The following is a 144,179-nucleotide window of genomic DNA, read 5'->3' on the forward strand; positions in this document are numbered from 1 at the left end:
GGCAAGGTTTCATGACTAACTCCCCTTAATACTTTCCCTAAAAATCATTCACTAACTTCCCCTAAAAATATTAAGAATATGTTCTTAATATCACTAAAAAGCCACTCCATCTCATTTCATCAATTACCTAAGTAAAACCCCATTTTACTTAGGAGAATAGCCATATTTCTCATATAAAACCACTTTTCCCTTTTAGCCTAAGTTTTTAACCATATAACTTAGCGCTTTCCTCTTCAAAATTCATATTAACTTTAATTTATATTATTTAAATCCCGCTTTATAACCCTTCCCCGTATTATGTAAATATAATAAAATCCCCAAATATTAATATTTCCCGCCTCGGTCAAATACGACCATAGTTACATTTCAACAGAGATTGATGAATTTGTTTGAAGTTCATTGAGAACCCTCCCCGCACGCATCATGGAATTAATTAACCTTTGGTTAATTAATAACCAACCAGCCCCGAACCAATTAAACTGCGCCCAATATGATTTATTAACGTTAATTGTATTGGGCCCGTAGAGTTAACTTCCCGCCATCTCCATGCACCGTCCGCCGTTAGATTTGTACCCGTCCATCCAACGGTTGTTAACCATTTTGCGACCACCATAGCCATCGAGCGTTAATGCGCGATCGGCCGGTGGTTTTGCCACCGTACCAAAGACACGCGTTGCCCATCCGAGGAGATCGCTCGCCCTCCGCCCGAAACTGCCCAGCCCCAAAAGCGGTGTGGGAAAAACCGCTTACCTCCGCCCCCGCTGACGTCACTACCACGTCACCTGCCTCGTACTTCAACTGACGTCATCCGTCTTTCAAGTCAAAAATTTCCCGCCAAAACCACATTTTCTCAAATAAAGGGAAAAAAGTCATTTTTTGATATGTTTCTCCGCGAACAGCGCTCCGGGCATGATATCTACCGAGTTCGCAGTTCATTCTCGACTGCCTCCAGACTAGAAAAGGCTCCATTGACGAGCTCGCGGCCATTCAAAAACTACAGCATGCGGTTTTCCTCTATAAAAATAGGTACCTGTGAATTTTCTCAATACATGGCTATGAGCGCATCAATACCAGGACTTCTCAGAAATCTTTGCAGGAAGTTAGCATACCAACCACAGAAAGAGCTAAGTGTTATGAATCAAAAGATGCAGAACAACCTTCAGTGCCCCAAAAACAATTGTTTTTCCGTAGTTACACCATTACCCTTGGAAAAGGAAATTTTGGGCGGAATTCCAGGCAGCGGTGTGGAGGGGTTAGTTCAGCATTAAAGAGCATCAAAACAAGTCAAAGAGTATCAGTTCAAGCATTAAAGTGTACCAGATCAGCAATAAAGAGTGTCAGAGCAAAACTAAAAGCAGAAGATCAGAATTAAAGAGTACATTTAAGATAGGCAGTCAGCGTAGAGCTACTACAGAAAACAGCTGCAAGCCGAACCCTAAAGGCCTGCCTCCAGCACAAACATCAGTTGTTTCTATTTCACTTGTAAATTATTTTAGGTTAAACCTAGATATTATCTCACAACTGTTATGAGATATTTGTTGTACATATTTTGTTATATAAATACCCCCTCCATTAGAGTATTGGGGTGGTGTGTGGTGTGTGTGGATTTCCTAGATTATGTTGTAATACTGAAATTTTGGAATAAAGAGTTATTGGAAACATTTGTTGTCTGGCCTACTGGATAAAGAATTGAAGCAGAGGACTTGTCACAGAATTCTTGAATCAACCTTCGGATCAATAAGTCCCCTATATCTTGTGTTTTACAGTTTTCTTAGTTTATTATATCATCTGTGTTTCATAATCTGAATGGTAAAGAAAAGGTTAATTTCAGAATTTTCTTGACTGCACTTTGTTTTTAGTCTTTATTATTCTATGTGTTTTCTTTAGAATTAGAATAAACAGAGAACTCTTAATTGATCTTGTTTCCTGATTCCTTCATGTTGATTATTTGGTAAAGAATTCTTAACTGCTCTTTGTCAATAATCATCCACTTTCCCTCTTTCAATATGTTGAAGGATTCCTAATTTCCCTTCATCCATTTGAGCCCATTCCATTTGTTCTCAGCTCTTTATTTTGTTCCCTGTTTGACTACCTTGCTCTGTGAATCCATCCTCTGTTAAGAAACCAAATCCAGAAAACCATCTTCTTTGACTCCATCATGCCCAATGGACTGAACTACTCAGTTTTACCTCTCTATTCTATTGAATCTCACCACCCAAACTCAAACAAAACCCTTGAACTTCATAACTAGCCTAATACCTTTAAAAACAAAGCTAAATCATAAAGAGAGAGCCCTCTCTGGATACAAATTGGCTAGATTTTGTATCTAAAAGATTGGTCTGTGGTTACCTCGGCATCCTTCCCTTTCTTTCAACTTTGGGGAAAACCTGAGTGATAACAGTTGTGATGGCCTTGACAATCCATATTAAAGTGTCCATATTCATTTCACTTAAAGCATTTAACCTTGGACATATATTTCTTCTTGGACTTCTCGAACTTTCCCTTCTTCAACTGCTTGACTTGAGCTAGAAAGTCTTGAGACTGCTCATCTGATCCAATGCCATCTTTTACCTTGATCCTAGATTCTTCCAAAATGAATTGAGCCCACAACTCATCAAAATGAGTTGAATATTTCTTAGAGTAGATGCTTGTTACAAAGCTACTCCATTCTGGTGGCAATGCATTTAATGCACAATTGGTCATTTTTTAATCATAAATTGTCTCTCCAAGTCCCTACAAGTGATATCTTAATAAAATGATCTTCATTAGAAAGGATGTCATGTCCCAATCCTTTGATTTATTCATATTGTATAGTTTATTTTGCAAAGACATCTCTTTTCCTAACGCACTCACAGAGTACAAGTTCACTAACTTATCATACATAACCTTGGAAGTTTTCAACTTTTTAACAAATGGAATAAGAGGATCTTTAATGGATCCAACTATGATCCTTTGTGCCCTTACTTCCCTTTTCTTGTACTTTGCTAGTACTTGAGTCTTGTCTTTTCTCGATTCAATAATTTCACTAGTTACATGTTCCATTAACTCATGTTCTATAAGTGCTAGGTCAATCCTTTTCTTCCATGCTAGGAAATTTGATGCTCCAACGAGCTTATTGCTTTCTTTGTAGAAAGAACCCATATGACCTGTAGATTTAGACATAGAGTAATAATATGATACTTACTTGATAACCACAATTCTCCTTTTCCTTGATGTTGTCTCCAACCTTTATTGATGCCTTCAACATCTTTGAAGAGACTTCAATAATGTCCTTGAAATATTTTTCCTTGGATTCTTCCAACAACAACTTTCAAGAGTGATGAATGATACTGTAGAAATTCCTTGTAGATTCAAACTGCAGATTGTAATATGTTAAAACAATTGACTTGAATCTACCCTACTCGACTCATCAGTGGAAACAATAAATGATCAATGAAATCATGATGCATAAAAGTGAAAGAATTCAATCATACATAACGCAAAAAAATTATGGGGAAAGCCATAACTAAAAATCTCGACTATCTGTATATTGCATTAATCAGTAAATATGAGAATATTACAATGCTTTTCTCAAGCCTGAGCAACTTCACATCTCTACGAACCACTATCATCCCGTTGGATGGAAGGTACACCCGATAGTTGTGAGGTGTATTAATGTACCCCAAAAATATACCCAACTCGGCTGTTGGCTCTAGCTTTTTCCGTGCATACTTGGTGACATGACAATAGACCGATGAACCAAAGATCCTAAAGTGTGCCACATCCGTTTTTTTACCTGAAAGAGATTCTTCTGGTGTACTCATCCCGAAAATTGGACGAGGGCTTCTGTTATGAAAATAAACAACTATGTTGCATACTTCAACCCACAAGTGCAACGGTAGGCCCTGATCATGTAACATCTCCCATTACGCTCCCACAATAGAATCATTTTTTCTTTCTCAAAGCCATTGATACCATATAAATTGATCTTGTTCTAAGAAAATGGATGCAACATTTACCTTTTTTAATGTTATCACTTGGTGTTTATCAAAGTATTGCTCCATCTAGAATATCCATGTTACAGGATCATTACCATTAAACTTTCTCATATTGATATTTGAAATGAAGTAGTTCCTTGGTGCTAACTTGAAGCCTTGATGATTATGGTTCCATGATTCAATATATTTTCTCTCTAATTGGGATAAAATATTCCCCATGTATGATTGAGTTTCAACACAATCATTCTCTTTATTTTCATGATTTCCTTGGATCTCCATATTCCCTTTAGGAAGCCTTTCCAAGAAGATATTTTGAATCCATGGAATTTATATTTTCTTCCATATTTTGTTTAATATCTTTTGCTAATCATTTAACTTGTTACGACTCCAATCCTACTTTCAACTATACTTGTGCCAACTAGCTCTCCAACTTGGATACTTGGTACTAGACATCTTCTATTTCTTCATGAGTCATCAATGAGTTTTCTGGAGGTTTAAATGGTGAAATAACTTTTGAAGCACCATTAGGAGCCACGTGCAAAAACAATAATTCTCTTTTTTTCCCTCTTTATAAAAAATCTTGAATCACCAAAAATAGACGTTTCAATAAAAAGTTATGCGCCTTTTTGGATCCAAAATTTAGCTTTTATCACTCTGATATGTCTTCTCCACAATTCCATAGGTCTGACCAAAATTTGATGTGCAAAATGAAAGTTATGGTAACTTTCCCAAAACTTGTTGATTTTTGGCCTCTTCCCATGAGAAAACTTGTATAACATGTAGTGTATCCAAATTTTTAAACATTATTTTGCAATTTTTACCTAAGGTACATAACTATGTTTCCTCAGAGCCCGAAAAATTCACGATCTAGAACTTCTGTAGGAGGAAGCTACAACAAAACTCCCAAGATCACTCATCTGAAATTGATTTTAGTACTATTCATGAAGCCTAACTTCCACAAGGTTAATCTCTGAACCTATAGTGAATTTGAATCTATTTTTTTTTACGAAATGTATCCTAAGAGCTCTTCTTAGTATCTCAAAAAATTTGCACTCTAAAGTGTCTCAGAAGAAAAGTTATAGTGAATATTCCAAGATCACTTATTTGAAATTGATTTCAGTTCCATTTACAAATTCTAACTTCCATAGGGTGTATGTCTAAAAGTATAGTGAATTAGAATTAGAAATTTTGAGTAGATGTAACTTTGAGGTCTTTCCTCAATCATCTCAATTTCACGATATAAAACATCACCAAAAAAAGGTTATAGTTAAATTGCTATGAAGACTCATTTGAAATAACAAAACCTTAGGTTTGTATGCTATGATACCAAATGTTATGAATAACACACCTTAAAGTGATAAGAATATGATAATTACCCTTCACTTCAAGGAGTATATTTCCTTTTACAATGAATACAATGTATAAGACAAGATGAGATGATCCTAAGACTAGGTCTCCTTGGTAAATATATAGGAGACAAAGGGTACAATTACAATGACAATATAACAATATAAATGTAATAACTAAGTATCTATGGCCTAATAAGGGGTTTTACAGTTAATTTGGGGGATTAACATACTAGGTAGAAAAATACTAATAGATTGGAAAGAGACTATAAGACTTACTTAATTGTAATGAGAATTCCTATTTGTATCTAAACTCAGTCACTTATGCTAACTTGTGACTGGAGGCTAATGATTTTCTTTCAAAGGTGCATATCAAGGATAATCAATGGTCACTTTATCGACCAATTCCTCTATAATATTCAAAAATTGGCTTGTTCCTTGTCATTCCTCATCCATACCTCTTAATTGCTTCCTTTGAACCCATATATTCCTGTGACTTAGATGTTTACAATGAAATACTTAGGTGCTTATAATGGTGGCATCACCCACATTTGAAGGGTATAACTTCATAATATAAGGTTATATGAAATAAATCTACATGTCTTATTATGTCCATGGTCTCCACTAATCCTATACTAATATTTAAACCCACAAGAATTTGAGGCATTCCAAAACACCTTAAGTCACAAAGAGACAAATTGGCTTCATAGTATATGTCGAGGGTGTTCCATGTTTCCTCAAACACTTCTTCTCACCAAAAGATCAGAGGGAACTTGGAAATTAACCCAAATAGGGAGGATAGCCACCTGAGTAGATTGAACATCAAAGTCCATATGCCATTTTTTAAGAGAAAGATTTTATGAACCCTAGTTCCATCAATTGTGAAGATTTTTTCAACCTCTCCCATAGTCTTGAAAATCCAAACCTTCCTTATTTTTACCAATGTCATTGTTCATGCGGTGAAATTGAAAATAGGCTTGAAGTTAGATTTGGTCCAACCCTTCAACAATTCACTTCTCATCCTTTTACCTAGAATCTTCCCTACAAGCACTAATCCCTCAATTCCATTATGTCATTAAGCCTGATATTATCTATGAAATTTAGGGTGACAAGATCCTATGATTATTTAATACATTTATGATATTTGTGTTTCCCCACACCATCTAATTTTGTGATCTTAAACCCTCTATATTAGGGATTAAGGATCCACTCAAATGTTTTAGCTCCAAGAATTCTCCAATAAGCCCTAACTTAGTTAAAACTTTACTTCTTCTGATTGTGCTATAATAAGGAATTTTGAATTCTTTACATGAATCAACTAGAGGAAAAGTGACATCAAAACCATCATGTGGTCAAGTTAAACCCATAACCTCACCTATCTCCGGATTAAATTATGAGGATCTCTGAAATATATTCCAACATGCTTCACATGTAGTGTACCTAGCTTGGATTGAAGAACCTTGAAAGATATGTTGACGAATCCTATCACTCCTTCTGTTGATGGTGCCATGACCCTAGTACCATGGTCGGTTAGAGCATGTTCTTATTTATTTATGATGGCCATTGTTTCTTCCTCCAATGGGTGTGTCCCCAAGTGATAGGTTATCCTAAAAAATTTTGTGCCTCTAAGTGTGCTAGACGATGAACTAGTCCATATATATTGACCTTCCAATGAATCATCTTTATTTTCCAATATTGCATCCTCCATGATTGACATAGATTCCATGTGTGTAAAATTTTGACTCCCTTGACATTGACACTATTCACCCTACATAAACCCTAGAACTCATGCATTGTGATTTACTGTTGTAGGCAAGACAACTCATTACGAATTACCTAGAAACAGGCAAAGCTTGGATCTTATGTGTGATGTCATGGAAGATGATTAAGCTCCCCAAAATTGGTTTCCCTCCAACATCACACATTCATTTATACAAACAAAGCCTTTTTTCTTCAAATTCCCATCCAGAAAACTTTCTCCCCACATTCAATAGAAAATAATCACAATTTGACCACCCTACTCAATATAGAGTGTTCAATTTTATCTCCATTTCGAGAGTTGATCTTTTGCATACATTTTTTACTATGTATTTGCATCAAAACACGGGGCTACCACTAGACAAGTTGTATTACACTTCCATAACACCATGGCAATGTAATCATAACATATTTAAAGAGTTATCTATAACATTCCCTCAAAATTTTTAGAAAATTCAAACAATCCCAACTTCAACTCCAATACTAAGCCTATGCAAACTTCATATCAACCTTAGAGGATGAATATATCTTTAAAATGATCACATTTATAATGAATTATAGGTGATTGTATTCGCCTTAGTTAAGAATCATTCAAGTGGTATAATATGTGGTCATTTTTTATGGAGTAAGAGGGTTGGAAGATCTAGACCAAAGAACCCTCTCCACAGAAACATAGGGTAAGATCCATTAAAGGAGGTCATAAAAAATGGTTTCATTCCTTTAATTATGGAATACATTTTACATTTATATCAACATCACAAATTAATATTCATATGCAATAGTTGGTGACATTTCAAATGTATGTAGATTTTGCATCGTTGTACTATCTAAATTATTTGAGTGTTGTAGATTTTGCGTCCTTGTACTATCTAATTTTTTTGAGAGTTGTTAATTAACATATTAGATTCATAATTTAATGCATAACATAAAAAGATGAGTCAATTGTCAAATGTTGTCAATTGATTAATACCATGCACATGATGAGAGATTAACCAATGATAAGGGCTTGAAGAAATATCCATGTCCATTTAAAGATTGATGTGGCTGAAGCATGAAAAAAAAAAACTTCATCAATGTATGATAAGATATGGGCATAGTGGTATAATCTCATAGGTTGAAAACAATTATACAAAAATGATATAATTGCATAGAATGAGAGATGAAGAGGAAATAATATTAGACAAGGAACATAAATTTGATAAAATGTTGAATTGTCTCAAGGCTGATTGGAACAAGTTGATGGAGAATGCTTTAAAACCCAAGTATGGTACTTGCAAGTTAAGGCATTTGATAATAATCCTTTAAATTTTTATTGTGTAAGAAGTGTTGGACAAACTACAATGTATATGGGTTATTAGCAATGTTATGTTGGCCATTACCACACGCATCTAAATTGTCAACAAAATAAATTCATGATCGGGGATATTTTACCTATGGGTGTCAATATATCAAGTTTGGAAAAAGGGCCAAGATTAACAATTATAAGGTTGGGCCTAATATTAAAAAGAACGAGTTTACATATATTATATCCTTCAAAATTTGATAGTTTTAGGGAAGGGGTTGTTGAAGTCCTTTGTTTATTGGAGAGGGAATTTTCACATATAATATTTAATATGTATATGAATCTTTTATTACATATAGAGTATGAAATAGAACATGGTGACCCAATAAGAGTGAGATGGATTTATATCCTATAGAACAATATATTAAGGTTTTGAAAAAAATATTATGTCGAGGATATTCAATGCAAGAGGCCATGGGATATTGCACATAATATATGAAGGATTTTACAAAATTCAATCGGCATGTATGGGATGATGATGAAGCTAAGAGAGTTGCAAGAGAAGTAAGAAATAAATGGGTGCCATTTCGTGTGATTGCTTGAAGAAAGAAAGATGATACATGTTTCTATAAGTGGTGTAGGAGAGAATATTCTTTATATGATAATTCATTTATCCAATTGCATTTACATATTTATATTTTTATTCTTAATATCTTGTTTTTTCTTATTCTATGTAACAAATACGAAGAAAAGAATCAAACAAGGATGCACTATCCTCATAATTGTAGACATCATGATTTGATTGGAGGTAATTCTTTTCCAAAATTTGATGAGTGGATTGTTGATGCAATTAATGATGTAGAAGAAGGTCAAAATATAACAATGAAGGAAAATGAGCTTTCACAATTAACTAGGTTGTCGGGCCATCGAGATACACACACATCTCCCATCTGATTTGGGTCCAATCCAGTTAAAAAATTGTTAACTAACGAAACCCAACTTCCATCAACTCATGTTCATGTTAATCAAGCCACTAGGAGAATTGAACGTTGTTACTTGTACCTTGCGACCAATCCAGTGCCCTCCACCCTTGAGCCCCCTTATGGATAGCTCTCAGTCACAGTCTCCCACCAGTTCATGTGGCCAAGGCTTGGAGCTAAAAGCTCAAATCCTCAAATTTCAAATTCAATCCCTGATTTTTCCAAGGAAAAGTAGGACTATAGAGAGAATTTCCTAGTTTGTCCCAAGGAGTAAAAGAGGCTTTGATAGGGCACTGAACTACCCAAAAGTATTTTGAAGCTACAAAGGTATTCACCAACCATGAAGACATAAAAACCCTTCATGCCACTGCAATACACTAGGCCCTTCTTCCAAGGAGTCAAAGAGGTCATTGTTTACGATTTTCTCTCATATGAGGCCTTTAAGCCTTCTTATCCTAAAAAGGGGTACCTTTCAGCTGAATAACAATCAATTAGGGATAAATCATGGCTATTCAATCCCATAAGTGGCCTAATAAAGGCAAAACACAATCACTAAAAGGCCACAAAATCCTGCTTCAAGTCCTTCAACAAACTTTCTACCAGTTCAATAGTTCTCATGTGAACTCTTCAACACACCTAACATCGGATGTTTTATGGAGACTCTATCTTCTGGGTCCTTAATCCACAATCGAGGTTGTACTAATGCATTTTCATCCACATCATTAGTAGGACCCTCTAATCATAAACACAATTCATAGATTCTCTAGTCTATTCAAAGTAGACCAAACTCTCTTCATTGAGACTCATTAAGAGTCCTTTCACAACCAACCATCCATCATGGCTATCCAAGCCACTAAGGGGGATATCCCCACTTGTCTTCTCAACCACAACAACTTACTTGAAAAAATTCCCCATAAAACCATAAATATTAATATTAACCAGGATTAAAGATCTATTAGTCCCATGGTTCATTATGAAAACACATCAAAAGAGCACATTATGATTAATAGGCAGGCATGTGAATGTTACACAACCATCGTAAACAAATTTACCATCTCATTTCATAAACCCGTGTCACATATTTATGATAGGTAACATATTTTAATGATTACTTCTACGTACAACATTTTGTAATAAATGATTTAACAATGAGAAGCCAAGCACAATTACCAGGCATGTGAATGTTACACAACCATCGTAAACAAATTTACCATCTCATTTCATAAACCCATGTCACATATTTATGATAGGTAACATATTTTAATGATTACTTCTGCGTACAACATTTTGTAATAAATGATTTTACAATGAGAAGCCAAGCACAATTACCCATTGTTTCATCTTATCATTAAAAATACATTCAAAAATCCAGCGTATCAATAATCATGAAAGACTAAACAACAATTTCATTATTAACACTTATCTACTTTACTCAAGCTTGCTGCAAATGGAAGTAAGGGGGAGTCACTCTCCACCCAACCATAGGCTCAACTAAATTGCAATCTTTCTTGTAGCTAGCCACCTCAAGCTAGACCTAATGTCTTGAGAGGAAGTCTCACCCAAGGTTCAACAAGATTTAAATCAAGGTAGAGAACATTAAATCTACTCTACTTCGAACACAAGGATTCAAAATGCCACCTTTTAACCACTATACCAAGGCATGTTATCTTTCATCGTGTGGCCACTATGGGCCTACAAAGCTCAAAGGGAGCCCTTCACTAAGCCAATAGTCTCTTAGTACTTACCTTTCTTAGTATTTTTTGTTCATAATTTCAACAATCTTTCTTAGAAATTGGCCACAGCAGGCATGCATAACACAAAGGGAGCCCTTCACTAATCCAAGTCCCTTGGTGCTTCCCTTTCTTAGTGATTTTTGTGCATATATTTGACAAGAAATTTTTTTGTGCATAGCTTCAACAAGTTACTTTTGTGCCTAGCTTCAACAAGCATTCTCGAAAATCCATCTAGCCCTCTAGCTTAGGCTAAAGGCTTCAATACTAACTCCCACCACGAATCAGGTAGTCCACAACTCCAAACAAGTTGTTGCGACCTAGAAGAATTTTTCTCTCACTTTCTACTTAAAGTCATAATCTTAAAATCCACATGCAGTTTTGGTTCACTCCACTAAGTTATAAGTTTTCACATACATGATCACATTCCACTTATCATTGTCCTCACCCCAAACTGTCTCTATTGTGCGCACACATAACTACCATTTTACTTGTCCAACCCCATGCATTCTATAAGCATGTGATTTCAAGTCCCCTCCTTAGGTTACATCGTCAATATGAATCCTCCAAAATGTGTGTAGTCCATACCTCATGAGCAATTCGGTACCACTCCCATTCCTTATAAATGCTAGTAGTTTGTTAGTTAACCTACAATGTGAAAACATATAATTTAGGTATGATGGGAAACTTTCCAATCCCCCTCACAACTTCCCTCTCGACCATTAAGATCCTTGTTTGTTGCTTTCTCCTTCACTATTTAGTACTATATATAAATAAAATAAATATTACAATTTACTTTCCCATACAAGCTTCATTAAAATAATTAATTACAATTACAATATCCGTGGGGTAATAAACATTGGAGGTGTTACATCAACATTCATGTAGCTCTTGATCAAAGCATCTTTACAATGTCACTCATCCCCTTGGTTATTGTTAGTGGTTGATGATCACTTTCATCCCCTTCACATCAAATGATATTATAGCAATGGCTTTCAAGAATTCACGATGCTTGCATCCCTCCTTGTACTAGTGCTTTGATCCTAGAATCCCACATTTGCATCACTATGACTTTACATCCATGGTCCACAATGTTTTTGTAGTTCATTGCCTCCTCTTAATCCCCTAATTAGACCTAGTTGTGTCTCCTTGTTCTATCAATGGGCGTTCTCCAACTCAACCTATTTTGTATGCTTTGTCAAAGGAAGTCTTTAGTTTATTCATCGGCTAGCTCCTCTACTCATATCAAAACGTCAGTTTGTTGCATTTTTCAACTTTCTCTACACCTCATGCCAATTTCTAAGGGTTCCTCAATCCTTATTGTTGAAAGATGATGTCATTGATGTCAAAAGTTGTCCAAGAAAAAGAGAATTTAATACCCTTTCTCTGAATGCATTTTTACTCCACTCACTTAGCTCACATGGAAGCATGACATAGATGGTTGGAAATCTTATTCCAAGACCTTTCCAATGGTATATGGCACTTCTTCTAACTCCTCACGATTGAGGAGAAATTATTTTTTTAAGTTTATATATTATTTCCCTAAAACTTGGGTCGACTTAAATAAATAATTTGAAGAGTCACAACTTTTCAAAGAGATGTACCCCTTCACTCCAAAGAGCTCTCTATATAGGTCGACATTTAGATACTTTTCTCAAGTAATAATTCGAATCTATTAAAGGAAGCACAAGAAAGAATGGTTTATAAGGTTCATGGATCGTGAACTAGAAGTCAAAAATAGTTTATTTGAAGTGATTTTCTTGAGAAACTTTTTTGCCAATGTTTATTAGGCTTGTTTTTAGACTGCTTTGAGGACTGTCTTGTGGGGCTTATTTCTTGAGAGGAGAACATTATCATTAGAGCAACTTGAGTTGGAGTCTTTCATCACTATGTTGCAGGCTAAGTTGTTTCTCTTGAAGGGCTTGGTTTTTAGGAGGAAGGAAGATCCATATTGGAGGTGAAAGAGGAGGGGACACTAGAACAAAACCAGCGATTAGCATCCCTTTTTACTTCTTTTTTTTGCATCTAGAGCCCATTTTTGGTGCTATTTGCATCCATTTATCAAATATGGTGCAAAACTTGACACAAAATTTGCATCAAGTTTTGCACCAAATCTTACACCAAGTTTAGCACCAGGTATTGCGATAGGTTTTGCACCACGTTTTGCACCAAATTTTATGCCAAGTTTTGTGTCATCCTTTGCACCAGGTTTTGTTCCAGGTTTTGCATCAATTTTGGCATCTATTTTTGTTTGACATACTTTTGCATCCTCATTTGCATCCACTTTTTGCACCTACACTTGCATCAACTTTTGCATCCTTTTTTTCATCCTTTTTTAAATCATTTTTTGCATCCATTTTTTCATCCATTTGTGCATCACTTTTGCGCCAAGTTTTACATCGAGTTTTGTGTCTAGTTTTGCATATAATTTTGCATCTACTTTTGTTGCATCCACTTTTCCATCTTGTTTGGCATCCATATTTACATCCTCTTTTGCATCTATTATTGTACCCACTATTGCATCTAATATTTTTGTGCCACAATTGGCGCCTAGTTTGGCACCTCATTTTGCACCCACTTTTGATTATAATTTTGCATCCACGTTTGCATCCTCATTTGCATCTAGGTTTTCATCAACTACTACATCTATTTTTGCATCCCTTTTTGTATCCAATTTTGGACCAGGATTTGCATCGGGTTTTGTGTCTCGTTTTGCATCTACTTTTGCATCGACTTCTATTGCATCCACTTTTGCATACAATTTTGCATCCACTGTTGCACCCATTTTAAATTTCACTTTTTGCATCCCTTTTTACATCTTCATTTGCATCATACTTTGATTCTTTTTTTTCATCTATCATTACATCCACTTTTGTTATGCCATAATTTGCACCATGTTTTGCACTCACTATTGTATCCACGTTTGCTTCCAATTTTGCATCCATGTTCACATCCTCTTTTGCATCAAATATTGCATCTATTTTTGCATCCACTTTTGTGTCAGGTTTATGCATTGGGTTTTGCATCTTGTTTTGTATCTACTTTTGCATCTACTTCCATTGTATCCATTTTTCTCATCCAATTTTGTTTTGCCTGTTGCATCAATGTTTGCTTCCACTTTTACATCCATTTTTGCATCTTATTTTGCATATTTTTTGTCTATTGTTACATCCACTTTTGTTGCACCATATCTTGTGCCTACCATTGCAACCACATTTGCTTCCACGTTTGCATCCACATTTGCATCCTCTTTTGTGTTCAAGTTTGCATCAGATATTGTGTATGTTTTTGCATCCCCTATTGTATCCACTTTTGTTTCATCCATTTTTGCATCTACTTTTGTGTCCGTTGTTGCATCCACATTTGTTTCACCACAATTTGTGCCAAGTTTTACACCTACCATTGGACCCATGTTTGCTTCCACTTTTGCCTTCATGTTTGCATCCAAGTTTGCATTGACAACTGCATCTACTTTTTCATCCACTTTTGTGTTAGGTTTTTCATGTTGTTGTGCATCTACTTATGTTGTATCCACTTTTCATCCAATTTTACTTCTATTGTTGCCCCTATTTCTATGTTCGCTTTTGCATCCCTTTTCCAACACTCATCATATTTTCTGCATTGATGATATTCCTTATGGCATTGACAATTATGAACAATTGATGACAATGTCAATAATATTGACAATGATGAAAATGAAGATGATGGCGATGACATGAATTGTGATTATGATGATAAAGACGATAGTGGTTACAATGACATTAATGATGATGATGGCAATGATTATGATGATGACGATGCTAATGACCTTGGCGAATCTTCCCAATTTTAGATGTTGTCATTGCCATATTCATAAGCATTATCTTTGGTGTCATCATCATCATTTTCATCTAGGTCATCATCAAAAACAATAATGGCATGAATGATGATGATGATTACAACAATGTTGATAGAAATTACATTAATGATGATGATGGGGATGATAAAAATGACAATGACGATGATAATGGTGGTGATGATGATGATCATCGATCATCTCTCAAAAATAGAGTTGTTATTTCTCTTACGTATATCAATGTGTCCTAAACAACCCTTTTCTAGCACTGATCACATTTTTTGGGTTGATGATATTTCTTACAACGTCTATAATTATAAACAATTGCAAACAATGTCCATAATGATGATGATGATGGAGCTGATGATGATGGCATGAATGGTGATTATGATGATAATGTAATGATGGCAATAACGATGACAAGGATGATGGTGATGATGATGACAATGATTATGATAATGAGAATGAACAATTACTAGTTTCACTACCATCTTCTGGATACATATTACTATCATACTTTTTAAATTTTCTGTCTCTCTTGAGGTATCTTACTATAATGGTGTTGTCAACACTAGAAAGATATCTTGTTGTAATGGTGGTTCTAATGTTAGCACTAGCAAAGTTTTTGTTAAATTTTGGTTAAAAAAAATTGATTTATGCAATTATTTTGACAATCTATGTAAAAAAGTAAATAACATCCAATTATTTTGACTGTAGTCCCATTGATTATCATGAATTCACCAGTCTGAAGACCATCTTCTACATACATATTATTATTAAACTTTTTGCATTATATCCCTCTTATATCTTGTTGTAATGGCAGTATTAGCACTAAAAAAATATCTTGTTGTAAAGGTGATGTTAGTATTAGCACTAAAAAAATCACTAAATTTTGGTAAAAAAAAGTTTATCATTTATTTATTTTTAATTTGGGAAATTTTTGTTTTTATTTTTTTTGTTTTTAATTCTATTTTTATGCAGTAATATTTTTTTTGGTTGAATTTTGGTAGTAACTAGTTTTTGGTCGAATCATATGTATTAACCATGTTCTTTATGCTACAAGTCTAATTGTTGGGACAAAATTGCTCTTTCAAATAAGTTGCAAAAGCTATTTTACATCCATTGTTGCACCCATGTTTACACCCACTTTTACATCCCTTTTTGCATCCTATTTTTCATCTTCATTTGCTTCTTTTTTTGCATCTATCATTACATCTACTTTTGTTGTGACAAAATTTTTTCCATGTTTTGCACATACTGTTGTACCCACGTTTGCTTCCAATTTTGCATCCATCTTCACATCCTCTTTTGCATAAAATATTTCATCTATTTTTGCATCCACTTTTGTGTTGGGTTTTGCATCTCATTTTGTATCTTCTTTTGCATGTACTTCCATTTCATCCATATTTTGCATCCAATTTTGTTTCTCATGTTGCACCTGTGTTTGCATCCACTTTTACATCCCTTATAGCATCTTGTCTTGCATCTAAGTTTGCATATTTTTTTGTGTCTATTATTACATCCACCCTTTTTGTTCTATTATTTGTGCCATATCTTATGCCTATCATTGCAACCCACATTTTCTTCCACTATTGCATCCATATTTGCATCCTCTTTTGTGTCCAAGTTTGCATCAAATATTGTTTATGTTTTTTGCATCCCATTTCGAATTTACTTTTACATCCACTTTTGATTTGTCTAGTTTTGCAACTAATTTTGTGTTCACTATTGCACCCATGTTTGGCCCATGTTTACATCCCTTTTTTCATCCAAGTTTTCCTCCTTTTTGCATTCAAGTTTGTGTCCCTTTTTTTTTTACATTCATTGGAGTATCCACATTTGTTTCACCACAATTCATGCTAAGTTTTATGCCTACTATTGTGCCCATGTTTTCTTCCACTTTTTCATCCATGTTTGAGTCCTATTTTGTGTTCAAGTTTGTATGAACTATTGCATCTACTTTTTCATCCACTTTTGTTCAATTTTTCTGTCTTGTTCTGCATCTACTTATGTTGTGTCCACTCTTCATCCAAATTTACGTCTATTTTTACCCCCATTTTTTTGTTTACTTTTGCATCCATTTTCCAACACACATCATATCTTTTGCATTGATTATATTTCTTATGACATTGAAAATTATGAACAACTGATGACAATGTCAATAATTATAACGATGATGATAATGAAGATGATGACGATGACATGAATTGCGATTGTTATGATAATGACAATGATGATAAAGACGATGGGAGTTACAATGACAATGATGATGATGCTAATGACCTTGGCCATTCCTCCCAATTTTTAAATGTTATCATGGTAAAAATCATAATAATTATCTTTGGCGTCATCTTCCAAGTCATCATCATCTGATCATCATTATCATTATTTTCATCTTGGTCATAATCAAGAACAATAATGGCATGAATGATGATTATGATGTTCATGATGAAGATGACAAAAATTATGATAAAACTTATATTAGTTATGATGATGGGGATGATGACAATTATAATGACGATGATAATGGTAGTGATGTTGATGATCATCAATCATTTCTAAAAAATAAAGTGGTTATTTTTCTTTCATATATCATGTGTCCTAAGGTTGGTGATATTTCTTATGATACCTATAATTATGAACAATTGACGACAATATACAAAATCATGATGATGATCATGATCATGAAGAAGACATGAATGGTGATTATGATGATAATGAAATGATGAGAATAATGATCACATTGATGGTGGTGATGATGGCAATAATGAAGATGATGACCCTCCCTCTAAACTAGCGAGGTACTCATAATGAGACAAAAAAGTACTCTCAAGTTGAAATATTCATATAAGAAGGGATCTAGATTGATAAGCATCAATGATGATTTACATCATCATAGCCAAAATTTTCAAAATAGTAAGGCCTTGACTAACAAGTTTATCTCTCCATTAGATCAGAGCACAATGTTGGGAGGCATAAATTTGGACACCACTGCCTTTCAAGGCACTTACCCCACCAAGATGTTTACCAGGTATGTCCTCACATGATCATTTCCTAATCCACTATCATAATATTTGACACCAGAAAATGTCAATCCTCATGACTATTCTTATCTTGGATTAATGTACTTGACTTATGGCGATTAGTCCTAGTCAATGTCCAAATTCTCAAAGAATATTGGTCCCAGATGTTTATCCAATCCACCATTATCCCTACTAGTGCCTTTACTAGGCTTACGATTGTTAATCCTAGCCATAGTACATGACACATGGATAACATGGTGTCTACCCTCACTCCCTCTCAACCAGGGAGGAAACATCCACAAGCATAAGATTTTCTCAAGAATACCCATCATTTTCGTAGAGAATAACATCATTAATTTGTTTTCATCACATGACGACTTTATGATTAAGCATTCATAGATTTGTGGCAAAATATTTCCCCTTTTGTATTTGTGATGGAATACAATAAAAAAGTGAAAGCCAAAATCATTAAACATACACTATATTGATTTATCTAAGTCTAAACTCTAAGGTTGAAGTGAAAATTCATGTAAATCTTATATCTATGAGTTGTGCCAAACTTATGAAAACCTTATTCCCTAAGTCCTATATATAAGAAAATGAAAAAGAAAGAAAAATAAGGGCCAATAAATGGTAACTCATGTATTCACTCCCTCTTTGGAAAATATATGAATATATACACTCCTAGTCACACTTGATCACATGTATGTGATGGTTAAATCATGAATTCTTCTTTTCTCCTTGCATTTTCACTTCATCATTTAAGCACCTAATTGAGGATCTAAGGAATGTTTGTTTCCTAAGGCTTTCATGTCTACTCTTGGTTTACTTATGTCACACTACTGTCAATTTATGTGACAGAGTGAAATACATAAGTTTGTGGAGTTATTATAGAGGTGTATTGAGTTCGTAACCACACACACATGTATTACATCTCATTGATCCACATGTGTGGGTTGGAGACTCATTTCTTGACAACTTTAATGGAGACTACTTTGTGGCTTTAATGGTATAGCTTACAAAATATCTTGTTAAACATTTCGATTCATTCTTTCTTTTCCTCGAGACACTTATAATATTGAAGTCACTCCCAACAATCCATGGAGATGGGGAGTATAAATTACTTGTGCTAGAAATAGAATTGAGAAATAGAGGTTTTCCATTTGCGATATTGGAGTCATAGACATTGGATACATGGTAGTAGTCCTCAATGTCAATTAACTAAAATTGTATTGTCATAATGCGAAAAGAGGTAAACATATTGGTAACCTTGATGTCTTAATCATTTCAAATAATAACCATTCCACCCAAGTATCTCTAAGCATCAATCACTACTACTTGGAAATTCCTCCCACATTTTCTAATTATATGAGGTTGAACCTCACTTAATATTTTTGCTTCTTATATCAACATTATTTATGGGTGCTTTGCATACCATTTTTCTTTTAGGAGTTTGTTTTCGCTTACTATTGACGCCCCTCATTTTCTAAGACTATTTTCATCAAAAATTTACATAAAAAGAAAGTATAAAGTGACTAAAAAGAAACATGTCTCAAGATTTAAGTGCTTGGACAATTCCACTTCATGACTCCTATATTTTCTTAACCTGGGACCAAATGGTGAACTTGATGGCCTTAAGGAAAATTGATCAATGAAAATCTAAAAAAAAGGTGATTTTTTACTTTATCACATACAATTTAATATACTAAAAAAAATATCCATAACAATTTCATCAATCAATGAATCATTAAAAAAAATATCCAAAACAATTTCATCAAGCAAAGAATAATTGCATTATAAAATACAATCTATAAACATTTTGGGAAAGTTTTGCTAAAACATGCTTAAAAATCAGCATATTTAATATTAATATTTAACAATAATATGGACAATAGCACATTTTGATAAATTAAATAACATATTATCAAGCCTAAAAAATGTCACTAACTGAAAACTACAAAGCATGCAACTAATGGAAGTGACCACTCAAGGCCACCACAAGACAATTAATCTATTAAGACCAAGATTAATGGGGACAAAGATCTATAAAGGACAAAGGAAAACCTATTTTAACTTTATTGTTTTATTAGCCTGGTTCAAGATGAACATTTCAAGATATCATGAAGAACATAATTAGTTTTATTGCATTAAGAAAACCCAAGCACATTCTATAACTTAGCAAGAAAGAGATGTATAACACCCATCTCAACAACACGACACATGACATTAAGTTACTTTACTATATATAATTTAAACTCCTATCATAAAATCACAAATTTAGCATGAATCGAATGTTTAAAATCCATTTTTATAAAAACAAAATATAATTTTTCTTATAGAAAAATATACCAAAAACTAAATATATTTTTCTAGAAAAAAAAAATACTAAAACTAAATATATATTTAAAAAAAAAAAACTAAAACATAAGCAAACTAGAATTTGAATTTGACATTCTTGGTCACTTTCGGAAACATATGGTGGAATGTAATCTCTTTATCCTCATCTTTAGCTTTTTCCTAAAAAATAAAAGCATACAAAAGTGGGAAAGAGCCATAAAGCATGGGGAAGCTTTTTCCTAAGCACAAAAGCATCTAAAAAGTGGAAAATTCCTTTTTTATATGAGGAAACATTATTCACCCAAAAGATTTTTCCCAAATTGAACTAATGAGGAATTTTGGAAATCTTCATAGCCTCCACTTTCCTATATATTAGAGGCTTGGCCATTGAAAAAATGATGGGAATTTTGTATTGTCACGCTCTTGAGATCTGTCTTGAGAGGGAGAGTTTTGGAGCTATGAGTTGGGGGAGGTGATGTTGCAACTATATCTGATTGTTGTAACTTTCCTCCAACTCCTTTATTCATATAGATCAGTTGTTCTTCCTTCCATGTGTTTCTATTCATTCTTTACTTCTTCTATTTAACTAATGTATGCATGGGTTTTTGGTTTATATTTATTTATTCAATCATATTTATATGTTTTTTATAGTTTTGATTATTAAGATATTATGTTTTGAAGGTTGCTTTATTCTCTCTCTTATGTGTAGGACCAAGCTTTGGAGCTAGCTAGGAGCGCTTCTTGGCTATACGAAAAACTCCAAGAAGCCCTGCATGCGAGGACTCACAAGAATTCATTCTCTTTTTCTTAATCTATACTCTACATCTTGATCTACTAAGAATCCTAAGCCTTAGAACAACCTTTCTCTTAATTAGTTTGTCCTAGGTTTCTGAGATAAACTGAGAGGGTTTTGTTTTCATCTAACCATGCATTAAATCCTACAGCAAAATGATATTTAGAAAATTTAATATATTTCACTATGTAAATGAACTTAGTAAAATGAACCCATAGAGGTGGTCATAAATGGAAATAAAAGTAAAACTCTAAACAAGAAGCCAAAAGTGGATTTAACCATGGATGAAAAATTGGGAGTAGAATTGGATGTTAAACTAGCCATCAAAACAATACGCAAACAATGACACAAAAAGGTTTTTAAAGTAAAATTAAAAAAGGGTGCAACACTAGACACAAAGAAGGGAACAAAATAGGGCATATGAAAGGATACCGAATTGGGTGCAAACAAGGATGCAAAAATGGACACCAAAATGAGGATGCAAAGAATGGTGTAAAATTAGGATGCAAAAAGGATGTAAGAAAAGACACAAAACAAGATGCAAAATGGAACTAAAAAATGGTAAAACCAAGGATGTCAAAGATGATGCATAACTAGATGAAAATTCCAACTAAAATCTAGGTGCAAAATGAGATGCAAATGTGGACACAAAATGTGGCAGAAAAAAGGATGCAAATTTGGAAGCCAAAAAGGATGAAAAACTAGATACCAAAAAGGATGCAAATTTGGACATAAAAAATGGTGCAAAATTGGACACAAAAGAAGAAAAAATGGTGCAAAAATGGGCATAAAAATGGCTCAATTTTGGATGTAAATTGAGATGCAACATTGGATGTAAAATGATGCAACAAATCATTCACAACTTGGTGCAAAAACAAATGCAAAAGTAGATGAAAAAATGGCTCAAAAGTGAACGTAACAATAGACACAAAATGGGATGCAAAGGTGGATGCAATATATGGTTCAACATAGGATGCAAATTTAGATGCTCAAAAGGATGAAAAATTGGATGCAAGAAATGGTGTTAAAAATGATGCTAAATTGGATGCAACAAATGATGCAAAATTAAATGCAAAATATGGTGCAAAATAGGATGCAAAAAAGGGAGATAAATAAAATGCAAAAGTGGATGCAAAAAATGGTGCAAAAATGCATGCGAAATTTGGCACTAAATCAGATTCAACATATGGTGCAAAATTGGATGGAAAAGATGGTGTAAAAAAAGGCAGAAAAATTGGCACAAAAATAGATGTAAAAATAAGTACAAAATTAGAAGCAAAAGATGGCATAAGACCAGATGCAAAAATTGGCACAAATTGGATGTAAAAAAAGGCGCTAAATAAGATGTCAAAGATGGTGTAAAAATCGATGCAAATTATGACACAAAAATAGAAGCAAAGAATTCCACAAAAGAGGAAGTAAAAAATGATGCAAAAATAGATGCAAAAAAAGGCACAAAACTAGAAGCAAAACCTGTTGTAAAACCAAATGAAAATCTTGGTGCAAAATATGATGTAGAAAATGATGGAAAATTTGGCATAAAAAAGATGCAAAATTTGGTGCAAAAAAGGACGCTTTAAAAATTGTACAATAGAGCCAGATTTAGCGTCAGGTTGCTCATCCCAATTGAGAAAAAAATGCACTAGAATCTGGTGCTAAATCTGGCGCAAATTGCCTGTTTTGTTGTAGTGGGACGAGCCCTCTTTAGGACTGGCCACAAGCTGTTACAAGCATGCACCTTGGATAGTAGACAACTACACCCATATTTGGAGCAAATCGAGCCCTTTTAAGGACATTTTCAGTTATTGGAAGAAGGTCGCATCACTTGGATTGAGGGCACCTATCTTAAAGGTCTTTTGGATTATGTTTTCGTTGATTATTAAGGTATGATCTATAATAGCACTATACAACATATACTGGTGTAGCTTTTTCTCCTGTGCAATGTATGTGAGAGGGCCAATACCCTTTGTACAGGAGTCCTTATTTCTCTTTATGAAAGCAAGGGTGGCAGGGTGGAGCAAGGAAAGGGAGTTGTAGTTTCCTTCAGGTTGAAGCCTGTGAATTAAGGGGTTGGTGCCTCCTTCTAGTAAGTGTTGGTAAACTAGGGGGTTGTTGCCTCCTTTAAGTTGGTACTTGTAAACATTGAAACCATTTAAGATAAATTTTCTGTATAAATAAATGCATGGTTGATAAATATTATTTGCATGTTGCCTTTGAAGTTTTAAACAATTGTTAAAAGTGTCAAACACTGATCCACCCACCGCTCAGTATTGGTAATATTTTCAACATTTATTCCCATCAAATCCTTCTCTATCAAGACCAACTCATTCTTAGGGGTCTGATTTAAAGTCTTCAATAACTTATCGCCCATTATCATTATCAATGTATGACCTTGTATCTAGCAAGGATTTTCCTTATAAATTTCTAACTAGATGGTTCCTCCCGTGTTTAATCTCAACCCATTATTGCATCATGAGATTTCTATACATCTACAATACAATTTTTCCACATCTAATTGCAAAACTTGAATATATATGGCCCTATCGAGTAGTTGATCAAAGCCAACAAAGCGAGTTTCCCTCTCAATGACTCTCCACATGTTCTAACTCTACTTTAAAGTGGGACTAAATTTATTATAATCTTTTTTTCCCCGAGGAAACATTGTTTCTCACATGTGTAAATGAAAACAATATTCATTTTCAAACATACTATGATCTGACTCTTCTATCCATGATCCATATTATAATTTTCTTTGACAATTTCTTAAGCACACAAACGCTCACCTTGTTTTTAAAGAGTAGTGTGTGCATCAAAGTATATATTTATATACGTATGTATCACATCATCATCATTTGCTTGGTAGGGGCCTTCATCATCTCTTCAAGGGATTTCCTTCTTGTATGACCATCTCTCTCTCTCTCTCTCTCTCTAGCATACGGGTAAAAAACATGTGATGTATTTTAACCATACAGAATGCTCCTAACCTTACACATTAGAAGGCAAGTATTATCACCCTAGTTTCTGTCACCTGCGACATTTAAGTGGTCAGATTGGAAAACATCACAAGTCTATGTAACTCACATAATGCAACCAAATACATGATCTATAAGATATTCATACACCACCAAGCAAAGTCAAACCTTACGTTGGCCATTTCCGATATCATATGACTTATCCCCTTATACTCAACACTACCATTCATTTCTTCAAACCTCTAATAGTCGCACAACTCCTATAAATCCACATCTTTAGCATTTACACAACTCATAAATGACCACGAACACCTTAAAGCAATGGGGTTATTGCAATCAAGCCTACTTACTTCTCCCATCTCACTAACACTTGATCCTTTGGTCCACCGTTTGGTCTAATCAAGGACATGGGTACCCATGACTAAAGGAGAAGTATTCACATGTGAACTATTTCATGTTGGAGCCCCAATTTTGCTTATAAACTGAAGCCATGGTGAAGAAAAAATCAAAAGTGACATTACATTAGAGAAATTGAAAGAAATGTTACCCTCATATTTTTCATTTTTGCCCCAAAAGTGATCATTCACAAGAGTAGTCACTATAAGTATATTCTCTAATAATCAAAGAGACAATGTGGTAACAAGGTGACAAAATTTGGCCTTTGTGTTGAACCCCCACTATGATTAGTTTAAAATGAAACATGTATGCCTATCCTAATCTAAAATTAATTATGTATACTTATCCTAATCTCTTTGACTTGGGCAGTGTTTTAACCTAGGTGTACTTAATGATAAATGTCACACTTTTTCTACACTTGGAAACATGCTTACAAGATCCATTTTGTATACTTTAGAAACTCATATTCAAATGCACATAATTCTGTACGTATGCTTTAAATTTTATTTTTGTTCTCACCCAACTTGATACTAAAATTACCTGACATTTTCCAATGGCTAATTTCATTAGTCCTCATTCACCCTGATGGTTCAAAATAAACATTTTCATAACTTGATTATGATTGTGTGTTCCCTTTCAAATTTTTTGGGTGCTTATGTCAAATAGAAGAGTATCCCTTGATAAACAATAATAATGAATTGATGTATTATCACTAGACCTTTTTAAAATAATAATGATTTAAATATCCTAAAGGAGCATCACTAAACAAATTTGTGCGATAACCTATAGAACTTTGTTGTGTCATTATATACATATTGGTTAGATCATTTTACTAGATTTTTATGGTATTGTGTTAACCTAACTTTTCAAAGTAATTCATGACGCTCATGATGCGTAAGCAAACATAAATTTTGTCCTTTCTCAACATTAAAGACTAAAAAAAAATCATATTTGCATACAAAAATTATTTTAAGTACCTTAACATGTATAAGGTCACAATGGACTAGAGATTTTATGGCTTGAAATGAAGATCACATGTTTCAAAATTCATTGGTTTTCTCAAAATCATGAAGATGTGAGAATGGAAGCCCTCAATTCTAGTGCCACTCACATGGGTTCTTCTAATTTAAGGTGTTTTTCTAATGCAAAAAGGTGCGAATATGCATAATTATAATGTCATCAATTTAAGGGTTATTGAGCTAACCCTAAAGTTTGTGTCTAGTATTATTTGTCATCAATTTAGGACATAATTGACCTATGTCCTAAAAATACGAATTCTCTTGAAGACTTGCAATGTGGTCATTTTATCATTTTACACCAGCCTCCTTAAATAAAATTTGATTTTTGTCATTAATACTATTTCAATAAAAAAAATTAGTCATTAACTATTTCAAAGCATTTTTTATTGGCAACTCTAGGATTATCATGTTGACACTTAATCATGGGGATTGGGTGAACATTTGTAAATAATGTAAATAATAAACAATGGAAAAGGAAAAGTCATTGGGAGGTGAAACCCAAGAATCACTCCCTCATGTATATAACTATGAACAATCTAAATGAATAAACACAGTTGATTTGAGGAGTTACCTCCTAGCCTAACATGGTATCAAAGCCAACTCCATTTTTAGCTTCCCTCTCTACCCTTGTAACTCCCTCCTGCCTATGTTCTGCCTATTTTTCAGAATTGACACCTCTGCCATACTCCCGAGGCCTGAACCCACCTTACCTACACTGTCATATGTGTTTTCTATTCCACCATCGAGTGTCGAGTCTCCAATCTCATAAACCATTCTTATTGAACCACCCTGCTGTTGTTGTTCACTTCTTGGCACTGCTTTCTTCGCTTCCACCGTCGATTATGCCTTCATAGTGGCTTCGAAAAGTCTCTGTCGATAACATTGGGGTCTGTAAAGACCACAAAGCCGAAGCCGCGAGTAGTCCCAGTGTTTCGATCCCACATTATCACGCTATCCACGACCTCGTCGTAGCGCTTGAAGTAGTCCCAGAGGGTGTCCTTCGTCGTCTAACTCCACGCACAGTGCTCGGCCTCCAGCAAGCCTCCATACCATAGTGGAGGGTGGCGTAATGGAATGGTATCCATTGGATTCCATTGGAGTGGCATGAGAAAGGTGACGGTATGTTGCCTCTGCATTAAATATTTTTGAAGACTGCATTTTATAACTGTGGTAGTGTTGTTCCTTGGTATATGCATTTTATAAATGTGGTAGAGTGGTAATGGTAATAGTGCTCTGCGTTAACTCATGCACAGTCGGCTCATACAAATCCGCTCTCCGCTACCTCCATACAACCCCTCCATAAATCTGCTCTCCATTGTCTCCACACAGCCCCTCCTCCATAAATCTGCTCTTCGTTGTCTCCATACACCCCCTCATCCATATGTGTTAACCATACGTTGTCTCCATATGCATTAACCATATATTGTCCATTTAAGTAGCATTGTCTCATGTATTTTTAAGTAATGTTGTCCTTCAAATATACCTTTGCCATATATATATCAGAATTAGATTTGTACCATCAGGAGTAAAAATTTGCAGCAAACGCATTTTTTTTACAATACACAGATTTTTCAATGAATTATGTTGGGTTGTGTTATATTCTTTCTACGACCCTATATTACGTGGGCGGACCTACCTAGGGTTTTGTGCATGGATTTCACATGGTTTTGGGCGCGATGGTTTTCGGTCCATGGTATTTTGTAGATCCGGTCAAGAGAACTACGATTATGTTCTAATCCAGGGTTAATGAATTGGGGTTTATGGATGCTTTGACATGTATATATATGTATTGTAACATTGAAAAGAACATAATGAAAAATCACTCTGGTAGTCCCGGTTTTGGGATCCAGGGGAAAATCTCTGTGTATATTTGTTTTGTGTTATGCTCTCGCCATTGTTTAATTTCTGTTTTTAGAATTCGTATGCAAGTAATTTCTGTACGGGGTTAAAACCTACACATTCATTGATATCTATTGCGGGAGCGGTTCTCACCGGGAAGGAGAACTATCCAAAATGGTCGTGGAAGATCAAACACACTCTCATTTTTAATGAGTTGTGGAAATGAGTTTGTCTTGGAGGAGACAAAGAACCAGAACTATGAACTCATGATTTGGACACATGAACTATGACAACATGCTAGATTTGGACACACGAACTATGACAACCTTCGCTTGTTGAAGAAAAATGGTGTTACTGGTTTGCCTACAATTCCTAGGAAACTTAAGCAATGTGATGCTTGCATTTTAGGAAAGCATAGCAAACAGTGTTTTCATTATTCACATTCCAGAGCACATAGAAAACTTGAACTCATTCATTCAGAGTTATGCAGTCCAATACATGTTCCTTCTGCAAACGGAAATAAATATATGATGAAATTTATTGATGACCACACCAGAATGTGTTGTATTTATTTATCGAACAAATCCGATGCCTTTCAAACATTCAAGAACTTCCATACATGGATTGAAAATGATGCACAATCTCATATTGGCTCTATTCACATTGATAATGGAAAAGAATACACTGCAAATGAATTTGAAAACTATCTTCGCCAACATGGGATCAAACAACTGTGCCTTATAATCCCCAACAGAACGGAATAGTTGAAAGAATGAATAATACAATCTTAAATATGGTTCATTCCATGATGTTTTTCAAAAATATAAAAATTGATGTTTTGCATTGATGCAATTCTGTGTTGTATATGTAAAGAATAGATGTCCATCTAATGCTATTAGAAACAAGACTCATGAAATGTGGTATGGCCACATTCCTTTGGTAAAGCATCTTAGGGTCTTTGGTTCCCCTGCTATGCCTACCAAAAGTACATAGAAACAAACTTGGTGCAAAAAGTCATAAGTGTATCTTCTTGGGGTATTCAAACACCTCCAAAGCATACAGTCTCTATGATGAAGTTAATAAAAAGTTTGTTGTATCTAGAGATCGTAATCTTTCTTGAATCTTCCAAAGCTGAGGGTCTTTGGTTCACCTGCTATGCCTTGATACCAAAAGTACATGAAACAAACTTGGTGCAAAAAGTCATAAGTGTATCTTCTTGGGGTATTCAAACACTTCCAAAGCATACAATCCCTATGATGAAGTTAATAAAAAGTTTGTTGTATCTAGAGATCGTAATCTTTCTTGAATCTTCCAAAGCTAACAATGTTGTTGAGCGGCAACATGATCACTTGGATAGATTTGCCAATGCAAAATCATTTCAAGAATTTGATAATCAAATTCCACATCTTGAAGGGGGATTCCTATACTGGATCAATCTATGGAATCTTCTTCTGAAGCGCTCTCTCCCCCACACGAAACTCCAACCACTGATGATACTTTAAGTGATATGATTGACAGAATTGGGAGACTCAATCTCGATTGAGATCCAACTCAATCAACTGAGTAGCCTATACCATCTCAAAAAGGTCCCCCAAAGTGGCTAACAAAGACACTTGAAAGTGTTTATCCTGATGAAGTTGGTATGACAGGAACAAGAAATTCAACTAGGCAAAATGGAGGTGATGTAGATGATACTGATTCACCTGTTGATATGGATGTCTCTTATGATTGTGAACTGAATTTGTTTACAGGTGTTGAACCAACTTCCTTCAAAGAAGCCGCTTCTCATGATGAATGGAATGAAGTGATGCAAAAAGAGTATGATGCCTTGATAAACGATGTTCATTACTATCTTGGTATTGAAGTAACTCAACATCTGAAGTCTATATTCCTTTCTCAAAAAAAGTTCATAGGAGATCTGTTGAACATGTTTGTCATGGCTGAGTGCAATTCTCTAACTACTCCAATGGAACAAAACTTAAAGCTCACATCTGCTGAAGAAAGAGAATTTGAGAATGCAACAAAGTATAGATAGCGTGTAAGAATTCTCAACTACCTAACTACTACCATGCCAGTGATTTCTTTTGTTGTTAGAATCCTCTCCAGGTTTATGCAAAAGCCCTGAGAGGGACATTAGTCTGCTGCAAAAAAAGTTCTGAAGTACTTGAAAGGAACTCATGACTTTGGATTCAAGTATACACAAGTGGGCGACTTCAGCTTGATTGGATACTCTGATTTAGACTTCGATGGAGACAAAGAAACTAGAGTATCTACTTTTGGTTATGCTGAGTCTTGGATCAGGGGATGTCTAATGGAGATCATACAAACAATCAGTTCCAGTAGATTCCACAACGGAGGCAGAATATGTGGCAGCAGCTGACGCAACAAAAGAAATTGTGTAGCTCATGAAAATTTTGGAAGATTTGTTCATAAAACAAGTACATTCAACTTCACTCATGATTGACAACACCTCTGCAATAAAGTTTGACAAGAACCCAAAGTTTCATGATCGAACGAAGCACATCAATATAAAATACCATCTAATTCGACATCATGTTAAGGCCAAGACAATCCGTCTATCCCATTGTTCCACTGATGAGCAGATTGCCGACATATTCACCAAAGCGCTTGGAAGAGAAAAGTTTGAAAAATTCAGAATGATGCTTGGACTCACCAACATCCTTACAAATTAGGGGGGGAATGTTGACACCCAATCATGGGAATTGGGTGAACATTTGCAAATAATGTAAATAATAAATAATGGAAAAGGAAGTCATCGGGAAGTGAAACCCAAGAATCACTCCCTCATGTATATAACTATGAACAATCTAAATGAATAAACATAGTTGATTTGAGGAGTTACCTCTTGCCCTGACAATCACCTACTATACATTAATTTAGCAATTCAGAAATCGTTCAGCTAGACTTCTACTGCCTCACTTAGTGATTAAGCATGTGCCTCGCGACAATATTGGAAGTACTCTAATTCCCTCCACACCCTTCAAGCCATACCAAGTAAAACCAACTCAAAATGACGCAATAATCAATGAAAAATTAAAACCTCTTTACCTTTCCCAAAATTAAACTTCTCTAAAAACTAAAAATTCCAAAGATCAACAAATGAAAAATTAAAACCTCTTTACCCTTCCCAAAATTAAACTTCTCAAAAAACTAAAAATTCCAAAGCTCAACAAATTCTAATGAGATAAAATTAAACTTCTCAAAAAACTAAAAATTCCAAAGATCAACAAATTCTAATGAGATGAATAATTCCTTAGTCCTCCCTTTTATTAACCTCTCATCACCAACTTCTTCTCATCTCATTTATTACTTTACTTTTTTATTAATTTTTACATCCCCCAAACTAACTTACATTTAAAGACTCAAACCTTTCTACCAAATCCACTATGGAATCTTGATTATGATTTTTCTTTTGACTACATTTTCATTTCCTCTCTTAAATTTCTTATTAAAAACTTTAATTAATGTGCAACAAAGTCCACCTATAAAATCTTGATTGTGATTTTTCTTTTAACAACATTTTCATTTCCTCTCTTAGATTTCTTATTAAGAGCTTAAATTAATTAACATGTATAGACAATCATAGGTCCAAGGAAATTGTTTGCCAAAGTGTTTCTCCATTCGCCTTGTCTTTCGTATTAACACATTTAATTGCTGTCATTCACCTTATCGTCCAACTAGCATCCATTCCATAACCTGTCACACACTTCTTTAACCATTAAAGGTACATGATGACTCCAACACCATCATTGAATACTCTAAGAACAATGTCTAACATATTCCCTTTGCTCTTTTGTACAATTGTAAATGAAAAATTACATGCTTTAAACGGCTAAAAGTGGTAAGAATATTTCCATACAGCCAATATTCCTTTGATCACCATTCTCTTTAGTACCAGCCCACCATACATCCATACGAATGATCTACCAGGTACACTCACAAGCATCATATCAAGTAGCACTATCTTAACAATTAAAACAAAGGAAAAACATAAAATTATATATTTATTTAAGATTCATGATCACGTCGCTGAACAGCTTGAAGGTTTTCCGTGTTTATTTGTCAATGGTATATGGTAGGCAACGAACAATAGTGCTTTCAAATTTAGCAATGTTTCAGTGGACATTACAGTGGGTATAAGAATGATCCAAAAAGAAAAAAGACAAGGAATTTGGTTTCCACCATGTATAGATATGGCATTCTGTGGGGATATCTCGACGGTGCAGCACAGGGTCTTCCTCCGCATTCTACGAGGTCAGAGTTGTTTTATATAAAAACAAATCTCATTACTTACATATCAGATATGCTCCTGGGCACACCACAAATAACAGTGCTGAATTCATTGCTCTGAGAACTCTTATCTCAATAGCCACTCTCAAAAATATTACCAAGTTGCACATCCTTGGAGATTCCAGGTTGGTCATGGATTCAGCCAATAGGAAAATTGAAGTGGACAGAGTATTTCTACAATCTCTTTTGCAAGACATACAAGAGGCAATGCTTCTGTTTGAATGGTCCTCTTTCTCAGAGATCTCAACTCCAAAGCAGATGCTCTTTCAAACGAGGCACTGGACCTTCCTGTAGGCTCTTCCGAGATCATTGAGCACCTGGATGGAGAGGAGCATGAGTCAAAGGATTTTCAATTATGAACACTAGCCTGGTTTTTGGTTTTTCTCTGTTGAAATTTCTATATGGAATGCAATATAGTTGAGTTGCCATGGTGTTGTGATGAAGTTTTGGAAAGAACTGGTGAAAGGGATCCATTTGCTTGGATCACAACATGACTGCTTTTTTATTTTTGTGAAAGATGGGTATGAGCCAGTATTAGTCTGCTACAGGACGCAACATATATATTCATCACGAATGAATATAAAGGGTTTTTTCTTAGGAAGACAATTATTTATTCAAGAGTAAGAAGTATCACTACCTCAATGAGGACTGCGATCCACCAAAAAATCAATATCATCGAACCATTATACGTTTGCATTTAACTTTGCCAACTAGAGCACATTCAAAATAAAAAATCATCATTAAAGCATAATGAATTCTCCAAGTATATCAAGTGCATTCAACCTCAATGAACAAATGGTTGATAACAAATCATAATTATTGTCATGGATCGTATTGCTCCCCTAATTCTCACGGTTTGCTAAATGTCTCAAGGCTAATCATTATCCCACATTCTACAAATCCATGCATGTTTTTTGCTAGAATTATTTTTTCTCCTCTTACTTTCTATAATTTGTTCTCACACCAATGCCCATGATGCCTATTTATGTTCATTATGTCTCTCACCTACAAAATAGCTCTTCCATATCCTTATAACCAAAGCTATGATACCATTAAAATATACCCACATTTGCAAACCAATATTTCAGAGTGTGTAGGAACGCTTTGTACTGTTTCATATGGTTTTGATCTCTCTACAGTAACATCATTTTACTTAGCCCGTCTAGATCTCATTGACAATACATAAGTGCATTGTCAACACCAACGACCGTTTACAGGTCATGTAGGCCTATACATAGATCCATGGTCCCCTTCCTTTAAACACTTACACACTTAAAACTTCAGCCTTGATGTACTTCAAAGTTCCAAAACTGCATCAATAGTTTTGGGCATCTCAATCACTTGAGCCCCAGCAAACATGAGGTGAGTTGTGTGTAGTAGTGAACTTCCCAAATCACAGTTTTGAAGCAAAATTTAAATTACAAAGTAGCCTTCTAATGTAAATCATGCTTTTAGTATGATAAATTCACAGCCTTTTGTCAAAAACACCATCCTTTGATGAAAGTGGCAAGGTTCCAAGGAGGTTGAATTCGAAATCAAAAAGGGATCTGACATGAAAAGCTCCGAAGAGAACACTTCCAAAGCTACTAACACTTTTATAACCTATAATGGCCTCCACTCCTAGTATCCCACAAGGGGTCATGACACATGTAAGTGTGGTGTTAAACTTGTAACCCTAATTATTTTAATATAAAATTTAAAAAAAAAAAGAATGAACTTTGTAAATTAAAATATTGCATAGGAAAAAAACCAGAGATTGATGTTTGTAATTCATAAGCCGAGTATGTTAAACACCAACATTCACGAGAGATGGAACTTCAAGAACCAATCAACTTTTATTATTCCTCTAGTCTATATTTTTTATTATATAGAATAACTTAACCTTCATATTCGAGTTTTATCAAGCAATTCCTTCAAATCAGACTTGCCACAGTAGAAAAAAATTAGATTGAGCCACTGAAGTTGGATGAGCCTTTGATGTTTAGATAAAAATCCGAACATTTAACACAAAAGGAAACAATACTCACCTTGCACATGCTGACTAGAACAAAATTTAGCAAATATTAGAACAGGATTGGTTACTCACTACCATATAAATAAGATGGCAGAAAAAGAAACTACCGCACCATCTCAACGTTCAATGACTGTCCACATGCTATTTTGTACAAAAATTATAAAGAGAGACTAAACTTCAACATTCTTCAGAAACAGCAATTAGGCCGAAACTCGTGTTGTAAAATGTTATACAAAATTGAAAAGAGAGGGCACATAATATAACAAAATAGAATTCTAACCCACTAAAATTGTTATTTTCAGTAATACTTCCCAGTAAAATGGGAAGGTTGCACAGATGCTGGCCCCGAATGCTGGATAGGCTCTCCAGTGAAAGGATCAAATTTGAAAGGTTGACCAGTGAAGGGATCAAACTTGATTGGAGGCCGCCTTTCTGTAACACTTGCTTCTGGTAAGCCAGTCCCCAGGTTAAAACCAGTGCTTGCTGGAGCTCTATAAGATGAGAGACTATGAACATCATCTACCCTAGGTGGCATCCTTTCCAAAAGAGAATCTGCAGTCAATAGTGGCGGCACTTGCGAAAAGCTGCCCAATGATGTAGCTGCGGCAAAAGGATCATGCCTGCATCATAAATTTAGAAGAATTAAATTAATGAACAACCTAAATAAGATATATTACAAAGTTTTGTACAAAATGAAGTGTAACAAACTTGAGAACAGACGGCTACGAGACACTAGTTATAAACATGTTATCCAATTTAACACAAAATTCTGTATTTATTGTTAGAGTTACAAAAATAAAACACCAAAAGTACACATGTCCATACAAAAAACATTTAAAGCCAAACAGGTTAAGAAAGGAAAAAAATGGAACCAAATCATGATTCAGCATAGTAATTTTCTTTCATTTTACTGTGTCTCACTGTTATTCAGGAGGGAGAGCATGTTCACAGAATAGTTACTGATGACACATATCCACGCAGCAAAACAACACATTAATTTCCGACAGAATTTCAGACATAGAAGTAATTGTATTGAAGAACGCGTGTAGAATACTTTCTACACAGGTTCTCCAAACACACTAATTGCTTAAGGTCCTAGCTTACAATTAAAAAGTGTGAAGGCCTTACTACAGCCTACACTATGATCAATCTGAAATAAATAATATAGCCAAGTCTACTCAAGATTCATACAACAGCAATCGCATGATTATCTATACATATTTCACAGCGATAATCATGCATGAGTTACCATATAAGAATGCTAAAACCTGCCCACTCTTTGATTTTAAGGTCGTCGAGTCCCACCTGCGTAACCAACAAAAAGAATGCAAAAACCTAGTAGTCAAAAGTCAATGCCTGCCAGTTCAGACTGGGATGGAGATTTCTGATCCACACCAGAACCTTAGATCACATGGGTCTGCAGATTTCCAGTCCATATTCGAACTGGCAACAACCAGACCCAGACACCACTCCGGTAAGAGAAAATAATAATAATAATAATAATACTTAATGTTAAAATGCCAAGCTTCTAATATTGATTCTTAAAAACTTCAAAAAAAATACAAGGTAAATGAACCCCAAGGGTTAGCACAATCAGTTGAAACATCTGTGTAAGGCATGTAGCCAATGGTGAGGCCATAGGTCATAGATTTAAATCCAGTGGAATCCCTTGGGGTTATCAGCTGCTCTTGCAGCTGCCAATTGACACCATTCTCCCTGTGTATTCCAGGGAAGGAGGAACCCCACAAAGTGTTCTTAAGAATTATTTAAATAAATAAATAAAAATAACAACATGTCAAGTATGAGCAACGGTAAATATCAACATAAATATTAACATTACAAGTTAAAGTGCAACCCCCACTTCAGGATGCCTGGTGATAGAATCAGACCCACTAGACCTCAAATGGAGAAGCTAGAATTTGGGGAGTAATGGTTTATTTTTACATTGGACATGAATATGCTAGAAATTGAATAATTTATGTAATTTTTTTATTCAACCAATTTTTATACACGGTTTTCTGCTGTTTTGGATAACAATTCATGATTTTCGTAATTTTGGTTCCAAGTGTGACTACTTTACCTGAAACATGAAAAAGCACTATGACATACAAATGGGTTTATAGCGCAAGTGTTAGATGTGTTTCCATATGTTCATATACAGACTTATTTAAAAGGAAATTAAAGAAACTAATTAATATATCTGCCTTCAGAAATCTCACCGGAGTAAAGCCGATCCAGCAAGAGGACGAGATGCAACTAGAGGATCTAGTAAAGATGAATTGTTTGTTCCAGTTATCCCAAGTAACCCAGAATCTCCAGATGGAAGATCTGAACCCCGTACATGATTTAGTATTGGAATTCTCCCGCTTGCTAAGCTGTCTACCTTATACTGCAAATCAACTGTGGGTCACTAAATGATCTGACAACATTAGAAAAAACAAGAAAAACAAATTTCCTCTGAATGCATGAATTTTCCTATCCTGATTTCTAGAAATTCTTCTCCATGGTTGTTAAGAGAATTATCGTGATATGTTACACAGCTACATCCAGAAATACTCTGACAAGACTTACAATGACTCATAACAACTTATCATCAGCAAGACACATCACATTACTCGTAATTCTTCAAATTGCTGAAAGAATTGCTGTAAATGACACATCACATATAGGCTGAATAACGAAAAGCATGGAGTTAAGAGAATTACCCTTGCAATCAAACCAGCAAGATATGCACCCTTGTTTCTCCCATCTGCAAAGTTGTTTGCTGCAAACTGCACATGTGGAGATTATGCATTTAGTAACAAATTATAAAGACAAAATGCACAAATTTGGAAGACCAAATTAGTAAGATAGTGGAGAATAGGAACCAAAAAACAATGATGACTCAGTGGACTAGACCTGCTCAAGGATAGCTACAGCTGTCACTTCAGGAAGCTCCCGCAGACTTGTAAGGCATTGAATGTCAATCTGCAAAGTAAAAAACAGATATTTAAATAATAAAAAACATTTTAAAAAATAACAAAAACATAAATTTGAGGGAAAAAAAGGTTCAATTAGGACATAAGATCGAATCATTGATACATGTTTTTGAAGACTCAAACAGAGTCTCAGAGCTTGTCATCTCAACCAATATGATCAGAACATATTTTCAAACATTCTAAGGAAGATATCATGAACACTAATACTATTCGTATCAATAAGCAGTATATTCACTCCCACGTGATAGATTTAGCATGTGCATTTGCACATACAGAGTAACAAAAACAGAGTCTGAGGTAGGCAACTCATCAGGATAAAACACTGCATTAACTTAAGCAATCTTATCATAAAAGGTGGTCTCCAAAGTTGCACAATACTTATTAAATCATCAAGTCCTCACAAAGTTCCCAACATTCACTACCCGCACATCATTCTCAACATCAGGGAATTAGACCCTAGGCACCATTCTGCGACACTACCAGTCACTATATTCAAAGGTTGTGTGGTAACATACATTTACATTCCTGCCATTCTGGAAGCGTCCAGAAAATGTGGAAAGGCACTGAATAAATCTGGCAAATCTTTACAGTTTTTCCTATGTCATCGTTGTTTTAGTATGAGAGTTTGGATTCCCTCCTCTCCAGAATCCATCTCAGATAAGTATTGGTGAATGAAAATATATTAGAAAAGGTTGCAGGTTTATGTTGGATTCCCTCATTGCAAGTTTACATTTACAACTACCTTGATTTCTGGCCGTAGTATATGAAGTGAAAAACTTCTGATATACAGAAAATATATATATATTTTATTAATAATGAATAGACAGATGATGATTGTTTACAATGGGATTCCTGGCTTATATACTGCCATAGGCACCCTTTGGGAAAGGGCATGATCTTATGATCATGCCCTTTCGTCTAATTAAACCTAAAATTAACTAATTTTTTACATAACCTTGCCTTCCTCTCGAAAGAATGCTTTGTCCTCAAAGCATAAGTAACGACGACGTTGTTGAAGAATGATTCATTCTCCCAAGAAGCATCTTCTTCAGGTAAGTTCTTCAACTTGATCAGATATTCCAAGATGATCAAAGTCCCACACTTTAAAAGGTCTTGGATTAATCTCTCAATTTCCATTTTTTGGAGATGTGGATATTGGTATGGCTTGATGTTGACGGGGTCTAACCCTGCCTTAACTTCTATTGTTTGCTCACTTTCCCTATTAGGCGGCATCTTCATAGGTAGGTCTTGAAATACTTTTTCATGCTTCCGAATTAGATCTTGTATCTCTGATGACTCTTCTCTGGTCATATTTGCAGATAACAATTCTAATTGGTGACATTGTACTGCATACGCAGGTGCTCCTTTTCGACTCAGTTCCATCATCTGAGATGATGATACAACTTGATTTTCTGGTGCTTGGAATCCGTGTAGTTTGTACTTCTGACCTCCCCATTTGAATTTTATAAATTGTACTTGATGGTTGGCGGCATAAGTACCTAAAGTTCGTAGCCATTGGATACCACTACATCTACTCTTCCTAGCAGTACCGCGAAGAACGGAGACTCTAAATTAAAGTCTTGAATCTGCAAATTGACCTTATGGCATTTCCCCACCTTTTCAATCTTCTTACCGTTAGCTACCATCACTTTCATGTTTGGTAAGGGAAATGAAAAAATATTGAGTCTCTTTGCCACGGTTGAATCTAAAAAATTGTGTGTGCTTCCAGAGTCGATGAGAACCACTACATTGTTCTTTATGTGTCCTTTTAACTTTAAGGTCTGAGGTTATGATATACCTGTCATGGCTGATAATGACACTTGCGGAATACTCCTGTCATCTAATTCTGGTGAGAATTCTGGGGCATCTTCTATTTCTTCTATGTCAGAACCTTCACTGTTTGAATCATTGGTTGCTTCATAATTATATAGGTTCTTTAGTTCTTTTCCTTTAGCACATCTATGTTTGGGGTCCCACTTCTCACCACAGCGTTTACATTTACCCTCTTTTATCCTTTGCATTTCCACATTAGATTTTTCATCTTCACGACAATGTGGTGGAAATATCTTGTATTTTTTGCATTCGCATACTGAGGTGTCCTTCGTCTTGAATATTTTTTTTCGGATTTTGACCAAAATATTTGTTCGAATTTCATTTCGATTGTTTTTGCTTTTCGTCTTGCTACTTCAATTGATGAAATGTCATGCATCTCAAGTTCTACTTGTAAATGGGTTTTGAGTCCTGAGACGTATGATTGAATCAGACGAGATTCCAATAACCCAGGTACTCGTGTTACTAAGGTCTCCCTTTCTTGAGTGTATTCGTCCACACTTCCTTTTTGTCGTAACTTGATGAGTTTTGAAAAGAACTCTTCTATTACACCTTGGAATCTTTTAAAGAATGCATCTGTACATTTCCTCCAGCTAATGACGTGTGTTGTCTTTTTCCACCACATATACCAGTTATATGCTTCCCCTTCCATTTTCATGGATGCATGCCTGAGCTTTTCATCATCGTCATTGATGTCATATATCTCAAAGTATTCTTCTGCTTTATTTATCCATGCAATATTTTTGTTTTCGTTTCCATCGAATTTAGGCATCTCGACTTTTGCCCTTCGCTGGTATGTTGCTAATGGTTGAGCGAAAAAAGGATGTTGATTGGTAAAGGTATCCCAAAGTTGCTTGTTTGTAAAGGCTGTGTTACTTGCTTCTTGGTGGGGTGTCGTCGATTTTTTTGGCGATTCAACCTTTTCATGAGAGTCTGTTGACTTTGTTGAATCTGATGAAACGTGTTCTTGATTCTCTTCATTTTCTTTTAGTAGTTGTTCGGGTGTACAATTCGTCTTTTTACACAGAATTTTCAGCATTGTTAAGACCTCTCTGATGTCTGCTTCTGTTTGGACATGTTGATTTTCCATCTTTATTTCTATTCGATTTGTCGTATCCTGAAGATTTTTTATTTGGTCAGTCTGTCCCTCAAGCTTGATCTTGAATTCATCTAATCTTTTACTGACCTCATCGTGGTTGCTATTTATCTTATGCTCCGAGTCCAACAATTTTTTTTGGAAATCCGCCATTGTCATTGTCGACATCGAGCGGGTTTGCGGGGGCATGTATTTATCTGCCAGCTTAATTTTTATTTTTTTAAAATAATTAAATTAAATTAATTAATTTAATTATATAACATAAGTTTTTTTTAATTAAATTAACTTATATATATATATATATATATATATATATATATATATAAAATTTAATTAATTAAAATAAATTTAATTAATTGAATTATATATATATATATATATATATATATATATATATATGTCACGTTATATCTAGTTCAAGTCTTTGTTGACCGTCACGTCCACTAGTGGGGTCACCTTCGGCAGCAAATGACACTTACAGCAAACCAATTAATATAATCGTGGTGGCAGAGCTCCCGCAGAGGTTATTCCACGCAACTACAGGTCACCCTCACTGAACCACCACAGAGATTTATTCCGCGCAGTCACAGGTCCACCACACGAAACCACCGCAGTTGGTTTGTATGAGGTTTTGGTCACCCATAAACCAAGTGTGACCCGCAGAACTGAGACCGTGTACAAAAAGAATGACAAACAGCGAAAGTTTGAATAGGAATGAGGGCAAGGACGTGGGTACGGACAGCGTTGGGTTGGACGGGTTTGTGTGGAGAATTGTATGGCAGAAGAAAAATTGGCATGAGCTATAGAGATGGACTATGAGCACAGCGGAAGTGGGGGATAACTAACCCGCTCTGATACCAATGAAGTGAAAAACTTCTGATATACAAAAAAGATATATATATATATATATATATAAATATTTTATTAATAATGAATAGACAAATGATGATCGTTTACAATGGGATTCCTGGCTTATAACCGCCATAGGCACCCTTTGGAAAGGGCATGATCTTATGATCGTGCCCTTTCATCTAATTAAACCTAAAATTAACTAATTTTTTACATAACAGTATATCACTTGTCTACACAGGATAAATGGTTTTTTTTACCAGAAAAACCCCATCCTAAGATAACTTTCATCTCTCTCCTTCCCTGTCCTAAGATAACTTTAACACCAAACTCATCCACCTAGTTCTCATCCTTCCATCACTCTGACACCACCCATGCCATTATTCATATAGACACTTATCTTCTAGACCATTTCTTGCAGTCCCTTTAGAGGAATTCAATAATCTTGGCATTCTTCCTAATACTTCAATACAGTCCCAGTCAGACTGACGTATATATTGTTTTGGGCTTTTTGAAGTTCATGTGTTTTTGATCCATAAACTGCTGTGGATATTCCACTGGACAACGTGTCACAACAGATATGATAAAATTATACTTAAAATCTGAAATCTATACTATGAGAGTTAATTTCTCCTTAGATTTCTAGATTGTTAATTAAATAAAATATGCAGAAAATTGAGAACAGCAAAATAAAACTCACAAACCATAATAAACACAAGATATGACCTGGGAAACCCTTCCGATAGAAAACCCAGCTGGAAGGTACGCCTACTCTGCTCTCTCTCTCTCTGAATGCAAATGTATGCAAGTACCGAAGAATTCTTATATGACAAGTCATATTGGTAAGCCATCTAATAAGCTATCTTTTCAGCTTATATTAGTGCATCTTATCTTATCAGATAACATTGTCACATAGCAAGGCCTTGACTAACAACTCTAACTCTCCACTAGATTAGAGCACAATGTTGGGGAGACAATGATTTATAGACACCTTCATCATTGCATCTCAAGGCACATACCCCATCTGGATCTTCACGAGGTATGTCCTTTTAGGACCATTCTCTTCTTGGATTAACACATCCTCAAGGAATCTCCTCTTCGACTACTCTTGCCTATTGGATGCCATACCTCATCCTCAAAGAGTATCAATCTTGGTCTCAGATGCTTACCCAAAAAATAATGTGCCTATCTCTCCCTCTCAACTAGGGAGGATCTACTCATTCCTTTACATGAAAGGAATATACCCAAGTTCCCTCTTAACTAGGGACTTGTTCCCAAAAACAACTATCGATTCTATTGTGGAGATCATGGTACTATCAACTGTTTGTAGGGCTCTTCCTTTTTGCATCATCATGTCATGAATAAACTTCAACTTCTTTATCATGGAGTCAACTTCTCCCATAACTTCTTCGTAGGGCTTCGGCCATCTTTCTAATCACTTTCCTTCAACGAAACATAGTGGTGAAGTAACTACTACTAGTCATGTCATATCTTTCTTATCATCGGAAAGTGACCTTCTTTGTCATCATTTGGCTATCCTTCACACTGCTACCTCTTCCAAGTTATTTTCAGAATCACCCATCCAAATTTATGTGTACTAGTTGTAGGTGAATTTCTACAACCTCCTATTGGTAGCCCTATTCCAATTCAACCAAATGTTTTCTTTCAAAAATTAAAAGTGAACATCAAAACAAAATTACCTCTTTATGATGGCCCTTTGTCAAATCATCTTCTTCTGCAACATCAACATCCTTGCAAATTGTACGAATTTAACTCCAAGGCATTTGCTACCAAAGATTTCCTACTTCATCATACTTATCAAGGTCTTCATAACTTCCTTTATGAAGATGTCATAGCCAATCCTTCTTAACATTAGATGTTGATTTATCATCTTATCTGAGCAGCTATAGACACGTCTTCACAGACTCTCTTTTCAACTTCTTCACATGCTGCTTTCTCGGGATCTCGATACATAGCTCCTCTTGCATAGGACAACTGTTGTTCACCACCTCATATTCTTCATGAGGTCATATGATGTTGATTCTATCATGTCATAATGTAGAAGAGTTCAAAGCATATTACTTTTATGTCTTTCTGTATCATTCAGAAGGAAAAGTTCCTTCTTCAATCATGCCCATGAGATAGAGCATTCTATCCATTCTTTCTGCAATTAAGTGATGACATGATTTTATCTATCTATTAAAAGTTACCAAATATATGCATACCTTTTCCTTCATGTGATCATCTAGATTTCCTTTCCCTTGCTTGAAGATGGAAAAATAATTCAACTAAAATGGCATGCTGCAGTTCTCTGTCATCATACCTTCATCCTTTCAAACTATGGATTCCACACTAGGTGGAATGTAGATTGTCTATGTATCATTTGATTTTTCAAGTAGTGATGAGCCTTTTTAACAAAGATTCTTGTGGAGGACCTTGATGATCTTTTTTCTGCAAATAATTCATTCTAATGATGATGAGTTGGATGAGATTTTATCTTCTAATCTTGCTAGATGACATGCTTCAACCATGCAAATTGCTAATTTTGTTATCCTTTTATGCTTCTAATGTGATGTCATCCCAATACTTCTAAAATGCATCCTACCATTAATGCTTGTTTTGAAAATAAATTTAATGTATGAGAGACCTTTAATAGTAGAGGTCCTTCACTTCTTTGTTTTCTTCTCTTCCAGTTCTTCTACTTCTTCAGTCACATGAGCTTCACTTCTTTCTTTCCTTTTCTTGTTTCCCTCCTTGAGTTTAGGGCAAGTCCTCTTGTAGTGCCCATAATGTAGAAGAGTTCAAGGCATATTGCTTTTATGTCTTTCTGTATCATTCAGAAGGAAAAGTTCCTTCTTCAATCATGCTCATGGGATAGAGCATTCTATCCATTCTATCTGCAATTAAGTGATGACATGATTTTATCTATCTATTAAAAGTTACCAAATATATGCATACCTTTTCCTTCATGTGATCATCTAGATTTCCTTTCCCTTGCTTGAAGATGGAAAAATACTTCAACTAAATTGTCATGCTGCACTTCTCTATCATCATACCTTCATCCTTTCAAACTATGGATTCCAACCTAGGTGGAATGTAGACTGTCTATGTATCATTTGCCTCTTCAAGTAGTGATGAACCTTTTTAACAAAGATTCTTGTGGAGGATATTGATGATCTTTTTTCTGCAAATACTTCATTCTAATGATGATGAGTTGGATGAGATCTTATCTTCCAATCTTGCTAGATGACATGCTTCAACCATGCAAATTGCTAATTTTGTAATCCTTTTATGCTTCTAATGTGATGGCGTCGCAATACTTCTAAAATGCATCCTACCATTAATGCTTGTTTTGAAAATAAATTAATGTATGAGAGACCTTTAATAGTAGAGGTCCTTCACTTCTTTGTTTTCTTCTCTTCCATTTCTTCTACTTCTTCAGTCATTTGAGCTTCACTTCTTTCTTTCCTTTTCTTGTTTCCCTTCTTGAGTTTAGGGCAATTCCTCTGTAGTGCCCATATTCATTGCATTCATAACACTGAATCTTAGACATGTCAACTTTCTTTTGAAATCTCTTTTAAGGCTCCAACTTCCCAAACTTTCCTTTCTTCCTTGACATAGCTGCAAGTGCTTGAGTTTGCTCACTAAATTCAACGTCATTCTTTGCTTTTAATCTGGTTGCTTCAATCATACATAATGCCCATAGATCACTGAACAGTATAGCTTCCTTCTTTGCATAGATGCTTGATACCAAGTTGCCCCATTCATTCGGTAGTGCATTGAGTACACAAGTGATCATTTCTGGATCTGACATTGTTTCTCCTAGCTCTTGTAGTTGATCTTTAATTTGAGATATCTTCATAAGATAGGAAGCTACCCTTTCCTCCCTTGATATTTTCATTTTGCATAATTCGGATTTTAAGGATATTATTACCCCAGTTGTAATTATCGAGTATTCTACCAATTTCAAAGGGAATGAGATAATCCTTGATAGATTCAATGATGATTGTTTGAGCCCTTATTTCTCCTTTCATATATTTTGATAATGCTTGAGATTGTTCTTGAGGGGGCTCTGTGATGGAGCCCTTGAGAATCAAACCTATTATTTTCTTCCATGCAAGGCATTTTGATGTCCCAACAAGTTTATTGTTCTCCTTGCTGGAAATAGTCATTTGATTAGTAGGTTGAGACATGAATATAAAGTACTTACTTGATAAATGAAGGTTCCTCCTTGAAGATGATGTCTTCCACGAGAGTGTGAGATTTAGAATGAAGGAGGGATGACAATGCTTCTTCCTCAAGATGAGGAGAGATTTTCTTTTCCTTCAAAATTGCTTGAGGTTTGCCCTTTTCTTCAATACGAGGAAGATTACTTTGATTAATTTGATGATGATGAAGTGCTCTTCTTGCTTCCTTTGGATGATGATATGGAATGTGGGAGGCTTCCCAAGAAGTCCTCCTTTCTTTGAGATGGAGGTAGGGTCCTTGTGATGTGATGACTAGATCTTCTTGATGCTCTTCCTCTTATATTCGGCTCTTATGTATCCTTTTTCAATTGAGTGATCTTCAAGCTGCCTTTCTTTGTCACCTTAGCTCTGATACCATGTTGAGAAATCTAGGGAAACTAGATTAGGTGTGATTTTTCTTAACATTGATAGTTGCTTGTGATATTTTTTTTTACTTTAACTTGATGTACTTATAATTTGCTTCTTCTTATCTTGATTATTATGGTGTTCTTCTCATCAAACAACTACCAAAACATGATGATCAATAGAACAAATGGACACAAAATGTAGGTTGTTGGCCAGGGCCAAAACCTCTCCTAGAGAGGAAAACCCACAAATATTCTTCTTCTCTTATAGAATCTTCAAATGACAAATTCCAAGACCTTTAGACCCTAGACCAAGACCCCCCAAGACCAAGTCAACCTTCTTTTTAGATGAGCTTCTCCTTCACAAAGTCAACCCAAGTCAAACTTCTTCAAAACTATTGCAACTTCACTTTTGATCTCACATTCGGACCTACAACTTATGATCGCAGATTTTGGCCTTACTACAAAAACCCTAATTCACATGTGGGGGTGAAAAGACGGCAGAATAATGTCTCTTTTTTTCGCATGATTTGCTTTCTTCTTCTAGGTAATGAGGCTTTCAAAATTGATCCAAATTTCGGCTTCTTTTAGTAGATCCGCAATTTGGTCTTGTAGCAACAAAATGTGCCCTAATGCCTTCACACATGGAAGAATGTGGCTCAAAATCATACTTCAAACTTCGATTTTTCTTCCATTTAATTCTCCTCTTCTTTGTTGGCTTTAGAATTGTTTTCTTATCTCTTGATTGAGCTTCATGGATAATCTTGAAGTGAGTTCGAGTGACATCTATATATATATATATATATATATATATAGTTGTTCATGGAGGAAGAATACCCCTAAACAGGGTCGACTTCTTCTCTTGTAGGCCGACTTTATCTTGGAGTGGCATATTGACACGTTTGACTCAAAAATAATTCTTTTGACTTGATACAAGATGCCCAATGGGATCTATTACATATAACATTGACACTTTTGACTCAACTCTCTGACTAACCCTAGAAGCACACAATGGGTGCGTTGACCTAAAACAAATTGGCATGAAACCCCATGCTTTATAAAAGGACAATAATAATTTTCTCTCTTTTACATCAAATATAAAAAAATCAATAGAACATAGAATATTATGAAGACCAAACATAGTGACACATTCCAACACCAAAGTGGTATAGGGATATAAAACAACGTTGAAGAAAATCTATAGGAATGTGAGAATTGCAATGGAAGTACGAGACGAATTTGGGGCATTTGTAGAATCCACTAGTAAGTCATTAGATTCCTTAGTCATGGATGATCAAGGGCATATGAATCCTATTACTTGGTGGGGCTTCCATGGTAGGGATAGTCCCCATCCTCTCAACTCTAGCCATGAGGTTGTCATCGCAAGTTGCCAATTCATTATAGGCTAAGAGGAAATGGAGTACATCTAGCTTCATCCATTCAGTGAAGAAAAACAAACTAGGAGCAACGAAGGTTTAGGATCATGTCTATGATCATTCCAATATCCACCTATCACATTCTAGTCTAAAGTATAAGAAAGGTTAGAGCAAGACACAACTCACAGAGCCTAATATATTTGACTTAAACATGGCATTTAATCTATGTTACCAAATTTGTGGGTCAAGGTAGTTGGGTCTGCAGAGCCCCGGATCAGATACAGTTTCAGATCTGCCAAGATTTGCTCAATTCACTTTAAGAGTCGTTTTTGAAGATTAGACACTTCATAGTAAGCAATGACTACGAAATCAAATGTGTTCTACTGTGGTTTGATCGAAGAGTCTGCAAAGGAAGGTGTGTCAGTTGGACCAGTTGGGTAATAACATGTGCAGACTTGTTAATAAATGTGTGTCGAAACATTTCATGTTAAAGACCCGCTTTCAAAGAATGGACCATTCCTTGTAAGCAAGACTTGCAAAAATGTGACTTGACCGAAGAGTCTTAAAAGGAAAAGGAAGTCGTGTCGGCCACACAACAACATATGCAGACGTATTAATAAATGTGTGTCAGGACTTCAAACATTATTGAATATCCCATTGTTGAATCGCACGATTATTTATTAAATCGCATGATTATTTAGTAGTCAACCAGGCCTAATATAAACTAATTATGCTACGAATTTTAAATTGCCAACGCCCAAGCATTTAGTCTTGGATGGTTTATATTAATTCCTGAATCCAATTCGCTTCATAAAGGAATCTAAATAGTTTGTGTCCTTTTAATTTATGTTTATAATAGTTGACATTATGTTTTACATTAATTATAAAATATTTAATATTTAATACTTGAATAATATATTAAATTTTAAGTTTATTAATGCAATATATTAATTGTTTTATCATAAGTATTACATTTTACAAATATATATAAACTATATATTATAAAATTTATAATTTTATTTTTTAAAATATAAAAATATATATATTATTTGTGCTTATTGTCTCCTTAGCATATCCAAATCCTGCGTTTTCAAAACATTGGCAGATTTGTATCTGTATTTGTATCTGAATCGTGGTAACTTAGCATATAACACTACGACTCACCTCAACCTACTTGAGTATGTTGCACCACCAATTCCTACTTCTACAGCAACATCCAACATTCCTGAACCCCCGTCATCTATTCATAATGGGGATGTGGACCGATTTCAAGATTCGTAGTTACACCTACTCCACATTATCGTATTGATAGAGTGACCTCATTTTTGTATTTACTATTATCCTTTTTCTATGAGGCAAGATGCATCATCTCAGTGTTGATATTTATATATTATGTAACAATTTATCTTACGTGTTGCGATTCATGAATGGTTTTGATTATGAATTACAATATTATTTTCAACATTTAAAAAATATTATTATATATTTTCGTATTTGACATATCCTCATCATATCCAGACCTTAGCTTTTAAAAAATATAGTAGATCCATATATGTATCCTAGGAACATTGCTAATGTTCAAGAACTAAAAACATTTCATATAGATTCCTAAAACTAGTTGACTTGAAACCGTAAGTCTTTCCCTTTTTATTTTATTTTTTCAAGTAAAACTACAAAGATAGAATTAGTAACCACCTTTCCAAAATGGTCACCAAAGAAATGTGTTGAACTACTAGCACATTCACTCTAAAGCTTGTGCAAGAAGTTTTTGCTTGAGCTATATTTCTCAACACTCCCTCTTAAAAAGAAAAGAAGAAAAGAATTATGCGCCAATTTAAGTTATCTCTAAATGCTTCAAACTTCCCTTTTGCAAAGGGATAATTTGTGGGAATATAATGGAGCTTCATTCGTCCCTTCTTAACCATGTCTCATATTAATAAATATCTTACCTCTATGTGCTTGGACCTATCATGAAACATTAGATTCTCATAAAGTTTCATACAACTTTGATTATCACTTACATGACTATAGGATCCAACTTCTAATCAAACAATTCTGCAACTAACTTGCAAAGCTAGATGGACTCAAATTTGGCAGTACTAATTATCATGTATTATGCCTCTACTAAGCTAAGTACCATGACAATATACTTCTTGTTGAGGCATGATATCATCATTGTTCCGAATCTAAAGCAAAACACTAAGATGCTCTTCCTATTTGCTACAATTCCTACCCAATCTAAGTCTAAATACCCCTACAACCATAGTTTTAAAAATTGGAACAAGGTTTTGGACCGGGCCACCTATCAAATCAGGGTGCGAACCAAATTCAACAAACCATAATTGAAAATAAATTCATAAAATAATTATATTTTAATAAAAAATCTATTTTTAAGATTCCAAACCATTAAAGACACCATACAAAGTCTACTCATTTATATACCATTAAGTGTGCATATATCAAACTCATAGCAATACATATTAGCAACAAAGTACATAATCAGTGAGCCTCTAAATGGCCTCTAGAGTTAAAATACAATGCTACAAGCTACTAGGCCACTGGCCTACTACAAATCACTAATCAAACCCATCACCAAATTCACGACTACTAGACATGGCATCACCACCAGGAGCCACTTGAAGATCATCTAGCTTACAGCCTGAGGATTCCTCAAACTCCTCTTCAACCTCAATAGTAGTGGTAGCAAAACTAGGCCTAGTAGAATTAGAAAAACCCTTGGTTTCCATAGCAACAACTCCAAAAAATAATTCACCACACACATCATTGTACGAACTGCACCAGTTTGGAGCGATTAGGTACCAAACCAGTCAATTTGGTACCTAATTGGTACAAACCAAACCCCAAACTAGATAGTTCTGTCGATTCATTGGTTAAAGGTTGTTGATCAATGAGTTTAACCAGTGAACGATTCAAAAAGACTGGTTTTTAAAACTTGCTCGCAACTTCACTTCACAATCTCTAAGATATCTCAAACAGTACTCCACTATGCCTCTCAAGTATCTGCGCACATGTTTTGTGCTACCCAATGCTCCTACCTCGGTTCCACCATTAGATGACTCGAGGTGTTCACTGCAAAACATATATCCAGTCTAGTGTTGACCAAATACATAAAAAAAACTATCAACTACCTATACAACATGGGATCCATTGGTGTGACCTTTAACAAATTAGTGACCGCTAGTGTGGACTTTTAATATATTGTTTTTTCCTTTTTAATTTTTCTTTTTTATCTTTTCATTTTTTAAGCCTTTATAGGCAAAAATTTGGGTGAGGGGCATCCAGAACCCCCCTCCCCCCCTTCCTATGAGGATGCCTCAAAGCACGCCTTTTCTAAGAGGGATGCCCAAAACCATCCCTTTTCTAAGGGCACTTAGAAGTCCTCCTTTTAGGGAAACGCGTCCCCCACACAAAGCAATCATTTCCCCAAAGAGGGGGTTGAGGGGGGTCTTTCCCCAATCCCATAAATGTGTGAAACATCGATGTGTGTCCCCCCACCCTGGAGAACACATACTCATAGAACACTACAATTTGGAGAGTAGATTCATAAAATAGTTGTTTGTATTAGACCCACTAAATCATAAGAGTGTCAACAAAGGTTAAAGGAACAATCAAGATTTTTACCATAGTAAAGGTTGTATGGAATGGTGCTAGAGGATTTCAAGTTCATCACCACATTCATAAAGGTGATGCCAAATGGTGCTAGAGGATTTCAAGTTCAATGCCACCATCAAGGATTTACTATCAGAGCTTTGTGTCAGTTCCAATTGTTGTAAGTTTGTGGGTTTTGGCCACCACCGAAGTCATTGCAAATAAACCATTACCCACCATGTGGTTCATCTCAAGTCAAACGCAATGTTAAGAGGTTAATAGGTGTCTAACTAATCGTCATAATGTGAAGATCCACCTATAAACTTCAAGATTTTTTTGAATTGCAAATCCCAAAACTAGCAATACAGTTAAAGAGCATAATGAAAAAGAGAATGAAAAAGTAATCCAAATTTTCTAGTGTTGTGGGTAGGTCATCCTAAGAGAATCTAGATGCTAAACAACCAATAAAAAAGTGATAATGGAAAATGAATGCAGATCATGAAAAAAGGATGTCACTAATAATGAGACATTAGAAAAAAATCCAAATGAGAGATTTTCAAGAGAGAAATTTGTGAATGTTTGAAAAAATTACATGGAAATAATACTTTTGGGTCTAAATTTACCAAAACAAAAGTAGTTAACTTATAGTAGGGTCTACTATTTATGACCATGAATAGTGAATACATATTTTTTTGAAACATTAAATATAGCTAGTTTATCGCATATATTGTTGGATGAAAACAAAAAACTTTGTGCTAACAATTTTAAATCATGGAAACTAGATAAGATTGTCATATTTGAATTCAAAAGTTGGGACAAACTTGTATTGGGAAAAGAAATTCCAAGTGAAATATATGTAGATGTCCAAGAAAGGTACGAGTAGAATAATCAAGAGGTTGTGTTGCTCATCAATAACAAATGAGATGCTTCTAGGTCTTGATCAGACAATCCTACAAGTAATGTATGAAGCCAATGGCCTCACAACTAGTAGTACTAGACTCCATGTATTTTGCCTCTACTAAGTTAAGAGTCATAGAGGTTTGTTTCCTATTGAACCATGACGCCAATGCCTAACCCCAAGCTAATGCAACATCCTAAAGTGCTCTTCTTATCCATTGCACTACCTACCTAATCAAAGTAAGATTAATCCTACAACTACACCTCACCATCTTCAAGATATCTCCAATAATGCTCCATTATGCCCCTCAAATACCTAAGCAAGTGTTTTATTGCTACCCAATGCTCTTGCATTGACTCCATTTCGAATTGATTCAAAGTGTTCACTAAAAAACATACATATGTCATGGCGTTGACCAAATACCTAGCGTTGCTCTAGTATTGAATCTATTATTGTTACCATCTTCATATCAGTGCCCATGAGTGTGACTTGTTACCACAAAATCTAACAGGCCTTGGGGAATGAAACCCTACAAGACAAAAATCTAGAGTAAGTGCTAATAATGGGGCAATGGCCCACTGTCATCACAACGAAGCCCCCCTGCTTTTCACGAATTTTCATTAATGGGACGAGTCTCTATAGGAAGGAGATCACTTAAAACATATATGTTAGGTTTAAGGCACAAAATGATCAAGCTAGAGCTCATTTGAAAGAGAGGCTCAATAATGATTCAAGACTTCCAAGAAGCAAAACACTCTCAAAGAACATCTCTAGAAAATAAAGATCAAGACCTAGGGTTTTAAGATTTTCAGTTAAAACAAGTATTCACAAGGTCAAGACCAAAAAGAAAGGATCTCTTGCTATGATAATTAGTTATTCCAAGGCTCATGAAACCCCTCAAGGGAGTCTTCAAGTTGAGGGAGAGGAAACTAGGGTTTCCCTCCTAGGGCAACACCCAGGGCAAGAGATTTTATGGATGAAATTTGAGTGGATGCCTACCAAAATGATAGATCATATAGTCAAGAACTACCTCTTGATGTTTATTTCTCAAACCACCAAAAACCCTCTTCCCTATAATTTCGCTCCAAGCCCTAGTTTTTCTCCCTAACCTTAAAAGGACCGAATTTGAGAAGAAAAATTTATGGTGAAAATTTCAAGTTGATCACCAAGTGATAGGACTAGTGCCTTGTCCTATAGGCGCGTGGAGTCTAGAATGTTTAAGATAATTCGAATTCCTTCTAAAGAGGTCAAAATTTGATGCCCTAGCTATCAAAATTTCAACAATTATAAACTTAATGGAATAATGGATTTTGATGGAGAATAACAATAAGTACTCCACTAGGAACATTCATTACATGTTACAATGAGTAATGCATACAACATTCATCTAGATATTTTTTAATAAATTGATCTTCAAAAAAATAGGGCACAAAATTTCAACCTAGAATCAATACTTCCATACATTAGACATTCAAGAAAAGATATCTAGCAAAAGATTCCACTTAAAAGATAACATACAATATATCCTCCCATTAAACCAAAAAATAGCTCCAAAGAATGTCAAAATCAGCTTCCAAATATTAAAATGCATCCAAGTATCTCGAAAATCACCCACAAGAAGAAAGTTTGAATTCTTTAAGAGCTCTTAAATGCACAAGTTTGATGATGATTGATCACAATGAAGTGATCTCAAATATATGAGTCCCACTAAATCAAATTAGGACAAGAAGCCCCTCCTAAGTCAAAAGGTAATGTGAAGAAACACTCTAGCTCACAGGCTGACCTAGTAACCAAAGTGCAAACAAGATAAATTACCCACAAAGAGGTTGAAATGTTGATGTCATCCATGGGTAGGCCACTTGAGGGCATCAGTTGAGCCCCTCTAGTGCCAAACTGAGTGAAGAGCACTCCAAAAATCATGATCAAGGGGTTGGCCCTTAGATCTCAATGCAAATCATCGTGTGGACCGCAGTTTTGTGTTTGGGACACAAAAATGGGTCTCATGGGTCTCCTGGTGATAGAATAGCTTCATTCTGCGGCAACGTTGAGGGATCTAACAATGGTGCTAGCCCTCCCATGTCTCAAGCAGTGAGACAAACCTCAGCTGGGCCTCGTATCAACTATCAAAACATGTGTACACTGCTAAGTCGTTTGGGGCATGTTGGTTCAAGTGCATCATCTCATAAATGATGTGGGGCAAAGTGCAAATTGCTAGAGGTGTTGTAGGTGCCCATGAAATGGAATGATGCTTTGCAAGTGGTAGGAGTCCCATGGCTCTCAATGCTTCAACTGTAGGGTGTCATAATGCTCCGCTAATGGAATTGGGCCCAAGTTAAGTTACCCATCCCATGATGAAAACCATCTTCCAATTGTTGAAGAATCTAGGGCAATTAGGTTAATAAGATTCTTTTCGCCATGATAACTATTTGTGAGGTAATATTAACTTTTTCTTATTAGCACAATCTTCTCTTGTTATTAGTAAAGTATGTATTCTTAGTTCATCAAATAGTTACCAAAACAAAAAAGACAAGAACACAAGATGTTGGCTTTCTGCCAAGGCCAAAACCTATCACTCTTTGAGAGGAAAACCCGTACAAAATTCTTCTTATAGAGATTCCAATTGACGAATACCAAGACCATGACCCTTGACCTATTTAGCCACTCCAAGACCAAGACACCAATCCTCTTCTTTGTCACTGTTGAGATCATCATCATTGTTGCAACACTGAGGCCATCACTACTGCACCACCGAGATCATTACTGCTGCAACACTAAGGCCATCAATGAGATCATTAAACCGGCAACACTGTTGCACCTTCATTAAGATCATTGATGCTCTTTCACAAAGACCATTGATGCTCCTTCACTGAGACCATTGTTGCTCCTTCACTATAACAAGAGATCTCTATACTGAGATATGTATATATACATATGAGAGTTGCACTTAGATCTTCATTAAGATCATGACTTTGTAATGACATCCTCATCAAGATCATGACTGAGATCATGATTCCCATTATGCCAAGATCATGACTGCGTCTAGAATGAATGTCAAGACAGAGTGTGTCACTATGGGATCACCGAGATCCTCATCATCCGAGACTGTGACTGTGTCTAGAGAGTATGCCGAGAGTGTATTACTGAGAGATCACCTAGATCCTCTTCATCACACATATGTCGAGACTGTGACTGTGTCTTAGTATGTCGAGATAGTGTTCATTAAGACTATGAGGAGGCTGAGACATCATCTACTATGATACCCATCCGAAAAACACAGAGATGCTCGTCCATCTGAAACAATGAACTATTGTACTCATCCAAAATTTCAGAGGATCCGAGTTCTAAACCTGTCCTTTTGCAAGGACCCTAGCAGGGTATTTATAGTAGTTGATCCTCCATAAATTAGCCGACATGATCCAACGAAGAGGTGTGTCTTTTAATTGTAAGTTGACATGAAGGTTTTATCTTTACTTAAAGCCGACATGACAAAGAGGATTATGATTGTCATTTGGAGGGCTATTGTAGACCTAGACATAGACTCGTATACATTAAACATAGGCTCAAGACGAGCTCTTCATACATGATATTAATTCTAGACTCTAAATGACAAATCCTATTATTCTAAAATCTCTTTCTCATGAAACCCATGAAGCAAGTTTACAATAATAATTTTGTTCTCTTTATTACATCATTTACATTAGTCATAATTACATGTCATTAAGACAATCAAACCTAGTTACACTTTCTTCAACACCAACCACACACAATGTCCAGCGTTGTATCTTCACCACTAGGTACAATTATCATTAATGCGTCTAAGTGGACCAAGATTGCTACTCGAGGAAAAATTGATGCTTCATATAGGGCTTCCTTTCCAAATTTGGGGCTTTGATCGCATAATAGTGTTACCTCCCTAGGTAAGAGTGGCTAATGGACTACTATCCTATTAGGTGTTCCCAGCCCCTAAGGGAAAAGATAGGTCCCTGGTATATCCCTCAATCAATAGGTGCCATGTAAATAATGATGGAACGAAGGGGAAAAGGGGTCTCAAGGCCATATGCCACAGTCAAAGGGAAGGTTACTTGGGAGCAGGAGCGGGAGTGACATTTTTAGAAGTTGTTGGTTTGGGAGCGAAATGGGGAGCGAATTTTTATATAATATATATTTTTTTATATTTTGATGCATATATGTCAACAAAAGCATGTAGAATGATGAATTAGAGATAAAAGCATAAAAACATAGATTGAACCATATACCATCAATCATCTAGAAGTTATAATCTTCATCAACCACGTCCACGAGTTAGTAACATACAACATATTGAGTCTCATGATTCATCAATATTAAAGTTTCAACCTTTCAAAATTCAATATATAACATTTATCATCATTGAACACCAAAGTTGTACTTGTAAGCCAAGTGTGACCATTACATCAAAGAATATCTAACATGAAATGAAATGTTATAAAATGAAATGAAATGAAACAACTTTCAACTTTCATGAAGCATCATATTCATAAGTCATTACCAATGAGTTATAATTGCCAACTTCAAAGTTCAAACTTAAATTATCATATATTGTTTACAAAAAATATCATAATAAATATGAAAGAGTCAACAGTTATAGAAACTACTAGAAACTCGAAAAGACAAGTAAATCTATTATCTATAGCTTCCTCTTGCCGCCATGAGAAATGTCTAAATTCTGAGCAAGTCGTGGTACTAGTGCTCTTCTAGGAGTCTCCTCCCACATAGTTGCACGACCAAAACCAGAAGGCACATGCCCTCCACATGAGGATGTAGATGGAGGCAACGGCAGCAAAGGAACAATAGTTGGAACTCTAGCACTGGTACTACTACTAAATGGTGGGGGTGGCATGGTTGTTGTTGCTTCATCATCATCTCTCAAAAGTTCTGCTTCCAATTCTTCAAGATGTATAGTGCCATCCTCCAAATTATCATCATCTGGGTGGTTTTCCCAATTCTTATATGTTGGATCGTCATAAGCCCAATCACAATACTGACTCAACAACCTCAAGTTGTAGTGCACATAAGCCAAGCTTTCTACCTGGTTTTCATTGAGTCTGTTTCTTCTCCCATTATGTATGAAGTTGTAGGTGCTCCAACACCTCTCTGCAGAAGAAGTATTTACAACCCGTGAGAGAACTTTTTTTGCCAATTTTGGCAAAAGTCCCATGCCGCCATATGCTTCCCACCACGTGAGAGCATCAAATTTGTCTCTATCTTCCATTACATGCAAAGAACCAAACAAACTAGTGCAACTAAATATCTTCCTAATTCAAGAAGCAAATTAACACACTCCTTGTCAGGTACCAACTTGTCTAATGCTTCAATATATCCTTTAGATACCTCCGGATCTGTATGGGGTTTGATCCTAAACCCACCCCCATGTGCAGGTTGTCCCAACCAAGATGGAGAGCAGTATTTTTGCATAAGGATATATGCTAAGGCATGTAGTGGAACATTAACTTTATTCCACCGTGCACACACACAATTGCGAATCATTGTATACAAGTTGGGATCATTTTCTTGAACAATATCTTTTATTTGTCCCAACATGCTATCCATCTGCTCATACACCTCCCCAATCATTGGTTTATCTGTATCTGCAAAACGAATCATGCTATAAATGGGCTTTGGTGATTTCAATCCTTCCCTCACACATGCCCAAAACAGACCATCAAGAGCAGTCTCCTCCACCTGTTCAAAACCTTGCTTGTCAACTGCATTTGTAGCCCTGTCCTTCAATACCTACTAGTGTTGACTTGATACCATGCTAGCCAATGAGTCTCTTACCTTCAAAAGGCGCCTGAAGGTGAGGTAATAGCTAGCAAATCTAGTCTTCGCAATCTTCAACAGCTCCAAGCATGAGTGACTGCAGAAAAGCCCATGGGTATTGCTATGATTTGTAATAAATTTTATCATTTGTTTGCCTCTCTTGTACAGATCGTCAATCCATTTGTATTGTTGGTTCTTATTCTTCATAATATCATGCATCAAAAGGTTCATTGTGTGAACCAAACACTCAGACAAAAATATGTTGGGGTATTTATCCTCAATAATTGCTCCCGCTACCTTACAATCAGCAACATTATCAGTGATGACTTGGATGACATTATATGGCCCAATAGGTTCAATTGTTTCAAGTAATAGTTTTGCAATGTTGATGTTGGTCTTTAACTTCTCTAAGTAATCATATGCTAAAGGGAAGATGGCACCACTAACAGACACAACAAGAACACTTATCAATGGCTTTCCTTTTACATTTGCCCATCCATCAAATACAATGGACACCCCATGCTTAGTCCAAGAATTTGTCATTTTACTCAAAGAATGTGATATTTTTGCTTTTTCTTGATCAAGTCCAATGGTTCTAGCTTTGTCATACCCAGGGCTCTTGTATCCTTTGGGGACATCATTTGTGGCATAAACCATTTCATGCCAAAAAGGTGAGCGAAGAACATTGAATGGTATCCCACATGCATAGAGAAACTAATAAAGTTTTGAATCCACTTGACCTTCACTTCGTTTTTGTGACCTACCAAGTCTTTCAAATCTATGTGCAAAGTCATAATGTCCCTAAAAATATCTCAAAAATTATTCGATTTCAATAAGACTACAACCCTCACCCTCCTCTCACTATTGATCCCTCCCCATGATAGATTTATATTTGCAAATCCCTAATAGTCTCAATTAGAGAAATAACTTCGACCCCATGTAGAATTTTCTAAGCCTAGGTGACTGATGTCTTTATGGTCTCAATTAAACAACTGTTAAATTTAATCAATGCAAAAATAAATTATAGATCATAACATCACTCACACAATAGTTGGTAAGTATCAATAGACTAAAATCAATTTCTCACATACCTAGGTAATCACTCCTTCAAAAATCAATTGTTCATTCCTTCAAAAGTCTCATAAGGAAACTTCCACAAATTGCCCACAATAAAAAAGCACTACACGGTTAGCAACAATCGCCCTGAATTTGAGCCACTAAAAGAGTATGATTGTTATACAAATATATGGTTTATTGTACAATCTATTCTTACAGATTGTATGTACACATGTATAGTCTGTGTAAGACTACAAGGATCTATACTATAGCCTCTAAAAAGTACTCTAGATTCCCCTATGGTTGAATCACCAAGCATTTAGCCATAATGCCTAGGCCAAAGATATGTCAGATGAAACAATGCTCAGAAAATGAAGCCCTTGATGATATTCTTGTTGAAACAAGTCAAAACAGAAAGACAAGGCAAATAGCAGGTATATTATGCACTTCAAACATAATCCATAAGTAGACACTCTAGGAGGCTGAAGATGAACTGGAAAAGAGCCTTAGGGAGGCTGAAGATGAACTGGAAAAGAAAAGCCTTAGGGAGGGTGATGATGAAGTGGAAAAAAAGAGCCTCAGGGAGGGTGAAGATTATGGTTCTTCCTTGGAGAGGAAAACACAAAATTTTGATGTGTTTGACCACCAAGATGTGGAAATTAGTTTGATGAAAACGACAAGTTATATGTCAATGGTATAAAGATCAACTATTCTATGCACATTGGATCTCATCCAACTTGTGCGTCCATGGTTAGACATAAAGGATGGTGAAATCAATTGTACTTTACTCAAAAGATTGTGTGAAGTCAATTGTATTTCCTTAACCTTGTCAAACATAGTTCACTTGCAAATGCTATTTCAATGATCTTACCTTGTGGACTACAAAAATTTTGCTTGTCCAACTACTATAATTTTGTAGCATGAATGTTCATGGTAAAATGACCACTATGGTGCAATGTTTGAGATAATGGTCATATTTGGAACGTAGATATATTATAGCTCATTAATAAAGTGATGGGGCATTTAATGTAGTGGTTAATAGTTAGGTGCTTAGGAGATGGTAGTTACATAACATAATTCTCCTCTCTCCTACTATGTAATGAGACACTGCATAAACAAATCAAGAGATCCACTCTTTCGCATTCTTATTTGTGTGTGCATTCTTATTTGTGTGTGCATGTCCACACTTGTGTGTGTAAAACTCATAGGTGATAAGATGTCACTGACAACATACAATCTCACATAATGGCAGAAAACTAATCCCTAATACCTTTAGCTCCAACTCAAGAGGAGAATTGAAGTTAATGTGTGAACTCAAGGATCAATCAAAATATTTGTCAACCTGATGGAATCCTTGTACCTCAATCATATGATGTGTTCTCAACTTTTTAGCATTAATACAGCTTGTTTATGCTAGTTTGATCAGGGTTAGGGAATCAATAAGTTCAACATTTTGGTGTGTTTACTTTAATTTTAGGTGTTTGTTTTGAATCAATTTGCAGAGCATCTTTTAGAGCTTTTTGCATTCTTAATTTCTTACCAAATTTGGAGAAACTAGCCAAAAAAATTAGAAATTAAAAAGGAATTAAATAAAAAAATTAAACAAATAAAAAAATGGCATTAATACAAATTGGCCAAACTATTTGGTTCCAATTAGTTCGATACAATGGGTCAGCTAGTGGCAGTTAATTAAGAGTAACAAAGACTGCCACAGCATTAGAGGATCCATGGATCGCATAATTTTTCACCAAACACGTCTTCCAAGCTAGGCATGGAACTCCACATCCATATAAAAATTGTGAAAAGGGACAATCTAGCATTAGAAGGAGTCATCCGAGAAACCAAAACACCCACATCGTAGCACTGACTTTCAAAGTTTTAGACAGAAGACCAAATAACAAAGCAGAACTCGAAGCCCGCTGATAGGTATAGAATAACCCTTCATTTTGGGGTTTTAGGTCATCTTGAAAGGAATTACGAGACTGTCAGTGGCCATCTTAGTTTTCTGCATATAATAAAATTTTGTTCATTCACAATTTGATGTAAAAATGCTCTATATTACTACCTCAATACTTTGCCTTTTTGAGTATTTGTGAGTTTTTGATATATTTGGCACAGGTTATATCAGGGCTACGTCCAATCCTTAATCCTTCACAAATACAGATCCATAAAAATCCATGTCTGTTGGACTGGGGGTATCAGGTTTTAGAGGAGATGAGAGATATCCTGACAAATCTGGCAAGCAATGATAACACTGAACTGCAAATGACTCTGCCGTAAGCAATTCGCAGAAAGGAAGTAACAAATTATGCAGATAAAAACTATCACTTACATCATATCGAGTAGCAAGACCTTGGCGAAATATCTGGAGCAAGCGATCTGTAACAGCAGTAGGCAATGATAGAACAGCTACTTCATATGGATCTACCACAGTTGGAACCTTGAATGCAACATCAATGTTAACATTAGACACATATAGCAAGCTCTAAGCTCATACAGACAACACTGATTCACAACTCCAAAGCCTGGTAACCAGCAAATTATTAAAGACATAGCAAGTCTCACATTAAAATTAGAGTTTCCATATATGGTTCACACCTCCAAGGGTCGGTAACAATAAAGAGGATTAAACAAAAATGACTAGAGGGAAGCAAATTTTCACACAGCAACATGATTCACACCTCCAATGCTTTGGAAGATGTAACATCTGCAGATGTCTTTGCCTGACCATCAGATTTATTAGCCACAACCTTCTGAAATTCCTCGCGATTGCGCTTCCTAGACTTAACTGCAGGCTTTGCAACTGTGACCTGATATTGAAAACCATCACTGACAAGTTATGTATCTTCAAAATAATCATCAATGACGAATAACCATCCCAGTAAACAAAACACATCTCTAGTCACATGTTGAAGTCATTCCTGCTGAATAATCCATAAGTCACATAGTAAAATTATTTATGTTGAATAATCCAAAAATGTTTCTCATAATTTATGTTGAATAATCCAAAAATGCCTCTCATAGAACTCAGAATCCATTTCTATGAATAATCATTTCTTTCCTTTAAAGTAACAGCATTGGAATCATATACTAGATTGGATCCACGTAAATTTTGGATCTATAAATAACGTAGGGGGATCAAATCCATCAAGTGCAAACATTTTCAAGGGCATAAAGACTTGAAGCTTGCACATTGAGGGACTTGATCCCTTTTGGTGCTTGATAATCGACTTGAGCTGTGGAATGCCCCTCTCAACAGAGAAATAGTGTACTTCATTGGTCATGTTAACATTCTACAACCTGTAGCTTGAATGTTGGGCCTTTATCTGGTCCTTCAATTGTTTTGCCATCCAGCTCTTTTATTGCCTTATCCAGTTCCTGTCTCAGAAGATACAAATACCAGTCAGTCATAAGTTAAAAGTATATAACGATTAAAAAAAGAAATAAAACAGCTAAATTGTCTGCTTTGTTTAGTTAAATAATCAGGGTCACCTAGTCCACCTTTTTTTCACTTGACTATGAACAAAATTCAGAACATGTTGTTAAAATGTGCAACTAGTGCCAAATTCCACTTTGGACAGCTCATTTGAAGAAGATGATTATTGAATTGAATTCCTCTTTCCGAGAGGACCAAAATAGACCTAAGGATCACTGAATTTGGACAAGGAGAAATATGATTTTGAAAGTCGTCCGACTCGTGCAATTAATTGGTCAAGGTTGGCTTGGGGTTAATTAGACAAATTTAACCAAGGTCGGCCGACTCATGTGCAATTGGTCAAGGTCAGCTTGGGGTTAATTAGACAAATTTAACCCCTCCATCACATATAAATAGAAAAGACTTCCAACCTCATTTGGCACATTAACAACACATCCTTCCTTCTCTCTCCTACATTAATTGGTTCATACAGATTGCAGGGCAGCCTATTTACTCCACACGTGTGAAGGTTTGACTGAGTATTTCTGTTCTCTATATTGACCAAATTGCAGCCAGTGTTGAACGGACCTTGTTTGACCTCATTTGACTGCAGTTTTGGTGGGCTTCTCTCTGTTTCAGCAGGCCGCATTTATTGTACAGAAATCGAAGAAATCTGGGCATGTTGACCTGTGTTGACCGCAGGGCTGACTTCCAGTTTGACTGAGTTTGACTGTCTCTTTGCTGACAGTTTTGGATGCTGGTTAATCTCCAAGGAAGGCCAAGTTAGTTTGACCTTGACCGAGCTCAAGGAGGACATTTTTACTGCCACATTGACCACCGTTGACTTTCTGTTTAGGTCTGTTTATCTACTGTTGATTGAGAGGGGAATTGCAGATTTTGATTGGGCTACTTATTTGACTAAGGGCGGTGGTATTGGATCATCTATCATTGTAATCTATTGGATATTCTCTCTCTGCTGAACACTTGATATTTGATAATAAGGATTGATCAAGGGTTTTTCCCAGGCTTGAGCCAAATTCTTGTGTTCACTTGTCTTGGTTTGTCTTCTGCAGTTTATTGTTTATGTTGCAAACATAGAACATACCATTGTTATCTAAAATTTACATGGTATCAGAGCCCGGGTGAGAACAAGCCCAAGCAAGAGAGAAAATGTTGGACAAAGATTATTGGACAAGTCTCCATGGCCTCTACATCTTCCTTCAAGACTAAGGAGAAGCTCAATGACAAATCTGACTATCATGCATGGAAAATGACTTTGGACCTGACTTTAGAAGAGCATGAAGTATTGGACTATGTCCAAGGGAGAGTGGTGGAGCCTCCTTCGAATGCACCTACTGATGCTAGAACAAAATACAAAAAAGGTGAGGTCAAAGCTAAGAAAATTATAATTAACCCCATTCAAAAGCATTTGGTTGCCTATATTTTTTATTTGGGAACTTCTAAGGAAATGCATGATAAGTTGGTTGGGATGTTCAAAGTGAACAATGCAAGTCAAATTCTCTTTCTCAAGAACAAGTTGAAGAATATCAAGATGGATCAATGTGGAAAAAGTCGAAGTCGGGATTAATTCGGCAAGGGTCCAAAAGTTGAAAAACTCGTCAAAGTCGGGAGTTTTTTGAAAAAGTCGGCAAAATTTAAAAAAAAAACACAAAATTATTCATTTTTATTTTATTTTTTTTAACATCTAGAGTATCTACAACATCAAATAAATGCATTTCCACATAAACATGTAAAGAAAGCTAATGTATAATATGTATATGAAGTCTAATGCTACATCACATATCAAAATAGTGAATCAACTCCTGAATTTTGGGTCCTGTCTGAGTCTCAACTCTCAAGAGTCAAAATATCAACAAAAAATATAATAAATGTATATCATGAGTCATCTAAAATTCATCAAGTAATTAGTCACTGAGATCCTCTTCCCCTTTTAATTTTTGTTTCCGCTAATTGTATTAAGAAATAAGTCATGCATTTATTCAGTAGATTGTAATCTGCTTGGGTAATAAGGTGCAAGGTGGTAGGTCCAGTGAAAATTAACAGTGAGTATCACAGTAGATGTGAAAATTAACGCTTGGTGACTCCAAGCTGCTTATTTTCTGAGAAAACAGTAGATGTCAGATTACTAACCTAGCCTTGGCATCTATTATTCAAAAACTCTTGGAGGTAAAATCCACTTTTGATACATAACCTTTGCCCACATTTACAGGGAGTTCACCACTAAAGAAAATTCCCTTTCAAAACGTGCTCTCATTGCAGGAAGGATCTTTGTTGTCACAAGATTTCACAGGTACTTTGTTCCTGTCTGAAAAATGGGTTCTGTTTTGAGGCACTGGTTTTGTTTTTTTGGACAGGCTGTTGCTATTTGATCTTCATGACCTCCTCTTTGTTGTTTCTTCTAGAAGCATTCAACAATTGTAACAATGTTTTTGATGGTGTGGGGTTCTTTCTATGGAAGACTGTTGTACGCCTGTCCTTTTGGTACTTTTGTAATCTTTTGAAGGGGCAGTGGCTGTTAGGATCTGGATCACTGAAAGCCTGGAGGCTTAGCCAATGTATACTTTGCTTTCTAACTAGAAATATGAAGTATAAAGATTTGTTTTTCCTTGGAAAACAAAAACATATCTTAACCTCAAAACTAACAGATTACAAATGAGACTGCTATGCTCGCAAAAAGTATTGAGACAAACAATACAATGCAATAACTTGAAAATGCATGGATGGAAGCTTCAATTTACAGTTTTTTCACCTTTGCGGCCTCTTTATCCGTGGCCTGGAAAGGGAGGCAGACTTTTTGGGTCGACTCCCGATTAAATCAGGAGTATAAGGAAAAAATCGAGATTTTTTCCTTTGTGAAAAAGTCGCCAAAAAGTCGGGGGATTAAATCGTTTAGTTCAAAAAATTGCGTTTTTAGAATTAAATCGGGATTTTTTCCAGACGTTTTCCACACTGAGATGGATAAAGGGGAGTCTATCCAATCCTACTTCATAAGAATAACTCAAATCAAGAATGACCTACTATCTATTGGAGAAGTCATTGTCGATAGGGAGCTCACTCTCATTGTTCTTGGATGTCTTTCAAGACCATGGGATATATTTGTCACCGCCATTCTCAACAATGACAGGATACCTAGTTTTGATGAGTTATTAGTTAGATGCAGTCAAGAGGAGACAAGAATGATGGAGAGAGATAAATCCAACAATGGAAATGAACCTATTGCTTTCTCTGCACATGCGAAGAGGAAGAATGATGTTGGTCCAAGGAGACAGGGTCAAGGATCTAAGAAGGGATTCAAAGGAAGAGGCAAAGGAAGATGCTACAATTGCAACAGGTTCGGCCACTATGTTATAGAGTGTCCTCACAAGAAAAATCCTCCAAGGGATGACAATAACAACAACAAGAATTTCATAAGCAATGGCAATCAAAGGAACAACAAGTACAACAACAAAGGAAAGAGGAATGCTCCCGCTGCCCGAGAAGGAAATAGTCGACCTTCCAATAGGACAAGAAATGCCAAGTATGATGAAAATAATGTTATATAAACAAGATGAGTTTTATCTTATTTCTACTCTATCTATTGCCTCTCTTCCATATACTTTGGATCATTGGTTAAATTGATAGTGGAGCCTCAAGGCATTTCACTCAAATCAAGAATGACATGCTATCTATTGGAGAAGTTATTGCCGACAAAGGAGCTCACTCTCATTGTTCTTAGATGTCTTTAAAGACCATGGGATATATTTGTCACCGCCATTCTCAACAATGACAGGATCCCTGGTTTTGATGAGTTATTAGTTAGATGCAGTCAACAGGAGACAAGAATGATGGAGAGAGATAAATCCAACAATGGAAATGAACCTGGTGATTTCTCCTCACGTGCGAAGAGGAAGAATGATGTGGGTCCAAGGAGACAGGGTCAATGATCTAAGAAGGGATTCAAAGGAAGAGGCAAAGGAACATGCTACAATTGCAACAGTTTCAGCCACTATGTTATAGAGTGTCCTCACAAGAAAAATCCTCCAAGGGATGACAATAACAACAACAAGAATTTCAAAAGCAATGGCAATCAAAGGAACAACAAGTACAACAACAAAGGAAAGAGGAATGCTCCCGCTGCCCGATGTAAAAATTTCTGTTTTCCCACCCCGGTTTTCAGTTTCTCCTTATTTCTCCCATGTAGTTAAATGCCCATTCCCATAACCATACATTTAACAGACTGAAAAAAAAAAAAAAATTGCTGAAAACACAAATTCTGGAAATTTTTCAGAATGCTGGAAATTGCAGAATTAAAAATCAGCGATTAAAAACAGCCATTAAAACACTGATATTTTTGGTCAACTTGACCCTGGAAAAACCCCCTACAACTCTTGGGGAAAACCAGTTTGAGAGCTCTTCTTTATTTCTGAAAATTGTCTTTTTACAGTGAGAATTATTCAGCAAAAAATCAGCAAGCAAATTTACAACTTATCTCCTTTCTCGTGCCTCACAGCAATCTGGAAATTACAGCAAACAGGACAGCAATAAATGCTGTACGACCTCCGTTTTGTGTGCAGAAAAATCAGCAAACTGCTCCTCGATTTTTGTGCAAAAATCTGTCTTTCACTATGTGTTGAATCAGCTGTACAAATCTGCTCAACTGCTGCCTTGGAATGTGTGCCAAGCTGCTGTCTCCTTCTCCTTCCTGCTCAGAAATCTCTCTTGCTCTCTTGCTCTCCTTCTCCCAATCTGCTCATGAAAGAATGAATGACCTTTTCCTCCTTTTCCTCCTTTAATATAACTCCAAGTGACTTTTGGGTGATCTCTAAATCCAATGGCTGAAATAGATTTAGATCAATGGTTGAGATTAAATGCTTATTTAAATCTCACTTTCTATTTTTTAATTCACCCCACTTTAATAAAGACCCACTTAGTCATTTATTTCCAAAGTCACTTTTCCTTTCTAATTTTTCATTGACTTTATAAAAGTCACTTTAAAATTAGACTTAATAACTTTATCACTTAAAGTCACTTTTAAATTAGATTTAACTTTATAAAATTATAAAGTCACTTTAGGAGAAAAATTAAATTCTTTTGGACACTTTTCCCTAGGCCAAAGATCAAAGCCTAAGGGAACCACCTGTCCTCCGGTACCAAATTTCAACACTCCCTCTTACCGAGGAAGGTGTTCCTCACCACACCCATCTTGTCTCTGAAGTAGACATGCTTGCCCCGTGGTAAGGCTTTGGTAAGGATATCTGCAACCTGCTCATCAGTGGAAATATACTCAAGCTTCACAACTCCCTTCTGAACATAGTCTCTGATGAAATGATATCTGATCCCGATATGCTTTGACTTGTCATGAAATACTGGATTCTCCGTGAGTTTAATGCAACTCTGATTATCACAGTAAATCGCTGAAGGTCTCAACGGCTGACCAAATAAGCCAAACAACATCTTGCGAAGCCAGATAGCCTCACAACTAGCTAGACTGGCTGCCATATACTCTGCTTCCGCTGAACTCAGTGCTACTGACTGCTGCTTCCGGCTGAACCATGACACTACTGCTGAACCCAACCCAAAACAACACCCTGAAGTGCTCTTCCTATCAGAAGCACAACCTGCCCAATCAGAATCAGTGTATCCTGCCAATCTCACTCCATCTCCCTGCCTGTAGTCCAGACCATAATCCACTGTCCCCTGCAAGTACCGCAAAATGTGTTTTGCAGCCACCCAGTGAACCTTCCTAGGCTCACACATAAACTGACTCATCGTGTTGACTGCAAAACAGATATCTGGTCTAGTGTTGACCAAATACATCAAGGAACCAATCAGCTGCCTGTACAATGTGGGATCCACCAACTCGGAATCCGAAGCATGAAGCTTCTTCCAGTTGGTGATCATCGGTGTCGACATGGGTCTACAATCCTCCATGTGGAATCTGCTAAGGATGTCCACAATATACTTCCCCTGCCCCAGGAAGAAATGCCCCTCCTCCTGCCACACCTCCAAACCCAAAAAGTAATGCATCAAGCCGATGTCCTTCATCTCAAACTCCGCCGCAAGATCTCTCTTGCAGTGCTCTATGAGTCTCTCTGCACCTGTAATGATCAAGTCATCCACATACAGCACCAGAATGAGAGGCTCCTCACCAATCACAATAAAGTAAAGGTTTGGATCTGCCTCACTCTTTGTGAAACCCATCCCCTGCAAGTATGCATCTATCCTGGAGTACCAAGCTCTGGGAGCTTGCTTCAGGCCATAAAGGGCCTTCTTCAATCTGCACACATGGGACTCCTTCCCATGCACCTCAAAGCCCTGTGGCTGCTCAATGTACACCTCCTCCTGTATGAAGCCATTGAGAAATGCGGTCTTCACATCCATCTGGTGGATCTTCCAACCCATCTCTACTGCTATCGATATAATGGAGCGGATCGAAGTATATCGAGCCACGGGAGCGAAGGTCTCCTCATAATCAACTCCCTCTACCTGGGAGAACCCTCTAGCCACAAACCTCGCTTTGAATTTCTCAATGCTGCCATCTGCAGCATGCTTTACCTTGTAAAGCCATCTGGAAGTAACCACGGATTTGCCCTCAGGCCTCGGCACCACCTCCCAAACATCATTCTTCATGATAGAAGAATACTCCTCCTGCATGGCCTCTCTCCAGACCTGCTGGCTAGCTGCCTCCTCATAGCTAGAAGGCTCAGAGTCAAGGATGCTGGTAACCATCGCCATATAACTACAAAACCTCTCAGGTGGTCTACTCTCTCTGACCGGCCTCTTCGGCTCAGCAACAGATGTGGCATCTCTCAAGGTGTCCTGAAGCCACTTGGGCTTCCTCTTCCCTGAGCGCACTTCTTCCACCGGAGAATGAAACTCCTCCTCATCATCATCAGTAGCCTGAACTCCTGACTGTCTGTCTGCTGTCCTCCTGCCTGCACCTGAACCTGTAGAAGCTGAGGTACCGTGTGAACTGTCCATCAGTGGACTCCCTAGTGAACTGCTCTGTGAACTGCTCTGCATGCTGCCCGGAGCACCACCCCTCTGGCTCGATGAGCCACTGTTCACTGACGGACCTGACATCCTCATAGATGTACCTCCGGATCCTCCTGATCCCTGCCCACTGGATCCCTGCGACTGACTCAACTGCTGCTGAGGGTCTGGCTGATCCAGATACTCTAACTCCCGTGACCTCCTAAAGGCCCTGTCCTCCTCGAACTTCACATCCCGTCTGACAACAACTCTCCTCTGTGCAGGAATGTAAATCCGAAAGGCCTTTGAGGTCTCACTGTAGCCCACAAAGATACCCTTCTCTGCGGTGGGCTCTAGTTTGGTCCTCTCCTCCTTGGGTATATAGGAGTATGTAATGCATCCAAAGATATGAAGATGACCAAGATCAGGTTTCTTCCCAGAGAAAGCCTCCTCCGGAGTCATGTGCCCCAAGGCACGATGCGGACTCCTGTTCTGCAAGTAAACAGCTGTGTTGCAGGCCTCTGCCCACAAGAACAATGGCAACCCCTGATCATGTATCATGGCTTTGGCAGCCTCTATGATGGATCTGTTCTTCCTCTCCGCAACCCCGTTCTGCTGGGGGTTGTAAGGAACAGTGAACTCCCTCCTAATGCCTGCCTCCGCACAATAGTCAACAAACTCTCCAAGGGTGTACTCTCCTCCATTGTCCGACCTCAAGGACTTGATCTTTCGACCTGTCTGAGTCTCCACAAGAGCTCTGAACTCCTGAAACCGCTTGAAGACCTCACTCTTGGTCTTCAAAAAATAAATCCAGGTCCTCCTGGAGTGATCATCAATGAATAAAACATAGTACTCATATCCACTCAAGGAAACATGAGACATCCGACCGCTCACATCGGAATGAATCAAATCAAGTATCCCCGTCGCTCTGCTGTCACTGCTGGGAAAAGGGGATTTGGCAAACTTGCCCATCGCACAACCTCTGCAAGTATCAAAGTGATCAGTACTGAAATCTGGCACACCTGTAGTGATCTCCCGCAATGTCCTCAAGGCTCCATGATACATATGTCCCATCCTGCGGTGCCAAATCTCACACAGCTCAAAACTGCTAGCTCTGCTGTCGGTACTACTGCTCAATGCCAAAAGGGGCTGAAATGCAAACTTGTACACCTTTGCATGGCGTACACCTATCACTCTAGCTGAATCAGCTGGAGCGCCCCTGGGATACATCAACACCTGTCCTCCCCTGAACAGTACGTCATATCCTCTGTCCTCCAAAGCTGAGACGGATATGAGGTTCTTCCTCATCCCTGGCACATAAAGAACCTCTGACACCTTCAAGGGAGGTTTGGACTCCCTCTGAAATGTCACTGTCCCCACCCCGACTGCTCTAACAACTCTGTCATCACCGAGTACTACCTCAATATCAGTGCCACTCTCTGAAAGCTCTGAGAAGTACTCACGGACTCCTGTCATGTGACGTGAAGCCCCACTGTCCACATACCAGATACCTGTAGATGCTCCGCTAATCGAGGGAAAAGCATGCTCCCTCTGAACCTGTGTGGCAGGTGATCCTGCACTAGAGGACTCACATGTAGTGAACGCAAACTCTCGGTCAAAACGACCAGCAAAGTCCTCAATCTCTGCTGAAGCTGCCACGTCCTGGTTCTTCCCCTTCTTCTTCTTCTTCTCCGGACACACAACTGCATAGTGTCCCATCTTTTGACAATTCCAACACTTCACCTTGGAATAGTCCTTCTGTGTGTTCCCCGGTTTACCTTTACCTTTGCCTTTGCCCCCACCACTGCTTGTGGAAGCCTGCTTCTTCCCTTTGCCTTTCTTGCCTCCTGCCACCAGTGCTACGTCCTCATCCTGCTCAACTGGCTTGGCTGCCCCAAGCTGACCTTTCCTGATCTCTGTCTGAATACAATCATCCCAAAACCTCTCCCATGTGGGAAGGGTCTCACGTGCACAAACCCCATCAGCAAAGTTCAACCATGAACGGGGGAGGCCATTCACTGCAATACGCACCAACTCAGTGGATGGAATGGCCTCTCCAATCGCTGCCAACTCATCTCTCACATTGGTAATCTTTGTGAGATATCCAGCTGCACTATCATTCCCCATCTTAATGTTCTTCAGCTTCTCCTTCAGGACCATCTTCCGGTTCTCATTGGTACTCTGGTAGAGATTGGACAATGCTGTCCACATCTCATGGGCATTGCTCTTTCCTCTCACATGAGGAATGCAATGGTCTTTGATTCCGTCTAGAATCAGCCTCTTACCCTTATTGTTCTTCTTTTTATACTCAGCCAACTGAGTAACATCAGTGGGCACAACAACAGGGTTCTGTGCGGTATGCCCCATGATATCCCAGACTTCTGCCTCCTCAAAGATACTCTGCATTCTCTCCTTCCAAACGCTGTAATTTATATGCCCATCCAGCCTATCCTCCACCCTCAATCCCAATGACATCCTGCTGTCCTAAAACTGAAAAATAGCACTGCTGTAGTAAAGATAAAACTGTTGTTTATGAAAAAATCAGCTTGCTGGAATTTTCTGAGTGAAAAATCAGCAACTGTAATTTTTCCTTTTGCTGTCCCAAACTGCCCTTCAGCACTCAAGCTTTGATACCATGTAAAAATTTCTGTTTTCCCACCTCGGTTTTCAGTTTCTCCTTATTTCTCCCATGTAGTTAAATGCCCATTCCCATAACCATACATTTAACAAACTGAAAAAAATAAATATTGCTGAAAACACAAATTCTGGAAATTTTTCAGAATGCTGGAAATTGCAGAATTAAAAATCAGCAATTAAAAACAGCCATTAAAACACATTAAAACACTGATATTTTTGGTCAACTTGACCCTGGAAAAACCCCCTACAACTCTTGGGGAAAACCAGTTTGAGAGCTCTTCTTTATTTCTGAAAATTGTCTTTTTACAGTGAGAATTATTCAGCAAAAAATCAGCAAGCAAATTTACAACTTATCTCATTTCCCGTGCCTCACAGCAATCTGGAAATTACAGCAAACAGGACAGCAATAAATGTTGTACGACCTCCGTTTTGTGTGCAGAAAAATCAGCAAACTGCTCCTCGATTTTTGTGCAAAAATCTGCCTTTCACTATGTGCTGAATCAGCTGTACAAATCTGCTCAACTGCTGCCTTGGAATGTGTGCCAAGCTGCTGTCTCCTTCTCCTTCCTGCTCAGAAATCTCTCTTGCTCTCTTGCTCTCCTTCTCCCAATCTGCTCATGAAAGAATGAATGACCTTTTCCTCCTTTTCCTCCTTTAATATAACTCCAAGTGACTTTTGGGTGATCTCTAAATCCAATGGCTGAAATAGATTTAGATCAATGGTTGAGATTAAATGCTTATTTAAATCTCACTTTCTATTTTTTAATTCACCCCACTTTAATAAAGACCCACTTAGTCATTTATTTCCAAAGTCACTTTTCCTTTCTAATTTTTCATTGACTTTATAAAAGTCACTTTAAAATTAGACTTAATAACTTTATCACTTAGTCACTTTTAAATTAGATTTAACTTTATAAAATTATAAAGTCACTTTAGGAGAAAAATTAAATTCTTTTGGACACTTTTCCCTAGGCCAAAGATCAAAGCCTAAGGGAACCACCTGTCCTCCGGTACCAAATTTCAACACCCGAGAAGGAAATAGTCAACCTTCCAATAGGACAAGAAATGCCAAGTATGATGAAAATAATGTTGTATATAAACAAGATGAGTTTTATCTTATTTCTACTCTATCTATTGCCTCTCTTCCATATACTTTGGATCATTGGTTAAATTGATAGTGGAGTCTCAAGGCATTTCACTGGATACAAGGAGGCCCTCTCAAATTTAGTTGAGAAAAAAACTAATCTAAAGATTATACTTGGAGATAATGCCACCTACCCCGTGAAAGGGATAGGAATTATCACTCTTCACTTGAATAATGGTCAAACCGTGTTGTATGTGCCTGACTTGAAGAAGAACATGGTGTCTATTTCTACAATGGAAGACAAAGGCTTCGAGGTAGCATTCATTGATGGAAGGTACGAATTTAGTATAGAAACCATAAAGATGCTTTTACTCTTGGATTTACAGTTGATGGTCTCTATCAAGTGGGTGCTTTTACTCTTCGATTTACAGTTGATGGTCTCTATCAAATTGGTGGAAGTCCTTTGGGAGCTTTGGCAAGTGATGCTTCTCTTCAATATGAGCTATGGCACTAGAGATTTTCCCACAGGGATGCCCAAGTTTAATATGAACCATGAAGGAATCTGTCAAGGTTGTGCGGTTGGAAACATACAAAGAGACCATTCCCTTCTAATGAAAGCAAGACAACTAATATTCCTCAATTGATCCATTCTAACTTGTCTAGTGCCTTACCCATAACTTCATTACAAGGGTGCACATTATGCAATCTTTGTGGATGACTTCTCACGCAAAATGTTGATTTTTAATGTACCTAGGACAAGTGGTTTCCCATGGGTTAGTATCTACCTAGGGAAAAGTGTCCAAAATAATTATTTTCCTACGCGTGACTTTATAAAGTCAATGTTAAATTACAAAGTGAAAAGTGACTTTAGACATCCCTTGATCTAAATGAATCTGAGCCATTAGATCTTAGGGTTGCCCAAAAGTCATTTAGGGGAACAAAAGGGGGAAAGAAAAGAAAGACTACATTCATTCTTCATGAGCAAATTGGAGAAAGGAAGCTAAGCGCTGGAAAAAAATCTAAAGGAGAAATTTGTTGTAGCAAGATGAAGGAGTGATTTCTAGGAAAAGATGGGCACGGAAATCAAGGCATAGAAGACCGCAAAAGGTACAGTACGAACAACATTGAATGTTGTGAGCTGCACACCGTTTGAGAGAAGTTTTTGAAAAAAAAGTCTGTACAGTACAGTCGTATTCGTACAGTACATATTTGCAGGTTCAAGTGGCACAAAAATCAAGGAAACATGGGCACGGTTTTCAAGGAGTTTTGGTCTGAAGAGATAAGTTGTATTTTGCTGTTTTGTTTTGTCTACAAATGTATTTTTCCTGAACTTGAAAGATAAATAAATTTGAAGAGCTCTCTAACAGGTTTTCCCTAGAGAAGATTGAAGAGGTTTTGCCTGGGTCTAAGTTGACCAAAAATCCGTGTGTATTTTCATGTGTGTTGCTAGTTTGGTTATGTCCATATTTATTTTCAGCATGTGTTGACAGTCCCATGTGTTTTAATCTGAAAATTTCATTTCCATAATTCTATATGTTGAATGTATGTTTATGGGAAAGGGCATTTAACTAAATGGGAGTGATAAGGTAAATTAAAACCGGGTTGGGATTGCAGGAAACTTTTTTTAGTCATCAAATTTCAACACAAAACATGGATTTATTTATTGAAAAGAAAGGATAAAGTGTTCAAATGGGTTCGTTCTTTCAAAGCATTGGTAGAGAATCAAACAGGAAAGAAGATCAAGACGTTGAGGACTGACAATGGAACCAAATGTGAATCCAATGAATTCAATGACTTTTGCAAAGAGGCTAGCATTATGAGCGAAACAAATTTTCCTTACACTCCAAAGCAGAATGATTATATTAAAAACAAAAATCAGACAATCATGGAAACCACCCATGCCATGATTTATGGTCAAGGTCTACCGAAATTCTTGTGGGGAGAAGCTACCAATGTTGTTGTATATCTTCAAAATAGGAGCCCTCATCATCCCTTGGATCTCAAAACACATGAGAATGTCTTCACTAGTAAGAAACCGGATGTTTCTCATTTTAGAATCTTTGGTTGTCCTGTGTATTTTTATGTCCCTAAAGAGAAAAGGAACAAGTTGGAAGCTTTTGGGAAGAGAGGTATATTCGTTGGATACAGTGAAAATTCAAAGGCATATAGAATTTATGTACTGATCAAAGAGATGTAGAAGTAGAGATGTTACCTTTGATGAAGACATTGCCCTCAGAAAAGCCAAAGATATTTCCATCTCAAGGAAGAATGATGATGATGTTGTCGAAAAACAAGAAGAACCTCCAACAATGAGCCTATGCCCAATGTTGATGGCCAAATGGATCCTCTTGATCCACCTTCTAGTGATCCCTCTTCCTCAAGGAAAAGACCACTATGGCTCAAGGATACACTTCAAGATGATGAAAAGCATACTGCTCCAAGAGGGGCATTTTGAAAAAGTAAGAAGCCTAACAAGTATCAAGGGAACTTGGTTGCCATGAATACTATTATTCAAGTTGAACCTTGCATGTTCAAAGAAGTCGTAAAGCACCAAGTATGGAAAGATGCGATGAATGAGGAATATGAACCAAACATGAAGAATAATGTCTGGGGAGTGGTGCCTAGACACAAGGACAAGTTTGTAGTCACTTCTAAATGGATCTACAAAATAAAACATGGAGTTGATGGAAGTGCTTCAAAGTATAAGGCAAGGTTTGTAGCCCGTGGCTTCTCTCAAAAGGAAGGAGTGGAGTCTGGACTACGAGAAAATATTTGCACCAGTTGCTCGATATACCACTTTCTGATCTAAAAATGCTCTCGGTACAAATTAAGGGAGGAGCCTAAATCAAATGGACGTCAAGATTGCCTTCTTGCATGGCACTTAAGGAGGAAGTCTATTTGAAACAATGCAAAGGTTTGAAGTACAAGATCGAAGGTCTTATGTATGAAGGTTGAAGAAAGTTCTCTATGGATTGAAGCAAGTCCATATGGCTTGGTATGAGAGGATTGATAGCTATCTGATCAAGTTGGGATTTACAAGGAGCTATGTTGATCCAAACCTATACTTTAAGGTTGAAAAGGACATGCCACTTATTTTGGTCCTTTATGTTGATGATCTCTTTTTGACTGATGCTGACCCTCTCATTTATCAATGCAAGAGGGAGTTGACTTCCAAATTCAAAATGAAGGACCTAGGATTGATACATTACTTCCTAGGCTTGGAGGTCTGGCAAAAGCCAGGCGAGATTTTCCTTTCTCAAGGAAAATACATTGTGAGGTTGTTAGAAAGATGTGAGATGGTGGAATTCAAGTTTGTTTCTACTCTGATGGAACAAAACTTCAAGAAGCTATGAGAAAGTGTTGTTGGTCCCGAATTGGCATATCCTTCTAAATATAAACAACTTGTGGAGGCCTTGATGTTCTCAGTAAACTCTCGACCGGACATATGCTTTGTTGTAAATACTAAATACTTTGAGTCAATTTATGGTTGAGCCTCGTCACATACATTGGGTTGTTGCAAAGAATCTCTTAAAGATATCTTCGTGGCACTACCAGCGATGGACTAAGATACAGTGTCGAGAATTTGAGGCTACATGGATATTCTGATGCTAATTGACTAGCAATGTGGTGGATAGAAAGATCACCTCATGATGTTGATTCAATTTGGGATCTGCTTCAATTTCTTGGATGAGTAGGAAGCAAAAAACAGTTTCTCTAAGCACCACCGAAGTCATATATATTGCAGCTAGTATGGCCTGTTGTGAAGCTATTTGGTTGAAGAAGCTCTTCAATGATCTATTTGAGTGTGTGTTGGATACCATTGTTATTTATTGCGACAACCAAAGTGGGATTCGCCTTTCAGAGAATCTCGTGTTCCATGACCGCTCCAAGCATATTGATATCAGCCACCACTTTATCCGAGATATGGTACAATAGGGAGCAATAAGGTTCCAACACATTGGAACTGATGAACAGGTTGTTGACATCCTCACAAAGCCCTTGGAGAAGGCCAAGTTATTAGCCTTCCGAGAGAGACTTGGAGTCTTGGAGGGACCCTCCCATGAGGGTCCCATTTGAGTTGGACATTGAGCTATGAGAGCTCTTGGGGGCCTGGGGTACTTCTTGGAGCTATGTGCGACCATAGGGCGAGTGGTTCACCTTCCCCTATAGCCTATAGGTATGTTGTGTACAAAGTGAGTGGTTCAACTTCCCCTATGATACCCTATGATGATATATGTGAGCATAGAGTGAGTGGTTCACCTTCCCACTATGATTGATGATATATGCATAGGATGAGTTGTTCACCTTCTCCTGCGGATGCCCCAACATACATCCTACCCTTGCAGTTTAGGACTCTTGAAAAGTACCTCTCATTTGGCCAATGAGTTGGGAAAAGTGGTTAGGGACCATAAGCATTACAAATGGACGCATCGTGTACCGTCGTACTCCCTATGAATGATGTTCAACAACTTGATCGCTCGGGATCAAGTCTAATTGGAGTTCTACCCCTAGTTATGTGGACTGACTTTTGTCAGTGGACAGTGGTAAAGTCTTGTGACTCACCCTTGATCGATCCTTCTTATTATCTATATCAAGCTTCAACGGAGATGACACGAGATGCAAAGATAGTACATGATGACTAGGATGGCATGATGATGGATGGATATTGGTAGGTGGAATTCTCCCTAGTTGAGAGGGAGTGTTAAAATGTGCAACTAGGAACAAATTCCACTTTGGACACCTCCTTTGAAGAAGATGATTATTGGATTGATTTCCTATCTCCGAGAGAACCAAAATGAGCGCACTAGTGTGCAATTGATCAAGGTCGACTTGGGGTTAATTAGACAAATTGAACCCCTCTCCATCAATATATAAATAGAAGAAACCTCCAACCTCATTTGGCACATTCACAACACATCCTTCCTTCTCTCTCCTACATTGATTGGATCATACAGATTGCAGGACACACTATTTATTCCACACGTGCGAAGGTTTGACTTTGTAATTCGGTTCTCTACATTGACCAGGCTGCTTCCAGCTTTGACCAGTGTTGACCAGGCCTTGTTTGACCTCATTTGACTGTGATTTTGGTGAGCTTCTCTCTGTTTCAGCGGGCCGCATTTATTGGTACAGGAATCAAGGAAATCTGGGCAGGTTGACCTGTTTTGACCGCAGGGCTGACTTCCAGTTTGAACGAGTTTTGACTGTCTCTTTGCTGACTCTTTTGGATGCTGGTTAATCTTCAAGGAAGGCCAAGTTAGTTTGACCTTGACAAGGCTCGAGGACATTTTTACTTCTGCGTTGACCTCTGTTAACTTTCTGGTTAGGGCTGTTTGTCTGCCGTCGACTGAGCAGAATTGCAGATTTTGATTGGGCTACTTATTTGACTAAGGAAAGTGGTATTGGATCATCTATCATTTTTACTCTATTGGATATTCTCTCTCTGCTGAACATTTGATATTTGATAATAAGAAGGATTGATCAAGGGTTTTCCCCTTCTTGGGGTTTTTCCCTAGCTTGAGCCAAATTCTTGTGGTCTCTTGTCTTGGCTTATATCTGCAGTTTATTGTTTATGTTATATCCAGTGTTTTTAAAACCGGAACCGGTGACCGGACCGGTCCACCTAATGAACCGGTTTACCGACCGGAACCGGTCTAACCGGGACTGGTTTGGTCTAAACGAACCGGTTTTTAAAAAATACATTAAATAATTAATTTTTAATGAAACAAAACTATTTTTAAGATGTAAAACCATGATTCCAAGCCAATAGAGACAAAATATGCAAAGTTTGCTCATTTATATACCAACAGCTCAACTATAACTCTGCTACAACAACATCAAGCATGAAACCCTAGCACCTCAATAGTTCTGCTGAAGGTACATATCATCATGTGCACTAAGCCAAACAAACACACACTGGAGACTGATACAGACCATCAACAAACTCTGTCTTTTCCCAACAATTGTATGTCACTGTCAAAACTTAGTTGCAGGCCTCAGCTGCACTTTGTCCAACCACACGATCCACCCAGCTTAGCAGTCTTAGTCGTATCTTGCAACTTTGATCAATGAGATGATATTTCCATTGCCATAGACTTCAAATCTGATCAACATATGAAAACCCTAGTAGATTCTTGACAGTGATTAGGTATTCAACAATAAGAAACTTCTACTCATTAATAACATCAAGCAGTGTAACAACTAGCCCATCAATTCAACATCATCATTAGAATCTAACGAGCATATTCTGTCTTAACAAGCTTGCCAATAAACTCAATAATACATGTCACTGTGATCATCTTAGCTAACATCCATAAATGGCTGGCACAGTAATATGGCATCAATGAAGGTTAATACACAAACCCTTGCAATATTAGAAACTCTGCATACTTAGTCATGTTAACTACCAGCCAAGGATCATAGATAGAAAATTAGCTTGATGTTTAGACTCAGACCATTGCTGGAATCATAGATGTTACTGATGAAAGTATCCTGAAGATATCAATCAATATTGATTATCAATGCTGATACATATGCCCTTCTACTTCACTCCTAGAGGTGAATCTGATCAAGGAACTTGTCCTACAGTGACCAACTATTTATATCACAGATCTGAAGGGAATTTGCTGCAGCTTTTTGGTCACAAGTTTGGGCTTGTCAAAACATCCAGAGGATTCATCAATGTTGCACTTCATGACCTCACCCACAAGTACAATTTCAATATGATTTTTAAATGATCTCAGGAGTATTGTACCTCAAACTTCAAGGATCACAAATTCTTCTTCAATGATGCCATGGAATTTTGCTTCAGTTTAGTTTCTAGAAAGGACTGAATATGTCTAACAAGGACAATCCACCACAATGTACTGTTGTTCCTTGCAAAAATTAACCATTGTTTGATCTTGATTCACTGCAAACATTTCAGAGAATTTGCAATTGGTGTGGAGGCTTGAAGTGAGCTTGATCTAGGTCTGATCACAAGCTTCTGAGAAGTGGGCACCTTTCTCAAGGAGCTAGTAGTTATTTTAGCAAGAAGAAGAGATGGTTTTACTCTTTGTTTTCCCATAGTAGAAACCACCTGCAAGCATTTCCATATGTTGGAGACATAAGAAACAATGCTGTCCATAAACCGGCCGGTTTGCTACAAACCGGCCGGTTCCGCCCTAAACCGGCCGGTTTTGACCGGTTAGGGCCTGTTTTTGGGCACATAAGGTAATAAACCGGGTTTGTTAGGCCGGTTCGGACCGGCCAGGCCTCCAACCGGCCGGTTAGACCGGTTACCGGTTTTTGTGGCCGGTTTTTAAAACTATGGTTATATCTACAGTTACTGTCAATGTGAACTAATGGTATATATAATATGTTATTTCTATTGGAAATTAAGTGAAATTGATATTGGGCTAATAAAAGAACATTAAAAATTGTTGCACGCATAGAACATACCATTGTTATCTAAAATTAACACATGTTTATAACCCAATAGCAAAGCCCATCACCAAGTGGAATAACAGAACCAAAAATATTAGCCAACATTAATCCAAGGAAGCTTTTAAAATGCCAACAGTGATAAGGACGACAGCTATAAGAATGAAGGGGGTTATGATAAGGGGGGTAACATTCGGAATGGAAAGATTCAAACAGAAAATTAAATCATACCTTGTCAAAGTGATTCGATGGAAAATGAAATTACATACTGGATCAAATAAGGGTGTCAGTTAAACCTAACCTCCTCTAAATTGAGGGCTGATTTCCAGGATGAGAGCATCTTGGCTTGCAGCTTGTAAATAAATAAATGCTAACCAAAAACAAAATTTTGGGGAGAGAAAATATCTTATGCAAGCATTCGTCTTATCTTATGTGAAGGTTAGCAAAAATGTTACATGTTAACAGCCAGTACTTTTGCTCTTTAGTTTGCAATAATAAAGTACAAATTCTATCTCCAGAAATATTTGCATTGTTTGTTAAAAGGACTTACAGAACGTGCAGCGAAATGGACGAATCCGACAGGCGTATTACTTTTTCTAACTATTGCAACTCTCTCCAACTGCATCCATACCAGCAATTGTTGGGACATAGTAAATAAGATATTCCACATATTAATTCAGATAATGATTATCACAACAGCTAACAGAACAAATATTTCATGTTAGGATTTTGATACAACGAGGAAAACAGTACCTTCCCAAAAGGCTCAAAGTGTTTTCTTAGGAAATCCTCATTGCTATTATCTGGAAGATTTCCAACAAATGCAACTCTTATCTGCATTAAAGCGCATCATAAATAAGCAGCAAAAGGTACCAAGGATATTTACACTAAACCTGTGAAGGTATAAATACAATAACAAATTTAGAAAGTAAAACTTTCAATTATGTGTCCTTGATATGAAGACAAATCCACTCAAAAACAAACAAGATACCTTTGCCATCTCATCAGGATCAAGTTCCGGATCAATTTCAGCCCAATCCACTATGGGATGCCATTTACCTCCAAGCATAAAGTCTGGTCTGCTCCCTACTCGATGTGCACGAGCTGCGGCCTGTGATGGAATTCCCCAATGGACCAGATCAAATTGGTAGGATATTTAGATTGGGCTTAATGCTTAATTGAGAAGCCCTTCTTTCTTGATCAAAAGAGAGACATTTCAAATAAGGAGATCGACTTGAGATGAGATGGTGAGAACATGAGTTGTTTCTAATGATACTGATTTCTGGAGATGTTTTCTAATGAATATGATTTATGGGGATATTTCCTAATGATTCTGATATCTGGATACATATTCTACTAATACATACCTGAACGAATTCATGTATGGTATATCACTACCAAGATTGCAAAACATATGAAATTTGCAATCTGAATGGTATTTATACTTAATACAATCAGATATGAATGCCTGAAATTTATGTAACCGGATTACCTAGATGCTAACTTTTGATTTCTACAGCAGTATGGCTGGTTTGAAAAATGGTAGGTATTATCATACAATATTCATTCAAATATATAATGAACATTTCAATCATATGCAAACCAAGAAAAAGCATCCCCTGTAACTGCATTCCTGCTCTGAAATACAGAATGTATGATGACATAAAGTTGAGAATAATAATTTTTTAGCTTATTCTGATATCATATATTTATAAGATCTAATTTCTTGATTGGAAAAGCTAAACCGGATTCCCTACATGCTAACTTTTGATTTCTGCAGCAGTATGGCTGAATTGAAAAAAATGGTAGGTATTATCATACAACATTCATTCAAATATTTAATGAAAAGTTCAATCATATGCACACAAAGAAAAAGCATGTCCTACAACTGCATTCGTGCTCTGAAATACAGAACGTATGATGACATAAGTTGAGAGTAATAATTTTTGAGCTTAGTCTGATGTCATATATTTATAAGATCTAATTTCTTGATTGGAAAAGCTAAGCCTAGCAAGTTTCTATTATGTTCAGTAATCTGCAGAAGTCAGAAAATTGCAAACAAATTGTGATGATGAACAAAAAGCATATTACATTACAGAGAACCTTACCTTCCACATTTGGGACTCTTAGCTTATATTAAGTTCCAAATGGATATGTCAGACTCTAGGTGAGTTAAAAGGTCGGTATGAAAAGAAGTTCATACAAAGCTTAAGACCAATCATTAGGCATGTTTGGGATTCACCAGATTATGACAAACTGACATTTCTCAGGCAGGCTTCAAATTCCTTTTGACACCACCATCAATGCAAAGAAGTCAAAGTTCGATGGAAATTACAATGTGAGCCAAGATTGCAACAGAAAATTATGAATCGTGCCTCTGATAATAAAGATAAAGGTCTCACCACCAAGACTCAACAAACAACTGCGGATGAGAGGAAGAAAAAAATTCAGAGAAAGTAACTGAGAAATCAATGAAAGCCATGGCCGACGTGAGATTCTGTGATTAGCCACCCAACCAAAAAAAGGAAATAGTTGCTCGAATCAGTATGTTAGCCATAAAAATAATATAACATGTATAAGACAACCATTCAAAACTCAAGTTGACATCCATAGATAGTTTATTGCATGCTTCCGAATATTTTCTTCAAGTTAAACATAAACCCAAGAAGATATGCATAAATAGTTTATTTCATGCTTCCAAAAATTTTCTTCAAGTTAAACATATGTTATAACTTATAATATATTAAAGATCTAACCATAGCACCAGCAGCCCTATATTTGAATATTGTATTCTTCCACCAAGCAGTCTAATCAGAAACCATTGTATAGTTCTTATCTTCATGTCGTATCCATGATCTTACCGCATGTGATGTAAAGTGGACAAAAGCAAACCCTCGCGTCAGTTTCCTCTTGTCTGGAGGGGATTCTCCAGTACTTGGAGGCATGGCAACCTCTACAGAAACAACATCCTGAAAAGCCTGAAAATCACAACCCCATACAAACCCTGAACATGACTTTCAGTGCAGAAATCACAGGTTGCAATAAATCAAAGATAGACTCTAATAAATGAGCTTAACTACCCATCACTTACTTGGCGAACCATTGACTCCACTTCTTCGGGAAGCCACTCTATAAAAGACAAAAACAATTCAAATGCTCATATATGTAGGCCAAATGCCAATTATAAAGAGGAGATGACTTTATTGTCGTATTATAAATGAACATAAAATAAAAAAATTAAAGTAAATATAGGGTTCATTATATACCCAACGATAAATATTTAGTGAATGACATTACCACATTAACACAGAAAGCACACTAACCAAATTGAAGAAATACCCAAACAAATTTTACGCACCCTTGCGAAGAGTCCCTAGAAACAGGGTATCCTTGTCTGAGGACAAAACCACCCCAATCCTTTTTCCTTGCAACTGCCAGTACAAAACATTATAAGCAGCTGTCACTCAACAAACAAAAAAAGGGTACCAGTAATGAATATAAAAACTTCTAGGAAGAAAAACATTGAGCTAACCAGTTGTAGAAAAAATTACTCACTGTTATGTTATTCATTTCCTTCTGAGCTTTCACGGCGGCTTCTTTCGTAGAGAAGCGAACAAAACAATATCCCTGACAAAATTCAGTAATTTAAATTTTAGATAAACCATTAATAAATTATTAAATTATAATACTTAAAAAAACTAAAAATCTTCTGGTCACAATTCCACTCAGATAGATGTTATTATATTGATAATAATATCCAATCATATCACCTTCAAAGCTCCATTCTGGTCTTTCATCATGCGTATCTCTACAACCTCACCAAAGGATGAGAATATCTGGCAAGAAAACACCAACAGTAAGAATTTTTAAATATTGCCTCTTCACAACCACTTCTACAAAATATCAAAAACTCCTAAAAGTTATCAACAGATTATTTTCTTCTATTTAAAACACAAATTACAAATATTTTTCGTTACTCAAATCTTCAAAGTTCAAAATATTAAAAGCTGTGTTTTATATGCCATGCACCTCTCCATCCATAAAGACACCACAATGGGAACTATGGTTCATTAAACATTTCAAATAGTGTTGAGCTTATAATTATCATCCCCTAGAATCATAACCAGATTTAACCATTAGCTGATAGTCAGTTATTATCATGTGTTGAATTTTGTAGCTCGGGCAGGTACTTCTGCAAGGGCCTTGTGTTTAGGTGTGTAGAAGTCGCCCACATTCTCATTAGAACACTTGCTCTAGTGTGAGCAAGTGTCTGATGTAACTTAGCCTAACTCTAACTTAGGAAAAAACACATTAATATGTTGACTTACTGAGCCAAAAGAAACATAGCCGTTGATCTAAAGTGAGACGAGATCTAATCTCGGCCATCAATCACTATGAGATTAGGATTAGAGTTATGGATTTAGCTCAATGTAAAGTTATAAAAGCAAGGCTGGGGAGAGGAGAAAGACATGCAACAGCAGCACAAGATTGAGAAAGGCATCTCAATTAGCGGTGTGTTGGGTCCGAGGGAGGGTAGAGGTCTATATCTGCATGAGAAAACGAACACAATCTAGGGCAGATCTGCTGGATCAGATCCAGGTTATTGTATTTTGTATTCTCCCGGGTGGGCCATTATCCCAAGAAGGGAGCCCACGTAAGTTCGGCTTTGTTAATGAAAAACTTGTTGGGCGGAAACCTGTTTCTATCGTTGTGATTGCAATCGTTATTTTTGCTTCCGCTGAATATTTTGTTAGGAACCTAAATGTGTGTTTATTCAATAAGTTTTATGCTAGGAATTAAATATCGGGTGCTAGGTTCATCAGAAAACTAACATCATGCACACAAGATGGTAGAAACTGCAAACCTGTTTTTCATTTAAATAAGTCCTACTAGAAACAGAGGATAACAAATCCCCTCATAATTAAAATTTTGTTATTAAATAAGAGTATGAAAATATTTAACATCGTTTAGATCCACTTTTAATTTGTCTTATAATCTCTTCCATATAATCAGATTTCCTATCAATTTTCAAAATTGGTTTCACCCTAGGACCCACTATCCTCTCTCTGATGCTAGAAGCAGCTCGCCACATCCTGAGACGAGCTTTCAAAGGTTAATTAAACATGTAACATGTAAGCATACAGCGCTTACTTTCTCAAGTTCCTATATTAGTACCATTAACAAATTAACTAACTTCAAATGAGAACATTTTACAACATTCTCTTGGCCAATCCAGATTCCATACTATAATATAGTCCTCCTATGCATACGAATTATGCATTTTTGTCTTTTCATTTTTTTTTAATTTTATGATGCATTAAGTACCAAAGCCCGCCACCACAGCATTATACGGAGTTCTAATGGTCTTAAATATAACAAACAAATCCAAAGTAGCATCATCCAATCTATTAACTTTATACAAATTCTACATAGGGAGGGTTGGCTGTTAAAGTTCACAAATGCCAGAACAGACTGCACACTTTAAATGACAAAGAAGGACAGACAATGTTGAAATAATCATTCATCTAACTATCAAGCAGCTGTTAATATTCACGTGTTGGTTTCAAAAATGGAACAATAGTCTATAGATGATAGGATGGAATAAACAGAGAGGGCTCTTAGAGTGCAGCAAATATTGATCAGTTAAATAAAAACAAACAGAACAAGAGAATTTCACATGACCAATGGAATATTGTTTGTTACTTATTACTTGGGTTCTGCCATTGTACAGGGAGACCCAAGAAATAGCTTTATTTGTTTAATCTGGGAGTTCAAAGCATGATATGCAAGCAGGACAGAAGTATTCATTACAAGGTTCCAGAATATAATTTAAGTCTTTAACCCTGGACTACAAGAACAGGATAACTTCCCTTCCACATGATAAAGGGACAACCTTTATGATATGTTTGTGCACTTATAAATTTGCAATTCAGGCTAGTTTATGAGATTATCTGATGTGTTATTATATGATCATTGATGCTTCATTAACTCTTTTTCTGTTTCTAAGAATCTATTTCTGAAATTGTCTTTTACACCTATTTTGGCTCCTAATAACCTGCTTCTTCAAACCCACTGTCCCTCTGAATAAGCCCAATACCTCTAGCTAGGTTGCTGAATATGGCCCTGAAACTTTTACATTCATGAATCAGTGTGTCTTTCATGGCATTTTAAGTAGGTAATGTTATGTGATTGAGCATTTCCTCTAGCATTCCTACCTAAGGTTCAAGCCATTTAACCCTGCTCCCATTCTGATTTTTATCAGGTTCATCTAATGTATCCTGGAACAAAGTAGTTTCACACAAAGAAAGTTCACAAGGCATCACAACTGGCTCATTTTTCTTCTTCTATAAAGAATAAAATTATACTCGCATTATCATGCCACTTCTGCCCTGATTATTACTTGCAATTTTAGCTTCGATATGATACAACAATACTTGGAGGCTAAACCAGGACAATTAATTACTTTGTACATGTATTTATTCAATAATTAAATGAAGCAACCATGCATTTCTTTAGAGTCAACATTACTAGTTCAATGCTGATAACAATTAAGTCAACTCAACGAAAATTACATCTGCCTTGCCCTCAGTCGTTTAATTGAATTTTGCAAATTGTTAAATTAACCTTATTTGTTTGCTTCATTTGCTGATATTTGCTCATATTTCTCTTGCAACTTGCACACTGACTTCTAAAAAGAGTGAAAAATGTGTCAAGGGTGTCATTCTTCTCCTCTGCATGTCCATTGTTCCATAATAGTAGCACTCATGCAATAATCACTATATTTACAGATGGGCTCAAGTCAGCATATTTATAGAACAAAGAGTGTATCAAGCAACATTTCATATATCTACATTTTACAGTTATTATTGCAGGCCATGCAAAAAAGATTGAACTGATTGTCGACAAAAAGAATGTTTGGAAATGTAAGGACCTATTAAAATAAACATAAACTGACATCTAGTAACCTCTTGGGTTTAGGAACACAATAATGCAAACATTTCACTAGTGACATTTAGTAACCTCTAGGGTCACTCACTTGACTAGTGCTCTAATTTACTCATTTGTTTGGATCAGAAATAGCTAAGGATGTGTTCCTATCCCTATAGCTAATGGTTTCCAATAAAAAATTGACACCCATATTAAAATACATCACGTAGAAGTGACCTAAATACAGTACCAGTCAATACTCGTAAAAAAATTACTAAATGTTCCTTGAGCATTCCTTAATACAGATGGTAAAATCCATGCCAGGATGGAATGGTTTTCTTGAGGATGAGTAAATAAAGGCCGATCATCCTCCATCTAAGGAAAACCAATACCTAAAAGGCATCTGCCCATACTTGAACTCGGGATATTGGACATTTATTATCAGATATTGACTAGCATTAAGCAGTAGATGAAATTGAAGCTTCTATGGAGATTATTAGCTCAAAACAGGGACAATCAATTCTTGACCAGAATGAGCATGGGCTTCATTGAAGGCCAGCGTGGGTGGGCTTAAGTACTCAATAGCTTCTATCCTTAGATTCGGGGTATTGGACAATTATTTTCAGATATTGGCTAGCACTAAGTAGTAGATGAATATTGAAATTGGAGCTTCTATGGAGATTTATTGGGTCAAAACAGGGTCAATCAATTCTTGCCCAGAATGAGCATGGGCTTCATTGAAGGACAGCGTGGGTGGGCTTAAGTACTCAATAGCTTCTATCCTTAGATTCGGGGTATTGGACAATTATTATCAGACATTGACTAGCACTAAGTAGTAGATGAAATTGGAGGATAGCATAAATGGGTTTAAGCACTCAATTGCTTCTAAGAGGATGGACTTACAACTCATTAATCATATTTCAACTCTTTTCAGAAACAACTCATGCCCACACAAAGCAACTCTCAATCCTAAGCAAGGTTCACATGAATGACTAAAATGAGAGAATGCCATTATGCAAAATCAATGATGTTGTACTGTTTTGATTAGAAGTAAAGGCTTCTAATCATGTCTAACTTATGGAAAGTTGATATTGATTCGCTATCTCGTATTGGGTCTTAGATATCCACAATGCACATAATCTATCTGACTAGTTATTTTCCCATTCAATTCCTAAAAACCTTCAGAGATAAGAAATCATGTAGACAGAGTCAAACCTCACGAATCATGTCTTCAGTCACAGTTTGTGAAAGGCCGCCAACAAAAACTTCTGAACCTTTTACTCTAGGGGCCTGACCTGAAGGGAAAGAACCCCAAGAAGCGTTATTTCGAGAGTCCGCTGAACAAATGCTTTGTGTTGCAAATACAGTGAAAAATAAATGTTCTGAATACTAACAAAAGAGCGCAAGCTCCAAACATACCTGTCATTTGATTAGCCCCTTCTTCAGTTTTGATAGCCTTTACCTACACATTCCATTTTTGGCACAGTATTAGAAGCAGGAACAAAGAAAGATCTTTATTGAAGTTTGCTAAAATTACATAGAATAGTGTCCTCCATATAATGCATTGATTGTAGCTGTGAGAGAAAGTTCTAAAATTTAATGATAAACATCTGGTCTTTCTTATTGCTAGAGCATTTCATAGTATATGTTATACAATCAGTTAGTATTGCTCTCAGTGTTGAAAAGTGGTTGTCATTGATGTCAACCCAAGCTGCACTAGAAGAAGCCCCGTTTTTGTGGACCAATACGACACGGCAAATCACAATATTTGGGGTCAAGATCACCTTCATTGGATGGTCCTTGTCATGACGATTCCAACGTATATAGCACGCCACGAGGCTGCACTCGAATCGAAAGTTATGCCCTTCAAAATATCAAAGCCCCCTTGTTGTGGTCAATGTCCCCATAAGCTAGATGATGTGGCAGTTTATTACTAGCCAGCAAATTACTCAAGTCATGAGGCCAAGAAGGAATCTTATTGAAGAATTAAACTAAATTTTTTATGGTACTCTTAAATTAAAATGGATCCCTACACAAATACAAGTCGGCCCCAAAATTGAATGTGGGTTTTTGCCTCCAAAAAATACAGAATTTAAATTTCAAATTCTCCCTCCAATTTGTAAGCCAGCTCCCTCAAATGATCACTCTTCAAGGTCTATATAAAGAGACCCGTTTCCCTCACAAGTGCATGTATTGTACGTTGATCTGATGTGAGACATCTCTGCAGCCTGTGTAGTCTTAATGATGAAGTTTTAAAGGTCAATTTTTCAAAAGATTTTTGGCCTTAATTTTTCTTTTTCATGGGCTATTATATTCACTGGTCTTGGAGTCCCTTTTCTGATCACTTTTCGGCCTCCTTTGAGGCATATATCTGAGGCAGTTCGTTTCATCCTTAATTTCTGTTCATCTCTGAAGAGTTTTTGCTGGGATTTGTGCATCACTGTGGCATTTTGGCCCTCCTTCAGATTGGTTCTGAGGCAGTTGTTTGAAGACCTTACTCAGCCCTCTCTTTGGCACACAATTCTGCTGCAAACCCTTGACAATATGGCAATATGCATATCTGAAACGCTGGTTGATGTGGCACAGTTTTAGAGTTACATCTCTGCAATAGCTTTGGTCTTCGGAAACCATATCAACAGGTTCTTCCACGAAACTTCAGAAGCCGTTCATTGCCATCCACAGGATTTGTCAAGGCTGATTTGTGATGCCCTAACCAGTCAAAGATCGTGCTTTTAAACCACAGGCCGAACCTTTGAAGGACTGTGTTTAGGGTTTATATTTATTTGGTTCTTGTAATTAGCTGAGATCCTTGAAGGCCATTTGTTCAGCTCTTATAGACAGCCTCCTCTGAACTTGTCTTCGGCCCTCCCTGTATCAACTCAGTGATACCTTTTTGGCACCTGATCAAACATTACCAAGGCTGTCCGTTGGGTTCTCAAAAGGCTGATCTGAGGGCAAACATTTTGAGGTTTTCGGATCTCTGGGTCTGATCTGAACAAGTATGACAGAGGAACCATGGATCTTCATTGTGCCTGAAGCCTGTTGATATTCAGAATTTCTTGGAACAAAATTAAAGCAAATTGTGTGGCATAATTTGAAGCACAATTCATGAGCCCCTGTAAGTGCAATCTTCTGTTAGTATTGACAAGCCCTAACTTGTGACCAAAGAGCTGAAGCAAATTCTCCTCAGATCTGTGACATCAACAGTCGGTATGATTTGCTATTCACTGTGGGATGAGGGAACTTGCTTGTTTTCCTAGATACAGTCCATCACTCTGTTTTATCACAAGAGTTGACAAGTCATGGAGAATTCATAAAGTTTGTTCAAGGGTTGCTCAGTGTATAAGGGTTTACTTGGGTCATTCATCTCTCTTTAAATTGTGGGCACAAGTTCCCTTATCAGATTCAGCTACAGAAGTGAAGTTTGAAGGGCAGAAGTATCAGCATTTTAAGGGCATATTCATCAGTTGACAGTGACATATGTACTTCAATAAAATCAAGAACAACTTGTAGAGGCTTCAGTGAGTAAGAGCAGTGGCAAAAGCATCTTCAGTAATTTGTTTCATCTTCAGACATCATTGCATCAGGTACTTGATTTCATCTTACTGATACTAGAGGCTATTATTGCTTAGTTACAGTATCACATCATTCTTGCAACAGTATTAAATAAGTCTGGTATTAGTGAAATATAACAGCAGTTGAGTTTGAGTTGCAGTGGCTGAGTTTTGTATTTGAGTCATCATTGAAGCTTTGTTGAATATCTGTGTAACTGGGTCATTATCCCTCGCATGGGAGTCCACAGTCTATTCCTTTATACTTTTATTTTTCAGGGTGGTTTGGTGGTGCAAGGCAGAAGAGTGAAGTCTCCTTCAGTTTGTAGCCTGAAAATATTTCAGGGTGGCAGGGTGGTGATACGGTAAGTTGGAGTTTGTATTCTGTTGGAGCATCCTATCAGTTGTAGCTGATAAAACCAGGGTGTTGCAGCGTTCTTCCAGTCGAACCTAGTAAATCAAGGTGGAGCAGCTTCCTTTCAGGAGTCTAAGCTTCCTGATAAAATTAACGCTTTTCTAGAGTACTAGGGAGTTGGGGCTTCCCTTCCAGTTTGAGCCAAAGCCTATTTTGCAATGTTGTTAAAAGCGCGAGCGGGATTAAATCGGCGCCGGGAATAAAGCGGAAAAAATCGGCAAAAGCGGGAAAAAAGCGTTTGGCACAAAAATATTCATTTTTTTTCAATTTTTTTAATATCTAAACCATCTACAACATAAAATAAATACATTGACACATAAATATGATAAAAAAACTAATATATAAGATGTTTAATATCATTTCTAGCGCTAAAATCACACATAACATTGAATCATGTCCTGAATAGTAAGTCCTGAGTCCCAACTCAGCCTCAAAATATCAACAAAAAATATGATAATGTATCTCATCATGTCATAATGTCATATACAATAAAATGAAAGTCTAATCCTATTGATTTCCTTTGCCCCTCTTGCGAGAAAATGGCACAGCTTTCTCTTTCCCTCTAGATGTAGAAGCTGGTGCCTGTGCTGGTGGAAATGGCAGTGGAGTCTGACGTGCTCTAGAAGCTGAAGAACTAGTAGTAGCAGCTACAGGAGGCTGAGGTAGACGGAGACCACGTCCTCTACTGGTGGTAGTGGTAGCCCGGGTAGGCGGTGTCACCTCCTCCTCCTCCTCCTCCTCCTGCTCCTACCTCCTCCTCCTCCTCCTCCTCCCCCTCATCCTGCACTAACCAATCATCAGTGGGATCCATGAGAGGCCTCTCGGTCTCAACCCTCCATTCAGCAGTGGTGTCAATCCCATCCAATGAGATGGCTTCCATATCAGGTGTCCTCTCTAGTTGCCTCACCCACAATCGAAGATTGTAGTAGACATAGACCATGTCATTAAGTCTATGGGACTCCAACCTGTACAAAGTTCATGAAATAATAATTAATAATTAATATTATAAAAAAAATATTGTTTAAAACTTTAATGAATTCAAAAATTTATTTGGAAATTTGCAATATTTTAAATGTTTAAGTGTTAACCTATTGCGCTTCTTGTTGTGTATTTTTTCAAATACACTCCAATTGCGCTCACATCCTGAGGAGCTGCATGTTTGGCTGAGGATGCGTACGGCAAGCTTTTGCAAAAGGGGTACTCTGCCACCATACATCTTCCACCATGCGTCTACAACAAAATTACAAATAAAATTTTAAATAAACATAAGAAAAAAATGGAATTTGAAGAGACAATGAAATTTGAAACAAAGTTACAAAGTACAAACTAAAAAATACCTGGCATTTTAATCGTCCTATCAGTGACAGCCATCTCAAAGCCAAATGTGCCACCTGACATCTTATATGTCTCAATTTGTCTAGAGATCTCTATACGTTGTTCTGGAGATCTCACCATCTTCTGGACACAGGTTAATAATCCTTCCACGACCTCAGCATCAAAATCAAACCCACATGCATAAGAAAATGCAGGGTTCAGGAAAAGCCCAGCAGCATGAATGGGACGATGGAGTGTGTTGTTCCATCGCTCATCAATCACTTCCCATAGAAGGAGTTGTTTCTGAAACCCATCATCTCCCTTATCATCATAGTAGGACCGAATGGCTTCTTTGGCCCTGTCCATGGCTTCATACAAATAGCCCATTGCGGGCTTCTCACCATCAACCAACCGAAGAACCTTTACCAAAGGTTCAGTAACGACGCACACCTCCTGCACTCCCGCCCAGAAGTCTTCCTAGTATGAAACTAGTCTGCATACCGCCTCTCCTTCTGGTTTGCGGCTCATTGACGAAGCACGCCACTCCTCTGAAAGAAACATTCTCTTCAAATCCCACATAGAATTCAAAAGGGATTGAAGAGATATGAAACTCGTCGCAAACCGTGTAATGGCGGGGCGCACCAACTCTTTGTTGTTGGTGAATCTTCTCATCAAGCTAAGCACAGATGTATGATTATATATAAATTTTGTGATGCTTTTTTATGAGTCAACAATATCATTGACAAAGGGAATTTTCCCTATGTCCTCTAACATCAAATCAATACAATGGGCAGCACAAGGTGTCCAAAATAAAGTAGGATGCCTGTCCATAAGCATTCTACCAGCAGCAACATAATTTGCAGCATTGTCCGTTATGACTTGGACAACATTTTCTGCACCCACCTCCAAAATAAACACATCCAGCAAATCACATAAAGTTCTTGCATCTTTGATTTGATGAGTTGCATCAATAGATTTGATAAACATAGTCCCCTTGGGACAACTAACCAAGAAGTTTATAAGGGTTCTCCCCTTTTGGTCAGTCCAACCATCTGACATAATAGTGCATCCTGTTTGTGACCATGATGCCCTAAAATCCTCCAATCTTTGGGTGCAGTCACGCTTTTCCTCTTGAAGAATCCGGCCTCTGAAATCATGATAAGAAGGGATTTTGTACCCCGGGCCAACACTGGCAATAGCATCAACAGCAGGTTGGAAAAATGGATTATTCCTTACAATGCTGAAAGGAATATCACTCCAGAGGAGAAATTTTGCCATCAACCTATCAGCTTGTTCTTTTTCAGTTCTTTTTAGCATTGAACCGATAGTTGGTTGTGAACCAGGTGTGGTTCGAGGAACAAAAAATGATGATGCAGCTACCGGATTGACTGACGCTGCAGTAGAACCAGTGCCACTTGGTCCACTTCCTTCAGCTGACCTTCTTAGTTGCCTTTTGAGTTCTTCTTTGGCCTCTCTAGTGTGCTCTAATTCTCCCAATGCTCTCATGGCTCTTTGGATAAGTTCAGGATTTGTATTTATATAGGGCCCCACATCACGTCCAGGGATTTGTGCAAGGTGGTACTTCAACCTGTACACCCCCCCGCTTATCTCCTTTCCACACAACTTGCAATTCAAGTTTTGTCTATCATTCGGAGCTTTAGGTTCACCATATTCCCAGAAAGGATCCAATTTCCTTGGCATGTTTGTTTTTGAATTTTGAATTTGCAAACCTATGGAAAAATAAGGATTAGGAAATAGGAATTTAGGATTACATAATACAAATTACAATTTAGCATTTACAAAATTACAAGTTAATTATTTCCAAAATCCCAATTTCCAAACCCAAGTTACCCAACCAAATGCCAATGGCAAATGCCAAAAAACAATGAAAATTCAAAAAACATAAACAATGTTTAAAAAAAATGAAAAAATAAAAATAAAAAATTGGTTCTCATAGTCATAACAAATTACCCATCCCAAATCAATGAAAAATTACAAAAAATTCTTTAAAAACAATGAAAAACAAAGTTTTTAAAGAAGCAAAACAAAAAAAAATTAATCTACATACCGTTTTTATGGACAAATTGGTGATCTTGTCTTGGATTTCTCCTAAAAACACTTGGATTCGCTCCCAAAGTCGACCCAAACCCTTCAGCTCTTCTCCTCCTCCTCCGCGCGGCGACAGTCAGAAATGACTTAAAAAAATTCATTTTTCCTTATTAAAAGCCCGCTGCCCGCGCCCTCGGCGCTTTTTTCCGTTTAAATCGCGATTTTTTCGGAAAAAAGCGCTATAAAAAAAACCGGCGATTTTTTGGGATAAAACGCGCGTTTTATGCGGTCTGGTGAAAAAAGCGCGATAAAATCGCGATTTTAACAACACTGCTATTTTGTACTCATTAAAAATTATTAAAAAAGTGTTCGATGGTTTTTCTCCCAAAAGGGTTTCCAGCTAAAATCTCTTGTGCACTATACTCTTGCTCTGAAAAATTAATAAATTTACTAATTGATAAGAAATATTGATTCACCCCCTTTCAGTATTTCCAACACTCAGGAATACAAACCTCGAAAGCTAAGAATAGTAGATGTAATGACTCAAGAACTTTGTGCACACACACGCATACGCATCTCTTCACTCCCAGGAGGGTGTGTGGTCGTGTGTGAGGAGATATGCACGTGTGTAACTTTAAAGTCCTTTTGTCTTTCATCAAATGACTTTGATGGTCTCGTATGATTAGAATTAGATGGAATTTTTATCATCAATTGCAATAATGCACATATCCTCATCCACACACACACTTATATCCTCACCCCAATAGGTTGGGTTGATATGTATACACGCATACATATCTCCTTAGCACCTACCACCCAATGTGTGTTTGTATACACACATGCACACAAACACAAACATATATTACTCTATACAATCAAGTCAGTTGAAGAAAGCCATTTATAAAAGGACTTTAAAGTTAAAATAAGTATTATTTTTCAAAGGATTTCCCCAATTATACCTTCACTTTATTTACATGATGCAGGGGATGCCTAAGGCATAGTTTTAAAACTCCGACTCCGACTCGGCCGAGGATCGACTCCGACTCCGACTCCGAAACGGTAATGACTCAGCCGGCTCGATTTCAATGACTCGATCGTTGTAAAAAAATATATTAAATATTTATTTTTTTTATAAAAAAACATAATTTTAGCCATGTAATTGAGAAGCATCTCTCAATGTATGGGCCATGTAATGTGAACGAAATCTCCTAGGGGTAATTCTAACAATGGATTGACCTTGATAAGCCATCTCCTTTGTGCATCGAAGTATAAAAGTTGCAAGATTGCTTCTCTTTGACCTAGAAAGCTAGCGAAGTAGTCTTGAGGCCTCCTTGTCCAAGGACCAAAGGTCCTCACTCATATTCATCATAGACTCCATTCTCCCAAGACTAAGGCACTGGTCTACCAAGAGGTGGTCACCTAAAATCACATTTTTTTCACCTTTCCCCAGGTCTAGCCAAGTTGGGTCACTTAGGGCATCCTTTTCTCGATGAACTAGCCCTCCAAAAAGTTTGATCTACTAGGTCCTCCTGCGTTGGTGTCTCCTCAAGGCCTCCTCCAAATTTGAAGCCATTTTGACAGTGGAGTTGGAAGATAAGCCAAGCCCTAGCTTCGGGATCAAACTTTGCTGTAACATTAGTACCTTGGTGGATCAATTCAAACCTTTAAGGGATATTCTTTCTTTGATCAATTTCCATACCTTGTCTAGGTTAAGGATAATCATTGATTGCCATAATCTTCTCCCCTGCCCTAGACTGGGTCCGATTGGTCCCATGTGGTTCTATTCCTTTGAAAAGACAATCCTTCAAGAACCATCCAGGATACCATTTTCACTAAGGACTTTAGGGATTGGGAATTTCCTTCATAAGTCATATCCCATAGACCTAACCCTCAAAATTCTCCTTTCCTTTCCCTATAAGACATTGTACCTTGCTTAGAAAGCAAGCAAGCTCTACCCTTTTAACTCTTCCAGGAAAGGGATTATTTGGGTCACTCCACATCCTTTAATTGACTTATCCTTCATTAGTGACTCCATAACATACCATGTCTCCTCCCATCGGCGAAACTCCGTAAATAGAAGGGAGCCTTAGTTGAGGTGACGATGGGCTAAGCCTCCATTTGTTGCCCTTGGCCTAGCATTTGCCCTTTAGGAATCCCCTTTAGGTCCCTTGCTAGTTTGAGCAGTAATAGGGTTCATGACCAATTTCCTAGTTCAATGGGAAGACAATTTCATAGCACTCAGTTCAAAAAAGACTAGGTACATGGCAACCAACATTGCTTGTTGTGAAATCATTCGGCTTTGTAAATGGATTCCAAAGCTAACAGGCGAGATTGTTGGAGCCTATTGTGGTTTATTGTGGCAATCAAAGTTGTATCAAACTCTGAGAATGTAGTAATCCATGATGGCTCCAGACACAATGACATCTAGATTCATTTTTTCAAGGACAAGGTTCAAAAGAAAGCATTTTCCCAAGAGTACATCCAAACAGATCAATACTTTTGTATATAACTTGACCAAGCCTCTGGCAAAGGGGAAGTTTATGACGCTCAGGAGGGGAGGGGGGGATTTGGATTGGTGGAGTACACTTTTGTAGGAGTCTTAGATGTATCTCAGTCTTCTACAGCCTAGGAACATGTGTGGCAATCTGGGTGCACTTGCGAACATATTTAGGTGATTCAGTTACAGCAACTTGATCTGTACAGTGAGGGCGCACTTCCTCTCTTCTTGATTCAACAGTATGGCACATTAGATTATGTAGGAGCGATTGATATTCTTTTTCCAACAATCTATCCTTAACTGTTTGCATGTTACCCTCAGCAGGTTTACATGTGTTACTCCAGTGTTACTCGAGAAGTTTTCTAATTTGACTTGTTTAAGTTCAGTTAGGCAAGTCACATACAGTCCAGTTGAGGTCACAAAGCATGCTCGCACAGCTCAGATCATCTCAAGTAGAGGCTCACTTTACTTGGCTTGTCCATCCATACAAGAAAAGCACACTGCAATTAAAAGTTAAAGCCTTCAGTTAAGGCATTGTTGTGCATGTGTCCAGATTCATTGTACCTAGTCTTTAAAGGAGAAGGCAGGAGTATAGGTTTAATTCATTCAGTTCAACAGCCAGCAATGAATTTATTTTCTGTTTTTCTTTTCTGTAGCAGATTTCATTTAGGATTAATGAAAACGCAGTGGAACTTGCTGTCACTTTCTCTTAGTTGAAGTTTGAACAATGTAAGGTAGACTGTAATAAAATTAATTGGCAATAAACAAAGAGAAGCATAATTGTTTATCGTACAACAAGATACTCAGTATAAGAGACATCCGAAATATGAGACCTTAAAAAAATCCTATCAGGATATCAACCAGCCCTAAAATCCTACCACCTACGATCATGGCTTCCAACCTTTACTTGTCAACCTACGTCTTCAGGTTTTTACAGCAAAACTTACTATCCCACATAGGTTGAGGAATGGATTGGGATAGCATATAAATCCCAATGTACCGTGATCCTTGTTCTAATTGGGAGAGCCACAAGGCAGGGGTGACTGGATTGGTTGTCATGTGAGTATGCTTGCTTGTTCAGCCTTCCCCTACAACGTTGACTGGATTGGTTGTCAGGTGAGTATGCTTGCTTGCTCAGCATTCCCCTCTCCACTTTGTGTGACCAAAAAATTAAAAAAACACTACGCATACTCTTCGAAGGTCTAACTTACGGCAGTTTACTGTTAACCTAGGGTTTTCACAGCTGAGACTGCTAAGCATTCCCATGGACAGTTGGGCTTAAGCAAAATACTGGACAACAGTGCACTCTATATCTATACCCTATAGATATTTACTTTTAGATCAAAATTTACGATAAAAATAACAATGAAGTACGCATTAGACATCGAAGTGTCGAACATGGAATTAATCAAAACAGCGCCAGGATAAAAAAAAAAACGCTAAATCTCGTGCTGCGTTGTTCGCATAAAATGAAAGCAAAAACGGTGGAGACTAAAAGAACCAAAAGGTTTCGAACCTCCGCCATTTGAGTGATTGCCAGAGATATTTGACGCGGGCTTAATCTCCTCTTGCTGAAACTGCGCGCAGAAACCACTGTAAAACCCTAGAGAACTCGACGACTTCAGGAAATGCGAAGCTCAGCCGAAGAGGACCATATCTTTGTGGAGTCGATTTATACGGTTTTGCGATAAACGTCCGAGTGTTTTAATTTTATAATTGAGAGATCTTGAAACGATGGGCGTAATGAAAAGGCCATAAGGTTCGATAGGAGCAAGCAAATGGCAATCTTTAATTTTCAGTTATTGGTGTAAATTTTGAATTATCTCATGGTTATAGGATTCTGGTTTTTTTTTAATTAATTCTAGAGAAATCGGTAGTCTTTAAGAATTATTTTAATATTAATTATTTTGGGAGTGGGTTTAGAATATGTTTTAAAATATTTTTTTGACTTAAGGAAATAGGTTAATGCTCTGAGACCCAAAAGTATAGTAGTGAAACTCTCTTTTAAGGACTAGGTGATGAGCTAGGATGCATTCTCGATAATGGATTTATGATAGCTTTTCTCATTGTTTAAAAAAATGGGTGAAACTCAAGTTTGTTGTCTCATTTTTAGTCTTTGCTAATGCAGGACTTTAGCAATCAATTTGTGTGTTAACCAACATTAGTTTAGCATTACCCAATGCAACTTCTAATAAATAAATATTTATTTTTCAATAATATTAATAAATATTTGAAGGGCTTTTGCACCATATATGCCACATGTCATAATTTATGGATATGGTTGCAATATTCATGCATTATTAGATGTTTATGTAATGATTTCTTATTCTTAAAATCCAAAAATAAAATCCTTAAAAATAGTTTATACTTAAATAAATAGCATATTTACCATCACTTGCTTCCCACCATAATTAAATCATGTATTTTCATAAAACATGGATAGGAATAAGATATAAATATATACTACTAGTGGTTACTACCCACCAAAATCTGTGCAAACCCTTGAGCCTAAGCAAGCAATTAACTTATCCACTTCACATCTCAAGTTATTAGTTCCTCCCAGAGCAAGACTATAGGAATCAATTTGTCTATTGACCACTATTAATTTAACATTAACTAACGTAGGTTATAATTTTTTTTGTAATTTTTCCGAGAGCATAATTTCTAACTTGAGTGGAGTAAGCTACCTTGCAACACTTGTTTTCTTATAGAATCTTTTTCTACGAGAACAGTGTTAATGTGAAATGAAAAGTTCATGGCTTACAAGGTAGGTTATTCAAATTAACAAAGCTTTTGATCTAGATAATGCTTCAAAAACCATTTTCGCAATTATTGTGCATGTGGAGTTATTCACAACACACACAATGAGAGTGATAAAATGCACCCACAAATTTTAGAAGAGGAATACTAATGTGAAACAAAAATCCCAAGATAGAATATGCCATTATAGTGGCAACGTGTAAGATCACATCAATTACAACAACAAACCAAAGATGGCTTACAATGCATGACACCAAAATAATTAGCGAAGCTAGTACAAAAGTGAATGAAGAGGTTATCACATCAACCTAGGGCCTTGCAGCCCAGAGTTAGTTATATATTTGCAAAGCTTTTGGTGTGGTTAATACCTTGTAAACTATATTTGTCTCACAAATGCATGTGGGATTAACTATTTTACATAGATAACAATTACAAACCAAAGAGAACCCACAAGGCATGATACCAATATCATTGGCAATGTTATTGTTAGATTAAGGGAGGATGATATTTATCAACTTTGAGACTTGCACCCTAAAGCCAACTTCCATAAGGGTGAAGCTCTTTGTGTGAGTGATGCCACATAAACGACATTTGTCTCGCAATCATCACATATGTGCGACTATTCATAACAAATACACACAATGAGAAAGAGAGGATTAATATGGAACGTAATCTCCTCGCATGGATGGTGTTATGCAACCAGGTCACAAAACAGAAGAAAAAATAGATCAATAACTTGAAAATTAGCCTCTTCGAGAGGGAAACCCCCTTTACATCACATAAATGAACAATTCATAAGTGATACAAATGACAAGGCCTCCTTGGTATATATAGGAGTCTAACGGGTCACAATATAATCAAAGCTTACATTACAATAATAATGTAAAGGCACAACAATAACAATAGTGGGCTTCTATGGGGCACAACAATAATAATAATAAGGGGGCTACACTAGTATTATAGGGACCTAACATGCCCTTTCCTTCAAAAACGTGTTGTCCCCAACGCTTAAGTAGTTTTGGATGCTTTTGTATAAAATTTTCATCCTCCCATATGAAATCTTTAGCGGGAAAGTTCTTTCACTTAATGAGATACTCTGAAATGGATCGATTCCATAGTTGTTGAGTTCTTATTTCCTTTATTGTTTTAAGCTCCAATATGATTTTCCTTTCTCACCAAGTTCAGGCAATATTGTTTGAACTCTAACCTTGTCACCGATAACCTTTTTAAGCATGAAACATGGACAGCTGGGTGTACTCAAGAAGATGCATGCAACTCTAATTTGTATGTCATAGTACCAATATTTTGCAACACCTTGTAAGGACCATAGTACTTGGGTGATAATTTATTATCCTTCTTAGCTTGTTTGAGGGACAATTGTTTATCTGGTTGCAGCCTTAAAAATACCCAGTCACCTACATCAAAGCTTCTTTCACAATGTGTTGATATGCCTATTGTTTCATTTGATTTTGCGCCATAGTGAGGTTACCCTTTAAGGGTTGGAGGACTTATTGTTGATGATCAATGTGACCTTCCACTGCTTGAACCTTAGAATTTTCTCTTAAAAGATGATGTTATGGATGGTAGATGATATCCATAAAGTGTCATAAATGGGGCCATTTTTGCTACGGTATGGAAGGAAGTGTTATACCACCATTCAGCCAAAGGTAACCACTTGACCCAATATGTTTGTTTATCATATACAAAGCAATGAATACATCCTACCAAACATTGTTCACTAACTCAGTTTGTCTGTCAGATTGACGATGATATGATGAGTTATGAGCTAATTGAGTACCAAGACAATAAATAATTTCATCCAATAATTTCCAATGAAAATGGGATCCATGTCACTTACAATAATCTTTGGGCTTACATGCAGCTTTTGAATTGTTTCCATAAATGCGATAGCAATTGTACTTACTTTAAAAGGATGAGTGATCCAGGTCCAGGTGTGACAAAGGACCCTTCCAAGACCTTTTACTTTCGTGATGTGTTAAATTGCATTTTTAAGAGAACATAAATGAATACATCTGCATGTTGTAAATAAAAGGAACATGACAACCATCAGCAACATAAAATAACAAGACGTTGATAACGAAGTTCGTCCAGGAGGGATTAGTCTCTAGGCCCCGATGTCAAGTTGGTGTAGGTCGCTGCATTAAGTGTTGTCAATAGTGATAATGTACATAAGAGGTGATGTCACTATCATACAAGGAAAATGCCCTCACGCAAGAGTGGCTCCAAGAGATGTTCCACTACAGGAACTCTCAGTTAAAAGGACTCCTATCAGTATGACACAAACTCATGCATGATGATCAAGAGCATCCTGCCAACATGGCATAAAAGGGATCTCAATACAAACATGCATGACGACAACATGAGTATCCCATCAACATACAACAAAGGGATCTTAAAACACAACATGACGAATCATGACAACAAGTACATCACATAGATGATTCTGCATCACATCAAGGAGTCATGAAAACGAGTAAGAAACAATATCCCACATCAAGCATCAAAATAGGGATTTGTGCAGCACAATGCATAGCAAAAGAAGTACATGAACACACTGCATATACCTCACATCCAGGGGCCATCTGAAGAAGAGGATGTCAAACTGCTGAAGCTATTCATGCCATCAATCCCGTTGCGTCAAATCTCATGGAAATGGTTGCTCGCACATGAATGTTGACACCTGCACTCCACTTAGAAAAGTGGTCTTAAAATAGAATGAGCAAATGGAAAATTTGAACGCACCATCATATTTGTGGCGTCGAATAATGTAAAATCAACTATCAAATTTCTGAATTCTGAAAAAGTGGAAATCTGGGGCTCAAGGAATCTTTTAGGTTCCCCCTAGATTCCTCAAAGATTCCCTCCTCCGGATCCTCTGCAAATCGGCTGCTCAGATCAGGAAAATGACTGTACCATCGGGTTCATGTTGCCGAGAGGTGTAAGATCGACATAAGGTTTGTCCAATTTGGACACTGCAAAAATTTCACCCTCTTGGAAATTTTGCTCAATCATGGTTCCACTTGCATTAAAAATTAATTAAAAAAATACTCTACCTCGTTTTCCATGCCCGCTCCTGGTTCCCATTTGCCTTCCACACTGAGAAAACTGGGTTCTTATAAAAACTTTCGGGCAGATTACCCAATGAAATGGTTTGGTGCAGTGGTAAAATTGGTAAATGGTTGAGGAGGGGTTGAGTGGTCAAACCCCGCCCCTCCTTTTTTTAACACATTATAGTTTAATTCTTTTAACCGTAATGTATTTGCGGTCGGGTCTGCATTTGGTGGCCCGCCCCATATCCGTCGTAACAATATTTGAATGGCGTGTTTGTTTTATGGCATTAAGGTATTGGGCCGTATCACATTGTTGGCTACTTGGGGCCTGACCCGAGGTAGTATGGGAGGGTGTTGGAACTAGGTTTCCGCACCCTAGGGATGTCTTTGATGAGGGATACCGATGCCTGATCCAGCCTTCACGCTCTCGAGATTACGCGTACTTGACAGTTTCTGGTGTTATGTGACTCCGCACAGCCTTATCCGCAATGCGATCTAAGTCGATTACCCAATTATTCCTTAGTTAAGGTTTGTTCATTAATTATTCAGACGATTTTTACTTATAGGCATTCATATAAGTGTGCGCAGATAGAGAAACAAGTAACATCTACACATAACATTCAATCACAGATCTAATAATCAGATGCACAATATAATCGTTAACTGATCTTTATTATTAGGTTATTCAAAGTTGATCCAATACATACTCGACTCTTCCCTGCGCACTCAGCTGCAGGGGTCCGCGCACACAGTTGCGGACTCTACTAGGCCTTTGCGCACTCAGTTGTAGAGCCTCTACTCTCTACTATACCCAAAGACTCGGACTTACCGACTCAAAGTGAATATCGCATTCAAAAACCCATATCCCTTAAGATCCAAACTAAAAACTGTCTTCTCCACTTAGAGCCTCACTCTATTTATACATTCTCATGGTCTGCTCACCATGGGTAGGCTGACACATTATATATTAAATTACAATATTTTAGGGCGGACTACCCTTTGACTTGACTTATTACAATTCGCGCTCCGCGCACTTTGCGGAGCCTTTACAATACAATTACCCAAATTTTGGGCTTTAAGCCCCAAAACCATTACGCGGGGGATCTGTTGTGTTGAAAATGCAACAAGATGATGGAGCTTAGTGGAAAGGAGTCGCCTTCACTAAGTGGGCCCGCAGGCTATTTTTGGCGCAAAGTCTATTTTTAGACTATGTCTATTTTTAGACATATGGATCATGGTCTATGAGTTGCAGGATGCTGTTTATGGATGATTGGTCATGTTGGGAAAAATAGATTGACTTCTATTTTTGGTTCACAGTAGAGTGATCAAAGTCTATTTTTAGACTGCTACGCTAAAAATAGAAACAGTCAAATATTATTAGCCCTTAGTAATATTTGGACTCTAAACATTATCTTATTCTCTTGGAGCACTTCAGTTCGAGCTACGGATGTGGCACATGCAACTGACAAAAGGAATCACGTGGTTTCTTATGTGTTAGTTGAGCTATTGCATAGAGGACTTCAGTTAGAACTCATACATGTGAGTTCTGTGGAGTTGGATGTGGAGTTGATGGAGTTGTGTTCAGTTTGACTTAGTTGAACTAGTTGTATTTAGTCTAACTAAAGAATACACTAGTAATGAGTTGTGTGAATTAAATATTAATTAATTCACTAATTATTAACTCATAAAGAAACTAAAGAATACATCAGTTAACTCAGTGCATGGACAGTTCAACAGAGACAGGTGTTAGAGGTAAGTGAAAGGGTGAGTTGTGACTATCAGTTGTTCATGAGATTTTGCACATGCATGGATTGAGTAATTCCAATGAGGATTGCACAATGTGGGCCAATACCAAGGCAATTGTAGCTTGTGCTCACGTGATTTTGGATCAGCCAAGGTAAATAGGAGTTTGGATCAGCCATTCTCATTCATTCTCATGTAGGATTGTGCAGTGGAGGCAGGCAAAGCAACGGAGGAGATTTGAACCTGTGACTTGTTCGGATTTGAGCTAGTTTTGTATGTAAGAGGTGGAGATAGTACTGAGTACTTGTGAGGAGTATTGTACTATGTAATGTTACATGTTCTCAATCATTAATATATAGATAGTGTGGGGTTTTCAGCTGTAAGCTTTCCCCGGGATACATATTGTGTTAATGTGTGCATGCGATTGATGTTTCATTGTTTTTGATGTTGCTAAATTGATGATCAACGTAGAGGAGCTTATGCATTGTGCATGTATTTCGCAATAGTGCATGATCAGGATAATCTATGTTGAATATGTGTTTATTATTCAGAATTTCTACATGGTATCAGAGCGGTTGATCATCAGATCTACTATTTAGAAAGTGTTTACATTTTATTTCTTCAGGCAGAGTCTGTAATCGGGCCAGGTAGCCTCTGGATTCATCCTTCTTTTAGAAGGTGAGATATCTGGTGAATGCCCATACAGTCGATCTCTGTACGAGAAATACTTTGTTCTCACGAATTTTAGATCAGAAGCGGTTGAGTTTTTTTAGCTGGTGGAATTCGAATTTGCAGTAGTGTTTTCTTGGTGTCAAAGTTGAAATGTCTTTCAACGGATTGCGATTGGAGTATGCCCTTGAGGGCAGCTCGAACTATATTGCATAGAAGGACAGGATGGAGGTGGTGTTAGATGATAATGGGTTGAAGGAGTTCATAGATGCAGATGTCCCAAAACCTACTGATGCTACTCAAGTCGGGGATTGGCAAAAGAAGACAGCAAAGTGTCGAAGGATTCTGTTGGAGGGCGTGAGGGATCACATTGTGTCCAGCCTCCATGGAAAGGCTTCTCTATATTTGATGTGGAAAACGTTGATAGAATTATTCCAAAGCAAGAGCGACCAGAGGAAGTTGGCGCTCAAGGATAAACTCAGAAACATTAGGTGTGAGAATGGAGACAGTATGCCCCAGTATCTCACAAAGTTCACCCAATGCCGGGATGAGCTGGGAAGTGTGGGGGTAACTGTTGAGGATGAGGATGTGGTGAGTCTAGCACTCCTTGGCCTTCCTAAGAGTTGGCATAGCTACCAGGACTTGGTGAATGGAAGGGAGAAATTGCCAGGATGGAAGAGACTTTGGTCGGATCTTGTGCAAGAGGAGATTAGACGGCGCACTAGAGACAGTTCTTCATCTATGCATGATGAGGAGAACTGTGCCTTAGCGAGTAAGGAAAAGAAGGGGAAGGGGAAGGTTTCTCTTTCCGAATCCAGTTCTTCTAATGATGGGAAGAAGGTTGACAAGTCGAAGGTGCGATGCTTTCGTTGTCATGAGTTGGGCCATTATGCTACTAATTGCCCAAAGAAGAAGTCCAAGAAGGGATCCGGGGAAGGATCTGAAGGTGAGGCAGCCTCACTTGCTTCACAGTTTGAGTTGGACTTCACACTCTTCGCATGCATGGTTTCATCCATGGTGGGAAGTGGTTGGTTTCTTGACAGTGGAGCTTCTTTCCACATGACCAGTGACAAAAGTTTGTTCAGTACTTTGGAGGAGAAAGATCTCCAGATACTCATAGCGATGGGTAATGATGAGAAGTATAGTGTCTCAGGTGTAGGCACGGTTAATTTTCAAAGGGAGCATGGAGCTCGCCTTACCTTGATCAATGTCAAGTATGTACCAGGACTGAAGAGAAACTTGGTGTCGCTCGCGATGCTGGAAGATGGAGGCTATGATGTAGTCTTTAGTAAGGGAAAGGTTTTCCTTAGACACATCATCACTAGACAGGTGAAGCAGATTGGTTCACGGGTCAAGAACCTATATGCTCTTGAGGTTCAAGATGCATGCAAAGCCTTGAGCAGCGAGGCAACTGATGGAGACTTGGTGGTTAAGAGGGAGCGTATATTACCGCTCAACATGCAGAGCCAGAAGAAGTCTCAGACGATTGTGGAGGAGCCACGATTGGTGCAGCAACTTCAGGAGGTTGTGGAGCAGCCACAACAAGGGAAGCTGAGAGGAGATCGAGTAGAGACATCTACTCATGCAGAGACTTCCAGTAGGGGGAAACTTCGAGCCAGGTGGGCTGAGGAATCGCATGCAGCCATACCTCCAGGTAGGATATGGGGTGATGTGGATTGATCGTCCCAAGGAGGAGGGGCAGGATCCTTGAGGTACCCAACCTCTTGGATGAGACCTTGCTACAGGAGCCCTGATGTGGAGTAGCAGGAACTGACTGATTGGGTAGAGACAGATGCGGATGGAGCGGCAGAAAGAGCGACAGTGTAGGGAATCCCAGGACAGCGCATAGCTAGCAGGCTGCAACAATTCGAGAAGCACAAGTGTTTTGCACAGTGCTAGGTGGCACAAAGAAGTGTGCAATGGTGCGAGATGCATGGAGATGTTGCAGTAGCGCAGATGTCAGAGAGGGAGTACTTGTCAGCAGCAGGTAGAGCTTCAGCATCAGAGTATGTTCCTAGCCCAACAGAGTGGTCAGTTGGGAGTGTTTTTGTTCCAAGTGTTGTTGGAGCAAATGGACTGGGCAAATGTGTTGCATGCAGAACATTCTAGAGTTGCAGGATAGGAGTTGCAGATAATCCATATCTTGTTGAGAGGGAGTGTCGAAAATGCAACAAGATGATGGAGCTTAGTGGAAAGGAGTCGCCTTCACTAAGTGGGCCCGCAGGCTATTTTTGGCGCAAAGTCTATTTTTAGACATATTGATCATGGTCTATGAGTTGCAGGATGTTGTTTATGGATGGTTGGTCATGTTGGGAAAAATAGATGGACTTCTATTTTTGGTTCATAGCAGAGTGATCAAAGTTTATTTTTAGACTGCCAGGCTAAAAATAGAAACAGTCAAATATTATTAGCCCTTAGTAATATTTGGACTCTAAACATTATCTTATTCCCTTGGAGCACTTTAGTTCGAGCTACGGATGTGGCACATGCAGCTGACAAAAGGAATCACGTGGTTTCTTATGTGTTAGTTGAGCTATTGCATGGAGGACTTCAGTTAGAACTCATACATGTGAGTTCTGTGGAGTTGGATGTGGAGTTGATGGAGTTGTGTTCAGTTTGACTTGGTTGAACTAGTTGTATTTAGTCTAACTAAAGAATACACTAATAATGAGTTGTGTGAATTAAATATTAATTAATTCACTAATTATTAACTCATAAAGAAACTAAAGAATACATCAGTTAACTCAGTGCATGGACAGTTCAACAGAGACAGGTGTTAGAGGTAAGTGAAAGGGTGAGTTGTGACTATCAGTTGTGCATGAGATTTTGCACATGCATGGATTGAGTAATTCAAATGAGGATTGCACAGTGTGGGCCAATACCAAGGCAATTGTAGCTTGTGCTCACGTGATTTTGGATCAGCCAAGGTAAATAGGAGTTTGGATCAGCCATTCTCATTCATTCTCATGCAGGATTGTGCAGTGGAGGCAGGCAAAGCAGCGGAGGAGATTTGAACCTGTGACTTGTTCGGATCTGAGCTAGTTTTGTGTGTAACAGGTGGAGATAGTACTGAGTACTTGTGAGGAGTATTGTACTATGTAATGTTACATGTTCTCAATCATTAATATACAGATAGTGTGGGGTTTTCTGCTGTAAGCTTTCCCCGGGATACATACTGTGTTAATGTGTGCATGCGATTGATGTTTCATTGTTTTTGATGCTGCTAAATTGATGATCAACGTAGAGGAGCTTATGTATTGTTCATGTATTCCATAATAGTGCATGATCAGGATAATCTTCGTTGAATATGTGTTTATTATTCAAAATTTCTATATGCTGCCCAATAGGCCCCCAACATAAACATCGTGACTCACCCTCAAGTCACCCCGTCGGTGTGGCGAGTCGCGTTGCCAAGGCTTCGCGGTCTGTCATCCCTGTGAGTGACACACTACAATCTGTTGCTCCGTCATTGCCTCCTGCAACGCTTCTTCAAGATCCTGCTCCACTACCCTTACTATTCCGCTTAACAGACGATGCTCATTCTGCTCTGCTAGGTTCACAAAAAGCGACCACTCATAGGATTTTAGCTCTAGCTAAGATGTCAAATGTGTGAACTTTTTGTGCAAGAGCAGCAAGCTTGCAATCTCTAGTTCAGTATACTCAATGTCTGTTGAAGCTTGTATTGCATTTTTGCAAGAGAGTTGTTGTTGTCCACAAGGTCCCAATCTTCAAGTTTCGTCATGGGCACGCGGCCCAAAGATGAACTTCTAAACAGAATTTCGTCTTTTGTCTCAAGATTCATCGTCTTACCCTTGTCTTTCATAGATCGCTTACCAGACCGCGGGTTTCGCGGCAACATCCGGACCGGTCCTGCTTCTTGTCTAGAAATTTTCGGTACATCTCTCATTGTTGGTGTTGGGCTCGGTGCGACGTCCTTGGCTGTCGACATTACGTTGTCCAGAGGGTCTTGCATCTCTTAGCAATGTTGCAAACACTGGGCTTACTCTCAAAGCGTCAAAGTTCGACAGGTCCATATCTATTGGATAGCGCAATAACTTAATTTGCAAGATGCCACGGTTTGTTCAATGGATGACCAGCTGTGATTTATAGGCTTGTTGAAATTCAAATTCGACCGTTCCCCCCTTTTCTGGCTCGTTACTGCTATACTGGCGGCAGATTGTTTCAAATCTAGTTCTGACTCCGTGTCTTAATTGCCCACCGCCCACACCTTTTCGCCTTAACTCGGACATCTTGTCATGAACAGTGACACCAACGGTCACTTCCTTGTCTATCCGCGCAGCAGTGTAGCCCATTTTGCGCGACTGTGACCCTTGTGGCATACCGATCCTGCGCGCACCCCTATTGTCATGCATCTCCCTAACAGACTGTTTTATAGTCCCGCACTCTCTTTCAACTGTCTGGAGCAGTGAGGCTGTAGTTCGGTCGGTTAGTCAGATAGCCGACGCACCCATGTAAGGCTTCAGGCAACTGCCATTCACTTTTCCTAGGAAGGGTTCTCCATTAAGTTTGATTAGCTAGACCGCGCCGCCGTTAGTGACCTCCTTTACCACATATGGTCCCAACCAATGGATTCTAAACTTTTCAAGGATTTTTTCGAACTTGCTATCATACGGCAACACTAAATCATTTGCCTTGAAGGAGCGCAACTTGATGTGGCAATTGTGCCAAGCTTTCTCACGTTGTTTCTGCACTTGCTAATGGAATCTCGCCAGAAACCGTTCTTCCTCAAGTTCTTCTAATTGCGCGAGAGCCTCTTCCAAGGCTTTGCGGTCTGCCATGCCTGTCATCACTGCTATTCGCAAACTAGGTACAATGTATTCCATTGGCATGACTGCTTCCGTGCCATAGACTAACCTGAAAGGTGTTTGACTCGTCAATTTCTTGCATGTGGTTCTGTATGCCCATAATACGGTAGGTATGCGCAAGTTCCAATCGTTTCACTGCGCATTGCATACTTTGGTCCATGCAGTTTCCAAAATCTTGTTGGATGCTTCTACTGTCCCATTAGCTTGTGGATGGTACGATGTACTTTGCTGATTATACACTTGGAACTCCTAAGTGAGTGCGCTGATAGTTTCATTGAGGAAATGCGTTCCATGATCACTCATTAAAATTTTCGGGCATCCAAACCGTGTCAACACGTTGTTGAATAAAAATTTCGCAGCGGTGGCAACCGTGCAGTCCTTAACGGGTTGTGCTTCCGCCCATCTGGTCTGGTACTCCATTGCGTTGATGATGTAGCATGCACCCGTCTTCCCCTGAGGTTTGATTGGTCCCACAAAGTCTATTGCCCATTTTTCGAATGACTGTAAGGTCATATGTGGATTGAGTGGCATCTCATCCCTTCGTGATGGTTTCCCAGTTCTTCGACACACGTTGCAGGCTTGACAGTATGCTTTTGAATCTTGATGTAGGGTTGGCCACCATAGGCCAGCACGAAGAATCTTCTATGTTGTTGCTTGTCCTGCATAGTGTCCTCTTGCAGCCCCCCCGAATACTTTCGCGAGAATTTGTCCTTGTTCAAATTCAGGTACATATCTTCGAAATATCTCATCGTTTCCCATTTTGTAGAGGTGCCCCGTGATGATAGAAAAGTCCGCCGCGCATACCACCAATTCCTTCTTTTGTTGGATTGAATATTCCAGCGGCGCAGTCCCTGTAGTTAAGAAATGGATAATGTCTTCAAAGTGGTCGTCCGCGATGTGTACTGCATAGAGCTATGCATCAGGTAGTCCTTCTTCTAAATTTGTTGGTTCCTTGCTAGTCTCAATTCATGATAGGTGATCTCCTACATTGAGGCGTCCCGACTTGACAATGACCTCGAAGTCATATTCCTGAAATAGTAGCAGCCATCTGCATATGTGCCCCCCCAACATAAGCTTGTTTTGTTGGCATTATGACACAGATTTGGCACTATGACACAGGTGTTTTCCTTGATGGCAACTCACACAGATAACAGATCACAGTTCAGGCTCTAAGAATGAAGAAAAAGAGGTATACGTAGGTTCCTCATTGTTCAAGCCGTGTATACACGTGGGTTCGCAGACCAAAAGACGCGTATGCGTATACATGCACTTTCACGCAAGGAAAGGCACATACATGTTGGAAAACTTAGATTTGGTCCGTGGTATTTGGTCCATGGTATTTTGATCCATGATATTGGTCCAAGGTATTCTGTTCGAAGTATTGACCCAGGTATTTGGTCCAAGGTATTGACTCTAAGAGGTTTTGGACCATGGTATTGAGTAAGGCCTAAGACTATAAAAGGAGGAGAATATCATTAGGTAAAGGCACTCAAGTATTGAATATCTAATGAAGAATAAGATCTAGAATACAGGTCTTTGGGTTATGGTGCATAGCTGGATCTGAATCAAGGATGAACTTGAGCGCTTGATGAAGGATAAGTTCTATTGATGGGTCAAGATCTTAAGGCTTGAAGAGAAGTATCTTTGTGTGGTTTTGATCTTTTATAAATGGCGCATGTCGTAATCTGTAAATCTAATGATCTGGGTATAACTGATGTCTGAATAGTTGTAAAGGTTAAATCATCTTTTACAGATCTGTACGTAGGTTCATTATAGCAAAGGCGCGTATACATGCCGGTTCAGCATTTAGAAAGTGCGTATATGCAGTTTTGCCTTGATATAAGTGTGTATGCACGCAGGTTCGTCACATTGAAGTAGCATACAACTTATAATATATGTTTTAGCTACTTCTAATTGCTGTTGCAGTGTTCTGGGTTCTGGCTTGGGTTCTGGTTACTGTTACTGTATTCTGGTCACAACATTCAGAGAAGTGATTGTTTGATTCAGTTTTGGTTGGTGCAAAGGAGATTGATTGATGCAGATATATTTTGATGTTTGATTGATGTTATTGATGGATCCAATCTGAAAATTTATGAAACGTGGTCCCTGGAAGAAAAGAGAAGGTTGTAGCCTTCTGTAGGTCAGCACCTACGTACTAGTACATCAGCTAGTACAAGAGCTAGGGGGTTGTAGATCCCTACCAGGAGAAGCTAGAGAACGAGAGAAGGTTGTAGCCTTTTGCAGGTAGAAGCCTGCGTACTGGTATAAGGCTGCATTAGTACATAAATATTGTAAAAAGAAGTTTCTTATTAAAATAAGATAGAGACGAATTACAGCAGGTGGTTTTCACCCACATTGGGTTTCCACCTTATATCCTGTGTTCTTGTGTGTGATTGTCTACTCTGTTTTACTGTACCTGGTTACTGTTTATATGGTTCTGATGCACAGATTAAAGATCAACATCTGATGAATTAACTAAATTATAAGTCTGCAGGATATACGCTAGTTTCCTTAACTACAGTTGCGTATATATGCAAGTTTAATTAACTGAAGTAGCGTATACAAATCTAATTGTGAAATGAAATATTATTGACTTACTAATACTGATTCACCCCCCCCCCCCTCAATATTATTTCTAACAAATATTCCTGAAATAGTAGTAGCCATCTGCATATGCGCCCCCCCAACATAGGCTTGTTCACCAAGTATTTCAACGCGGAATGATCGGTATACATCTTGAAGTGCCCACCAAGTAGATAGTGGCGGTATTTCTGGAGCATGTATACCATCGCCAATCCTTTGCTCTCAGTAGTAGAATAGTGCTTTTTGGCTTTAGACAACCGCCGACTTGCGAACGCGATTAGGTGATCCACGCCTTCTTGCGTAAGTACAGCGCCCAGCGCGATACACAACGCATCAACATGTACATGAAATTCGAGGTCCCATTTTGGGAAGACCAAAATGGGGGCGGATGCCATTTTTCCCTTGAGAACATCAAAACTTTTTTTACAGTCATCATTCCAACAATATGTACCATCTTTTTTGAACAATTGTTCCATTGGTACCAATGTGCTCCAACGTGGCGCGTAGTTGTTTGACACTTTGCGGTGCTTCCAGACTGAGAATAATGACAATATTCGCAGGGTCCACCATCAGGCCTTGTTTGCAAATCACATGGGCAAGCAAATTTCCAAAAGGCACGAGGAAGGTGCACTTCTTAAGATTCAGTGCAATTTGGTGTCGTCGGCAAGTGTCCAACATCAACCGTAAGCTCGCTATATGATTTTTAACTAACCCAAATATAGTCCAATCATCCAAATAGACCTCCAAAAACTTGTGGATGAATTCCTTGAAAGCGGCCACTACTACGCGTGAAAATATCGTTGGCGCGTTCTTCAATCCAAAGGGCATAATAGTGTATTGAAAACAGCCCCATTCGGTTGCGAAGGTTGTCTTGCTCCTATCTTCTGGCATGATCTTGATTTGATGGTACCCTGAGAAACCATCCATGAATGAGTAAGCTTCATGTCCGCCAATATTCTCCAATACTTCATCTGTAAACGGTGTCGGGAATGGATCGTGAACACAAGCGTCGTTAAGCTTCCTGAGGTCCACGCAGATTCGAATTTCGCCCTTCTGTTTTTTCTCATGCACTACCACAGGACTCACCCAGTCGGATTCTTCCACTGGTTCAATAATCCCTGTGGCAAGCATTTTGTCCAACTCTTCGTGGACCTTTGCTTTATACTTTGAATTCAATCAGCAAGGTCGCTCCTTCATCGGCTTCGCGCCTGGTTTCAGGATGATCCGCATCACTCCTAAGTCGCCAATAATCCCCTTTAAGTCTGTGATTTTGGTTGGGAACAAGTCTTGATACTCACGGAGTAACTCGACAACCTTATCTACCGTAGCGTCATCCCAATAGTCCCCAAGCGTCGCGTACTTCGGTTCTGCATTTGTACCAATGTTTACCTACTTTGTTTTCAGCGGCGCAGTGATGTCGGAGTCCTCAATCAACAGTCCTTGAACTTCGCGACTCCCTTCAGTTTCTGGAATATTAACATTTTGGGGTCGTCATCATCCTCTTTTGCCTGCATGTTATAACATTCTAGGACCCGGCTTAACTGGGTTGCCCATACTGGTTGAACTAATTCCTGTAGTTCTTGTGTTATTTTAAAGATGGCAGCTTTCACGACTTGCAACGTGTCGTCAACAGTATTCGACCATGGGTCTTCGAATGTGAATGTTAACAAAAATCCGTCACGCAGGACATCCCACTCGCCCTTACCATGTTGGAGTTATGTCTCGGTATACCAGTTCATGGGTATAACATCCAGGGTATGGTAGAATAAGTGTACCCATTCAGGTTGAGGTTCTTCTCCATAGGCCTTGGTCCATTTTGCGAGGTGCGTATGCGGGTCATCACGTCCATCGTATTTATCTGCTATTCAGAGCTCCGGTTTCCCAAATCGTAGCTGCATCATCCTCCTGCAGCCGCGCCAGTTTTCAAAACTTCCTTGATGTGTTCCCCACCAACGCGCAGGTGTTGCGTGCAACACCCCCTTCAATGCATCAAACGGCTAGTGCTCTGGTACTGCGCTCTCAAACTTGCTTAAGAATTCATCCACCGCTGTCAATCCATCATACATCAATAGATCTCGGGCTGGGCTGTTACGCAACGCAGTGATTTAGTCATCATGTTGCATTCAGCGTTGTTACTTCATTCAACCGATTGTTCCAGCGCGCGTCTTCTTTGTTTGAATCTGAGGTGCAGGAACCTGCGTGCTCCCACAAGATCCTTCCATCTGCGGTCAAATTCACCCACTCCTAATATCACACAGTTAGCTTGTAGATATAATCCAGCTCATCGTCGCGCACAGGTTCAGTGCAGCGCTCCTTCAGCCGGATCTAGCGGAATTACTATGCGTAGAGATTTTTTTTTTTCAAATATCATCTTCCGCTTCTTTAGGTTGATGACCCCATTCATATCCGTGGCCCAGTCTATTCCTAGCAATGGGGGATAAGGATTATTGCCATTGACAATTTCTATCACTTCAAAATCTATTTGTGTGCTCGCACCTTCAATATCAACTGTCACTCCTTGCAACCTTCCCATGGGCATAATCTTTTGTTGGTTCACCATTCGTAATTGAATAGGGGACCAGTGCAACGCGGGCTTGCCCATGCGTTCCCAGGTTTTCTTAGGTAAGACATTCGCATCCGACCCCAGGTCCAAGATAACCTGATCCATTTCATATTCACCAATCTGCGCCATCAGTCTCATCTCTCTCCCAGTGCACAATGTATGCTTTCCCAATTTCCAGACTATGCGCGGCTCTCCCAACCCCGTGCACTTGGTGATCAACTCTTGTAGTCATTTAACCGCCTTATTGTCCTACAACAACTTCATGTAGGTCTCCAGAAAGGTAGTAAGCATGGAAGGATCCATCCCCGATTCTGGTTGGTCCTTACTACCTGAAGTGGAGGCTTCCGTGAAGCTCTTCTTACCTTCCATAAACGTCTCCTTTGTGTGTTCTAAGTCAAACTCGGGTTCCTTTGTAGGAGCCTTGCGAACCCATGTATCTTCCACATGTTGCTTCCCCTTATCTTCTCCTGTGGTTGCGCCACTTCTAAGCATCATGTTTACGTTGGGATCTTCATCGCGGGGTTCCAATTTCATCATCTGTATGTTCTGGGTCGGAGTAGTCTATAGTACCTCTTTCTCATGCATCTGTGCGATTAACGTAGGACAATCCACCAATTCATGATCAAACTGCTCACAACACAAATAAGATATCCTCATTAGGTTGGTACAATCGCGAGCGTAGTGCCCTGGTCCTCCGCAACTGTAACAGATTAACTGTCTGCGGCCCCTTCCTGGTCCCATTCCTCCTCATCCTCGACCTCGGCCTTGAAATCCCGCGCGCGCCATCCCTACGGCTGGGTCGAGGCCTCACGTTTCTGTCTGCATTCTATATGTTGGGGTCTGTTCCATCATTAACTCGTAGCTGCGACACGTACGCTCGTCGTGGCCCACCAATCTACAAAAATTGCAAAACAACTGCTGGGGGGTCTGTGTATACTTCTGCAACAAATGACAGTTGTCTGTCGTGTGCTTTCCTCCCACCTGACAGATCGCGCACCAAAGTGCGGGTGCCGTACTTGGTCCTGCCTGTGCCTCTGGTCTCAACGGCATTGGCCCCCCTCCTGCCAGGTAGTTCGCGAATATTGGACAGTGATTCTTGTTGTGGCCCTTGCCTTTAGACTTTATGCAACATACCTCTTTGCGTGCTTCCAGCCACGATGCCTTGTCCTACTTCAAACTCTGCATCTCCAAGCATAGGTTTTGTAGTTGCGGGTGGATTTGTTGAACCCCCAACCCAGGATCCTGTATTGGAGTTTCATGCAATCTCATCACCATCTCCAATGCTTTAGCCTCGGTTGAAAGCTTTTGTTGTGACAACGCCGTCCTTAGGTGCGGTGTCAGGGATGCCACAAACCATGTGCAGTGCTGCGCATCTGTGAGCGTCATATTAGCCTCGCAGATCGTACTCTTTAGTCGCTGATCCAGATCCCAGGGGGTCTCGCCCGGAAGCATCGCGATTTCTTTGAACCCAATAATTAACTATGTCTCAGATTTCGGCCTGCTAAATTCTCTGGTTAACGCGTTCTGGATCTCTACTATCCCTGCATTTGGGTGATCGTTCGAGTGCTTGATATACCATGTCAACGCACGATCCCACAACGCGCTCACCAATGTAGCCTTCTTGATGTTATCATCCACAATCCCTTGTGCTTCCCATACTGCTCTCACCACAAACACAAACTGATCTAGGTCCTCATTTCTTACTCCTCTGAATACGGGTAGCTTGATCGCGCTTGCCATATTGAACTGTGGGTTTGGTGGAGGTGGGGTGGTTGAAGATGGAGGTGAAGTGGGTGATGGCGTGAGTGGAGGTGATAACTGTGGAATACGGTCCTTATCAAACTAACTTCACTTCTTGGAGAAACCCGAGCGCACTCCTCCTCGCTCTCTCGCGAAGGTGAAGTTAAGGGATTGTTTCCTAACCCTTCGATCCCTTTATAGATCTTTCCGCTCCGCACAATTCCAATCATTAATGTATTCACATAACCCTCTTTTCACATAACAACATCTTAATCTAGGTGTTCAACGATTTAATATACTTACCTTGCAGTTCTTTAAGAAACCGTTGCTCTGCTTCGCTGTAACTCACGGTTGTGTCTATCGCGAACTCAGTGATGAATCCCCCTATTATCCGGTCGAGCCAATGGTCCACAACTCTCGCGATCTTATCCTATGATGCCTCTAGTTTGCTCACTAACTTCGGAGTCCACACTATCGGTTGATCAAGCTTGTATCTTCCCTGGTTGTCGGCTAGCCTCGCGATCCACTCATGCAGTTCAAAAGAGAAGGACGCAAAGAAGATCTCGTGGATTTTCGTATATACGTAACGATGCAACCACCTTTTCTTGGATATCTGCGGAGTCCTATTTTCTTGTAACACGAACTCATGAAGCTTTTGATCCAACCACTCTTCAATTTCCTTCTTCATGGGGTTCCAGTGTTCTGACATTAGACATCCCTTAGGCAGATCTCGGTCCTGGCAACAGAACCATTTAGTGGCTACTTGGGGCCTGACCCAAGTTTAGCAGTGAGTTTATCCAAGCAAATCTCGGTACTACCGGCCCTTTCAGCAACAATTTGCAAAGCGTGGACTGAGGTCTCACCCGAGGTATTATGGGAGGGTGTTGGAACCAGGTTTCCACACCCTAGGGATGTCTTTGATGAGGGAGATCGATGCCTAATCTAGCCTTCGCGCTCTCGAGATTACACGTACTTGGCAGTTTTTGGTGTTATGCGACTCCGCGCAGCCTTATCTGCAATGCGATCTAAGTCGATTACCCAGTTCTTCCTTAGTTAAGGTTTGCTCATTAATTATTCAGACGATTTTTACTTACAATTATTCATATAAGTACGTGCAAATAGAGAAACAAGTAACATCTACACATAACATTCAATCACAGATCTAATAATTAGATGCACAATATAACCGTCAACTGATCTTTATTATTAGGTTCTTTAAAGCTGATCCAATACAGACTCGACTCTTCCCTGCGCACTCAGCTGCAGGGGTCTGTGCACACAGTTGCGGACTCTACTATGCCTCTGCGCACTCAGCTGCAGAGCCTCTACTCTCTACTATACCCCAAGACTTGGACTTACCGACTCAAAGCGAATATTGCATTCAAAAACCCATATCCCTTAATATCCAAACTAAAAACTGCCTTCTCCACTTAGAGCCTCGCTCTATTTATACATTCCCATGGTCCGCTGACCATGGGTAGGCAGACACATTATATATTAAATTACAATATTTTAGGGCGGACTACCCTTTGACTTGACTCATTACAATTCGTGCTCCGCGCACTTCATGGAGCCTTTATAATACCATTACCCAAAATTTTGGCTTTAAGCCCCAAAACCGTTACGCGGGGGATCCACTGCCCAACACACATGGTTCATTTAATGGTGCATTGTATGAGGCTGCCGCATGGTGGTGGGCCAGGCCACATGACTGGCGTGGGCTCAGTACTCACTGGCCTCCCCTTTATTTATTGCGTACATAGTGGGGGTGTGGGCTGGGTCCATCGGAGGTGGCCCGTGCCTACCCCATTTAAATGTTTAACATGGTGTGGAGCGATTGGAGGGCTCGACGGGGTGATGGCCACCGAGCCATGTTTTAATATATTTTTTTTGTAAGGTTGCGGTTAGGCCGACAGGGGTCATGGCCCATCGACCTTTTAACAAATTTTTTTTGTTATGAAATAGTTTTGGGGGTGGCAGGGGTGGTGGCCTGCCACCATATTATATATATTTTTAATTTGTATTTAAGATAGGGAAGGTTTTCAAATCTTTAGAAAATAAGGGATATTGGGCAAATTAACGAGGCCACATGTTCGACTGATTTTCGGGAGCTAGGCTTCATGCCTCGGGGTCAGTCAAATTGTAGGACACTTAAACCTGGCCCACAGCCCAACTTTGACCATAACTTTGACTGGCTCGTTCTCCCTCATACGAGCTTGGATTGATGAATCGTTCACACTGCCATGATCAGGACAATGAGATATACGCTCTGGTCCTAGTTCGAAACCATTATGGTCATTTTGATTTTTGAGCTCCCATAAGCCCTCTTTGTCTTGTTTGTGTCTCTGGAGCCACCTAGATCAATCCCCCCCACTGAGGAGCTTTTGGTCCTCCAAAAGCAACTTTTCTATACCTTGTCTGCATCACACGCGTCCTGAAAGGTCTCGCTTCCATGTCCTTCACCTTTGTTCTTCAGAGCCTTAAGCAATGAGCCGACACCTGCAACCTCTGCAACCTGTAGTACATTGTTTTGCAAATTATATGATTGAATTTCATGACCAAATAATGACCCAAGTGTCCCACACTCGGCACGAGTTTATAACACGTACTCGGTGGTCAAGTTTACATCAATATGGACGCAATACCCCAGCTATGAAAATAAGGCCAACATATCATTGTTGCTTTAACAAGTCATGGAAAACTCATCATCATTGCAACACATGATTTACAAACATAAGGCCAAACACTATTGTTTTGACAAGTGATGAAACACGACATCACTTTCACAGTTTAAAATGCAACTCAAAATAATACCAGACATCATTGTTGCTGAACAAGTGATGGAAATCATCATCACTTTTACATTTTAAAATGCAACAAATGATTTACAAAAGCACGACCGTGACAAGACAACATATTTAGAAACCATTTTTCACTTATCAAGGTGAATGGGTCACCTCCCTGTGGTAGTTTTGCTTGTCGAACAACTGCTTCACCTGGTTCATGCACTGATGCTTTGTCTTTGAGGCGTTGCTCTGGATGGAGCCTCCAACAAGTGGCTCTTTGATGGCCACTTCTATCGCAATGACTACAATAGGTTTTCTTCCTCCAAATCTGCTTAACATGTTTCTTTACCCGCTGTTGAGAGGGTCTTTCATGCCTCATCCTTTTGTGTGTTGCCATTCTTTTCCAACACTTAGAAAATGTATGGTTATGTAATTCACAAAAGGTACATGTTTTTCGATGCCATGTTTTATGCTCATCATTAAAAACATGATGATAATCGAAATGAACATTCGAATGTCGAGAGTGGTTATACCTTTCCTTGTTGTCTCTGGTGTAAGTATGGCGATAAGAGCTTGCCTCAGCTATTTCTATGTAATGGAAACTGCCATGGGATGATGGGAATGTGTTCCCATCATTCTCTTTCCTCAATGATTTCGAAGATGCCTCGGAAGAATCTCACACCTTCGAGCATTCTCCTTTGGTGTATCCCACGCCTGCAAATCGATGTTTATGCACAACCTCCAATGGTTGAGTTATGCCTTGGTTATTAACACCAAGCTCTTTTTCCTCCTTGTGCCTTGTCCTGGTAAGGAGCCTCATGTTTGTCCCTGTAATTGGGATCTCCTAATCTCCAATAGAAATCATACTATGTGAAGACAAAACCGAAAGGAAATCAACATCTTTTACCTCTTTTGTCGATTTAGACAGAACTAAGGAGGGCCTCTCATCCTCTATTGTTGGTGGTTTGCTTGTTGTCTCGGCACATTCCCCAACTTCTTTCCTGACATACCCAAGTCCTGCCTAACGGGGTAATTCTTCTACTTTGATGGGGTTGACAATGCCTTGGCCATTAACGCCCAAGCATTTTCCTTCATAGCCCATTTTATTCAACAGTTTGGAGCCAATTCCTGTGGTATGATTTTCAAAAATAGCGAAATAATCATCAGGACACGTACATGAATTCATAGAACTACTTTTTATCTCACATGGGTCACGCTGCAGCTTTTCCAAGGCTTCGTCCTTTGCTTGCAGTTGTTGTAGCAAACTTTGTTTTTCCTCTTTTTCTTCATGTAGATGCATCTTCAATTCAACATTCTCTATTTGAAGATTATGTTTGTTTTGTTCTAGTTCTTCCATGGCCTCTTCTGTGGCTTGCAACTGAAGCTGCAATCGCTCCTTTTCCTCTGTCTTTTTCTGTAGAGTTTCATACATTATTTGCACCCTTTTGGAAATTTTGAGCATGGTCTTGTACATCGCTTTTTCATCCTCTGTCGATGCATGTTCTATTGTTCACGCTATAATTCACATCCACGCAAAGACCGCTCTGATACCACTTGATCTAGGTCTGGGTGTGACAAAGGACCCTTCCAAGACCTTTTACTTTCGTGATGTGTTAAATTGCATTTTTAAGAGAGCATAAATGAATACATCTGCATGTTGTAAAGAAAATGAACATGACAATCATCAGCAACATAAAATAACAAGACGTTGATAACGGAGTTCGTCTGGGAGGGACTACGTCTCCGGGTCCCGATGTCAAGTTGGTGTAGGCTACTGCATTAAGTGCTGTCAATAGTGATGATGTGCATAAGAGGTGATGTCGCTATCATACAAGGAAAATGCCCTTAGGCAGGAGTGGCTCCAAGAGATGTTCCGCTACAGGAACTCTCAGTCAAAAGGACTCCTATCAGTATGACACAAACTCATGCATGATGATTAAGAGCATCCCGCCAACATGGCATAAAAGGGATCTCAATGCAAACATGCATGACAACAACATGAGTATCCCATCAACATACAACAAAGGGATCTCAAAACACAACATGACGAATCATGACAACAAGTACATGATTCGTACCGAGTCCACCAGAGGTGGCCCGCGTCCACCCCAATTGGTTTTCATATGGTTAATACAAAGGGTGTGGCGGGGTCATGGCCGCCCACCCAACCTTTTGATAATTGGAATAATGTTGCGGTTAGGCTGGTGGGGGTCATGACCCGTTGGCCTTATAATAATGAATTCTTGTTATGAAATAGTTTTGGGGGTGGCGAGGGTGGTGGCCCGCCACCACAACAGATATTTTTTTTTTTTTTTTTCAATAAAAATAGGGGAGTTTTTCCAGCCTCTAGAAAATAAGGGATATTGGGCAAATTAACGAGGCCACAATTTCAACCAATTTCGGGAGCTAGGTTTCATGCCTCGAGCTCGGTCAAATTGTAGGACACTTAAACCTGGCCCACAGCCCAACTTTGACCAGAACTTTGATTGGCTCGTTCTCCCTCATATGAGCTCGGATTGATGAACCGTTCACACTGCCGCAATTAGGATGATGAGATCTATGCTCTAGTCCTGGTTTGAAATCATAAATAAAGGGGAGGTCAGCTGGTACCAAGCCCGCGCCAGCCACGTGGGCTGGCCCACCACCATGCAGTGGCTTTATACAACGCACCATTAAATGAACCATGTGATACAACCCCAATACCTTAATGTCATAAAACAAACACGCCATTCAAATATTGTTAGGGCAGATATGGGGTGGGCCGCCCAATGCGGACCCGACCCTAAATACATTACGGTTAAAAGGATTAAACTATAATGTGTTAAGAAAAGGAGGGGCGGGGTTTGACTGCCTGACCCCTCCTCAACCATTTACCAATTTTACCACTGCACCAAACCATTTCATTGGGTAATCCGCCCGAAATTTCTTATAAGAACCCAATTTTCTCAGTGCGGGAGGCAAATGGAGGAACCAGGAGTGGGCACGAAAAACGAGGTAGAGTATTTTTTTAATTAATTTTTAATGCAGGCGAAACCATGATTGAGCAAAATTTCTAGGAGGGTGAAATTTTTGTAGTGTCCAAATTGGAAAAACTTTAGGTCGATCTTATGCCTCTCGGCGACATGAACCTGATGGCACAGTCAGATTCCTTATCTAAGCAGCCGATTTGCAGAGGACTTGGAGGAGGGAATCTTTGAGGAATCTAGGGGGAACCTAAAAGATTCCTTGAGCCCCAGATTTCCACTTTCTCGGAATTCAGAAAATTGATAGTCGATTTTGCATTATTCGACGCCACAAATCTGATGGTGCATTCAGATTTTCCATTTTCTCATTCTATTTTTCAGCCACTTTTCTAAGTGGAGTGCAGGTGTCAGCATTCATGTGCGAGCAGCCATTTCCATGAGATTTGACGCAGTGAGATTGATGGCACGAACAACTTCAGCAGTTTGACATCCTCTTCTTCAGATGGCCCCTGGATGTGAGGTATATGAAGTGTGTTAATGTACTTCTTTTGCTATGCATTGTGCTGCACAGATCCCTGGTTTGATGCTTGATGTGGGATCTTGTTTCTTACTCGTTTTCATGACTCCTTCTTGATGTAATGCGGAATCATATGTGTGATGTACTTGTTGTCATGATTCATCATGTTGTGTTTTGAGATCCCTTTGTTGTATGTTGATGGGATACTCATGTTGTCATCATGCATGTTTGCATTGAGATCCCTTTTATGCCATGTTTGTGGGATGCTCTTGATCATCATACATGAGTTTGTGTCATATTGATAGGAGTCCTTTTGACTAAGAGTTCCTGTAGCGGAATATCTCTTGGAGCCACTCCTACGTGAGGGCATTTTCCTTGTATGATAGCGACATCACCTCTTATGTACATCATCACTATTGACAGCACTTAATGCAGTGGCCTACACCAACTTAACATTGGGGACCAGAGACGTAGTCCCTCCTGGATGAATTCCGTTATCAACGTCTTGTTATTTTATGTTCCTTTTCTTTACAACATGCAGATGTATTCATTTATGTTCTCTTAAAAATGCAATTTAACACATCATGAAATTAAAAGGTCTTGGAAGGGTCCTTTGTCACACTCGGACCTAGATCAACGAGATAATGCACAAAAGTGTGCATACTTGGTAAGTCTATCAACTACCATCATAATGGCATTTTTTGCTTCAGACTTGGGTAAACTTGTGATAAAATCTATTGAGATCTCTACCAAAACTAACTTCAAATGTCTAAAGGTTGTAATAGACTTATGGTCTTAATTGTCTCAACTTTATTTTGTTGGCAAACCAAACATTTTGCGAGAAACTTCTGAATATCAGATTTAAGGCCATCCCAAAAAAATTTCTTCTTGACCCTATGGTAAGTTTTTAAAAATCTTGAGTGCCCTCCTAAAGGAGAGGTGTGCAATTCTAAAATAATCTTTTGTTTGAGTTGGGAATTCTTACATAGATATAAACGATATTTGTACCATAATGAGTCATTTTTCTAGATAAGTATATCAAATGTACCGGGATCTTGCTGCAACTTTTGAATGAGTAACCACATCTCTTGATCATTCTTCCATTCCTCCCTTCCTTCAACTATCCAGTCAGGTTGGATAATAGAAATGGCATAGATAAATGCTTCCACATCCTCCTCCCTTCTTGAGAGTGCATCTGCAACAACATTTTGCTTCCTTTTTTTGTAGATGATTTCAAAGTCATACCCAACATCTTAGTGAACCATTTTTGCTACTCTTTTAAAGATAATCTTTGTTACAAAAAGTATTTAAGACTATCGTGATTTGTTTTTACCTTGAAATGTCTTCCCATTAGGTATGGGCACCATTGCTTTAGGGCATGTAGTATTGCCAACATTTCTTTCTCATAAATAGGTTTGTGTAAATATTTTCCCTTGATTGGACGGCTTTCAAAAGTAATGGGTCTTCCTTCTTGCATTAAAGCAACACCAGATCAATTTCTTGAGGCATCACATTACACCATAAAGGTTTTTGTGAAGTCTGGAGTAGATAAAATCATAGCTTGCCACATTGCCTCTTTAAGATGTTCATAGGCCTTGGTTGCTTATGGAGTCCAAAAAAATGCTTATTTCTTCAATAATGTTGTTAGACGTGTTGTTATTTTCCCATAATTTTTAACAAACTTACAATAATACCCGATGAAACCAAGAAATCCTCAAATATGCTTTAGGGTTGTGGGGATTTTCCATTCCTTAATGGATTTAATTTCGTTAGGATCTACCTTAACACCCCCACGAGATACAATATGACCCAATTATTCCACCTCTTGTACCCCAGAGAAACATTTGGAGGTTTTTACGTACAATTATTTCTCCTCCACTAGTTTGAGCACCCTGTCAACATTTTGAACATGATTCTTCAAAGATTTGTTGTAGATTAGTATATCATCAAAAAATACTAGCACTAATTTTCTAAGGAATGGTTTGAAAATGGAATTCGTCAAGCCTTGAAATGTGGAAGGTGCATTAGTAAGGTCAAAAGGCATGACCAAAAAATCATAATGACCTTCATGAGTTATGAATGCTATTTTTGGAATATCTTTAGTCTTCATTCTGATTTGATGATATCCTGAACGAAGATCCATCTTGTTGAAGTAAATTGCTCCATGTAACTCATTCAACAATTCATCAATGACAAGAATGGGAAATTTATCTTTAATAGTGACCTTGTTGAGCTCCCTATAATTGGACACATACGCCATGATCCATCCTTTTTGTGTATCAATACTAATGGTTTAGAGAAAGAACTTTGGCTAGGTTGAATTATACCTGCCTCTAGCATTTCTGCAACCAAATGTTCAATTTCACTCTTTTTGGCATAGGGATATCTGTAAGGTTTGATGTTTGGAGGAGCACTTCCTGGAATCGAGTGAATAGCATGATCATGATTGGGAATAGGTGAAAGGTCTTTGGGAGTATCAAATACCTTGGAATGATTTTCCAGAATTCTTTTGAGATCTAAAGAAACATATGATTTCGATGTTTGAACATATAGTGAGCATGATTGTGCAATTATGCCTCACTGTTCTTTCTTCAAAAGATTTGTCATGCCATTAGAGTTTATTATCTTCCTCAGCTTCCCTGCGATGCCTCATAATTTAATTTCCTTTCCTTCCGACGAAAATTTCATGAAAATTTCTTGGAAATTAAAAGTTATCGTCCCCAAAGATTGTAACCATTGGACTCTTAATACAACATCAACACCACCCATTGGAATGTAAAGCATTGGACTATTCAATACATATTTACCCATGGTTAGACTGATATTATGGCACTTCCCTGAGCAATTTATAGTTCCTCCATTTGAAACCATCACTTGACACTCTGGTACTAGATATAGAAAGCAATTCAACTCCTAGGCTATCTTACAATGAATCAAATTATGGGTATTACCATAATTGATCAACATTATTACCTTTTTTTCTTGATATATCCTTCTATCTTGAGAGTTTGAGCAGTGGTAATTCCTGCCAATGCATTACAAGATACAATCGAATTCATTTCTTTCTTTGGGGTTAGTTCCTAGTGCATATCCTCTTCTTTTGATGTTTCTTGTTCCTTTTCTTCCTCTTCTTCACAATTTATGCAAAACAATTTATTCTCAACACACTTATGTCACTTGGTGTATTTGCTATCACAATTGTAACAAAACCCTTTTGCTCTTTTTTCCTCTAGTTGTTGTGGTGTAAACCTTGTATGTTGTGGGAGGTTAGGAGCTGTTGAGAAATGGAAACAAGAAATTTCAGTTTAATTTGTCCTTGAATTAAACTAAAAATTAAAATTCAATTATATTCTCACAACAACTTGTAAATAGTCAATTATGTTTAATTAACTTAATTAGCTTAGGAATTTTGAGTTGGAAGTCTTTTTGTAGTCATGTATATGTTCTCCGTAAATTTTAGGGATCCAATATGACTTTAAATTGAGTTGGAAATTAGATCACTCAATTTACTGAGTTAAGTTCAGTTAAATTAGTTCTAAATCGTTTTTGGAACTAATAGAGGAATAATAGTCAGTTGGTGCAATAATGCATCCACTAGTGCTACTCCAGTTAACTGAAGATTCCCTCATGAGAAACTCATGCATGTCAGTTTAGAGAAAGACCCAGTTGAGACTAGAGTGCAAGGACAATGTACTATCAGTGGTATTATTTACTGGAGTGTAAATATCATGCATGCATCAGAGATTGATCCTATGTTTGGATTGCGCAGTTTTGGAAGCATGAATTCCCTTTAAATACGGATTATTCATCCTAGGAATTACGCAAGAGATTAGGGGCTTGGAAAGTTGCAGAATTGGCTAAGTGTTGGCCAAGAGCTAGCTTGTGAGTTGAGAGAATTGAGCATATTTGTGCGGAATTGTTCTAGTGAGAACATGCTTTGTATCTTCACTCATGTTTTTGATATATGAAATACAGATAGCGAGGTTTTGAGCAGTGGCTTCCCTAGATACATCTTGTGTTATGTGCCATTAATTTGTCTTCTTCTTGTTCATATTGTTTTCATCGATCTATTGGCTTTCGCTAGTTGAAAGTAGAAGTATATTCTTGTCTTGTGCTTTAGTACATTGCGTGAGCTTGTGAATCTACAAGATTTTCTGTAGGAGCAACAACACTTCCATCTTTATAGTTGTAAGTGGTAGAATTCCTTGTTGCCATAATTTTACTTTCAATTTTTCTTGCCACCTTGAACACCTTCTCCATTGGATTAGGTTCTCAAAGGTGAACCTCGCGTTGGATGTTATCCTTTAAAGTCCCTATGAATACATCAATCCTATGCTCCTCTATAATATCAATTACCTTGATAGTCAATCTTCGGAAGTCACCTATGTGCTCCTCCATTAAACCCTTTTGTTTGAGATTTATCAATTGGCTAAAGAAGTTATTACTCTTTATATCCTCACAACGTGTTACCAATTCATCTATAAAAATTGTTGAAGTGACAATTGATTTACAAGAACAAAGTCATCGATACCACACAAAATGATTTTGTTCTAAATATAAAGATGCAATGTGTACCTTTTGTTTGTGCGACACATCATGTAGATCAAATAATTGCTTAATTTGTAGTATCCATGTTACTGGATCTTTGCCATCAAACTTCCTTATATCGATCTTTGGAATATGGTTGATCTTCATCCTTGGGTTAGAGTCTCTAAAATCATTATTCACATTTCTTTTGTTCTCATCACGAGTTATATGGATTACCTTGTCACCACTAGAAAGTCTTTCTTGCAACAACTTTGTCAAACTTTCTATGTCTGCTTTTAAACCTTCCAAGTCCCTCATTTTTTCTTCTAAACCATACATCAAAACATTCATCACCCCCAATTCATTTTTTGTTGCTCTTTGTGAGAGTGAAATTTGTTGCACTTGGTCTAGTAACTTTGATATATCATGTTGCATTATTCTTCTTCTTAATGTGTCATAGTAGAGATTTCTATTTGCTTACTGGGTGTATCCTTTTTTTAGTTCTGGGGTATTAACGGTATATATGCTTCATTATGCCCTTTGAATCATTTCAAACTATTTTTTCGAACAAAAATTATGTAAATTTAAAAAATACACACACTTTTTCTCATTTTTGGGGCTTGATCTTTAAATTGTTATATACTTGTAATTTCGACTCTCTAAGATTTGAAATTTCGTCTTGTGGTAGCCCTCTGAGTCCTCTTTCCAAAACCATAAGTTAGGCCGAGATTGGATTCTTCAAGATAAAGTTATGCTCAATCTCCCACTATGACCTGCTTATGGATTGGTTCAGTAGAGTGAACTTGTACGAAATGCCACGTGTCACTGTTTCAACGTTCGGCCGAGAAAATGATAAACAACAAACTATAGCTCGTGAACTTTCAGTTACTTTTTATGAAATTAAAATCCAATTCTTATAGAGAAAGTTATGACTATTTTCCCTAGGTCATCTATTTGATACTGAATTCTGGAGCATGCAAAAAACCCTAACTTCTTTGAACCATATCTCATACAATATAGCGAACCAAGATCTAGAATTTTTACATGAAGTTCACCAAGATTTTGACTCCAAATGATTGAAATTTCAGCTTCTGAAGCCTTGTAGAAAAAAATAAAATAAAATAAAAATATAGCAAAAATGACAAGATAACATGTTTGAAGCAGTGAAACCCTAGAATCCAAGCTCTAATACCAAATTTTATGCAACCAGATCACAAAACATAAGAAAAGATAGATCAATGACTTAAAAATTAGCCTCTTCAAGGGGGAAACCTTCTTTACATCACATAAATAAACAATTCGTGGATGATACAAATGACAATACCTCTTTGGTATACGTAGGAGTCTAAGGGGTCACAATATAATCATAACTTACATAACAATAATAATGTAAGGGAACAACAATAACAATAGTGGGATTCTATGGGGCACAACAATAATAATATGAGGGCTACATGGGAACAACAACAATAATATTATAGGGACCTAACAGATGGATATGTCATTCGGTAAGATAGCTTGCACTTACAAATAACATGGATCAAGGTTGGCTCAAGGCCTCAGTGTGTGCTTATCTTTATTCTATAGGGAAATTATGTGAGATGTGCAGATTGGTCACATTGTCTCAAGGAAATGGAGTGGTTTTGATTGGAACAATGTCATATGGCCATTATCACAAACAACTGTTTATATATAAAAGCAGTAAATCAACAACAAAAGCATGGGAACAAAATATCTAGTGAATTAAAAAAAAATGTGTCAAAGCAATTTCAAGTGTTGCATGTGAAGTAAAGTGCGAAAAAAATCAAAGAGTGCATGCATAAATATAGAGAATTGGGTATTAGCCCATGAGGGGCAGTTCAATTGGCAATTGTTGTGTTATGAAGTATATGTAAACCATCATATTGAAGGTTCAAATAAATAGAGAATTGGGTATTTACATAATACTAATAACACAATGATTATCCATGATAATAATTTAAGCATTTAACTATGATAAGAACTTATATCTAATTTGATAATTGAGTCTAACTTAAACGATTGACACGGTAAATTGTTATCCTCTCATTAGAGTTTAAATCTTGCTATGTGACATGTTTTCCCTTCATGGTTCGTGGGGCTTGGCAAGGTACCAAGAATTTTATTCACACTCGAGAGTGGAATGAGATTTTCTTTATTAAAAAAAAAAGAAAAAAGAAAAAAGAAAACATAATTATGCGTAACTTTATGTGGATTAGGTAGTAAACCATTAACCAAACAATGATTTCTATAAGAGTAGGTATGAATGTGGAAATATTAGTAATAGCATGAAACTACCTCACATGAAACACAACCACAATATAAAGAGAACTAGTAAGGTATGAAACATACACCATCATCAATGTTAGTAGTAGAGTGAAGGAGGATGTTGTCACAACAACTACGGGACTTGCACTCCAAAACAAAGTTTCATATTAGTGAAGATTTTGGTGTTTGTGTTGATTTGTAAAAATCCTTGTCTCATAATTATTATCTTTGTGGGATTATTCACATGTACATGCACACCAAATTAAATTGAGAGTACTAATATAGAACAAAATTATATCATAGTGATATGCTTTTGAAGTGAGACAACATGTGATTATAAACATCACATACATAAAAAAAAAAAACACACTAGGGTCAAGTTGATATTGCACTTCATTTGCACTTGGTCTAAAGCCTTTTTTTCAAGTTCAAATTAGATAACCTACCATCTTTTGATTGGGTTTGTTTTGATCACAATGGCAAGACATGACACTGTCTAAGAATTTTGTAGCAAGTGGATATATATCTAGTGGATTATTCTCCATATCTTTTTTAGGGACAACCAATATAGCCATCATTGGGGCCATGGAGTAATTCTTTAGTTATGTCCCTATGCGAACAAGTGTGTAGGTCATCGAGATCCAATTCTTTGAAAATGTAAACTTCAAGCTTGGGGAATTATGTGGATAAGATATGAGACTTACCATCATTTACTAAATGGGATAGTTCCCCTATGGATCAAGTTCAATGGTGTAAGGCAGGAGGGTATCTTATTAGCTACAAACCATCAATTAGGTGGGTTGTCAACTTTGAGTGTTGTCTTCCAACTCTTTGCTCGAGTCTCCTTTGGCTTCCCAAAATTACCTCTATAGTGGGCCAATTAGTGTTGTGATTTCTTGTTTTACCTTTTATAGAGAGGGATGGTTTGCTCCATGTTCAGGCTTTACTATGATGGGTCCACGTGAGATGAGTTTGGGATGCCACTACACAAGTCACTAGCACAAACTAACTAATTTGTGGCCATGTGACCAAGAAAGTTAGTCACAACATTTTTTATAAGCTAAATACTAGCAATTTTGAAAAAATTTAAGTGGCATAACTACAAATGACAAACATAAATTGTTAATATATTAAGGGTTGGACATATATGACTAGATAATGACTATGTGAATATAAATCAATAGTATTTTTTACTTGTATGTAATTGAGTTTTAGTGGTGTGGTCATTTTAGCATGCTTTATCATGTTCATGATTAGGATTTTTCACTTTGGATTCATCTTTGTAATATTCATGGATGTGTCAACCATGCTTCATGACATCACATCTAATAACATGTACAATATAAGTATTTACATCATATTGAATTGAGACTCAATCCTGGCCCACATTTTGCTAACTAGTTTAACATTGTTAGCATGGCACCACGACCCAAACCATGTATTTATTTCTCAAATATCTATGTATTATTGCACAGGCTTGTAAGTGATTACTTATATTCTCAACAATCTACGCATACCCATGTATTTTGTAATCCATGAATTACTTGACTCAACATTGTAATCATAATGCCAAACAATGAGCATCTATTTGTTATGTTGCGAGGTGAACAATATATATCTATCTGTAATTACATTAATTCTCAACAATGATACTCAAGATGAATATATCCTTGAAACCCATTTATGTCACTTTCAAAAATAGTTTTATATCTAGTCGCAAAGGAGCAAGTACTAATACACCCTTTGGATTAATTCCTAGGTGGGCAGCTAAACCTATTATATGTACAAGTATATAGATCGATACGGGTATAACTATAATGTATAGTACATGAAACCTGAGTGGGCTTGACAATTAAGAACATGGGTTTTCTCCTAAGAGGTCACATGTTATTTTGGAGGGAGGTAGTGTGTGTAGATGTAAGAAAGTTGGTATTTGCATATATCAAAGAGAAGAAATCATGGGCAGTGACATAACGCACTTTCGTTTGGCCTCATGAACTTATGTTCAAATACTTGTTGCCTATTAGTTAAATGAGTAATAGTACGAACTACAGGTGCATAAAGTCAAGTGTTCAATTTACTTTATCCGCCTATCACACTTCATTGGTAATAGTAAATGAAATATTACAACAAGATGAATTGGTATAATTACCACTTGAATTATGTAGTTCAGGTAATTGGCTAAATCCTAGGTTGCTTCTTAGTAGAAGAACAAACACTTATGTGGGCTAGTCAACATAGTTCCCATCATGAATAAGAATGACACAATTTGAGTCTACATAAAATCCTATAATATTAATGCTCCCATCCCTAATGATGACTCTCCCCTACCTTTCACTTACCAGTTAGTAGATGTAATAGTCGGCTACAAGATGATGTCATTGGAGATTATGTAATCTCCACTTGGACCTCATGGACGGATTCTTAGGTCTCCAGAGATTCTTATTTAATTCCGTTCTAGTGGCTCGACCAGTGATCAATGGAGAAAACCTAAAATCCATTGTTTTCAGGTATAACCCCATTTCGACTTGTCCAACCCAACCCAACCCAATGAGGGGACCATAATAAAGGCCATTCGTCTAGTAGTTAAAGAAACTAAAGGTAAGTCGACCCTTCCTCTTGGGACCATGTAGGATCATGAAACTAAAATTGATTCCTTGGCTAATGACCTTCACCTCCAAAGTCACCCTTGATCGAATCAACAATCTTTCCTATTTCATTGTGAATTGAATTATCCTCAATCGAGTTGAAATCTCATCAATCCCCACCACCTGCTGAGAAAACTGAACAAAGCATCTCGACATCATCCTCCCTCTCACAACAAGCAATATTGGCGATGTGATTACGAAATTATTCCTTCCTTCATGAACTACTCCTACCAACCAACCTCTCCAAAGATTCTTTGTAGCCATTTCTAAGCATTTTCTATCGGTAGCTCCGAGACAATTCTGAACTTATTTGGCACTGCCACAACTCAATGCATAGCACCACTATACCTATATTATGTTGATTTAATCTCACCAACAACATTGTCACATATTGGATGGAATGACACTACTTTTACTTCAGTATAAAACACCTACCCACCTGAAGATCTAGACGTGGTCTCCTTATACCACAAACCCCCTTAGATGAGTAATCTATCATCATGTCCTACTGCCATGCCATATCATGAAGTTTTGTTTCTCGAGATAGGGAAGTATCTAATTCTTTTCAATAAGAACCATAATCTCCCAATATTATTATCATACATGATATTAATCGAGCATGCTCTTATCATAATTCTAACGATCTCTTTCTTTTCAGCCTGTTCACTCTATGCAGGCATGTATGCAACCCATGGTAACGAAACCAATCCTAATTGATCAGAAAGAGGCTCGGTTATCCCTAATTTACTTATTAGATGGGAGTATATTGCATATATATATGGGCGTACATTCCATAGGTGGTAGAACTGCTCAATATCATAAATCTCCTTACCGTTTTTAGAAAATTCCACCCCATTACATAACTAGGTTGTGTTCCCAAATGTATCAATTACAAAAATTAGTTATTTTACATAAGAAAGGCCCAAAAGGAATCCCATCTAGAATCCAAAAGAGCATAAACCTAAATGCAAGTATTGGAGTGACAAGCAACAAGGGAATCATCTATGAATTCTTCTACCATAACAAAACCCTAGGGAAAAATTAGAGCTTCATTCGAGAAACAATATGCAAAGAGCTTGTGCACTCTATACACAACAACAAAAAAGAGATTTCTTGAAAGATATTTACGACTTCCTTAGGTTGTTTTTCCAATTCCTCAAGTCCCAAGATAAATACTTAATCTATAGCTTGCATCCACAAAATAACCATGGCGAGATCTCCAAAAACCTAAAGGCTTGAGATATTGAGTTTGCAATTTCAATTAGAGAAACCAAAGCATTGAATTTGGCCATATAATTTGAGCCTGATCCAATATTTGTTTTGACTCAAATGATATTATTGAGAAAGAAAAATAATGCATAACCAATCTCAGAATGATGGCTTGCCTCATGGCTGGCCCCATCAAAGAAGTTCCATGGACAAGAATGATCGATGGTTAGGCCCTTAAAGATGTGTTGAACCAAAGAAATAACACCACCCTTATGGGGATTGATCCATGACAAAGCTTGAATGGCCACCATAGAAGGAGATGAATACTTTCCCTTGAAAATATTTATTTTATGTGTCACCCAAATCCCTTAAGCCACTACTAAGGGGACTGCTCAAAATTCTTCATAATTGATTGCTCCAAGAAAGGGCTGTAGTAGGCATAAACTGACAATTTATCCCAAAATTTGTATAGTTGATCAAAGCTTCTACCTGAAGCCAAACTTGTCTTATGAAAGGACAATTGACAAATAGATGTGTCATTTATTCACCTACTTCACGACATAATAAATATATTCCTTGATTTTTGAAACCCCTACGGATCATCCTAGACCAAGTAACGACCCAAGTTTGAAGAATCAACTAAAGAAGAAGGATGTACTTTAATGAATCTTTAGACTTCCACAACTTTCCAAAACACCACTTTATCTCAACTTGTTCATTTGCTTTAAAGGATTGACAACCCAATTTTGTAGAATAATTCCCACAGAGGGATTGGATACCCATATTAGTTCATCACCACCAAGCTCAAACATGATGTGCGTATTGTTTAATTGTGTAATATACCAATTCCAAGGATCATGCCAAATTATATCAAGTTGAAAATCAATCACAGATGCCTAAACTTGTTTCCAAATTGTGGTAACATCCTCCCTTACTATACTATTTAATAAGAAAAACCCCTCTTTTGGGGAGAAATAGGCAAAGCATCTAGGAGAAAAATATCCTAGTTGTGTCTAGCTATTGCATATTTTCCAATGCATGCCCTATTACTGAAAATAACTTGCTAAGCAAAGTGTAACCCTACTACTGAAAAATCCAGAGAGATTTCCCTCCAATAATTAGATGAAATAAAAGGAATCGTATGACTGGATCTAACCTAATCGTAGACAAACCCTGAAGATATGTATTTGGCTATCAAAGTATCTTTCCACAAGTTGTTCCTTATTAAAAAATCCACAAATATTTACCTATTAAATCCTTTTCATAATCAAAAATATTTTTAAGTACCCATCCACCTTGCTCCTTGGGGAGTGCCATGCACGACCAACTAAGCAAATGTGACCCCTAATACTCTGATGAACCCTTCTATAATCAATTAAAGGCCACCTTATGAATCACATTCATAATGTGTTTTGAAATTAGTGTGATTAGATGATCCAAAGTAGATCATTATATTTTTTGGCATCTATCTTAATGCTTTAATAGTGGAAAATTTGGAGGAACTAACTTGCGAGAGTAGTTTTATTGGTGGAACTTGGTTCAAAGAATAGGGTGTGAAACCTTTCAGGGCTATTTTGAGGAATTAACTGATGTTTTTTGGGGGGGAAACTTTCCCATTTAAACATCAAGCCCCTAAAAGTTATTTTGCACCCAAAGACGTTTCCAAAGGTGCAAGAATAATGTCGATTGAAGTTAATATGCAAAATTTATGCCTCTCAGAGGTTCACTTACCATGTTTGATGACCATGGTTAAAGAGGATGCCACATCAACCCTCGTTACTCATGCAAATGGGATAACCACATGGGGACTTACAATAAAACTCCAAAAGGGTCAAATTTGTAACTCTAGGCGAGAGTCAAAGGAGTCAAACTTGACCCCTAGTTGGATATCAAATTATGTTATAACCAGGACACTAGGAGGAAAAGTTGTTCCCTTCATTTTGATCGTATCTTGTTCCACAATAGAGAAAAACAAATAAGAGTGGGAGTGAGAGAGCATAACAAAGAGAATTAGTGTTTTGTAGTAGCTTATCAGGCCACAAATCTAAGGTGACTCCATAAAGAGTGCCTTCTCCTTTATACTTACATTATTTATATTCTGGATGAAAGAGAGCAAAGCAATGTTACCTTCCAACTGAGTTTTCTCCCATAAGGGTTTCCCAAATCATATCATGTGTTCATTGTGATTTGTATTTTAATACTCTTTGTTTTCTGCATTTTTATCTATTACATGCACAAGCATAAAATACTAACTAATATGTTTGGAATCCAAGGAATTTTATCCACGTAGAATAGATTTGAATATATATATATATATATATATATATATATATATATATATATATCTTATTTATTTATATTATATTATTATTATTATTTTATTTTATTTATTTATTTATTTTTATGTGGAACTGTCCAATGGAATATCCATGGTAGTTTATAGATCATTAGATTCCAATAAATTGATACAGTCTCCATAATAGACTTGATTAGAATGAGTCGACCCCCATGTGAAAGGAAATGATTACAACATAAATAAATAATGTTCTCCACTCTTGTTTACAACCATTTCCAATCCTCGATGCCATGTTTATTAGGCTTAATATTATAACCTAGAGATTTGAACCCTTTGTTTAAGGAGTAAGTTGAGGTTAAATATTTCCACAACTTGTCTATTGTTTCCATGAAAAAATTAGGAATATAGATTGTTGATTTCTCCAAATTTACTAGCATCCCTGTGCATTACAAAAGGTTTTAATAATCCCATTGATACATTCTCCTTCAAAAGTATAGCAACAATAGAAAATAATTACATCGTCCACAAAAAATAAATGTGTAGGATGGCGTCACCTGTTGAGATCCCTCGAAAAAGATGTGAATGTTTGACCTTGATTATAAGTTTGCCAAGACCGTTAGAAACAAGAAGAAACAAATAAGGGAAAAGGCACTTCCTTGCCGAAGGACCTAGCACCATTGATTAAGACAACAAATGAGGAAGACAAAGTGTTGTAGTGTTTTCTTCTCAAAGATGTACAAAAAGAAAACACTTAAGGCTATGGATGACAAACAGTCTCAAAAATATAAATGGCTGCTAAACACTGTAGATCTGCAGCAACTGATAGAAACAAAACCTACCAAAGTCCTGATCTATGCCACAATCATAGTTAAACAACAAAATGAAACGGTAATAACTCCAATCATCCAATGGAAACCAAATATACAAAGAATATATTTTATTATAACACCTGTGAATGGAACAAATAAATGTTACCAGTCCCCCTTTATGGGATGGTTTCTTAGCTATCCTCAAACGTCTTCAACTTGTGTAGAGTCTCTCTCCTCTATACTGTAAACCCAACAAATAAAATGTTTGAGCTCAACGGGAACTCAAATGTAAGAAAAGTGGTGTGCGACAATGAAAATAATCAAAGTTACAACAGTGAGTGCAACAATGAAAATAATCAAAAGTGAATAATGGATGGAAAACCCTTCTATTTATAACAAAATATTGAGTTATCCTCGAATAATGAGCAATAATAAAATATTATTAACCCCATTCTTGAAATAACCACTTGGAATATTTTATTATAATTGGTTAGGAGGGGAAAAAAATATTTAAACTTTTATTTAGAAACAATAAAAAAATAAATGATTTATTTATCATCTCAAGAAATTGGTTAAGGAATAATAAACAAAAAATGATTTATTTAATTATTCCAAAGGGATTTAGTCAAATTTGACAAAGAATAATAATTGATTAGTGATCAATTAATTATTCCTAAATAAAAATAAGATAATTAATGATTTATCTGTTTATTTTTCATAATCATGTCAAATATGACAAAGAATATTAATTAATCAATGGTTTAATTAATTATTCATAGGAGATAATTAAATAAATAGTGACGTATTTAATTATTCTTCATGGGTTTAATTATAAATTACTTAACAAATGTGGTTTATTAAGTAATTTTTCATAGTGAAAGTAGTTTTACTATGGTAAAATTGGCCTTACATGGTGTACTTCGATCCATCTAGTAAATTAGGCTAGATGATCAAATTTTTGGTGATAACAGATTGCCCCTAATCGGAATCTGGATTAGGGGCAAAAATTTTCTCAAAAATCAAAGTGCTTAGAATCACTCAAAAATGATCCATCTAGTAAATTAGGCTAGATGATCAATTTTTTGGTGATAATAGATTGCCCCTAATCAGAATCTAGATTAGGGGCAAAAATTTGCTCAAATTCAAAGTGCTCAGAATCACTTAAAAACTGAACAATTGCGTCTGTCTCAACGATACGATCCCAACGCAACTCATTTCACTCAAAACAGAGCTCGTATGAGAAAGATAGAGACTTCTGTCCATTTTGTCAAACATGCAAAATTTTGGGTACATCGTTGATTGGGATACTGACTAGGAATCCATACAACCTAGTTAGAAAAAAGAATATTCCAAGGAATATTTCGACAGGTGGTTCAATTGGATTGTGACAAGTGTCGGCATGTAATTGGTCAACGACATTTGAGGTGGACCAATGAGAGGCTGACACGTGGCAAGCTCGAAGGCCGCCACATGCCCTCTCAAAGGTAAAGTAAAATGTTATTTAGGACGCCGGAGGAGTTAAACCCACAACCTTGCCCACACAAGCTGCATGCCTTACCACAATGCCACCACCATTAGACTTAACAACTATGGGCTTAAGTTTTCATTTAAACACATGCGCTGGCAAGTTTGGAGGTAAGGGGACCAACCCTTGTTCCATGGGCACCATACGACCTAGCGTTGAATATGGAGGGTGCTAGCCGGCAGTTGGCAGCGGTTTTAGCAGAACTGACAAATCCAACGTTGCTCCAATTTTAGCGAGACTAACTAGAGTTTCTCCAGATTTGGTGGAGTTTTCTTAGGGAAAACTGAAGAGACCATAAATTTGCTAAATTCGACCAATTTTGGTTCAAAAAGAGTTATTCCTAGACGATTTGGATGATTTGAACACAATGGAATAGGTTGAAGAGGCAGAAAGGCACCTATGTATGTGAATTTTCTACATTGAAGTTTAAGGAAGCCTAAGGCCACCAGGAGAGGAGGTCAATCCTAGATTAGCTGAAGTCCAATTGCAGAGCTTGGATAGTCATTTTTGGGTTTTTTGGGTCTTATGAATCCAATGGAGCAAGTTTCAAAGCCATTGGAGCACTGCAGGTGCATGTAATAAGATAATTGACCATCAATTCAAAGAAGGCCTAGCCATTGAAGCAGGTCAGATGTAGCCGAGGAGGGGTGAACTCCTTTATCAGATTTGTGTTGTGAGTTGTTGTGTTTTACTTCTCTGTAATTTACTTGTTGTATATGTGTTTTAAACAACTAATTAACCTCATAAATTTCTCATAAAAGACACTCAACACTTGACACACAATTCCTCACATTTTGGTTAATTTGAGATGATCCTAAACATATTTATTTTTAATATTGATGAGGGAGCTTGCATAAAATTAACAAGTTTGCCTAACATTCAGATCAACCCCCCCAACGTACGAGTGTTAGGAGAAAAATGTATGACCGAAGTATGTTTAAAGACACAATCACTAGACAACAAAGTGGAGAGAGAGAGAGAGAGAGAGAGAGAGAGACCAATATAGCTGAAGTGAAAGAGAATAGGTATAGAGGGGGCAAAACCAATGCAAGTCTCCTTTTATGTTGTGGTACTAGACCTTAGAGGCGGGGGAGGCATATCTATACCCACCGAGATAACTTAGTACAAAAACAATGGTGCTCTCAGAAACATAAACTGAGCAATGAAGTACATGTTGAATGGTACATGACACGCTGGCATAACTCAGCCAAAAGATAATTCAATGTGTCCCATATACATAATGCACCTGGAAAAAACATAAGCTAGGGCTGAATACAATAATATCTTAGTACATGAAATATAATGGCCCTTCCCTAAAAAATGGGTGGGAGGGAGGGTAGAATGACTGAAGAAGCCTTGTTGAATAGGGGAGGGCTATGCAAAACTGAATGGATCATCTGAAGGAGACGTGCATGCTATGAACAGTGCGATTGGTAGAAACCGAACCCATCAAATATGCGAAACTGCATTTGAGGCTATAGCATAATAAGAATGCATCCGGGCATGTGGGGGGCTACTTGAAGGGTTACCCCCTCATGATGACTGAAACATCTCACACAAGTTTATGATAGATTTTTCGGCGAAAATCACATGAGAAACCATTTGTTGACGCGTTTCGAACCAACCAGTGTGGTTCATCGTCAGGACAAGTTGGTTCGAAACGCGTCGACAAATGGTTTCTCATGTGATTTTCGCCGAAAAATCTATCATAAACTTGTTATGGATCACAGAAGCCTCAACTCTACATCTCACACACCCGGGAATCATTGGTACAATCTATTGCATCACTGGACCATCAAGTGTATGGATCACGAACATGAAATAACCAATTCAAAGGGTAATAATCAGTCCCTTTGCTTGATCTGAGGCACCGAACAAGAAAGGAAGCTGAAACCAGGATACAACGCCCTCTAGGTCATTTTTTTCTGGAATAAATGAGCTAACGTCGACAGAATAGGGCCCACGGTAGGTGAGGCAATGAGGATCCTCAACCAAGGCATGAGGGAAAATAGTAATGTGATTGATGGACTGACACTAGGGACAATGGAAAAAGTGGGGCCTAGGGACAAACAAATAGCTTCCCTTGTCAGAGCATAAAGCGCATGTTTGACTTGGCAGCGATTGACTCAACTTCAGAGGGGATGGGGACAGTATGACTGGAGGCCAAAATGGGCAGCACAAGATGGATGATACGAAAATATGGATGGAATACTGTGACATGATAGAATGGGATGCGAAACAGACTCCATGGATGCAAGGGTGACTCATCATGGATGCTCTGATCAATGGTGACTCAATGACGCTGCCACATAGAATAGGCCTGACGGGGACCATGAAAACATGAGTAAATGATGGTTACTCATGAAAAAAATCAATAGGTGGTACGACAAGTATGAAGAGGAGACGAAGTGACCCTTCTTGGAAAAATGACTTTGTGGTGAAGTGCCAAATCATCAAAAACTGAGGAAAACCCATTATAGAACTCGATGAGAGATTTCCAATGGCATGGATGGTTCATCAAACGAAGCTATAGTCTGGTCGCAATGTGCGACAAAAAAACTGTGGGTTTTCCTATAGAAGGGCATTTTCCCTCTAATTTGAGAGGAGAAGAAGGCCCTAAATTTTGTGGACATCATAGCGGACAAACCAACCATCAAAATCAGGATCTAAGACTTTCAGGAAAGTGGCCTTACTTGTATAAAGATGACCTTAATGCTTCTTGGAATGATGGTTCCTGGTGAATAATTAAGGGAAGAGGAAAATGTGAATGAACTACTGGAGGAGGTCTAGAATCATCCTCACCCACGAAGTCAAACATGGGGACTATGTGGGCATAGACTAAAATATTTGAAGATATGGTATCAAATGTCTACGATATGTGATGGGCATATGGCTCGCCTGAGAGGCCAGTAGGACAAACTGTCCAAGGAATGGGAGGATAGTTGACCATACCTAGATTGAGTGGGATTTAGGCTGAGACTTATGTTAATCAATTGAGAAGATGGCTAGGGGAAAACCATCATGCCCTCAAGCATGGGATACTTCCCGCAAACATATGTGATGAAGGGGACTGGTCTGGTATGCAAAGGTGGGAATGATGCCCCCTAGCAGGAGGAGTTTGTGGAGTTCCATTGTGTTTTGAGTGCTAGAAAAAGGGATTCAAGCATCTCGACCCAACTTGGCACGGGATCCTCCAAAGGATGATAAGGAGATGTAGGGGCCTATGTGCCCCCCAGGTATGTTATTGGTGTACTGGATGTATTTAGAGTGGTGGACTCCAAATACCTGTATGTTTTATGGGCTACATAATATGATTATGCATTTTTATATGATGATGATGGTTTGCTATGTGTTGTGTTTATGGTTGTTTTCTGTGGTATACATGTGATAAATGCCAGTCTAGAATGTTATTTGCAATGGTATCTACATAGTTATTTTGGGCTCTAGGAAGATGACTGAAAGTGATGGCTTCACATTCAGGTACCAACAGATTAACTCGTAGATATTTTCTAAATAGAACTTGGTTATGCACATGATACACACCATTCAATTGCATGACAAGTAGCAAAGAATCTAAATGAACATGAAGATGAAGGATGTGATGAGCGAGGGCAGATCCAATGCACACGCTTTTTGAAAGGACTAACATATGTAAGGGGATAAAAATGGTCCAGGCTACCAAGGTTAGATTCCTGGAGAAGTGACTCGCACTGTCAGCATGACCAATATACAGTGTGGATGGTGGATCCATCTAAAAGGTGCAAAAGACAACAGATGAGGTGATGCAGCCTACCTAACTTCATGACAGAAATAAAAACACACAAATCAAAGGGATATGATATGAGAAAAATTTCTTGAGGTAGAGTGCATTGGGAGAATTAGGAAGGAGATGGCCTTCATAATCCTCCAAAAATATCCCCCCTTGCCTAAATGCAAGGGTAATAAGGGGTAGACATAGCTTCCATGATGTCCTTATCAGAACAGAAGATGGGCGGATAGGAGGAACACTGACTACATGATGCGGCGGTGGTACCTAGTGCATCAACCTGAGAGATAAGGTTCACATACGCATCACCTAGAATGGTAGATGACGAGCTGGTAGATGGAGGATCTATGAATGTTGAGACCAGGGATTTTGTTGAAAGAGGTTCGATAGAAGCGCGCACAAAAACCTCTGAAAGGTTTTCCTGCGAGGAACTCAAGGATGATGACAGGTAAAGGATATGGCCCGTGGAGTTCGTCATCTAGACATTAGGGGGAGGGATCACGATGGTGGGACCAGAGTCCCCCTTTTCTTGTTTACTAGTGGTACCAGAATCCACGAGTAGAGGAGTAGGTGTTCCACTATGAGTGGTCTCGTATTCGCGAAGCACTTCAAGGCAATCGTGAAATTCGTCGAGACAAGGGCAACAATGGGAGTAGAGACCATGATGATTGCATAAGACATAAGGGTGATTTGTGCGTAACATTATGATTTTCTTTGTTGGACCTGGTAAGTTAACATGGACTTCAGGGATATTGACTCAGGGAACATTTCATGAACCAAAGGTTTAAGATGAGGGAGTTCAGGACAATTATTGGTGGCTTGCCAACAAATTTACACAAAGTGCACGGAGGTGACGACTTTGGGGCCTTGGGGGCTGGAGGAGCTTGGGGAGCCTTGTCCTTAAGTTCTTTCCTATTGTATTTGCCCCTCTGTCCGGATGCTTTCGCAACAGGAGTGGGTTCCTGTTGAGGTTGTGATGGAACTGAAGCAACGGCAGGGCCCGTGGGGACCGATTGGACCAGGATCAAAGCATGATAAGGTCTAAGATGACTAGGTGGAATGCTTGTAGGGTGATAAATGTACCATACTGGGATCCCCAAAGTCATATTAGGAAGAACCAGTGAAGCCATGACAAGGACTAAAAATATTCTCGGAGGGGGAGATAAGAAAGGTATCTGGCCTGCAGGGTAATGTCCCGACGGAATAACTCTTGGATGGTTGAGACTTGGAGGAACAATTCCTAGGGGGAACATAGGAGAGGCACCCACAAACGGAGGAGGTCCTGGGGGTGGATCCGGATGGCTCGGCTGGGATGGTAACCGCAGGGTGCTTAGGAGTTAGTTGCGGATCAGATGTACTAGACTGCTTGAGGGTACCCGTGATGCTTGTAACATGCAAACATTCAAAGAGTTAGGCTCTGAGATGAGAGGGGGAGGACCAGGGAAAACACCCAACAATGAGGAGTATTTATAGACTCCAGGTGAAACATCGGTGAGAGGAGTTGGAGACTACTTATCTGACACCACTGAGATAATGGAATCAGGGGAGGTCACGGATGTCGGCTCGCAGTAAGTCAACCGATCGATGGTAACAATCCTCCCTTCATGGGGGAAGCACATCTTGTGGAAAACTACAGATGCAACAACTGACATTGCATATGTGTAACTATGACCCAAGAGAATGTTGTAATCTAAAGGGGAATTAATAACCTCAATGTATACATGGACAATCTTGCCTGCAAAAGTCACTGGACAGTTGCGGTACATGCTAAGAGGCTGGGAAGAGTGTCCGTCCCAAGCACACAAAGTGACGGTGGAGGGGGACATCTCAAGTGACTTAAGTTGTTTCCAAATGACAACAGACATCACACAGGTGGATGCACCTTCGTCAATAATGCATTAGGAGATGATGGCATTATGGACTCGGACTAGTATATGGAAAGCAACGAATGAAGGCAATGGGTGATATTTTGATGTATCAACTGGGAAGACAATCAAATGATCATAAGAAGGATCTACTGCGCCCAAAGCAGTTAGTAGAGATTTCTTTTGAGATGGGCATGATTGAAGTATTTCCAGCATTGACATGGCGGCAAGTGATTACGCCAAGTCTTCTACTATGCTGTATGTATGGGCAGCTTGGTTAGAAGCCACATTATGGTGTAATGGTCCCTTGGGGATCTTAGGAATTGCCTCAACTTTAGGTTGATGGATCTATAGCAGACCATTTGGTGTCGTAAGAGGCTCAGTAGATGCTTTGGTTTTGGACTCGGTAGCAGACGAAGTCGATGGCTTGTCATATTGACGCGACCGAGTTTGCAGGTTGATATTGGAGGGATTAACCTCATCATAATTCACCATGAGGATCTGGTAGTCACCAAGACCACAAGGTTGGGGGGGATGGGTTGAGGTTGAGCAACAATAAATCCTTGCTGAGTGAAAGGATTTGTAAGCACTACCAATTGAGATGGCCCAAGATTCCAAGGTGATTGTTGACCTCTAAAAGTTGCTTGAGCTTTCCATATTTGGCGCATCTGGGGTAAGAGAGGACACTCATGTGTATAATGGCCATGTACACCACAATATGCACAAGGCTTGTTCATATGAATAACTTTGTTCTTCTTGGGCTGAATGCTCTATTGCTGGTTGTTGGTGTTAGGCTGGTTCCCCTGGGGTTCACTAGGTTGGTTACCATGATTACCTTGGTTACCCTTGTTACCCTTCCCCTTATTCTTTTTCTTCAAATTTTGGGGATTGGTCGCACTCTGCTGTGCAAACACTTGACCTTGAGGGGGTGGTGGTTGCTGGGGCTGAGGATGCATGGGAGGTTGTGACGCTAATGCTTGAGGGGCCGGAGCACTTGACTGTGCAAAAGGAGAAGCAACGGTTTTATAGACAGGTTGGGGCCCTAAAAAC

The 144,179-nt window shown here is 37.9% G+C and overlaps 2 protein-coding genes across 2 annotated transcripts; both read right to left on the bottom strand.

Annotated features, from left to right (window-relative positions):
* Positions 1-33,640: 33,640 nt before the first annotated feature.
* Positions 33,641-97,512, bottom strand: LOC149242387 (uncharacterized). The gene is made up of 18 exons (XM_089374231.1): positions 97,494-97,512; positions 87,571-87,613; positions 87,367-87,446; positions 82,995-83,060; positions 82,780-82,851; positions 82,583-82,655; positions 82,316-82,353; positions 82,086-82,202; positions 80,216-80,335; positions 79,978-80,058; positions 79,775-79,843; positions 60,995-61,072; positions 60,376-60,504; positions 60,027-60,134; positions 36,511-36,579; positions 36,318-36,383; positions 35,832-36,001; positions 33,641-34,232 (listed from the first exon to the last, which is right to left on the bottom strand). Exons 1-18 carry the CDS (start codon positions 97,500-97,502, stop codon positions 33,911-33,913), a joined length of 1,710 nt encoding a protein of 569 aa, XP_089230357.1. The 5' UTR covers positions 97,503-97,512; the 3' UTR covers positions 33,641-33,910.
* Positions 90,636-91,867, bottom strand: LOC149242388 (uncharacterized). Its single transcript, XM_089374232.1, has 3 exons — positions 91,455-91,867; positions 91,206-91,347; positions 90,636-91,082 (listed from the first exon to the last, which is right to left on the bottom strand). Exons 1-3 carry the CDS (start codon positions 91,816-91,818, stop codon positions 90,800-90,802), a joined length of 789 nt encoding a protein of 262 aa, XP_089230358.1. The 5' UTR covers positions 91,819-91,867; the 3' UTR covers positions 90,636-90,799.
* Positions 97,513-144,179: the final 46,667 nt, after the last annotated feature.

This window comes from Pinus tabuliformis, chromosome 8 (genome assembly GCF_031772625.1).
Source record: "Pinus tabuliformis cultivar Carrire ecotype Pingquan chromosome 8, CPIR1, whole genome shotgun sequence".
Lineage (NCBI taxonomy): Eukaryota > Viridiplantae > Streptophyta > Pinopsida > Pinales > Pinaceae > Pinus > Pinus tabuliformis.

Bases quoted from the DNA above. Each gene is read 5' to 3' on its own strand.
- LOC149242387 (XM_089374231.1), bottom strand. The intron at 82,203-82,315 runs GTAAGTGATGGG...TGTGATTTTCAG, and splicing joins TGGAGTCAATGGTTCGCCAA to GCTTTTCAGGATGTTGTTTC. The intron at 34,233-35,831 runs GTGAGATTTCTG...TTTATGATGCAG, and splicing joins GCTGGATCGGCTTTACTCCG to GCATGATCCTTTTGCCGCAG.
- LOC149242388 (XM_089374232.1), bottom strand. From the start codon at position 91,818: ATGGGCTATTTGTATGAAGCCATGGACAGGGCCAAAGAAGCCATTCGG. The intron at 91,348-91,454 runs GTATTTTTTAGT...ATTTTGTTGTAG, and splicing joins TAGGACGATTAAAATGCCAG to ACGCATGGTGGAAGATGTAT. The intron at 91,083-91,205 runs GTTAACACTTAA...AACTTTGTACAG, and splicing joins CACAACAAGAAGCGCAATAG to GTTGGAGTCCCATAGACTTA.